At 44.6% G+C, this 144179-nt stretch overlaps 3 protein-coding genes and 2 long non-coding RNA genes across 10 annotated transcripts in view; 1 reads left to right on the plus strand and 4 right to left on the minus strand.

Moving 5' to 3' along the window:
- The window catches only part of LOC147003776 (uncharacterized), a 23266-nt gene extending 20614 nt beyond the window's left edge, over window positions 1-2652 (minus strand). Inside the window, exon 1 of the long non-coding RNA XR_015047488.1 lies at window positions 2517-2652. This is a non-coding gene — a long non-coding RNA (uncharacterized LOC147003776). The remainder of the gene's footprint in view (window positions 1-2516) is intronic.
- A 3594-nt stretch (window positions 2653-6246) lies between these two features.
- Window positions 6247-11379, minus strand: Cdkn1b (cyclin dependent kinase inhibitor 1B). Its single transcript, XM_021165634.3, has 4 exons — window positions 11242-11379; window positions 10398-10911; window positions 9712-9839; window positions 6247-7557 (listed from the first exon to the last, which is right to left on the minus strand). Exons 2-3 carry the CDS (start codon window positions 10870-10872, stop codon window positions 9721-9723), a joined length of 594 nt encoding a protein of 197 aa, XP_021021293.1. The 5' UTR covers window positions 10873-10911; window positions 11242-11379; the 3' UTR covers window positions 6247-7557; window positions 9712-9720.
- A 21725-nt stretch (window positions 11380-33104) lies between these two features.
- Gpr19 (G protein-coupled receptor 19) lies at window positions 33105-62135 on the plus strand. 5 transcript variants are annotated; one of them, XM_021164986.2, is made up of 5 exons: window positions 33105-33891; window positions 34515-34564; window positions 39288-39476; window positions 43867-44022; window positions 60822-62135. In XM_021164986.2, the coding sequence occupies exon 5, from the start codon at window positions 60844-60846 to the stop codon at window positions 62089-62091; it is 1248 nt and encodes a 415-aa protein (XP_021020645.1). In that variant the 5' UTR covers window positions 33105-33891; window positions 34515-34564; window positions 39288-39476; window positions 43867-44022; window positions 60822-60843; the 3' UTR covers window positions 62092-62135. The 5 variants fall into 5 exon arrangements, with proteins under 5 accessions (XP_021020645.1, XP_021020650.1, XP_029334735.1 ...); XM_021164991.3 differs by having other exon boundaries at window positions 60861-62135; XM_029478875.1 differs by lacking the exon at window positions 39288-39476 and having other exon boundaries at window positions 33105-33414.
- Window positions 51302-68150, minus strand: LOC115031334 (uncharacterized). Its single transcript, XR_003836960.2, has 3 exons — window positions 67971-68150; window positions 57879-57935; window positions 51302-51713 (listed from the first exon to the last, which is right to left on the minus strand). It is a non-coding gene; the product is annotated as an uncharacterized LOC115031334 (long non-coding RNA).
- Window positions 68151-74897: 6747 nt separating this feature from the next.
- Crebl2 (cAMP responsive element binding protein like 2) lies at window positions 74898-104464 on the minus strand. Of its 2 annotated transcripts, XM_021165131.3 has the most exons (5): window positions 104192-104460; window positions 84958-85155; window positions 83028-83172; window positions 81950-81986; window positions 74898-77010 (listed from the first exon to the last, which is right to left on the minus strand). In XM_021165131.3, the coding sequence occupies exons 1-4, from the start codon at window positions 104204-104206 to the stop codon at window positions 81973-81975; spliced, it is 372 nt and encodes a 123-aa protein (XP_021020790.1). In that variant the 5' UTR covers window positions 104207-104460; the 3' UTR covers window positions 74898-77010; window positions 81950-81972. The 2 variants fall into 2 exon arrangements, with proteins under 2 accessions (XP_021020790.1, XP_085695967.1); XM_085839841.1 differs by lacking the exon at window positions 83028-83172 and having other exon boundaries at window positions 104192-104464.
- Between the last annotated feature and the right edge of the window lie 39715 nt (window positions 104465-144179).

Below are 144179 nucleotides of genomic sequence, written 5' to 3' on the forward strand. Positions count from 1 at the left end.
CCTCTGCCTCTGCCTCTACCTTTGCCTTCTGAGTACTGGGATTATAGGCATGCACCAGGTTTTTGTAGAGATGGGGATCACAACTGGGGCCTGTTAATGCTAGGCAAACACTCTCCCAACTGAGCTATAGCCCCATCCCTTCTGTGTTATTTAGTTTAAAAAATAGTTTTTGTTACTGTTCAAAACAAAGTTCCAAACCTATGTATTAGCCTAGTGGGATCTAGCTTATTATTACCTGAGCCAGGTGTGGTGGTGTACAACTGTAATTCAAGCTCCTGGGGGTAGGGGTGGCAGAAGAAGGAAGACTACTTGAAGTTGTAGGTGTAGTTACACCTTATATTCAAGGCTAGCCTAAGATTCACTCAATTTTAGTATGCTCACCTACCATGCACAAGGCTCTGGCTTCTAGCCAGGCAGTGGAAAACAAAAACAGTACGACGACATCTACCTTGTATCCTGTCTTCCCCGGAAGGTAAAAGTTAGGGGCAGTGACATGCATAGAATTGCTGTCTCCTTTGATGACTCTGAAGGATCGGAGACCAGAAAAGAACTCTTTTAGAGTTAATTTATTATTATCGAGTATTGTACATAATTGGATGGCTGTACTCTTACACAGTTGACAGCACCCTTGGCTTGTCTGCACCAGGAACGCTGCAAATGTGTGGATAGTGCACAGTGCTATGATATTTCAATATGCAGAACTTTTTCTGCTCTGTTCTGTGTCTGGGACCACGGTCAGCAGTACATACCCCAATTATTTGGCTCCCACCTAGTACTGTTTAAAGGTTACAGACCTTAGCTAGTAGATTTCTTTTGTGTGCACGCATGTGTCATGCATGGGGTGCACCCATGTGAAGGCGGGGGGCCTCACTGGCATCTCTTATGGCTCTCCATTTTTTAGCTAGAATGGCTGGCCACTAGAACCCAGGAATCTACTTTTTCTCTCTCTACTCATCAGCTCTGGGATTCAAAACGTGCACTGCCATTGCTGGCTTTTTAATATAAGTTCTGGGAATCCAAACCCAGGTCGTCATGCTCACACGGAAAACACTTAACCTCCCCCTCCCCACCCCCAAGACCTAGATGTCCATAGATTTCTATTTAGCTGTTCCAGAGCCTAAAAAGGCTCTAATAAGCCTAATAAGGCTTCACTTTAGTGTGAGAAGTTAGGGTGGATACAGTAACACGTGCCTATAGTCCCATCTGGTTAAGAGATTACGTCAGACACATCAAGTTCAAGACCAGCAAGAAGTGGAGGGAGGGAGAAGGAGAGAGGGGAGCCATTATTAGTAGTACTGCATTTATTTTTGACCTGTGACTCATAGAGATCCATCTGCCTCTGCCTCACGAGTACTGGGATTAAAGCTGTACACCACCATGTCCAGTGGGGTTCTATTTATGACCTCCTTTGTTTGTATGCTTGTTGGTATATTCGAGGTAGGGAAGGTTATGTGCAGCCCAGACTGACTGCAAAGTCTCTCCTCAGTATCCTAAGCAGGCCTTGAACTCCTGATCCTCCTACCTCCACCTCCCAAGCGCTCAGATTACAGGTGTGCTCCACCATGCCAAGCCCAAGTTTCCAAGCCCGTTTTCACAGTCATGTGCTATCTGAATCTTTATCTATGACACCCCTGCCCCGGGGACCATCCAAATCCCTGCTTGGCTCACACTCAAGATGAAGACCTGTCTCTGAGACTAGCTTCCTCCTTACAGGGATGTGGTTTTCCTTATGGACTGCTCATTCTGATCAGATGTGTCCTCTGAAAGGCAGAGGTAAGCACTGAGCCTCTAACGGAGTCCACGAGTACAGCCTAGAGAGCAGCTCAAACATGTTGGTTTATGGACGGGGTCACGGAGCTTAGTGGGCTGGGAGAGGTAAGGTCAGAACTAGACAGCTAAAAACTAAGAACATGGCATACTGGTTCAGGGGCCGATGGAGGCTAAGGCTGGGCTTCTGGCTAAAACAGACTGAAGGAGACATCAGGAGAAATTATTTTAAGGAAAGAAAAAAAAAAAGGCAAAGGCGAAGAAAGGTATACATATGAGATGTCCCTGGTAAAGAGAAAGAATGATCTGGGACTACCGTTTAATTATTATGACGTTTTAAAAGCTTCACTGCAAAGAAAAACATAGTTGGACCCTAATTAATAAAAGTCATCACTCGTTTTAGACCTGTTCTACTAATTGAATCCTCCTAGATCTTAACATACTCTTTCCAATGAGTTTCCTGACCCAGAAATCAAAAGGGGACTTTATGTCCCCTTCTCATCCTCACAAGGGCGTGGGGAGGGGGGAGGGGAACAGACAGTTCCCCCCCCCCCTTTAAGGTTAAAAAGGAAGAAAATGACACCGACTGCCTTTGTCCTGATGGATTTTGACATTCTAACCCCAGGAATAACACCTCTTTTGCTCTATATAGAGTCTATAGCCACACCTTGTATATGGTTGGTTTATTCCTATGACGGGTAATATTCATTTCTAGGATACCTACCCGCTCCCGCCCTCCCCAAATCTACCTTTCCAAGACAGGGGAAGGTGCGTCCTCGTCGAGCTCCCGCCTGTACCTTCCTAGTACCTCTGGCCAGCAGCCTGTGTGCCCGTGCTCCCTGGACATCCGTGAATGTTTGATGCTACATCTCTACCCAAACTGAAGCTTCCCGCCTGCATTCTGTCAACGGCACTTGCGGGCGGGCCGGGGGGGGGGGGGGGAAGACAACTTTTGGAACAGAAACTCCACCCATCCTCCTACTCCCTACTACCTGCAATCAAACCAGCTAAAACACCCCACCTCACACTCCCCAACTAAGTCTCATCACATGATCTACCGTACTGTAATTTTTTTTTTTTAACAAGAAAACAAGCATCCAAAAAAAAAAAAAAATTCAAACTGCAGGCGCGAGCCAATGGGGAAGCAGGGGAAGGTGGGCGGGGGAAGCGCGGCGGGCTGGGCGGGGACCCGCGAACCTGTGGACCGAAGGATTCGTAAAACGCAGCAGGCGCACGGTTTAGGCTTTTTTTTTTTCTTCCAAAACTAAGTTAAGAGCGAGGCTCCGCCTGCAGCTGCAGCCTCGCAGATCCACCTTAAATCTTCAGTGGACTCCGTGCAGGGGTCAGTGGGCGCAGCCAATGCCAATCAAGTTTACAACCACCAGCTCGGGACGAAGGGGAGGGGGGGGAGTTGGGGAAGGCCAGAGGGAGAAACTTCAACTTCTCGCTTCATATGCACACATCACACACGCGCACACGCAAACACACGTACGCACGCACATGCACACGCACACAAAGGGAAGGAGGGGGGCAGAGACCGGCGCTCCGCCGCCAAGGAACAAGTTTGCAAACGCTTCTAGCTCGCTGGCCGCGGCCTGGACGCGCTTCCCGCGTCCCGACCCGAGCGCCATGATGGTGGCTGCGGTTCTCAGCCCGGGTTCTGGAGGGGGAGCCGCAAATGATGCAATCCCCCGGCCGGCGCCCGAACCGCGCGCCCTTCTCCCGGCCTTTTTCTTAACGTTCCTTTTAGAGGCGCGTCGAGGTTTCGCGCCCAAAGCATGGTTAAGGGGTTTTTCTTTTGTTTTATTTTTTTAAGATTTCCTAATTTCTGGTTCCTACCTCTGCTGAGTCCTTATATATGATAAGTCTGTGACTTGGATGGAGGCCCGAGGGACTTGAGTGTACGTGGAAATAGTGCACTTTCGGTTCTCCGGGATCTGCCTGTGGCTGACCCCACCCTATTACAACCCCACGCGAGTGAAATAAGGGAGATGACCCCATAGGTTTCTAAGTAGGATCCATGGCCCTTTTACCCCTCAGCGTCCTTTGCAAGGTTTCTTTTTTGCTTTATTTTTATTATTTTTTAAAGCCGGGGGGGGGGGCAGGAGTAGGGTGTGGCTCAGGTGAAAGATGGCAAATGAAAAAGAATCCATGCTCTGAAAAACAGATCAGGGATCCTAAGTGGACTTCTAAACAAAACACCTTTTAGTTCAAAGCGCTAGAAGAGCAATCGTGTTTTCTGGTGATGATGGTGTAATGGCGAAGGCAGAGTTCTCTGGCTCCCAGGAAAGGTCGCTCGGTGCGGCCAGGGCGGTGGGCACACAGTGGCCTGAAAGGCCGACTGCCTGCTCCCTCCCACTAGTGAATGTCCATAGTCCCCCAATCTAACCCATCACGGCCCCCTCCCCAAATCCTTATTTCCCCCAGTTCTTCCTTGCCCAGGTCTGCGGTTCTGGACAGCCAAGGATGCAATGGTGGGGGGCACTTTGCAAGCAGGGTGAAGGGCAGGGGTTATCCCCGAAAGCGGCAGTGGTACTCCACAGTTACGCGCGCTTCGGTGACCGTCGCTCAGCCGCCAGCGAGCCGGGAAGGCTTTCGAAATCCGCGGGGCTGCGGATCATTGGAGCCCTGCGGTAGGGGTGGGAGCGGGCTGCTGCCCTGGAGGGTCCACGAACTCCGGGAAATTGGTCCCTTCGGGCAAGTCCCCCAGAGCTCAGTGGGCGGCGGGGTGTCCTCTGGGAAGGGTCGTGGTCCTTCCATAGTCATTTTCTTCGTCTGGAGGATCGATGGTGAGGAAGGAAGGTTGCTAAGAAGTAACCCAGCCGGGCTGCGCGGATAGAGGCGCGGCCGCTTTCTGCGGCCTGCGGGCGCCCGGGGCGCGGGAACTGCGCGCAGCCACCCTGGCAGTGCGGGACTTGCAAGTAGCCGGCGACATTAAAGACTTTTGGTCTTGAGGCGCCAGCCAGCCGGACCAGCAGTTGCCACAGTGAGCGGGCGGGATCGGGGCTGCGGGACAGTTGGGGAGACTATCGGGCCGTGACAAGGGTAGTGGGGTAGCGGGTAGCTGACGCCGGCGGCCGCAAACCCGCAAAGGGACGTTCGCGGCGGGCGCAGGAGTCCAGGTCCCGGGAAAAGGACCATTTGAACCATAGATTGTATGTGGAGGCTTGACACAGGCGTTCGGAGGATGGAGGGCACGGTAACTTGGGCGGGGGGGGATGCGTTCCTGTGGACGTGCCTGGCGCAGAGAGCATCCACCTCTTCCCGGTCCACCATTCCTAAAATGCAATCTCTCAAAATTCATATAAAAAAACAAAACAAAACAAAACAAAACAAAAAAAGCTATGAAAGGAAAATGAGGTTTGTGGAGCAACAGAGGTGTTTTCCCAATTTGGATTGACTTTCTGACTCTTGGTCCTCCTGCAAGCCACCCTTTATATTATGTTTTAAACAGAACCACAAAAACACCTTTAGTCTTTAATTAAAATAATACCTACTTGAAGGACTTGGCCCAGCGACCAAAAGATCATTTTCCCATCCCGCACAGGAAGAAAAACCAACTCTTGCTTTATTTAAAAAAAAAAGAAAGAAAACAAAAGAACAAACAAAACCCTAGTAAAAAATGCTAGAACTACCTTGTTTATAATCCCTTTTGGGTATGGTGATATAAATGGTAGTATTTCAATGAATAATTTAAACCCAAATTTGGATTTTTCACAATTTACCCATAAATTTTCTTGTAATTTACTTTCTACCTTAACCACATTTTTAAAATAAGAGTGTTATTTAGAGAATTATTTCTGAACAACCTGGCTTTAAAAATGCCCATTTCTGTATTTTTTAAGGAAAAAAATTATGCATCTCTGCTGAGCAGATATGAAGACACAAGACTCTGTTTTAGTATTTTAACTTATTTTTCGGATGAATTTAACTATTATATAAATATTCAAAATTTGAAGAATTTATGTATGACCAATTTCATTTAACCTACGAGTATGGAAAAAACTTGGTTCTTAAGGATTTGTGTGTTGGGCTACTGTGGACAGGGCTGGTAGGGTGGGAGTAAGGACATTGATTTTCATCGCCACTTCAAAAGTGTAAATAGAGAATCTAGAGAAGTCGTTCCATCACTTTCATTTTCAGTACTGCAGATGTGTGATCAGACTACACTTATGTAAGCCCCCCCCCCTTTTTGGTTCTCACACACTCATATCCTAGAAAACATAAATATTTTAACTAAATGGGGACTGCTGACAGTCTTACATGAAAATGTGGCTTTTCCTCTTTCCAGTAAGCCTTGCCTACCCATATAGGACTAAGATGAAAATGGCCACAAAGAATATTCACATCCCCCACCCCACCCCCATCACCCACCCCCCCACACAAATCATCGGACTGAAATGTTGTAGATATTTCCCTTCCCATTGTATCTGGAGCATGCCAGGCTGACTAGCTCAGGCTCAGTAAAGCACAGGACAGTTGCACTCAATAAATAACTACGGAAGTTTTCTTTATTGATTGCTTGATGTGTAACAATAATTGGCATCTTTTTCACACATTACAAAAATTATACTTGGCTCAGTATGCAACCTTTTAAGCACAGCCATGCTATTTAACAAGGGGGGGGGCAGGGCTAGTCCAATACAGCATGGGGGGGGGTACTAGTCTACCCAATACAGCATTTACAAATGCACAAAACATGCCACTTTGGCTTGTATATTGTCTAGATTAAAAAAAAAATCTCTTTTTAACATAAATAAGTTAGTATAATTTTCAGTGTCTTTACAGAGTTATATACACAGGCACACTTCCAAGTTTTTCTCATACACAGGCAATGAAGAAACGCTGTTTAAAGATGTAGTATCCATTTCACTTACTCTACAAGTGTCCTTTTTTTTCCTTAAAAAAAAAAAAAAAAAAAAAAAACTTTCCTTGGGGGCAAATTAACAAGTAGGGTGAGAAACTTTGAATTAAAAATTATTTCATTATTTGTGTAAAGTTACAGACTTCTAAAAATATCCAAGGATTTAGGATTATGTTCACTGTGAAAAAAAGAAATAAGAATTTTCCTTATCAAATATGACCTGAGATAATCAAATCTAAGAATTCAGAATTCCCTATCATGCACCCCAGATTTTTGCCCAGTGTTACCTGGGGTAATTACTGCTGAACAATAAACTGGTAAATTCCAATTTAAAAAAAAAAAAATTAAGCCATTTCTTGCTCTATAACAGACTCTTCAGAACCTCCAAGTGAGAATAAGCTTCATGTAGAAATAAATAGCAACCATCTGTAGCAATTATTCAAATTTTGATTATTTTAAAAATAAAGGATCCATTCTTACCGAAAGGGACACTACATCTTTAAAGAAAGGAATTCAAACCCTTCCCCCCACCCAGGTTGCTTCTCTTTATGCAAGTCAAATATTTTTCTCCTTGCTACAAATTGAAGCAAGTTCTTCACCCCCCCATGCTGACTCCTCAGCCCCACCCTGCCCTCCCATCCCTAATGTTTATGTGCTACAGAGTAAAAGATAAAAACTATATACACAGGTAGTACAATGAAGCAAATAAGGAACAACCTAATTGCGCAATGCTACATCCAATGCTTTTAGAGGCAGATGGTTTAAGAGTGCCTAAAATTTTTAGTGTTATTGTTTTTGCTTTCTCAGTGCTTATACAGGATGTCCATTCAATGGAGTCAGCGATATGTATTTAAATTTTTTCATGTATATCTTCCTTGCTTCATAAAGCAGTGATGTATCTAATAAACAAGGAAATATTCTTAATTCTGCAAAAGAAACAAAAGAATTAGGGAGAAGACACTAGAGTAACATTGCCAAAGTACAGAAATTATTTTGTTACTAGCTTAGTTAACCAATACTTCAGTGATGATGGATAAATACAGGCACTAAAGGTCTGAAGACTACAGGTATCTCCAATCCTATTCTTGCTGGATTTTTGTTCTGCTTTGTGTGGTATTAGAGTCAGGGTCCTTAACAAGTGGGCAATTTTGTGAAACCCTCCCATGCCCCAGGGGACATTTGGAAATGTCTAAGAGACATTTCTGATTGTCACAGCTTCGGGAAGAAGATTGCTACTGGCATCTTGTGGGGGAGGCCAGAGATAATGCCAAACATTCTAAAATGCACAGGACTGCCTACCACAACAAAGAATAATTTGGCTCAAAATGTCAACAGTGCAGAGGTTGAGAAACTCGCTCTATAAAATCTGGGTCAAAGAGGGTGAGAAAGAAAAGAGATTCAGGAACCCACTTCAGAGTAGCATATTTTCGTAATCTTGAAAAATACCTGGAAATGCAATTATAAAATTATTCCTCCCCACCAAGTCGAGGAATGCTTACAAAATTGCAATTTCTCACTCATATGCAGCATATCTGCATGAGTGCTTTTGACTAGAGTCTTATGGTTGCTTGGCTAATAAATGCCTCTTTATCAGAACAGGCCAGGTAAAAATCCAGGCGGCTCATCTGAAAAGCTAGGCCAAAAGCCACAGAAAGCAACTAAAGCTACAGGTGTGATGGCTAGTTAGCAAGAACTCCCATCCAATTCGACAACTTTATAGAGGGTATAATACGGAAAGTGACTCTAATGGCCATTTTCCATCTCTGAAAAAATGCTACGTCTGTAGAAGGTATATCATGATTTTATGATTTATAAACACAACAAGCTGGAACCCTGTGTCATCTCTATATTCCTTCATTTATTTTTAAATTTCAATAAATGAGGACCTGAAAAGTTAATAATAAACTGTTAAGATCTATTTGTATGCTGGGTTATAAGTGGGCTTTAGAAATAGAGACTGCTGGTTTTCTTCATAAGGAGCTTATAAACTATTATAAGTAGTTAGAGCATATGAATAGTCAATCTATGTAAATTTAGGGGCTGGGTTACTCTAATTAGGTAAGTGGGGTGATGAGATTTTTGACACATGGAAAAATCCACACTTGTGTTGGACCTTCTCAGTTGGTCCTAACATCTACTATCCATTTCCCCTATAAACATCCAAACCATCCTGTTCCAGCAAATTAGCATACGGTGCTGACGTGTGGGAAGGCTGCTTCCTCTAGCTGTTCACTTAACTTCTGCTTTGTAACCTCAGGGTTAAAATCAATTCTGTGGGAGCATTAGTACTTCTGAACTTTCCATTCTATTTTTTTTTAAGTATGAAGTTCCTTTCTCACTCTCCAAAATTTATCAGCATACAAGGCACAACTTAAAAAAAAAAAAAAAAAAGTACCCAGAGGTGATGGCACACCCCTCTAATCTCAGCACTCAGGAGGCAGAGACAGAACAGATCTCTGAGTTCGAAGCCAGCCAGGTCTACAGAGCAATCCCCAGAACAGCCTGAGCTGTTTGTTACACAGAGAAACCCTATCTCAAAAAAACAAAAACCAGAACAAAAGCAAAAGATAAAAAGAACTCAAGCCACGGCGGCTCTATTCACACTCCTAACCAAATGTGCACTATGGGTACCTAGTTTTTCTCTTAAGAACATACATGTAAGTATATATTTGCCATTTTTCAACAGTTCAAATGGTTCAAAATAGGTTATTGGCTCAAAACGAACCTCTGGGAAATGGGTTCTCATGAACTGAGACTGGAAAGGAAAACTGTCATTCCCAGCCTAAGTTTTAGTGGGATTCATAAAGATACGACCGTCCCTATCCTTTGGGGTCTTGGTGGCAAGTTCTTGCTTGGGAACCTCATTCTGGTTCCACTTTAAGGTAAATATCTTGGGATGCAAATACTGCATTATAGTCCCCTCGAGTGATTCCAGCCTTCCCCAGTGTTAATTTTTTCGATCAAGGAAAGTAATTCCTCCTGGCAGGCAACTAATCTACCAGCAGTCCTGGGGTCTGCAGCCCCCCGGGGAGCGCAGCCCAGCTGGGGTGTCAGTTTTGTGCTCTTCCTCATTAACCCACCCGAGCTGTTTACGTCTGGCGTCGAAGGCCTGGCTTCTTGGGCGTCTGCTCCACAGTGCCAGCGTTCGGGGAACCGTCTGAAACATTTTCTTCTGTTCTGTTGGCCCTTTTGTTTTGCGAAGAAGAATCTAAGAGGGGGGCAAGGGGAAATTTTCAAGAGAACACACACAAACCATCTTTATTATCGACAACAATGGCTGACAGAAGTTGGCCCAAGGGATGAACAACCCACTCACTACCTCCACCCACGACCCCTGGACCCGTCATCCCCGGTAGCATCTAAGGACACAAAATAAGGTTGTTCCCACTAACACAAGGAGTATTCTATACCCCACGTCTCTTACCCGCCGCCCCCTCCCCCCCCCCCCCCCCAGCCAAGGAGGAGGCAGTTGGTAAACATCCGAACTTTTGTCACGTATCTACAGCTGGCTAGAGGGGAGGAACTGTGATGCGTTCGGCTGGGGAAGTTATCACATCTTACTATCTCCGGCTTCTGACTTCAAAATCATAAACAGGGCAAGCAGTCGGATAGGAGGTATTTCAAACTTAAGCTTCAAACAAGCTCGATTTCCCAGAGCTAAAGCAGAACACGCTGGAGAAAGCAAGTGAACAGGGTCTAGAGCAAAGAGGCGCTTACGGAGGGAGACAGACAGACAGACATTTTAAGTTTTCCAAAGAGTCACTACCTTCTGCAGCAGGTCGCTTCCTCATCCCTGGACACTGCTCCGCTAACCCAGCCGGATTGTCTGACGAGTCAGGCATTTGGTCCACCAAATGCCGGTCCTCAGAGTTTGCCTGAGACCCAATTAAAGGCACCGCCTGGCGGCTCCCGCTGACATCCTGGCTCTCCTGCGCCAGCACCTTGCAGGCGCTCTTGGGGGGGCGCGGGGGCCTGTAGTAGAACTCGGGCAAGCTGCCCCTCTCCACCTCCTGCCACTCGTATCTGCCCTCCAGGGGCTTATGATTCTGAAAGTCGAAATTCCACTTGCGCTGACTCGCTTCTTCCATATCCCGGCAGTGCTTCTCCAAGTCCCGGGTTAGTTCTTCATGATTGACCGGGCCGAAGAGGTTTCTGCAGGCGGAAGGCTTGGGGTGCTCCGCTTGTCTGGCGTCCATCCGCTCCAGGCTCGGGCTCCCGTTAGACACTCTTACGTTTGACATCTTCCTCCCCGGGCGGGTGTGGACCACCGCCTCGCCTCTCTCCGGAAAAAAAGAAAAATGAAATAAACAACAAAACCGAACAAAAGCGAAACGCCACGGACGGAGCGCAAAACCCTCTTCGAAGTTCTACGACTGCACACAGACAGTCAAATAGAGCAGAGCCAGGCGAGCGACCGCCCGAGCCGCAGTAGCGCGCAGGTCTGGGGTAGAGAGGCGCAGGGACACCCCGGCCGCGCAGCTCGAGGCTTCAGTGATCAAGTGTACTGGAGGGCGGGGAAGGGAGGGGAGGAGGCAGGAGGAGGTGGCAAACAGTCGGAGCGTAGGCTGGGGCGAGCCCGTGGGTCCCGCGAACGCAGCCCCTCTCCAAACCTTGCCGCCGCGCGAGTCTCGGAGCCGCGAGTGAGTCGGGACAAGGGATGAGGGGGGAAAAACACCCCAAAAGCACGAGCCCCCCTCCTTTTTTAGTTGCCCAATATGGCGGTGGAAGGGAGGCTGACGAAGAAGAAGATGATTGACACTGCAAGTCTATTTAAACAGAGGAGGAGCTCCATTGGTCTCGGCTCCCGGAGCCGCTCCGCCCAGGCTGACGAGCGCGCTCTTAAGGTGGCCCCGGGCGCGGCGCCGCCGCCTCTCCGCGCTCCCGAGCGCGCCGCCTCCCCGTATCGCCGCCAGGACATTGGCTGGTCGCGTGACTACTCGGAGGTGCACGACTGCCAACAAACCTGCTCTGGCTGGCCCCGGAGAAATTAAAAATAAGACAAACAAACTAGCCAAACGGCCGGAGAGCTGGGGAGTGGCCAGCGCGGCGGCAAGGCAGGGACCCGGGGATCTAGGTCCCGGCGCTGCAGAGCTGCGCTGGCAGGCGCGCCACCGCTCCCGACTGCGACCTCCAGGTCTTTGCCCGCGAAACCTAGGGCCTGGACCAGTGAGCTCCGAGGTCGCTGGCGGCTTATTAGGAGCTTCGGTGGCTAGTACAGCCCACCTGCATTCGCCGTGGTGGGAATGGAGGAGGGTATGCGAGAGATCCAGGAAACCTTGGCTCAGGGCCTGGGGCAGCCCTCCCACCCCCATCCGGCAGGGTGCCTTAGCTGGGGTGCGGAATCAGCCGCTTAGCCTGACCCCAGAAGTCTCTGCTATGTAGGACAGGCCAGGAGGCGGTTTCAAAAAGGAGCCAGGACTGACCGCTCTTACCAGGGTGTTTCTGAATCCAAGCGCTTCCACCATAAGGATCTCGAGATTGAAAACCCCGAGTGCTCTCCCAAGCCTCTCTTTAGAGCCGTCCCAGACACTAAATTTTGAAAAAGCCAGTTCTGATTTTCTTGGTTCCTAAGCACAGTGAAAGCCATTGCTATAGCGTGTGGGAACTCGCCTTTATACCCTTATGTTCTTTCCCGGGCGAAGCCGTTCCCTCTACCTGAGTCCAAACGCCAACTACAACAGCGCCTTCCTTCCCTTTTTTTCTCCCACCAGCCTGTTGCTTCCAACCTACTCAGTACAATATTCAAATACAAGCAAATACTTTTAGAGAGCGGCAGGTTGTTAAAGGGTGAAAACACTTTCCTAAGGATCTAAGATTAGATTTGCAAGTGATTTGTAATACCACCACCATGGTATTACCCACATCTAGTAATGTTGGGTGGGTTTTTTTCAGCTCCTTGGGCAACTTCACATTTCTCTATCACTGCTGAGCACAGTGACAGAAGTTAAAACAGAATAGCCAGGCCTGTCTTATCTCAGAGTTCAGTGAGATTTTAAGGGCTTTGCCCACTAGTATTCCCAGACAGTCTTGGTTTGCGCTAAACACAAAACATGTTACAGGAAATTAAATTTCTGGTTGAGTGTCCCAAAGAAGCATGGTTTTCCTAACTTCCTCTGATGTAGGTGAGACTGAATATTGACTTGTTTTCTTAGCCACATCTTTGCCAGGATGTGTGTGTGTGTGTGTGTGTGTGTGTGTGTGTGTGTGTCTGCCTTGCCTCCTGCATTCAAAATGTAACAGTCCAGAAAGTTCTTAGATAGGTTTAGCCTCTTCTTACCAATGAGGAAATTGATGCTCGGGTTTCCTGTCTGGGGACTTCTATTCAGTTGGTGGTAGAGTCTCCTCATTCTCGGCTGGTTTGGGTTTTGTCCGTTTTCTTCCTGGTGGCCTCAGTGTTCCAGGTTTTGTCTGGATTTGGATGGATTGCAGTCTGCAGACTCTCCTCTCTTACTAGGATCCAAAAGGGCTCTTTCCAGGTCTGGAATGCCCAACAGATGTCTCCTTGATCATCGAGTGCAGCTGTCACAAGCCTTTGGTATCACTATCTACTACTTCAGCTGAAATACAGATTCCAAAAAGATGGGTGGGGCTCATCGAGTAGGGAAGAAGGCAGCATCCAGGCGTGGACTTCAAAGCCAGGCCTTCTGCACTGTTCAGTTGGGACCAAGGTGGGGAGTTGCCTCTTCTGGGGTGCTTTGTTTGCGGTGCTTTTGCACTGTGTTGGTCAGGCTGGCCTTGAACTCCTGGGCTCTGCCTCAGCTTCAGTAGCTAGGATGCTCAGCAAGACAAGAGGATCAAGAATTTGTCATTCTTGACTGCATAGCTGAGTTGGTGGCCAGACTGTGTTACAGGAGATTCTGTCTCTGAAAACAAAATGCAGTCACTGGGACTATGGGTCCACCCCACTGTGTTCAGGTTGTCTTGGTTTTTGTAGATTTGGGCTAAGAGATGGCTCAGCAGGTAAAGGTGCTTGCCAAAATGCCTGACATGCTGAGGTCAGTTTTCGGAATCCATATGATAGAGAGCGAGTTGACTACTCTTGCTAGGTGTATGTACTATGACCTCTGACCTACCTACCTACATACATATATATACACACACTATAATTGAAAAAAATATTATTGCAATGTTGTGCATGATATGCACATATGTGGACAAACTCGTCATGGCGTGCATGTGTGCACATATGTGGACAAACTCATCATGGCATGCATGTGTGCACAAGTCAGAAGACTATGTTGAATCAGGTCCCCCCCCACACACACACACCTTACATGGGTTCTGCAGGCTAAACTCAGGTTGTCCGGCTTGTATGGCAGGTGTCTGACCCATTGAACCCGCTCACCAGTCTCCCAGCTGTTGCCCCTCCCCCCATATTTAACATTCCTTCTTAGTTTACTGAACTTGGGAAGAAAACACAGTAAAATGGGGTGAGCCTTATGTCTACGGTATATGTCCATCCTTGACACCAGCACCATAAACATTTTAAATTGCTAGAGATGTCAGCACGGTAGAGGTAAAGGAATTCAAAGCCGTTCTCAACTACACAGAGAGTTCATGGCCATCCTGAACTATGTAAGACCGTGTCTCAAAAATTAAACTAAAATACAATCACAAGACAGCAAGGAGCTCCTCCGCCTCTTTCTGTGTGAACTATAGCTCTTATGTAAAAATGGAGAGATTACAATCCACTTCAGAAGGTTTTTTTTATTCATCACAATAATGTCTGTATGAAAGCAGAAACTTAACACTTCTGTCCCTGCACCGCCAGACTCTCTCAGCATTGTGCAGGAGCACCATTTTGTTGATCTGTTAATCTCACACGGATAGCAGTCCTGGCCACTCCACCTTAAGAAGTCTGGCTGCCAGCAGAAAGGCTGAGCTTAGCCGACCTCACTACGGATCTAAAGTGTTTTGTTTACAATCAAGGCACCCAAGATCGTAAGGCAAATACTGAGAAGGCAGGCGCCTACTGTAGTAGCAGCGAAGCGTAAAAAAAGGAAAAAGAAAAAGAAAAAAAAATACTATGGAGTTGTGAAGGAAGAGGCGGAGATCAGAGCGCAGTCCCTTGTAGAAAGTTTAAGGACTTGCGGAAAAGGAAACCAGGGAGAAAATTTTCTCACGGGTAGAAGAATAAAGTCCCACAACACACTGCCCTTCATCAAAGTTTGCTTTTCCAAGACCCCCTAGTCCTTTGTAAAGTTTGGTCATCTTTTCCACTCCGGGTGCTTTCTTACATAGCTCTGAGAAGTGTCACTCATGCAACGCCAGCCACCCCCACCCCCCCCACCCCCCGGAGTGCTGAGACTTTGAGGAGTTTAGCCATAGAAGCGAAGACCAAAACAATTAAGAACACCTGCGTGGAAGATAAGTGTCCCAACGGGGTGGCAGGCAAGTGGCTCCCAGCAACCGGGCTCCCAGGTGCCATTCTCTCCTAGGGCAATTATGAGCCCCAACTGTGTCTGAAGAGCAGCCTCGCTGCCCTCCAACCGCAAACCCATACAAGGCGACAACTTTCACTCCATATCCCCATCTCTTCAACTGCCTTATTCTTAGAGCCGGGGAAGGCATGCCCTGTTTCTGACACTTTTAATTCAACTTAATAAATATTTACTGTGCTCCTTCGAGTTAACGTGCTGGGTTTTTTTGTTTGTTTGTTTGTTTTTTGTTTGTTTGTTTTTTCTTGCTCGCATGCTTTCCTCGTCCTAGTCGCCCGCCCGCCCACCCCTACCCCCACCTCACCCCAGCTCCGTTACTGAAACTCACCCTGTAGCTTCGGCTGCCTGAGCAGGCCTCCTTTCCTATCTCAGCCTCTGTGCCTGCCTCTCCTCCCCTTTGAATGCTAGGATTATGTGTTAAGTGATTCTCTCCCTTGTTTCTTTCTGTGGGGAGTTGTTTTGGTTTTCTTTGGTTGGGTTTTGTTGTTGTTGTTGTTGTTGCTTTGAAGCATTTCGTGTGTAATCCAAGGTGGTCTTGAATGTGCTGCAATCCTCCTGCCTCAGCCTTTGGGTTATAGGTTTATATGACCACATAGCTTGTTTGCTGCCCTTTTCTGCACATGTATTGGCATCTCCAATAAAGGAGGCTTTATCCTGGGTACTGGGGATGGAAATTAAGTTGCAGTTTACATTGTAGTAAGAGAAAGGGAGGGGACAGAAGATAAACACTAAGTAACACAAGGTGAGTATGGAAGGGAGACACTCTGGAAGAGCAACAATGGAAAACTGGAAAGAGATGAAAGTGCTACACTGTGGCCAGGGAAAGTGGCTTTCCACAGAGGCCTGAGGGCTTGAGAAAACAGGCATGCCAAATCTGTGAAAAGAGAGTGTGGCCCAGTAACTACAAGAGGGAGTGCGAAAGCTCTGGGTGGGAGCTTGCCTGATGTAGTCAAAGGACACCTGTGGGCAAGGCAAAGGAAGGGGAGAGTATCGACTGGAGCATCAACTCACACTGGACCGTGTGGGCCTCAGTATGCAGCTGTTCACAGCCAAGTGGCAAGGAAAAGACACCAGGACACCAGGAGAGTGGGCAAAGTAGCAGAATGATATGAGCTTACCATGTGCAAAAATTCCCAGTGCATTTGTTTCAGCAGTGTGGGGGATTAAGAGATGAATAAGTCTCAGTTCTTTCCTGTGGGGAGCATATACACTTGACTGGCAGACAGCCACACACACAAGAACTAGAGATGGGAAGCCACCATCTATAAGGACACCTGGTGTCCTCTTCTGGGCTGCACACATAAATACAGGCAGAATACTGTATGCATAGTAGATCTGTTTTTAAAAATTCAAGAATATAGCTGGGCAGTGGTGGCATACGCCTTTAATCCCAGAATTTGGGAGGCAGAGGCAGGCGGATTTCTGAGTTCGAGGACAGCCTGGTCTACAGAGTGAGTTCCAGGACAGCCGGGGCTATACAGAGAAACCCTGTCTCGAAAAACCAAATAAATAAATTAATAAAATAAAAAACAAAAAATAAAAAACATTTTCAAGAATAAAAGAAAATGCTGATAAAATTATGAGCATATATCAGGAGGGAAGGTGGTCTCAGATGAGGTCAGACGGTCATGGGCTATAAAAGAGAGGCAGTAACAACTTCTGTCCAAACTTGTCTCCAGAATGCAAGCAAGCAGACCTGGGCCTGGACCTGTGTTAGTGTCCAGAGCTGTGTACTGATCAGACAGAGTGATGTCCAGTGGTGGAAACTGAGGGTCATCTAAGAAACTGTTTAAGGATGGAGGTCACTGAAACACTGGGCAGACTTCGTCCCACTGTCGAATCCATCCAAAGGGAACTGGGAGGCAGTGCTGGGTAGGAGGCAGAAAGGCTTCATAAGACAAAGGAGGAAGATTTGGACTAGAGTTGGAAACAGCCTGGCATGATCCCCTGAACCTCAGGGGCGTGGTTGCACTTGCTTTCTGATGACTCCAGCCTCGGCACCGCACAGGGAAGTAACTGTTAAGGGGCCCAAACTGTCTTGGACAATGGGATCTTTGTCTTAGGAAGTGAAGTCTGACAGCAAAAGCAAAGGTTGGGTGTGGCGAGCCTGGAGAGACTACCTGGGGAGGTAATTTGGGAGGCTGCTGAACAGTCAGACAACAGAATCTCGGTGAGTTAAAGACTAGTAAGGCTATGTGGACTTGGGATGAGAAGTACCCGTTTAAGAACACTTCTTCAGGGGCTGGTGAGATGGCTCAGTGGGTAAGAGCACCCGACTGCTCTTCCGAAGGTCAGGAGTTCAAATCCCAGCACTCACAACCATCTGTAACGAGATCTGGCGCCCTCTTCTGGAGTGTCTGAAGACAGCTACAGTGTACTTACAATAAATAGAAGAACACTTCTTCTGCCAACGTGTGATGGAGATGTTGATAGAGTCTATCTTTAGAGGGTCAGAAGAGAAGAAGGAGGTCAGGAGGAGAAGAAGGGTCAGAAGAGAGAAGAGAAGAACATGGTCAGAGAAGAGAGCATGGCATTGCAGACCTGACTTCTGCAGCTAGTGAGCATCCAACTCCCTGCAGCTGGTTTCAGAGACACAGTCGGACGTTAACACAACAGTTACTCCTCTTTTGTTCCAAATGACCGTGTTAGGGGTTTCCGTTTGTGGAACCGGCCAACCATGATTAACACAGTACTTTCTGAGTCTGCAGCAGCATCCTCTGGCTCTATTGCCACTGAGCCTGTGATGGCCATGGTGTTGATGCAGACACAATGACCATCTCATGCAGATGAAACTCCGAGAGGACTAAGTGTTCCAAAGGGTCTCAGAGTAGGGAGGTCTCAGAGTACTCATCTTCTGGAGGGGACCAAAGAGTTTTATTTCAGGAGGTGCAAAGAACTTGGTGGCTTTGCACATTGCATTCCACGAGGCCACTTGGGCTCAATTAACAGAGAACTAATCAGAAGGGTCTGGAGCTGGGAGGTAGAAGCTCAAGAAGTAGAAGTGCTTGCCTTACAAGCCAGATAGACTGAGTTCAAATCTCTAAAAGTCACACAAAGGTGGAACGACAGAGGCAATGTCACAGAGCTGCCCTCTGACCTCCATACATATATCTTGGCATATGTGCCCACACACACACATCATACGTGCACACACAAATGATTTTTTTTAAGTTCTGGGGTAAGGTGAGATTCAGATCCTTAGAGAAAGTTGACTCTGTGGAGAAAACTAGATTTAAGAAGAAGTTAGCAGGGCATGATGGGGGGTGGGGTTTGAAGCAGAAGCCCACAAGTTTGAGCCCAGCCTGGGCTACATAGTAAGTTTCAGGCCAGCTTGGGATTACAAAGTGAGACCCTGTCTCAAAAACAAAACAAAGGAGGCTGGAGAGGTATCTAAGTGGTTAAGAGTGCTTGATGCTCTCACAGAGAACCAGGTTCAATTCCTAACAACCACAGAACCGCTCACAGCCACCTGTAAATCTAGCTTCAAGCACTCCTTTGCCTTCTTCTTACCTCTGCAGGCAGCAGACATAAGTGTGGTGCAATATATATATGAAGGCAAAGGAATTGCCCACTTAAGATTAAATAAATACAAAAATAAATCTAAAATATGACTCAAATAAGGTAAGGTCAGGGTTTCAAAAAAGCTGGCCATTTTTATGTACAGAAAAAAATACTATGAAGGAAAATGTAGTAAAGAAAGACGAGGTGAGCAGCCTTGCCAGTGTCCTATGGCTGGGAATAAATATACAAACACAAGTTCTTCCAAAGCATGAACATAGCTGACTTTTCATGTGTGCAAGTGAAAGGTGAAATTAGAAATAGTGAGCATCCTTGCCACAGGGCCACCTTCCTCAAGTCCATTTTCTTCTTCACACTGAGAAAACATGGAGGAAATATCCCATGATTCTAACCTCAATCTTCAGTTTATTCAAAGGTACACCCAAATTAAAAACAACAACAACAAGAGCCCAGGGACTCCCTGCTTTCAGTCTCTCTGAATAATCATTCACACGATTATTTGTTCATTTCTTTATTCATTAAATTTTTAATGAGCCCTTAGCAGATGCCAGACTCTCTGGGGACACAGCGGAGAACAAAAGTAACCAAAGTCCCTGCTGTCATGGAACGGTGCTTACACTCAAGTGTGGAAGGCGCACAATACACAAATAAATAAGCGTAATATGTCATGTTGTTGTGAGTGCCAAAAAACGACAAAAAGACGAGGGGAGAGAAAGAGGGAGGGAGGGAGGGAGGGAGGGAGAGAGAGAGAGAGAGAGAGAGGAACGAAGGCCCATGCTGCATCAACAGGAAAGAATTCTTCGATACAGTGGCATGTGTGTGGAGACCTGAATGCGGGAGGCGATAGACTATGTAAGTTCCTGTGTTCCAGGCAGAGGAAACAGCAAATCTCAAGTCTCAAAGGTTCAGAATGTCCTCGAGATGGTTGAGGGACAACATGTGAGCCAGTAATCCAGTAGGGATCCCATAGTGATGGGGGCTGGGTGGTAGATGGATCAGAGAGGAACATAGGGGCTTGGATGATGTACAGTTTATAAACCATGGTAAAGACTCAGCTTCATTCCACTTCCAGCAGGTTGTCTTTGAGCAGAGTTTTGATCTGACTTTGGCCAACTTGAATGACTTTGACTGTTCAGTGAGAAGCCCTTAAAAGAGCAAGAAGTAGGGACACCAGTTGGCAGTCTGTATAATACTCTAGGTATGAAGTCTCAGGCAAGGGTGGTACCAGTGTACATGAAGAGACAGGGAAAGTTGCTGGGGTTCTTCGATATCTGTGTCTGAGAGCAAGGAGACCATAAGGACAAAGGGTTTGGCCTAAACCATGAAGGAAACCATTTACTAGGATGGGGTGTACTGAAGAAGGAACAAATTTTGCTTTAAGCATATTGGGTTTGAGCCAAATATAGTAGCGTACACTTGGAATCCTAGTATTGGGGAGACAGACATAGGGGGATTGTGTCAAATGTACAACATTTTAAAAATGTATTATATGTAAGCCCTGTATCAGACACACCAGGAGAAGGCATCTGATCTCATTACAGATGGTTGTCAGCCACCGTGTGGTTGCAGGGATTTGAACTCAGGACCTCCAGAAGAGTAGTCAGTGCTCTTAACCGCTGAGCTATCTCTCCAGCCCCTGTAAAACATTTTTAAATGTTAAATTTGAGATGTCTATGGACATCCAGGTGGAAGTTTAAACAGGTACTTGGTTGAATCCAAGGGAGAAAGAGATCTATGTTGGCAGTGTGAATTTGACAATTTAAGCACATAGGTGACGTTAACACTGTAGGGCTAGCTGGACATCGTGGTGATGCCTGTGATCCCGGCATTTAGGAGGTGAAGGCAAGAAGATCAGTAGGTCAAGATCATTCCCATCCATCTTCAGTTACACTGCAAGTTCAAGGCTACCCTAAGCAAGTGATACCCTGCATTTTTTTTTAAAGAAGCTATAGGATGGAGTTAGAGGGGTTAAAAACCCAAGCAGTAAGCATGAGGGCACTTAAATATTTAGAAGTGGTTGAAAGAATGTGTAAAAATGATTCTAGGCAGGGGAGAGAGCATTTCATCAAGTGCAGCTGATAAGTCAAGTAAAAATAAGGTTGGGAACTCCAGTAGTGTTTAGTTGATCTTGAAAAGACTAATGTTGGAGCAGAGCGTAGTGGTTGATACACATCTTTAATCCCAGCACACAGGAGGCAGAGGCAGGAGGATCTCTATGAGTTCTAGGCTAATCTGGTCTACATAACAAGACAGACAGACAGAGCTACTTAAAGAAACCCTGCCTCAAAACAAACAAATGACCAAACAAACAAACAAAATAATTATGTTGGGAGACTGGAAGATGTGGAAGTTTCCTGAGGCAGGCTGAAAAGAGAGTGAACACACACACACACACACACACACAAGCAGAGGCAGTTTGGAAGCAGGTCAGATAGGGGCCAGCAGTGAGGTATGGCTGTTAGGGAAGCAAGAGTATTAAAAACTTTTCTCATAGGACTGAAGTGTAGCCCAAGGGAAGACAGTGTGTTTAGTGTGCACAAGGCTCTGGGTTCTGTTCCCAGCACTGAAAACAAAAGGTGAGGTGTCTCCCACATTGCCTGCCTTCCCTTCTGTTTTGTTGATTGGTTTTACATGGCTACCTTCAATTTCTTTTCTTAAATTTACTTTTTTTTTTTTTTAAACGACAAGACTTTGTATAGCCCAGGTTGGCTTTGTACTTGATATATAGTTGAGAATGGTCTTCAAGTCCTAATTCTCCTGCCTCTACTTCCAAGGGTTGAGATAAAAACTGTGTCTCACCACATCTGGCTTCATTTCTTAATTTTCTTTTTTTTTTTTTTTTTTTTTTGGTTTTTCGAGACAGGGTTTCTCTGTGTAGCCCTGGCTGTCCTGGCACTCACTTTGTAGACCAGGCTGGCCTCGAACTCAGAAATCCGCCTGCCTCTGCCTCCCGAGTGCTGGGATTAAAGGCGTGCACCACCACGCCCGGCCATTTCTTAATTTTCATAACACAATGTTGTGCCAGCAAATAGCCTTAAACTTTTAGAAAGCTGAGTGTGGTAACTAATGCTTATAACGTTTAGTAGGCTAAGGCAGGGAATTGCCCTGAGTTAGAGATTAGTCTGGGCTATGTCATGAGTTCAAAGCTTATGTTACAGAGGCCCTGTTTGAAAAAGAAAAGGAAAAAAAATTGAAGCCAGGAAGTGATGGCCCATGACTTTAATCCCAGCACTGGAAAGGCAGAGGAAGTCAGATCTCTGACTTCGAGGCCAGCCTGGTCTACAGAGTAAGTTCCAGAGCAGCCAAAGATACACCGAGAAACCTTGTCTCAAAACAAACAAACAACAAACAAAAAACCAAAGCCAAAAACCAAAACCAAAATAAAACCAAGAAAACAAAGAATGGAAAATAAATTTATTTTTGAGACAAGGTCTCGTGTAGTCCTAGTTGACCGGAAGCACCCTCTATAGCTAAGGCCACCCTTCAACTCCTGAGCTTTCTACTTCTTCCTCCCAAATGCTGGGATTAAAGGTATGTAAAGAAGGCTTCCTTAGAAGACATGGAATAAACATTGTAAGTTTAGAGATAAAAAAGAAAAAAAGAAGGCTTCTGTGCTCTGTTTCTTAGCCAATCACAGCAGGATACTATCTTCCTCTGAACCCACAAACAAAAAAACAGTATAAGGCATTATTACAAATTATTACATCAAAAGGGCAGTAAGATGGGTGGTTTTGGTTTAGTTTTGGTTCTTATTTTGAGACAGTGTCTCACTTTGTAGCCATGGGTGGCCAGGATCTTACAATGTAGCACAAGTTGGTCTGAAAGACCTGGTGGTCCTCCTGAGTGCTACTATGGCTGGCTGTACTTATTCTTCACAGAAAGCCTTTACTACTGTCCCACTGACTGTTCTCCACAGTCTGTTTTGGATCTTAATATTTTACTGGGCTGGGTATCTCCAGTGTGTCCAATGTGTGCCTTCCCCTTAACTCAGAATTAAATATTTTTTTCTGACCCAGAATATAACTTAGTTATTTCAGAGTAACTGTCATTTGCTTTACTGAAGAGGCAGTAATATCCAAAATAGTCAGACCCTCTGTGGCCACAGGAGGACAGAAACGGGTTAGTAAAAAGATAGAATTCCTCACACTATCTTGAGCAGAATACCCAGGAAGCAGAAATATGATTGGTTGAACGTGGCTCTGTTTAAAAAAGCATGGAGGATACCACCAAGCCAGAACCATCAACTCCAATTCTACAAATATTCCAAAGCACAACTGCATTTATTTATTTATTTATTTATTTATTTATTTATTTTTGGATTTTTCGAGACAGGGTTTCTCTGTATAGCCCTGGCTGTCCTGGCACTCACTTTGTAGACCAGGCTGGCCTCGAACTCAGAAATCCACCTGCCTCTGCCTCCCGAGTGCTGGGATTAAAGGCGTGTGCCACCACGCCCAGCACAACAGTATTTATAATCTACTTTTCTAACATACTGACAAGCATTTTAGTCTTAGAGCCTACAGAGATGGCACAGTTGTTAAGAGTACTACCTGTTCTTGCAGAGGACATGGGTCCGATTCCCAGCACCCACATGGTAACTCAACCATCCATGGCTCTAGTTTCAAGAGATCCAATACCCTGTTCCAGCCTGAGCAGGCATTAGTGATGCGCAGACATAAATGTGAGCAAAACACTCATACACATAAAAAAATAAATCTAAACATTTTTAAATAAAGCTTTAGTCCCTAGAAATTTTTATTTTGTTTTGTTTTTGCTTTTGAGATAGGGTTTCTTTGTGTAGCCCCAGCTGTCCTGGAACTCACTTTGTGGAACAGGCTGGGCTCAAACTCAGAAATCCTCCTGCCTCTGTTTGCCGAGTGTTGATTTAAAGGGCTGCACCACCAGGCCCAGCTTAATTCTTAGAAATTTAATTGAACTCCAAACCTGCCAACATTCTACCTGCTAAACTTTTTTGAACAGTAACAACGTAATGCTATGAACTTAACATTTAATTTATAATAGAGTGTTTGGTAATGGTCTGTGTAGTCAACATAACCCTTGAGAAGTAGAGAACATGGGCACCGAGGAACACAACTGTCACCCCAGCACTTGGGAGGCAGAGTCAGGAAAGCCAAAATTCAAGGTCAGCCTCAGCTACACAGCAAGTTCCAGGTCTGGGATATATGTACCAAAAAAGGTGACTTCTCAGCTGGGGCGTATTTGTCACACCTATACATACGTATGCATGCACCACACACACAAAATAAACCAGACTTATTTATTTATTTACTTATTTATCATTTTATGTGTATTAGTGTTTTGGCTGCAGGTATGTCTGGGCTTCAGATCCTCTAGAACTGGGGTTATAAATGGCATGAGCTGCCACCTCTCCAACCTCCTACAATAGCATTAATACACTTTGCTCTCAAAAAGTAAAATGGCTACTAAATAAGCCAACCTTCCACTCTGAAGAACTAGAACCGAGGGAGACAGAGAGTGCACTTTGCAGTTAAGAGCACTTATTCTTCTTGCAGAGGACCCGGGTTCAATTCCCAGCAACTGCATGGCAGCTTACAAGCACCAGTTACTCCAGTCCAGGGGATCTGATGTCCTCTTCTGGTCTCCATGGGCACATGACACAAACATGGGGCACAGATATATGTGCAGGCAAAAACACACACACACTAATGGAAAATAAATATATACAAAATAGCTATAACTGGAAGCTCTTCTGTGGAATCAGAGATCAGAGGTAAGAGATCAGGCACAGTCAAGATGTATAGGGACCAGCAGTTATCTATGTGATAGAATGTTTAATCGTGGATTTCTATGACAAAGGTGATTGATTCCCTATACTGGCTGGGTTTGTGTGTCAACTTGACACAGCTGGAGTTATCACAGAGAAAGGAGCTTCAGTTGGGGAAATGCCTCCATGAGATCCAGCTGTGGGGCATTTTCTCAATTAGTGATCAGGGTGGGAGGGCCCCTTGTGGGTGGTGCCATCCCTGGGCTGGTAGTCTTGGGTTCTATAAGAGAGCAGGCTGAGCAAGCCAGGGGAATCATGTCAGTAAGGAACACCCTTCCATGGCCTCTGCATCAGCTCCTGCTTCCTGACCTGCTTGAGTTCCAGTCCTGAGTTCCTTTGGTGATGAACAGCAACATGGAAGTGTAAGCTGAATAAACCCTTTCCTCCCCAACTTATTTCTTTTTTTTTTTTTTTAAAGATTTTATTTATTTATTATATGTAAGTACACTATAGCTGTCTTCAGACACTCCAGAAGAGGGCGCCAGATCTCATTGCGGATGGTTGTGAGCCACCATGTGGTTGCTGGGATTTGAACTCTGGACCTTCGGAAGAGCAGTCGGGTGCTCTTACCCACTGAGCCATCTCACCAGCCCCCCAACTTATTTCTTGGTCATGATGTTTGTGCAGGAATAGAAATCCTGACTAAGACATGCCCTAGGTTTCTAATTTACTATTCTTATTTATGTATGATCCTTACAACTAGGTGGTTGTGGCACATGCCTTTGATTCTAGCCCCTGGGAAGCACAGTTGGGCAGATTTCTGAGTATGAGACCAGTTTGGTCTACATTGTGAGTTTTAGGACAGCCATGGGTACACAGAGAAGCCCTGTCTTGAAAAGAACAGAACAACCCCCAAATTAAAAACAAACAAAAAACCCCACAACAAAAACAAAGCAAAACCTAGAACATGTGACCCTCGTAACATTCCATAGAACAGTTTTTCATGTTCTAAGAACAAGGCAGTATGACTAACATGCTTGTGACACCCATGAACATGTTATGCGCACATTATCTGTGGTAACAAGTGAGAGAGTTCCTTTCCTAACTCTCACAGACCTCGTCAGAGGCAGAGCCAGATTATGCTGCAAGCACTCTCCATCCTCACAGTCAGAGGCAGGTCAGATTTGACAGTTACCTCTCCATCTCTGAGACTCGAACGCAATCAACCTAACCCATCTGACACAGAACATGGACAGCTGATCAAAGGCAAATTCACTCTCTCCTTGTGTATGTTAGTTACCTACAACGTGTCAGGCGTTATGTTGGGTGTTGCAATCATAGACACAAGCTCCACGGACAGCTCAGATGCACCATATGAAACCCTGAACAATGGGGCCAGGGGAATGGCTCAGCTGCTAAAGGCTCTTACCATCAGGCTTGACGAGCTGAGTTCAGTCCCTGAGATCCACATGGTGGAAGAGAACCAACTGCTGAAGGCTGTCCTCTGAATGCTTGTGGGTGTAGTAGTTTGATCAAACATAGCAGAGAGAGAGAGAGAGAGAGAGAGAGGGAGGCTGGAGAGATGAGATGGCTCAGTGGTCCTGAGTTCAAATCCGAGCAAACCACATGGTGTCTCACAACCATCTGTAATGAGATCTGATACCCTCTTCTGGAGTGTCTGAAGACAGCCACAGTGTAGTTACATATAATAAATAAATAACTTTTTTTTTTTGGTTTTTCGAGACAGGGTTTCTCTGTATAGCCCTGGCTGTCCTGGCACTCACTTTGTAGACCAGGCTGGCCTCGAACTCAGAAATCCACCTGCCTCTGCCTCCCAAGTGCTGGGATTAAAGGTGTGTGCCACCACCGCCCGGCATAAATAAATCTAAAAAAAAAAAGCCAAGAGAGAGAGAAGTCCAAAATTTGTCTTGCCTACAAGATGTGGAGGGATAAAGATGGAGCAGGACAGAGGGAACAGCCGACCAGTGACCCATCCCATGTGAGAGAGCCAACCGCTGACCCTATTAATGATCCTGTGCTATTGCAGACAGGAACCTAGTTTAACTGTCTCCTTAGAGGCTTCATCCAGCAGGGCATGAAGGCAGATGCAGAGACCCACGGATAAACATTAGGTGGAGCTCCAGGAGTCTTGGGGGGGGGGGTGGATAGAAATGAGCAGTCCTAGGGCTCAAGAATACCATAAGGCCTACGGAGTCAACTCATCTGGGACCATGGGGCTCACAGAGCCTGGTCCACCAACCAGGGAGCACCAGGACGTGGACCTAGACCCCTACACATTTGTAGCAAGTGTTCAGCTTGGCCTTCATATGGGTCCCCTAACAAGTGGTGGGGAGGGGCTGTCTCCATCCCTGTTCCCTGCCATTGGGTCACCTTCCCCTTACCTCCACTGCCTAGTTGGGCCTCAGTGGGAGAGGATATGCCTAGGACTAGATATCCCAGGATGGGGGGGGGGACTCAATGGGGGCTCCCCTTCTCTGAGGACAAGGGGAGGGGCAGTGGGGGTAGGAACTTGTAAGTGTGGGACTGGGAGGAGAGGAGGGAGGGGGGCTGTGATCCGAATGTAAAATAACTAACAAAAAAATTAATTGTTGGGGGAAAAAAGTTAGAGAAAATTTAGAGTTCCCAATAAACATAGTTCTCATGACCTAAGTGGTAGATTCTCTTTGGCATTCAAATTTTTCTGACAGAACTTTTCTACCCACATACAGTTTATCAGTCATGGTGAGGCTTGTGTCAGTATACTGTTTAACCAAGTGAAAACACAAGGGCAGGATTAACTCATAGCTCCTCAGTGCCTTGATCACTGGTATGTGGAATGGCCTAACAAGATGGCCAGGATTCATAATGACCAAGTTCAGTGTAATTATTGTTTGAATGCCCATGTGATAGGATTTTAATGTGATACAATGTTTTAGAGTTGCTATATATCTCTTAATGACTTCTTTTCTTCATTTTTCTTTTATTTTCCTTGCAGACAGTGTCTTAATATATAACACAGTTTGGCCTGCAACTCTCCGTAAATATCCAAAGTTGGCCTCTAACTTGAGATCCTCCTGTTTTAGCTTTCCAGATACTGGGCATGCTGGTGTGTCTTAAGAGAGAGGAGGCACTGAGGAAAGGGAAAGGGAGATAAAGAAAACAAGTCTCAAAATATGAGTGAGTCATCACACGGCCTGATGGGATGGCTCAGTGGCTAAGAGCACTTGCTATTCTCGAACAGGACCCGGGTTCATTTTCTAGCACCCACATGGTAGCTTACAACTGTCTATAACTTCAGTCTGGAGGAATCTCGGCTGGCCTCCAAGGACATCAGGCACACATGTATCATGCATGCACAAACATACACACACAGTCCATGTGGGCAAAACCCCAGACACATAAAATAAAAACAAATAAGCCTTTAAAAACATGCATGAGTCATCACTGCTTGGACCCAGATTTACCACAGGTCCTTATTTACCATGGATGGAGTCATAACTGCTTAAAATAAAACATGAGAACCCCCATGTGCCTACTCTAACATTCAGTTTGACTTTTTAACACTACTCATTCTGAGAGCTCTGTCAGACTCTTTGATAGGATGTGGAGAAGTAAGCTCTTAGGGCAAGAGTCTGTCTTAATGGAACAGCACTGTAAAACATCCTTGGTTCACCTGGCCCAGTAATCCCAGGACTGAAGAAGCTGGGGCAGGAGGATCACCACAAGTTCTAGGCTGGTTAGGTTGCACAGTGTGTTCCAGGATAGCCGGGGGTGTGGGGGCATGGAGGGTGGGGTACAGAGTGTAACCCCACAGGGGGTGGGGACAAAAAGAGACAAGACAGCATTGGGTTCCCCAGCACCAAAACAGTAAAAAACCTTTATTCATTTCACAACACTGAGTTCTGTGGTGAGCCTGCATGGTGGAAATGAAGGTGTGAAACCACTTTCTCCTGCGTGCACCGGAGTGCAGACCGATCGAGAAAGCACTACCTAGCCAGACACTCTGCACACCCACATGACCCCAGCTACTGTTCAGGCCAAGGAAAGGCTGCAAGTTCAAGGCAGGGCTGGTTAACTTTGGGAGAGTTTATCTAAAGAAACCAAACAGACCAGCTGGGCAGGCACACGCCTTTAGTGCCAGCACCTGGGACACAGAGGCAGGGGGATGTCTGAGTCTGAGGCCAGCCTAGAGTACAAAGAGAGTTCCAGGACAGAAAAACCCTGTCTCTGGAGGAGGAGATGTCTCTGGAGATGGAGGGGGAGGAGGAGGAGGAAGAGGAGGAACATTTACCTATGTAATCCCTATGTAATCCTATGACTAGGAATGCTGAAGCAGGAGGAGCACTGAAAGTTTGAGACCAGCCTGGGCTACATAGTGAGCTTAATTCTAGCCTGGGCTGTGTAGTAAGACTTTGTCTTAAGACAAAATAAGGTCAGGGAAGTACTTGTGTACTTGTACAGCATATGCAAGGCACACACACACACACACACACACACACACACACATGCACCCTGCCCCTCCCCGCCCCTCCCCTCCCCATCCCTCCTTCTCAATTTTTTAAAGCAAACTCTGGATCCAGTTTTAAACCTTGAGGAAGCTGCATTGGTTTGCGTTAGTGTTTTTGTCTATATAGAGATTGAGCCTAGAACCCTGTACAGTCTAGGCACTCTACCTCAGGGCCATTTTCCCAGTCCTGGTTTTGCATTTTATGTTGACTCAGTGTTTCACAAAGTTGCTCAGACTGGTCTTGAACTCCTTCTGTGGCCCAGGCAGGCTTTGAACAGCAATCCTCCAGTCTCCAGAACCTGTTTGGGTCTGCCAGCCTGTGATACTAGGTCTGGATGAAGCTACACTGTTTTTGTTTTCTTGAGAAATAGGCAGACATCTCTATTCTTGGCCTAAAACTGCTGTCCATTGCAACAAGTGCCCTTAAGGGTGTGTAAGTTCAAAGAGCAGCACCTGTTTCAGGACTAAAGGCTCCAAGGTGGCAATGTCTAATAGAAATAAGACACACAAACAATTTGCTTCTTAATAGCCACTTTTTAAAAAACAAAGTAAAAGTAAAAAGAAACACATGAAATGTCATTGTAGCATGTAGTGAATATAAAATGTATCAGTTGTTGCTCTTGCTGAGACAAGGTCTCAGTATGTAACCCTGGCTGGCCTGGAACTAGCTATCTAGATAGACCTGTCTGGCCTCAAATTTACAGCCCCCCCCCCCGCCCCCACTGGCTTCTGCCTCACGGGTCCCAGGATTACAGATGACTCACCATACCCAGCTTCAAGACTTTCATATTTCCTTTTTCATTGTGATTTCTTGAAATCTAGTATACTCTATGTTTACAGTCCATCTTAATTTAGACCGGCACAGTTCACTGCTCTACAGCAGCATGCTGTTCAACAACAAGAGCTATTTTTCTAACGCAGCAGGCAGGTAGCCTTGAAAGGCTATGACAGTAAGACCCAATGCTACTTGAGATGCCGTTGTGTACTTCTCACCAGCACACTATTTTAAAGGTTCCTAGGGAAAGTTTAAATGGCCTACACCTAACGCTAAACTTGTTATTTAGAGAGGCACTTATTTGTGACAGGGCCTCACACAATCCAACCTGACCTTGAGCTGATCTTCCTGCCTCCACCTCCGAACTGCTGGGACAACAGGTGTGCGCCACTACTATGATCAGCTTCCTAGGTGACTTTACAGAATGTATTTTCTGTGTACCTACTTGTAGTTCAATCTATGAGTTCAATATATGATGGAGCTCTGGGCAATAAAATACAAAGGGGTGTCTGTTAAGTCATAGCGGGAAGAAACTGTCCTTAGGAGAGTGACTTCAAGAGGAATGCGGTAAGCTGCCCACACTCCTTACCCTTACAGATGTTAAAGATTAAGTAGCACAGGCTGGCTCCTGTCTCAGCCTCTTGAGTGCTAGGATTATAGGCATATGTCACCCTGCCCAGATGTCTCTTTCCTTCTGTTTGGAACATTTCATATTGAGAAAACGTTTAGGGGGCGTGGCAACTGCCTTGGGATAATGACAAAAGATTTTTAACACAGTAAGATAACAGAAGGGTTCTTTTCTTATCAGAGGTGTACATTTATGAAGCCAACCATGCAAACAAAGGGCAAAGGGAGGCAGGGACAGAGTTCCCTCTCAGAAGTGGCCAGCAAGGTCCTCAGTCAGCAAGGTCCTTAGCAGGCTCTGCCTAAATAGTAAAAACCCAAACCTACCCTTCTTCCTGCTGCTGCTTCTCTTGTGGAAGGCTCTGTCCATCATTACTTCTTCTTCTTTTAAATTTATTTATTTATTTATTTAGAGAGAAGGGTCTACGTAGTCTTAGCTGTGCATATGTAGACCAGGCTGGTTTCACACTCACTGAGCTAGCTCTTCCTGCCTCTGCCTCCGGAGTGCTGAGATTAAAGGTGTATGCGTCACCACACCCAGCTCACGTCATTCCTTCTTAAAGCATAACAAGGGCCTGTATGACCGAAAGCACAGAACTCAAAGTGGCAGCAAGGATTTTAAAAAGAAAAAAAAGTTGCCCACCCTGCCCCCACCAGAAATACCAAGAACTTGTGTGTATTTTGTCAGTACGTAGACACAAATGACAGCAGACTTTTTAGTACTTTATGAGGTCATGGCAATCACAGGCAAATTTGCCTAAAAAGTTGGCTGCAAAAATGACACTGTCAGTTTCTTCAGTTACTGATTGTACAGTCTTTGCTAGGTACATTTTCTGAGTTACACAGGAGACTAAGTGGGTGACCATTACCCTGGTTTGATTCTCCACCAAAGGATTCCTTTTCAATGAAGAAAGACATTTTGTTTGATCACTTACCAGGCCTACACTAATTTTTATCACATGTAGGCAAGTTAGAAACTCAAGGCTTCACTTTCTTTTAAATCCAAATGTCTTACATTTAGTGTTTGAGTGTAAAGACACTACAGCCCACATGTAGAGGCCAGAGGACAATCTTTAAGAGTAGGTTGTCCCCTTCCACTGTGTTCATCCAGGGGATCAAATTCAGGTCATCTGCGCTTGCTGGCAAATGCATATACTCACTGAGAAGTTGTGAGAGCCCAGCAACCTTTTGTCTTTTTGTGTTTTCTGTTGTTATCCATTGCCAGGTTGTTTGAGACAATGTTTTGCTGTACTCCTTAGGCTGGCTTTGAACACCTGAAACTCCTAAGCCTCCCAGAAACTAGCTTTGAAGATGCAGGTCAGACTTTTATCTCTTGAAGAAAAAAAAAATTGTTTGCTGTGTGCATTTACATGCATCACATGTGGTTCCCACGCTGGCCAGGAAAGGGTATTGGATCCCCTGGAGCTGGAGTTCTCAGAGTTTATGAGCTGCCATGTGGGCAGTAGGAATTGGACTCTAGTTGTCTTCAAGAGCAGCAACTGCTTTTCATCACTGAGCCATCTCTGCAGCCCTGAAGGACTCTTCATCTAACTCCCATACAGACTTTCCATTAGAGCCATATTATAATGTTCAATGCAATCCTTTAGGATGGCTATGGTGGTGGACCTCTGTAGTCCCAGCTCTTGGGAGAATGAGACAGGAGGATTCCAAATTTGAAGCCATTCTCCATTACATAGCAAGACCCTCTCTCAAAAAACAACCAACCACTACAATCTGTAGTGATAGCTTCTTTGATGACAGCTGTCAGACTTAACAAAGGAAGCCCTTTTTGAGTTAGTATAGTCATAAATATGGACAAGAAATTCATTCACCCTCTCTGTATTGTCTCTCTTATGAAGGAAATGCCAGGTCAATATAGGTGTGGAAAACTGGTTATCATTCTACCTCAAGTAAGCTATTGTTCTTATCTATAACAGAGAACCTGTTTCTTTATTTAAAACAGCGTTTCATGTAGCCCAGGCTGGTCTATGACTATGTAGGTGGGGATGACCCTGAACTTCTGATCCTGCCTCTATAGGTCTACCAACAAGTCCCATTTTATTCAGTTCTGCATAAATCCATGGCTTTTAGGCAAGGAGCCTACCAACTGATCTACAAACCCCATTTTTTTCCTTCAATGTACCACCATACCCAGATTGTATAGAAAAAAATTGTTCAAAATATGCTAAACTTTACTATCATATTGAACATAAAAAAAAAAAAAAATCCGAGGTGAGATGATAGCTTCTCTTGAGACGAATTTTGGAAGCATGAAAAGTCTTCAAGGTCTGGCCTCTTCTGTTCACATACATACATTTCCCCCTTCTTACTAATTAAAATCTCACTTTTCTGGTAGAAAAATGTTACAGATCTAGACTTCAATCTCACCAGTCAAAAAATAACTAGGGTCTAATAAAATTGCCAAATAAATTCCATTGTTTTTTAAAACTAGAAAAATGTCCAGGCTTTGCTAAGTTACCAGTTATTAATGATTTTTTTTTGAGCGTACTGGAATGTATCAATAGAAATTTCTTCAAAAATCAGTTTGCCTCTACTTGCAAATGGATAACCATATCTAAAATAATCTATGCTTATCAGATAGTATTTTATGAGCACTGTCTGAGTCTATTTGGAGCAGACTTTGAAGGGACATTCAGACTCTTATGAACTAACTGGCTTCTGCTTTAAAGGGCTACTGCTTCTAGTGTCAGCTCTTTCTAGTTTCAAAATTTGCATGGCCGCCTTTCTGAGTCCCCTTCAAGAAAGCAGTCTTAGCCCAGGCAGGAATTGCTCGAACTCGGGCGGCCTTAGGGTCAGGCTTATTTGCATCTTTGCTAAACAAAGTCCATCCTTTTAGGCGTCAGCGCCGCCGGTCTTCGCTCTCACGCTCCGAGGCTCACTTCAGCGACGGTGGCGTGCACAGAGCACCTGGGTCATCTGTGCTCACGATCCTGCCGCGACACCGACTTCTGGGCGTTGTGGTTCTCCTTTCAGGGCTCCGAGATTTCTACTGCACACTCCGCGGCTCGCTCGCTAGTCCCGGGACTAGCAGGCGCGGTTTTCCCGGAGAAATCCACGTCAGCCGCGCAGGCGCAGGCGGGGGATCTGGGCGGAGGGAAGGGGCCTGCGCTCGGCCCGCGGTAAACAAGCACTGCGCAGGCGCCGTGCGCCAAGGTGATTTTTTTTTTTTTTTTTGGTCTTTTGTTTTGCATAGCATCGTAAAAAGGGGGAACGCCAAAGCAAACCCTAGCATCTTAAGACGATCGACGGTGTGGCTTCTGCTACTCTCACTGTCTCTGAGGCACCGGCTGCGCGACCATGGCAGCCATAACTCTTCCACGGAGCTGCCGGCCTTGAGCTCTTTCTCTCACTGTCTACACTGAGGCTGAGAGGAAAAGACAGAGAAAAAAGAAAGAAAGAAAGAAGATTTAAAGGAGAGGTGGTGGGCGGTCCCCACAACGCCACCGAAAAGACCTCAGCGCCGCTCTTTTCCCCAGACAACGCGAGATCCTGTGCCAGGCCGGGACTCCGCCCCCGCCCCGCCCGTGGCTGTGTGCGCATGCGCTGGGCTTTTTGGCGCGCAAACCGTTCAGAACTTCCTGCTTGGTCACAGGTGGCCCCGTCGGCCCCCGAGGGATGTCAGTCAGTCAGGTCGGAGCCGGGGATTCACGCCCACTGCGGCACGTCCTTAGGGATTTTTCGGTCGAGATTCTACTTGACTGTAACTCGCCCCCCCATTCTTCTGTTCTATGGGTCATGAGGTCTCCGCGAATCTAAAGTCAGAGTGGGAAGAGAGCCCATCGCGGTTTTTAAAAGATGTTGCGATTTCGTTGTGTGGCACGCGAGCTAACTGCGAGCGGCATAAAAGGATAAATCTGGGGAACGAACGGGACTTTCTCTCTCTCTCTCTCGAAGATTCTGTGAGGCTGTGAATGTGGACCGGGCTAACACAGTGGGATGAAGATAAGAAGTTTTAAAAGTGGAAGGAGCCAATGAAGGCTTGAGAGATGAGGCTAGGAGGAATTAGAGCAGTAGAGGAAGTTTAGCTTAAATATTTACGCATATTTATAAGCAAGTAGGCAGCAGTGCCGCATATTTAGTCTACGATAGCGAAGTAAAATGGGGATGTCTTTGAGTGCAACAAACATTGCACTCAAACAAAAGTTGTCGCAGGCAAGAGCTGAGGTTGGGGCGGGGTAAAACAGATAATCTGGAGTCTTAGAATGTTGCAAGTGTGGACCGGTCTGACTGATTTGGCCTCTTTTCTCTCTCAGGGGACGTGGAACACCTGCACAAACTGGATTTTTGCCCTATAACGACTCAGGTACCATCCGGCAACTGAAGTGTCCTCTTTCCAATAGAATGCCTGGCCTCTCCCACCAACTTCACGGTTCAGCCAGAATGAAATTTGGCTAACAAGTCACTCAGATGAGTCACTGTCTCATTACAAGATTATGGATTTCTAATCTATAGTCTTCCAGTTGTGTAGATCTTAGAATCCACTCTAATATTGGGAGCAGTGCTATATAGTACTGACAGTATTGTCATTTTTACTGTCCCTGGTGATTGTTTGGAGGACCTTGCACAAGTCCCGAAATGCATTATGCTCAAGTCCCCTGCGTAATGAGGTATACTATTTGCCTATGACCCTTGTACATCTTTCTGTAAAGTTTAAACAATCTCTAGGTTATTTGTGATATGTACATCGATGTAAATGCTATGTAAATAGCTCCTATATTGTATAGGGAGTAATGGCAAGAAAAGCATTCAGTACAGATGCAAATTTTTCTTCTCTATTTTTATATCTGCTTTTGGCTGAATCTGAGGATGTGAAACCCATGGATGTGGGGAGTTGACTCTTTTCTCTCTCTCTCTCTGCCTGTGTGAAAGAGTTACCTCACTGTATTGATCAGATATGCCTAAATGGACTAAAAAAATCTAGTCTCTTATCTCAACTTTCTGAATAGCTGACACTCCCAAGTGTGTGTTGGGTACAGTTCTGGATATATTTTGATCCTTTGTGTGCTTTATAAAGAAAATGCAGGAAGATTGACGGGATATATAATTTGACTAGTCCTAACAACAGAGTAGCCGATAGGTAAGCAATGTAGCTTCCTTTGTAAGAAAACAAATGGAAGGTCTTAGGATTCAGGCTGGCAGTGATGGAGAAGGATCTAATTATTAATGTTTAGAGGAAAGCCCTGGGAAAACAGGTATAGGAGCATACACCTATAGCCCTAGCTACCCAGGGATGAGCCTGGGGAGGGGATGGAGAGAGGAAGGAATGAGGGAAGACAGAACCAGACCCTCTCAGAAAGTTCTCTGTAAAGCACTGTATTTTGGCTGATTGTATTCTGTTGTGTGGGCTGTTTGTGCTGAATCCACAGGAAAATGAAGGGGAAACATGGGTACAATATAATAGGATTTCTGGGTTGACATCTAAATATTTGGTTTGGGGGATTGGGGTCATCTGTCGTCTAAGTGTAATGTCATAGGTACTGTTTAGAATTGGGGATCAGAGCCCTGAGGTGTGACCTTTGGGTCTGCCGGTTACACCTTATGACATCTCATTTCTTCATTTATAAGTAAGGATTACAGTAAAAGGAGAATAAGGATGAGGGTATCTTTTTAACAATGACTTCATTTTACCTTGGTGGTATTCTTGCCTGCATCATATGTTTGTGCACCACTTGTGTTCTTGGTGCTCTGAGAGGCCAGAAGAGGACGTGGAATCTCCTGAGTTACTGATGGCGGTGAACCTTCCTGTGGGTGCTAGGACAGAATTCAGCCTCTTGGGCTTGCTTTCTGGAGCAGAGAGCACCTTTACCTGTTGAGCCATCTCTTTGGCCCATCAGGTTTTTTTATTTGTTTCCTTGTTTTTTTGAGACAGGGTCTCTCTTAAGTAGACCAGGCTGACCAAGAACTCAAAGAGTCACAGAGATTTTCTTGTCAGCACACAGACCTACATCTGTGTCATCTCTGCAGCTCTAGACAATATCTTTCAGTGGGTCCCCTTTTGTAGGGAATCACGCATACATGTGAACGAGTCCTTGTGGGACAGGCAGGAATGCATGAGACATTGGTCTCTGTCCTAGTTGTTCTGTCTTTAAACTTTAATTATTATTGATGTGTCTGTGCTGAAATTTAAAGGTGTGCACTACCATGCCCACCCTCCATCAGTCTTTTTAAGCTACTACTACTACTATTACTACTATTGCTACAGTTGAGAACTCCTGCTTAAAGAGTTTCTGAAGAAAATGAGAAGAAGCTAGAGCTAAGGCTTAAGCCCCTCTGCTCTGCACAGTTATCTATTTGAAGGGATTCTGAGGAATAAAGCAATGGCTTGAGATGAGCTGACGAGTCGGGCACAGTGACAGATTCTGGAGGGGAAGTGCTGAAATAAGCATACTAACTTGGGAGCAGTTAGTGTCGTCATTACTGTGGATGCCAGGAACACACTGAATTGGCTGTATGGCAGACTTTGAACCTCCCAAACTGGCCCTTTGATCTAGCTCAGGTAACAAAAAGATGTCTTGGTTTCTTTGCCACCTGGAGCTGTTCCGCTCCTCTGACTGGGGAAGGCATGATTAAAGTGTTTGCACATGGGTGGTCTCTTCTGGGAGGGCAGGTGGGAATGCCTTTTTTTTTTTTTCTTTTCTTTTTTAAAGCAGGCATTGATTATGAAGGCTTCCCGAAGCCTGTCAAAGGTATGAGATTCATCTGACCACACTGATGGTTTTGTTGTTACTGACATATGGGAAAAGTAGGGCTTAAGCCTACTTTCATAGTCTTTCAATGAAAACAACATCATTTGGGGGTGGGGAATGTCTGGGAGAGAAATTTCTCTTTTTTTTCTTCTCTTGTGTGATTTTGGACACAAGATCCCATGTATCCTAGGCTAGCCTCCGAGCAGCTGTCTCACCTGCCTTCACGCCCTAAGTGTTAGAATCATAGATATGTGCTGTCACACAAAGTTTGTCATGTTCTGGAGATCAAACCTAGTGTTTAGTACATACATCCTACCTAGGTAGGTAGGTGGGTACTGTTCAAAGCAAGCTACATACCCCAGCCCCAGGAACTTTACCTTCTTAGACACAAACTGTTTGATAGTACCACAACTCTGAATTGTAATCACAGTTGAAAACACCATTGTTGGACACTATGACCGAAATGTAGTAGGTATGGCCAAGAACATCTTTTGCCACGGATTGCATTCTTAAAAACTTTTTAATTATGTGTTTGTGTGTGCGTGTCTGTGTATGTCTCTGTGCATGTGAGTGCAGGCACCCTCAAAGGTCACAGGTGTTGGGTTCCCCTGGGTTTGGAATGACAGGCCCTTGTGAGCCGCCTGGTTTGGGTGTTAAGAACTAAACTCCGTTCCTCTGGAAGAGCAGCAAGTGATCCTAACCTGTGTCATCTCTGCAGCTCTAGACACTGTCTTTCAGTGGGTCCCGTTTTGTAGGGAACCAAGCATACATGTGAAAGATTGTCCTTGTGGGACAGGCAGGGATGCATGAGACCTTGGTCTCTGTCTTAGGTTGTTCTGTCTTTAAACTTGAATTATTATTGATGTGTCTCTGTGTGTGTGTGTTGCGGGGGAGAATCAGGACAACTGTCTGGAGTCACTTTTCTCCTTCCCCTTTGTGTAGGTTTCAGAGATCCAACTCAGGTTGTCAGGCTTTCGAGGCAAGCACTCTTCTTAGGCAGCGCTTACTGCCCTTCATAAGTGACTTTTATGAGTTGGAGTGAGCCAAAGACAAATAACGCTTGAGGTTCATGGCTGATTTTTCATCTGCTGGAGACCACCAGTGCTGTCGAATTGGGGACAAGGTGGGGGGGGGGGGAGATGTAGTTAGGAAGAATGGGGTTATAGCTTAGTAGTAAAACATATGCTTAGTATTTAGAAAGCCCTGCGTTCCACCACCTGCACTCCCAATTAACAAAAATTGGTAGGTTTGTGTTTTCTTTGTGAAACAATGTCTTTTGGACCTTTTTCAAAGTTTCATACTATACCAATATGAAGTTCTGGTCATTCATATAAGGGTGTCCAGTCTATCTGTCTGCTTCTTTAGGGGGTGTAGAGGAATTTTAATCCAGCAACATAGCTACTCTGGCTAGGGATCACTTCCAAAGACCTTCTAGGTCTATCTGATCTAGCTGGAATGCAGACATGCCCTGGGTTACAGTATGATCTGGCTGGAATACAGATATGCTCTTAGTATACACTTTAATACACTTTAATCCCTAACAAGGAAGGAAAAGGTAGTTTGTATAAGGAAGCAGCCATGTTTGAAAGTGACATTTAATAGAATGGCAGAGTGATGAATCAAAGAAAGATTTGACAGAACGAGTCAGAGATCATATACATCCAGCTCACATGATAACCAAGAACGAGAGGCTACTTAAGAGCAGAGAGAGAAGGAGAGGTGAGGAGATGGCAGGTTTGTGTCTGGACAGTTCTGCAGAGGTAAGTTGTGAAAGAACAAGCTAGACACAGGTGAAGACAGACGAGCCAGAGAATGAGAAGGAGCCAGAAGATTAGAACAGATTGCCAAGTTAGAATGTGGCCAAGCAGACAATTCAGCCAGAAGCCAGAGAAACTGGATTAAATTAGTCATCTTGGAAGATTAGACTGTACAGAGGCTAGAAGCTCCTAGGCTTAGGGTTAGAACAGAAAAAGAGACACTCTGGGTTCAGCCTCAACTGTGTATTTGCATAGCGTGTGTACAGCTTTCATCTCATCCCATCATCTGAGGAAATAAAGAGACATTTATGGGGAGGGCGATGTTAGAATTAGGATTCTAGGGCTGGGTGGTGGTAGCACTTGGGAGGCAGAGGCAAGCAGATTTCTATGAGTTTGAGGGCAGCCTGGTCCACAGAGCAAGTTCTAGGAGACCCAAGGATACACAGAGAAACCCTGTTTAAATCGCCCCCCTTACTCCCTCAAAAAAAAAAGAGAAAGAAAGAAAAGAAAATAGAGTTCTAATGAGTACTTTCCTTGGTGCAGTGGACTTTTTTTTGTAATGTGTTATGTTTTTTTTCTACAGAAAGCATTTGGATGTTGGCACTATAAAGATTGAGGTTATTTTGTATTTGCTGTTATTGGAGTTGCAGCTTCCTATACCAAATGCAGTGTTATCCTGGGGGTCTGGCAGCTAATGACCTATGGACAAAAGATACCCTCTAACCACAGTTGGCCCAGCTGAAAGTAGAAGACATCAGTCTGTGATAATCTAGTAAGTGTAGCATCAGGGACTCCCAGCACTCCAGACTAAGAACAAAAGGGAAAGGTCTTCAGAACAAAAGGAGGTTGCTAAAGTGGGTATAGGGGAAAGACAAAGGCTTTACTGTGTCTCACTTCTAGCAAGAACACTGGGATAAGAGGCAGAGTCCACAGCGGAGTAGGACTAGAACTGTGAAATTGCTGAAGAACATAATCTGCAGAGTTGGGTAGAAAGATAGGAGAACTAGGGTAGAGAAAGAAGCAGGTTGAAAGTCATGGGAACCTTAAAGGGGGCTGGAATGATGTAGTCAACTGGAAGAGTGTGAAACTAAAACTAGCATGCATGAAGCCATGGGATTAGTCCCTGTCATTGATGATGCATATGTCATTCCAGGCTTACATAGAGAGCCCTCAAGGCTAGCCTGGGCTACATGAGACCCTGTGTCAAAAACCAAATCAAAACCTAGCCAAAATACTCTTAACTAGTAATGTGTTATAAGTAAAAATATTCAGGAAGATTAATGGGATTACTCACATTTTAGTTTAGGAATAAAAGAATCAACATATACAAGATGTTTTTAAAGGAACAATGAAGAATAAAAATTAATTTGCTTCATGGGAATACCCAAATTCACATTTTTGATAAGGTTATTGATAAGGTCATTGAGCACCTAGTTAGCTTTGAAATTTTTTTTTTTTTAAATTTTGTGGGAGTTGGAGAGATGACTCAACAATTAAGAGCACTGGAGGACCCAGATTAGATCCCCAGTACCTACACCGTGGTCCACAACCATCTGTAATTCCAGTGCCAAAGGACCTGACACCCTCTTTTGGCCCCCTTCAGTCTGCACATTGTGTGCAGACATACATGCAGACAAAATACTCATAAAAGAAATTCCAAGAACATCTTAATTATTTTTTTTAATCTTGAAGATGTGAAGATTGGTTGGGTGAGGATCCTCCCTACAGATCTGTGAACAAGATGTAATACATGACAACCAGGGCAGCTCATGTCTCGTTCTAGCCAGTGGGCAGCAGAGCAGGAGAATCAGCAGTTCCAGGCCACCTGAAGTGACTCAAACAAGCTCTAAGCCATTCTGGGCCTTATGAGACACTGTCTCAAAAAATAGCAGTAATAGCAACAACCCTTCTAACCAAAAGACTGAAATGCAATAAACTCAGCAGTAGAAGTACTGTGTGTGCAAATTAAAGTAGTACAGAGTGAAAAGGGAGATGTGGCTGGGGGTGTAACTTACTATAAATGAATGCTTAGCGTGCCCTTCAGCTGGGTCAGCCCTCAGCCTCAAAGATAAAAGAGCAAGGACATGAGTAACCTGATTTGGAGGGCGCTGTATGACTTACCTTTCTGTTGCTGTGACCGAATACCTGACAAGAAGTACTTTGAAAAAGGAAGGGTTTACTCTGGCCTGGATTTGAAGGGATGTAGTTTAGTCTGGAGAGACCCGCATGAGCGGGAGCTTGAGGGAGTCACATTTCATCTACACTCAGGAAGCAGAGAGGCGAGTGTTGGTGCTCAGCCTGTGTGTGTGTGTGTCTGTGTCGGGGTGTGTGTGTGTGTGTGTGTGTGTGTGTGGGTATGGGTGTGGTCTATGTACTTATTGGAAGCTCACCTTGTCCTTTGAGATAGAGTCTCTCACTGAATCTGTAGCTTACCCAGCTAGCTGGGCTGGCCGGCCAATGAGGTCCAGGGATCTGGGATCCTGCCTTTCCAACACTGGAATTACAGATTCTTGCTTCTGTGCCCAATGTCTTACATGAGTGATGGGGATCTGAACTCTGGCCCTTGTGATTGTAGGGCTGGTTCTTCATCCAAGGAGACACCTCCCCAGTTCTGAGAGGTCCCCGGGTCCAGTCAAACTGCTACTTAACCAAGATAGGGTGAAGTGAGTGAGACACAGCAACAGGAAGATTATCTGAAAAAAGACAACAGATTGAGAGACCAGTCTGGTTTTAGAATAGACGAGACAGAAACTTTTAAGCCTAAAGCATGAAGGCTTGAGACAGAGAAGTTAAAAAAGAAAGAAGAGGGTTTTAATGAATTTCCCAGGGACACTTGGATAGTGGTTTTCTCTCAGGTAATGTTTGAAACAATGGGGAAGGTCCTTTTTATTTTTAAATCTAAAATTGATTGTGTTGACTGTGTCTGTGTGTATCTTTGAGTACACATATTACATACCAGGGTGTGTGTGTGTGTGTGTGGTGTGTGTGGCGGTCAGAGGACTACTTGTAGTCAGTTCTGTCCTGTCACTGGACGGATTAGTTACCCAGTTATTTAAACCATTCACTTCTTTTGTTTGGTCCTCAATGGGCTTATAAGTGATAATGAGTTTGAGGACAGTGTAACCCAAACAAAACTAAACAAGTAGATAATACTTATTCAGCTTACGGTAATTTCCTAAATGTTAAAATTAAGAGCTGAATTTCTAACTGGGTCTGGGCATATACCTGTAAACCCCAAACTGGGAGACAAGAGCAGAAGGATCATTAATTGGAAGCTAGCCTGGGCTACATAGCAAGACTATTCTGAGTCTTATATTAAAAGTACTTCACCTGTCCCCTTTCATAAACTAAGAGTAGATACTGCAGGGTTAGTGAGGTGACTTGGTCAGCACAGGTGCGTGAGCACGTACGGATCTGTAGCACTCAAGGCGAAAGCTGGAGCTAGCTAGCTGGCCGGCTAGCAAATCCCTGAGTTCCGGGTTTGGTGACGACGTGACCATCTCAGAAAACAGAGAGAGTGGTTGCAGAGAAGGCGCACGCATCATCAGCCTCTGGCAACTTTGTGGAGTTGCTTCTGCATGTCCACCTCAGGAGGGAACTTGGATTGTCAGGCCTTCCCTGACAATTCAACACACTGAGCTCAGCCACTTTAAATTCCTGATTTGGGGTAATCCAAATGCCCTCCGATTATTATCTGACTTTATGTTTAAAAAATAAATTTAGCGGTCTATATACAAATGTATTTTTATTTTTCCTATAAAATGGCAAAACATTTTCAACTGGTTCTTGTGGTCAACATTCAGTTGTGTTTCTTAGATATCTCTGCAATATGCTATTAGGAGTTGCATGAATGGCTTCCAGACTGCCGACATCTAGTCTCAAAGAGAAATGCCTTTCCTGTGTTCTTCCCACTGCCCTGTGGAAGCAGTCCGCACATGCTCCATCTTCAGTTCAGTCCAAATAGATCTTTAAGGAGAGAAGCAAGGGGGGATGGGAGGACTTCCTGTCTTAGTGTAATTGTGGGTTCCTAGAGTCCTGGCAGTGTGCAGGGCCACAGCAGTCCGGTCAGAAAGAAGTCTGCAAGCAGGTCTGGTTCTGCAAACGCTAGCTGAAAGCCTCTGCAACAATTCGGTTCTTTTCCCTTTTCTTTAGTCAGCAGGGTCCCATGGTGACCGGTTTTGAAAGCAATAGTCCCCTTCAGCAGTTACCTAGCACCATGGCAACCAGGACGTCAGCAAAGCAGGATAGACCCACACAAAACAGCTGCAACTCGGCTTCTATCCTGCTTCCAACTCAGCTCTGCCTGAGAGGCACTGATGGAGCTAAAAACATGTAGGCTTGTTCACCCCAGCATTCCTGTGTGCTGAGGGATTTCCATAAGCACGGATGTAGGAGCATATAGTAAACTGTGTCTTGAACCCCCAACCCTGTAAAAAGAAAAACATAAGAGTATATTTAAGGGGTAACAGTAAGTTGCAGGATAGGCTAGAAAGCAGGTATGAATTTAGTAATATAAAAACCTGATTTGTCCTCCTAAGTGAAGTAAGATGACAGTAGAGACAGCTAGAGCCCTAGCTCTATGGAGTGGTTTATATCTAGATACAAGATCAGGGGAAAACTTTAACAAATATCTATTTACCTGAATAGATAGACAAATGGCTTTAAGGACTGCAATGCTGTCCGTGGTGCTGAACACTTCATCGACCAGATGTGCTATAAGGGTACCCCCCAAAATAAGAGTAAGGAACACAGTGGCATATCCAGATGCTGATAATAGAAAGAGGTTGAGGAATTGGGAAGAAGGCTTGGTTTTCTTTCCATATGAAGCAGCTCTGAAAGCGCAGGGTAAAATGGCCAGATTGAAAAGAGAAAGTGAGGAAAGCCAGAGGCCTGTGTGCCCGAGTCTTTCCTTTTCATATGGAGATTTTCAGATCAGAGCCAATCAGGTCAGAGATTTCTGCTGCTTTGCTCCTGAAAAGAGGAGTGGGGGAAGGGAGAGAGAAGATGGCCACATTTCCCCCCCAAGCCACATGATCAGTTTCCCATGTGACACATTCCAGAGCCTTGGAAAGGAGAAGGGAGGGGCACTCAGAGAGTGGGGCTGGGGGTGGGAAGATGGTTTAGCAGTGAACCTTCACAGCGTCATCTTCTCTCTCTACCAGGAAGCAGGCTGAGGGCTGAGGGAAGGCAGAGGGGAGATATGAATGTGTTCCGAAGGTTTCCCGGTGGCTCATGGCATCCTCCAAAGTCCTGTCTGCGAGCTGTTCCTGACCAAGAAAACCCGCGGAGCCTGTCTCTGAAATCCAGTCCCGATGAAGGTATGTGTTCAAGCTCCTCAATCACCGCTGAAATGTGGCTCAGAGGGACAATACCGTCTCTTCCTATTTTTTTTTTCCAGGAAATTTGGAGATTTTTGTCCCAGCTTAGATGCTTGTTAGGGGTGTTAAATTTGTTACAGGTTCAGAAAAGATGTCTAGATAGCTCTGTAAAATAAATACTTCTCCAGAGTAAGCTCCTATAGGGGAAAACAAAATTGGTTAAAATCGTGCATAGTAATTGGTAATAAAACCAGAAACTCACCGGTGTGTGTGTGTGTGGGGGGGTTCTCCCTGTCTAATCCTAGAAGAGGAGGAAGCATTACTCAGAAGAGCTAGATTTCATTGTTACTAAGAAAATCCTGCCTCATCCCTTTGAGCTGCTGTTCTGTGCCTGTGTTCCCAGAGGTTACTGGCTGTAGCTTAGGAGCCTGAGTAGGCAGTCCTGCCATTCCTTTGTGCTGTTAGCTCACCCTTCTCCTGAAGTCCCCAATACCAAGAGCACCAACGATTGTTCCCAAGCTCTGCTGTAGACACTAGACTGCCACAGAACCCGCACGGTATGGGAAGCCTTAGGGAGCTCTCACAGGAATCTGCCAAATGTAATACAGTCTGTCGTACACTCCTCTGGGTTTCTTTGAGTATTTCTCCTCAGGTCAAAGAGAAGAGCTAGCAAATTCACGTTTAATTTCATTTAATAGGTACTTGGAAAAGTTCTTGGTATGTGCAAGCAATTATCCCAAGCATGTAGGTAATCATACAGATTGTAATTTAGACATAAGCTCAGGCATAGAGGAGTTCAGCAACTATGCTAGGGTAACTTAGGTAGCACGTAATAGAACAAGAATTGAATCCCAAGACTCTGAATCGTAAAGCCCTTGTTCTTAGTCATGAACTGTATTGCTTGGCTGCTGTGTTATCTCAAATGATGTCAGTAGTCTGCTGGGCTACAAATGTTGTTTAGCTGACGCTACTAGAAGATTGAGTCAGCTTGCCTGGCTAAAACAGATCCCAAGCGAAATCTATATTTAATTTTGAATTATCCCAATAGTCATGTTCTGTACCCCAAATAACCCAGTAAGTAATTGCCTGTTCTTTCCCTCTCGTGCTACATAGATATCTAGTAGTAAAACACGGTGTTACTATGGTGGTCACTGCTGTCTAAAGGAAAAAGATAAACCTGGAAGTATGTTATGGCGGACTTTTTAAATCAGACTTAGAAATATTCTCTCATTCTTGGAACCTAGAAACAAGCCCACCTTAGGCTTCTGATTCTCAAAAGAAGTTAATATATCATAACAGGTGTCATGGCTCTTGCCTGTAATCCTGGCCCCTGGGAAGGAAGAGTGCCACATGATTAAAACCAGCCTGGGCTTCAGAGTCAGTCTCAAAAAGAGACTTAAAAATTATGCATCTTAACTACGATGCCTGACTGAGTTTGTTGTTTTAAAGTAATATGCTTTTAAAACAAAGATCTCTTTGCAAAATATTTTAGGGTTTGTTTGTTTGTTTGTTTGTTTGTTTGACAGTTTCTCTGTATAGCCCTGAGTCTTCTGGAACTCTCTATAGACCAGGCTGCCCTTGAACTCAGAGATCCACTTGCCTTTATCTCCTGAGTGCTAGGATTAAAGGTCTCTACAGACAGGCCTTACTTTAGGTTTTTAAGGGTAAAGAAAATGTACTAATACTTTTAAATAAAGTTAGGGATTTCTGGGGCTTGGGAGATGGCTCAGTGTATAAAGTGTTTGGCAGGTGAGAGGACCTGAGTTTGGATAGTCATCACTGAAATTTCAAACAATTGAGCGTGGCTATCTCAGCGCTGGGAGGCAGAGGTGGGAGGGTTTCTTGGGCTCACCCTAAGCTTTACCTCTGGCCTGCACAGGCATGAATGCACACATGTACACATACCACACACATAGGAGACTGAGATAAAAGGATTTCCTTGCCATGAATGGTAGAACAGTGCCTGCAATCCCAGGTGAGGACTGAGTTGTTGAAGTAAAAGGACTACCAAGAGTTCAAGGGTAGCCTGGGTTGTCTTTAAAAAAGACAGGTAGTAGATCTTTCCCCTTGATCCTGGGTGGGTTTCCTTCTGGCCTTTGATGGTAGAAGATGCCCAATTTCATCCTTACAGGCTGTGGAGAGTTGAAAGAGGTGCTAGGTCTAAAGTATAAAGTGGAAAGATTTGCAAACTTTTCCTTCCAAAACATTCCGTTTCCTCTGGTAGTTCATCTCAGAGCACTCTGAACAGTGGTTGTGTCCTCGGTGACATACGCATTTCTCTGGAACAGCTAACCTGAAGTGTGGTAAGCTCTCAGGACTCATGTGGGGAGTGTACCATGGGAAGGTTCAAGACTCTTAGCAGAATTCTACTGGAGCCGGTCTTTGGGACAATGTCTGTTTTATTTGTTTATCTGGTTGGTTTGTTTTTGAGACAGGGTTTCATGTAGCCTCGGTTGACTTTAAACTTGCCGTGTGTGTAGTTGGTGCTGGCCTTGAACTGATGCTCTTGGTTTCCCCTCCCCAATCCTGGGTTACAGGCATCTATCACCATGCCCAGCTCTGAGTCTATCTTAGTTACATATGTTTTAGTGAAACAGCAAACCTGCAGTAAGCACTTGGCAGCCGTCAAATCCACGCTTGGAGTTATGTATGTTGGCTAGGCCCATCGTGAACCAGAGCTCAGTGTTATCCATAATCTCTTCCCTGGGCCTCGCTGCTTCTCCTCATAGGCTCATTCGTACCTAAGATGAAGTCCTCCTTGTATTTTGTAGAGAGGTAAACTGGGACAACCCCAGCAGTCTTTCCCTTCTTCCCTCAGATGTTTGTCTAACCCTTCCTGCCATGAAACAGCTCACATCAGCTTGAGAGTGAGCATCTCCAGTGCTCTGCTCCACGCAGTCTTTTCTCTAGTCTGCCACCCACTTTCCACAACACTGTCCAAAGAGTCTCAGAACTGAATAGACCTTTTCCTAGGGACCCTTGAGATCCTACGTGTCAACTCAAGTTTGAGCCCAAAATATGGCAGGGCCCAAATGAGAAACTGTCTCAAAGCATTTCCCCTCTACAACTTTGTGCTCAGACCCGGGCCTCATGTGTGCTAGCAAGCTGCATTCCCAGACCTGCCAGGACACTTTTGAAAGTTTGCTTAGTATTTGAATTCAAGTTTGCAAGCTAGCTGTGATTACACTAGTTACCCCCACAATCAGATACACAATACAGCCTTTATTTTTCTAACTAATTAAGTCATTAAAGACAAAAAGACAAAGTTTAAGAGTAAAGTGACCACAGAGCCCCCTCCCCTCCGGTGTCACCTGCTAGGTTTGGCACATAGCAGAAATAGCGGCCTGTTGGAAGGGCAGTTGCAGAGCTTGCAGATTACACATATACAAGGCAGCACAGCTGTGGGACCCAGCGGGGTTTTCTATCTGCCCTCTTGAATCTGAGATGAGTAACCCACTGAACTTTCTGAACAGAAGACAGAAGAGAAAGGAGAGAGTCGTCGCCTTGAGGAGAACCCCTGACAATGCGGTTTTGATTTGGAGGGTAGGTATGGAAGATCTGTGAGGAGGTGGACAGCAAACCTGGGTGCAGAATCTGAAAAAGGAATAGCTAGGTCTCATCTGTAGTGTGTAGTTGCATTTCTCCCTGGGGTGTTTATATCAAAAGGGCAGGGAATAGAGCCGAGGACCAAATGTGGGTGGTGTATCCTTCATCCACTATGGTGGGTTGAAATGGAGGTGTGTTTTCTGAGGGAACAGGTTAAGAGCAGATGGAGAGTTACTGTCATGATGTTATTTCCTGTTTGTAGTCACTTTCCATTGACAGAAACTTTAAAGAGGCATCTCCTGTAGCCTTCATGCAAAAGAAGACACCTGGCACCTGGCATAACAACTCTGTGATACACATTATCAGCCCTGTTTTCCAATGAGGAAACTACAGCCCAGAGACATTAACTGATCTGTCTAAAATCACAACTAGTAGCTAGCATTAAACTAGTTCCCTTGGATACTAGTATATTGCCAGTAGTGTTCTTTCTTCCCTGCTTTAAAAAGAATGTATTTATGTATTAGACTAGTAAAAACATAGTTCTCAAAAATTGGAAAACTAGGGACTGGGGAGATGGCTTGGTGATTGAGAGCACTACCTGCTCTTCTACAGGACCCAGGTTCAATTCCCAGCATTCTTGTGGTTCACAACCATCTGTAGCTCCAGTTTCATGAGATATGATGCCCTTTTCTGGACTTTGAGAGCAACTGGGCATGAAAGTAATGCACAGGCACACGTGCTGGCAAAATCCCATCGTTTTTTAAAAATGTAAACTGAGAAAAAGTAGAGTACAGTTAAAATCCTGATGTATTTCTTGCTCTTTTTCAATGTGTATCACTAAAAGCAGATATTTGTTGAGATCTTGCTTTAAGTGTTTGTGTGTGCATGCATATGTGCATGCGTGTGCATGCTTGCCATTGGCAGCCAGAAGAGGGTGATGAATAACCCGGAGCTAGAGATGTACTCCGTATCCTCGGTCTCTCCCTCCCAAGTGCTGGAATTACAGGCATGCAGCACACGCCTGGCTTAGCCCTGTTTTCATATAGTTCATTCTGACAACAGAACAGGTAGTTACTGTCATTTTAGTGATGAGAACAATAAGCACAAAGATAATTAACTTGACAGAAGCCACACAGATTGTGAGTTGAAACCCAGATAGGCTACCTCTGGAGCAGTTTCTCAACACAGTTAGCGTTTGGGGCACACAATTCTTTGATGCTTATTGTAGAATTCAGATACCAGTAACATTTGAACTCGGTGTCTGTAGACACTGTCATATGTCTTCTGAGAGGTAAAGTTTCCACCTAAGAACCACTGGTCTTGAGCCCCAGCACTCAACACATAGTGTGCACATAGTGTGCCCGAGAGGTGGCTCTCTGGGCCCCTCACAGTGGAAGGAAAAAACAGAGTCTTGTAAAAGCCAGGCTTGGGTGCACACTTGTCATCTCAGCATTTGAGAGGTAGAGGCAGAAGGATTAGGAGGTTAGGGTCATTCATGGCTACATTTCACATTTGAGGCCAGCATGGGCTATTAACCCTTTTCCTGATAAACAAGATATAAAAACTTAAAAAAATAAAATAATAAAAGTGAGGAGCTTGGGGGTCTCAGTCAAATAAAGCACTTGCTTTGTGAGCAGGCGGGCCTGAGTTACTCCCTAGCACCCACCCATGTAATGCTGGCCATGGTGAGAAAGCTGGGTATCGTGGATGGAATGCAAGCACGGGGAGGTGGAGGCTCAAGGGGCTTGCTGGCCAGTCATTTTAGTTTCATTAATGAGTGATGAGCACTGTCACAAAGGAGCTAGACAGCATTCCTGAGGAAGACACTTGAGATTGTCCTGCCTCCATATATACATGCAACCGTGTACATATACACATATACACATGCCCCCATATACACATGCAAACGTGTTCACACTGTCCACATACATATACACATATACACATGCCTCCTCATACACATGCAAACATGTACACAATGTCCACATACATACACATACACATGCCTCCACATACACATGCAAACGTGTTCACACTGTCCACATACATATACACATATACACATGCCTCCACATACACATGCAAACATGTACACATGTGTTCATATACATACATGCCTCCATATACACATGCTTCCATATAGACATGCAAACATGTACACACTGTCCACATACATATATACATATATACATGCCTCCACATACACATGCAAATGTGTCCACATACATATACAAATATACACATGCTTCCATATACACATGCAAACATGTCCACATATGTGTCCACATAAGAGTTAAGAAAGGATGTACAACAACAAAGGAAACCAGGAAACAGGAGGGAAAGCCAGTTTTGGAGCCCCTTCTTTCTGGGTGTGTCAGATGAATGAGGGCAGGGGCAGGGCAGGTGAAGTGTGGACAAGGGTCAGATGTCCTCCAGAGCTGTCTCCACTTTAGTGCTTTCCTTTGGTACATCTCAGGGGTCTTTGTTGCCATAGTTAGCTTTGTATGGGCAGGTGTTGTCACTCTCTCAAGAGTCTCCTGTGGTGGCTGTGGCTCTAGCTGGCAAGTGTAGGGGAGGCAACCACAGCCCTGAGATCTGTACAGGCAGACCTGTCTCCATACTCCAAAGGCATCAAACATCCATCACCCTCCTGTAGGGGTATAGCTGTGCACATGATGATACCGGAGCTGCAGGGCTCCCAGATTCTGCAGCAGTGATCCTCATGGCAGATAGTCAGTCCCTAAATGGACCCACAAACTGAGCTTGGACTCAGGTCCTCCAAACTACAAAGTGATTCTTGACTGATGAAGTCAGCACCTAGCCATTCAGGGGCGCTACCTCCCCTTGTAGGGCCCCCTGCCCAGGCATGTCTTCGTGTGTCCCAGCTGCCCACTTCTTCACATTTGCACCTCTTGGATGTCTCCTGTGGGGGAAGTGGCAGGTTGATTCGTGCTTCCTACCTTGATTGCCAGGCCTCAGGTCCTTGGGCAGCTCTGTTCTTTTTGCTGAGTTTCTCTTATTCTCTGAACTGTTCGGCTGCCCTTCACACCCTCGGTGAACTTCCATCCTTTGCAGTCAGTTTTTTACCTTTTTTTTACCAGTTTTTTACCCTGACTCTTCTGCACACACCACAGTGCAGCCTCTAGTCCTCTGCCTGCCTTCCCTACAAGTCTAGCAGAGCCTTGTAATTTGAAGGGCTCTCATGTTTTTTTCTTTTTTTCTTTAAAGATTATCTTATTTTTATTTCTGTCTATATTTGTATGTTTGCGCAAACAGGTAGACAGAAGAGGGCGTCTGATTTCGTAGCTAGAGTTACAGGTAATTATGAACTGCCAGACGTGGGTACTGAGAACAGAACTCTGGTGTGCAAGAACAGCAGGTGTGTAGCAGCGTTCTTTAACTGTGGGGCCATCTATTTCTCCAGTCTAATTTTGCCTTTTTTTTTTTTTAAGATTTATTTATTGATTATATGTAAGTACACTGTAGCTGTCTTCAGACACTCCAGAAGAGGGAGTCAGATCTCGTTACAGATGGTTGTGAGCCACCATGTGGTTGCTGGGATTTGAACTCTGGACCTTTGGAAGAGCAGTCGGGTGCTCTTACCCACTGAGCCATCTCACCAGCCCTAATTTTGCCTTTTTTTGTATTGTCAGCACCCCGTCTTTCCTGGTTATCTTTTTGTTGTTGTGATAAAACCTGATCAAAAGTAGTTTAGGGGAGGAAAGGGTTTAATTCAAATTACAGGTTAGAGTCTGTCACAGAGGGAAATCCAGGGCAGGAGTCCAAGCAAGAACTTGAATGAGAAGGACTGGTTACTGCTAGCTTGCAGACGCATGCTTATTAGCCAGCGTCCTCATACAGCTCAGGACGTCCTGACCAAGGAATGGTGTCTTCCACAGAGGGCTGGGCCCCCCACCTCAATAATCAAGACAGTCCCACAGTCATGCCCACAGGCCAATCTGATCTGGCCATTCTCCTCAATTGAAACTCCCTTCTGAGGTTGTGTCAACTTCCCAGAGTTAACTTGGATGCCATCCAGAAGTTCTTGCCAGTCCCAGAATCCTCAGGCTTCCCTGGTTCCTTCAAGAAGCTTAGTTTCAGCTCCAGCATCCACACTTCCATCCATTTTGAGTTGCTTTGTATACCTGGAAAGAAATGGGAATTTCATTTCATCCTTTTTCTTGCAGACAATTCTGTCTTTCCAGTACCACTTATTGAAAAGACAGTTCCTTCTCTGATATGTGTCTGAGCACCTTTGTGAAAAATCAGCTGGGTTTGGTTGTGTAGTTTACTTGCAGGCATGTGTGTTTAAGGCTTTATTTAAGTTTTGTATTACACTCCTTTGGGGGTGTTGCTTTGCATGCCATGGCAAGAATGTGGAAGGACTCTGTCAGTTCTCTCCTTCTACTCTGTGGGTTCCGGGGATGGAACTCGGGTTATCAGGTGTGGCAGCAATTGCCGTTACATTGGAACCATCTCGACAGTTCCTTCTGCCCTCCCCTCTCCCCGTGTGTGTGTGTGTGTGTGTGTGATAATGCCAATGCCATGCTGACTTGATTAATACAACTCTGCTTTGGCTGCGTGGGGGCTTTTGTGATTTGGTATATGTTCTGTCTCTTCCTGACTCTATGAAGCGTATCACTGGTATTGCGGTGGAGGCTGTGCTGACTCTGTAGATCTCTTTGAGCGTTATGGACTTCTAAGAATACTGATTCTTCTATCTGTGAACAAAGTATACAAAGTATACTTCTTTTCCTTCTCCCCTTCCCCTTTCTTTGCTTCCTCCGATCCCTCCCTCCTTCTGTCCTTCCCTTTGTGCTTCCTAATCTCCTTCTATTGCTTTGACCAGTATTTTACATTTTTCAGTGTAGCAACTTTCACATCTTTGATTACATTTATTCGTAGCTATTTGTTTTGCAGCCCTTATAACTGAGTTTGCTTTCTTGAATTCTAGTTTAGCTGATTTGCTAGTGGTGTATATAAAGTGACTGGGCTTTTCTGTGTGAACCCTCTAGCTTTGCTGAATTGGCTGAATTGGCCACTGGTTCAAATAGTTTTCAGGGAAACTTAGTTTTTCTTCAAGTGAGAGCATAGTATCAGCCAGCCGACAGTGTGACTTGATCTTCGCTGCCTTGGTATGTCCTTGTTCCTTTCTTCTGCTTGGGACTTTCAGTAATTCACTAAATAAAAGTGATGGAAATGGGCACCTTACCTTGCTGTAGGTTTTAGAGAGCGGGTTTCAGCCTTTCTCACCCACTTCAGTGGTTATTGTTGGCTCATTGTGCTTGGCTTTTATTGTGTTGTGAAGTGTTTTCTCAGTTCCTAATTTGTTGAGAGTTTTTAAGTAATGAAGCAAGATTCAACTTTGTTACTGTAGTCAATTATTCAACTATTCTTACTATAGTCTTTATATTCTGTATATTTTATTTAGTGTCTTCTTACATTATAGCCTAGGCTATCCTATAACTCAATAAGTAGCCTAGGCTGGCCTGTAACTCACTATGTTACTCACAACTCACAACCTGTAACTCACCGTGTTGCCTAGACTGGCCTGTAATTCACTAGATAGCTGTTGCTGCTCTCAGATCTATAGTACTCCTAACTCATTTTTTTCCCAGTACTAAGAGGCAACACCTAACATCCTAGCACTTGGAGGGTGGAGACAGGAGGATTAGAAGCTCAGGAATATATGAGATCCTGTCTAAAACAAACAGACAGACAAACAGAAGAAGGAAAGAAAATTAAACAATTCTTCCTCGATCCATTAGTAGTTCAAGAATAAGTTAGTATCTATATATTTGTATAGTTTACAAAGTTTTTTGTTATTGATTTCTAGTTTTACTACAGTATATTTTTAAAATATACTCAATATGATTTCAGGTTTGTCTGTCTGTCACTTGTTGAGACTGTTTCGTGGCTTATCTCATGTCTGTCCAGGAGAGTCTCAGTCTTTCTCTCCCCCCCCCCCCTTCTGCCCCCTCGGGTTCCCTTGCTCTATCTTACTCGTTACATTTGCATTTATTTTTTTACTTATTTATTTAGGCAGAGTCTCACTCTGCGGCCCTGCCTGGCCTGGCCTAGAACTCACTGTGTAGACCTGGATGGCCTCTAGTTTACAGAGCTCCATCTGCTTCTGACTCCCAAGTGCTGGGACTGAAGGCATGCCCATTTTATATGTTAAACTGGAAAAAATGTGCCTAAGATCCCTGGCTCTACAAAAGAGAATCAGTCAATTAACTCTCCATCTGAGAATGCTCACAAACTACTCTACGGTTAGTTTCTGGGGCCGTCTTCTGACCACGGGCGAATCATGGTTCCTTGAGTATTTTCTCCTCTCCCCTAGTCTCTTGAGAATGCTAAGAAAACCCTGCATAGCTGCTATATCATCAGCCAAGGTTTTTTATTTTTTTAAAGCTTTATTTATTTATTTATTTTATGTATATGAGTACACTGTAGCTGTACAGATGGTTGTAAGCTTTCAAGCGGTTGTTGGGAATTGAATTTCAGGACCTCTGTTCGCTCCAGTCGGCCCTGCTCACTCAGTCCCTGCTAGCTCCAGCCCAAAGATTTATTTATTATACATAAGTACAGTGTAGCTAATTTCAGACACACCAGAAGTTCAGATCTCATTACGGGTGGTTGTGAGCCACCATGTGGTTGCTGGGATTTGAACCTTCAGAAAAGCAGTCAGTACTCTTATCCACTGAGCCATCTCACCAGCCCCAATCAGCCAAGTTCTTTGTTGTTGTTGTTGTTTCTTAAAAGTTCTGCTTAACCATTTTTATTTATTATTGTTCTGGAGGAGGTGATATTCATGTGTCCTGGCTCACACGTGAAGCAGAGGGCTTCTTGGAGTTGGTTCTCCCCTTCCCCCTTTATTCAGTTCTGGCAATGGAACTCAAGTGTCCAGGCTTTCAGGTAAAACACTTGAACCTGCTAAGCCATATTGCTGCACCCCCTGCCCCTGTTCCTGTGAGTGGGCTGCACATGGAAAGGTTAGCTATCTGTCCTCGTCTTCATGCTCTGGCATGGTTTGTACTGTCATTATAGCTCCACAGGCCTGTGTGCCAGTGGATACTGCTGTTTCAGCACTAGATGGGGCCTGAGTCTGGGTCTACTCAAGTCCATGGTCTTGTACATTGCCACGGTTTTAGCACTAGAGGGCGATCCAAGGCCAGATCTTCCTGAAATACACAGTTGGTGTATCCTTCATCATGAGACACCTATAAAGGATGGTCCTTCCTTCCCTCAGTGTTTGGGGCTGAGGGGATGTCTATACGCCTCATGCTTAGCCCCTGGCTTGTGGTCCAACACTGTGGAGTTTGGCTGAGCTCTGGGCAAAACCACTGTCAGGGTGCTATCCTTAGGCTCGTGTGATCACTAACACTGCAGCACTGCCCAGCCTTCCAAGACCAGTGTGTCTCAGGATACACCCACACTCCTTTTCACCAAAACATGGACTTTGGTGCTGAGACCCTAGAGATCAGGACTGTTAAAAACAACAACAACAACAACAACTGCTCTTTAAAAAGGAGTTAGATTTTAGCCAGGTGGTGGTGGTGGCAGTGTGGTGGCAGTGGCTCACGCCTTTAATTCCAGCACTTGGGAGACAGGTAGATGGATACCTAAGTGTGAGGCCAGCCTGGTCTACAGGACAGCCAGAGTTCCAGGATAACCAGAGCTGCACAGAGAAACCCCATCTCAAAAAAAACCTAAACAAACAAAAAAATAAATTTTAACAAAGTATTTATATCTTTAAACTTTAAAGATGTTTCTTATTGTATGATGTATGGGAGTGTGTCTTCCCTAATGTGCATGTGGAAGTCAGAGGACACCTCTCAGAAGCTGTTTCTCCCTTCACATGAGCTCTGAGACCCTAACGCAGCTTCTCAGGTTTGCACTGCTATGTAGACCAGGCTGGCCTTCAACTCACAGCGGTCCTCCTAAGTGCTGGGATTACAGGTTTGTGGCACCACACGTATGGGAGACCTTGACTATAGAAGAATGGTGTAGTTATGAGAGAGCCTGGAGGGATAGAAGCTTTCCTGGCCTCCTAAAATATTATCAAATGTGCAGACCCTGTCTGATATTTCAGTGTAGGTGGTGGTTAGTTTTGATTATCACAAGTGATTAAAAAAACAGATATTGTCCACTCATACATCCTTAAAATCATATCATGTATCATGTACTATAGTGGCCACATTAACATTAGTCCTATAGTTTGGACTTGTTAAGGATTAATGGCTTTTTTTAAAAAATATTTATTTATTTATTTATTTATTATAAGTACACTGTAGCTGTCTTCAGACACTCCAGAAAAGGACATCAGATCTCATTACAGATGGTTGTGAGCCACCATGTGGTTGCTGGGATTTGAACTCAGGACCACTGGAAGAGCAGTTAGTGCTCTTAACGGCTGAGCCATCTCTCCAGCCCAGATAAATGGCTTTTGTGAAGGGTATTGGGTACCACTTTTTTTTTAATTAAATAACTCACAGAGTCCAGTTTGTGTTGCCTGTATATGCATGGTTGTTGGGCCCTCCATTAGAGCATGGTTATCCTACCAGGGATCACACCCCAGAGAAAACTGGCTGCCTCCCTTGTCCCCCATCAACTGTCAATAGCTCCTCAGCTAGGGATGAATAGATCACAAATTTCAATTAAACATATGCCTCTGTGGATAAACAAGCAGCTATGGGGAATGACTTTATATTCCTAGTTTTGGATGAGGAGTCCAGAAAGACCCCCAAGTACAGCCCATATGGCCCTCTGGATTCAGATCAGGCCTCTTGTGGTCTGTCTCCCTGGCACGAAGCTTACCTAGTTTGGAGTGAAACTCTGAGGTGATCACCATTTCCACTGTAAGACCTAGAGTAAAACTCTAGGCTCTTTTCACTTGGTAGACAGGCTCGTGATCCCATCTGGCTGAGAGGATTGCACATGGGCCATCCTTGATTACAGGAGCCATGAACTGTAAGGATATATGCTGCCACAACCCTACTGTAATTGAATTACTGCTGTCTTCTCAAATAACTAACTGTAGGTGCCGCAGTCTATATTACTATTAGACAGAAAACATTTTAAACTAAAGTACATAAAAACTAGCATTTTGAAAACTCTAAGCCAAGATTGGAGTTTCTTTTTAAAAGAAACTTAAATGGTTTTGGAGGCAGAGTCTCAGTGTATCATTCAGGCTGGCGTCAAGATCTTTGCTTCAGCCTCCCAATGTTGGGCTATAGGCATGCACTACCACTAGATTAAATTTTTAAATAAATCTCAGATATAAGAATGGGTATCCTGCTGGGCGGTGGTGGTGCACGACTTTAATCCCAGCACTTGGGAGGCAGAGGCAAGCAGATTTCTGAGTTCGAGGCCAGCCTGGTCTACAAAGTGAGTTCCAGGACAGCCTGGCTATACAGAGAAACCCTGTCTCAAAAAAACAAAACAAAACAAAACAAAAAGAATGGGTACCCTATGGTGAGAATATTTTGTAATAAAATTGTTTATGTTTGTGAATATTTATAATAAAATTGGTGGATATTTCAGTAGGAAAAAATTCAGAATTCCTGGGAATTTTTTATATGTGTGTGAATGTATGGCATGTGTATGTGTGTGTTGCGTGTATGCACGTGTACCGTGTGTATGTGTGCAGAGACCAGAGGCTGACATTAGGCATCTCCCTCTACTCACACTGTACCTTACTTCCTAAGACAGGATTTCTCACGCTGGTTTGGTTAATCCAGCTGACCAGTTTGTCCGGGGAGTCCCCAGTCTCTGCCTCCCAAGGGCTGGGATTATAGGCAGGCAGGCCCCTGTGCCCACCGAGCTTTATGTGGGCTCTGGAGATCCACAATAGAGCCACAACTTCTGTGTGATAGCAACGTGGCCAACACTTCATCCACTGAGCATTTTTCTGCAGCACCCGTACTAGAGTTCTCAAACCTGTAGGTGTGATGTTGCATGCAAATAGAAACTAACTAGCCATTGCTCAGCTTGGCTGGGGTCACCCCTCCATAGGACACAACGTTTATCAAGTGTGCCCCTCTGGTATTTGGTTTTTCTTTTGACAAGGTCTAACTATGCAGCTCGGGTTGGCCTTCATCTCACAGAGATCCACTTGCCTCTGCCTACCTAGTGCTGAGGTTAAAGACATGCACTATCATGTCCAACAACCCCTCTATTCTTTGTGGTTCTTTTCCTTCATCTCATTAGCTTCCAGTCTTTTCTTTCCACTACAGACGAGTTTCAAAAAGTTAGATGTATAATTTACACAGACATGATGAACATGAAAGAAAGATTTATTCACTTACGATTGAAGGAGACATCGAGATAAGGGTGCTTCCAAGAGCATCTGAAGGAACACAGATCTAGAGGCATCAAAAAAAAAAATTATAGGGGGCTGGAGTGATGGCTCAGGTTAAGAGAACTGGCTGCACTTCCAGAGGTCCTGAGTTCAATTCCATGTGGTGGTTCATAACCATCTATAATGAGATCTGGTGCCCTCTTCTGGCCCACAGGTATACATGCAGGCAGAATGCTGTATACATAATAAATAAATCTTAAAAAAAAAAAAGTTAGCATTTAAACAGTGTCAACTGGATAGGCACAGAACCAGTTAATCTCCTACAAGGCAGCAGGCGCCTCCCTAACCTTTGGGATTATTTGTTGAGCTAGACAGGAATATTCAAGTTAACATATAACTTCACTGTTCTATTGAGTAGTCTGGCACTACTCAATGGTAAACAGCAAAATCAAGTATGGGTTTGTTTTGTTTTCCGGGAAATGTTATCCTTTGGAAGGCCCAGTTAAGGATGTCCCAGGGTAGGTAGCTCAGTGTAGAGCATTTATTTGCCCAGTGCATACTAAGGCCTAGGTTCAATCCCCAGCATGGGAGCGGAGAATGTCCTAGCAGAACAACAAAGATACGGTGTACCTTTTTGTATCTGTCACTTCTAAAATTACTGTGTATAGGTGACTCTAGACATAGTTATTAATGTAACAGCCATTTTAATTTCAGAAGCGTTCCCTGAAAGACATTTATTTCCAGTCTAACAGAAGCTGTTGAGAACTTCTACTCTGGGACTCCAGATTGAAAAGTTAGCAGGCTTTCCCCTGGTGCTGGGTAGCCGTGTCTGAGGACTCTTAAGGTTCCTTTCTGCCTTAGGGTAGCAGTGGGACTGAGTGACTTCAGTGTCCCCTTGTCCTCTCACTTGTCTTTCCCTCTATTCCTACATCTCCAGTGTCCCAGCACCCTGAGGACACACAGTGATCTTCTGCCCACCCCCACTGAAGTCTAGCAGGGCCACGGGCAGGAGGAATTTAAGTTCTCTCTCTTTATGGTCTGATTTAGTTAATATTTAATAAGCAATTATTAATTCAGAGTACTACAGCTCCATGAGGCATGCAGAAAAGACTAGCACCTCCTCCAGAACCCAGAATTCAGTGCGGAAGACAGAAACATGCAAAGCCACCTGAAGTTCTCTTTCTTAGTTGTGGCTGAGCATTAGGGTCACCTGGGGAACTCTTTTTTTTTTTTCCCCCTTCCCTTCTCACCCTTGCTCCAGCCCCGCTCGCTCCAGGCCCCACTCCCTCCGGCCCATAGGTTTGGTTTGGTTTTGTTTTGTTTTCATTTGTTTCTCATTACAGATGGTTGTGAGCCACCATGTGGTTGCTGGGATTTGAACTCATGACCTCCTTAAGAACAGTCAGTGCTCTTAACCACTGAGCCATCTCACCAGCCCCCACCTGGGGAACTCTTGAGACACCCTGATACCCTGTGTTCCAGACTCTTTAAACTAGAATCCCAGAGCTGGGGGATGGGACCCAGGCATCTGTATATTTAGAGGTCTCTGGGAAATTCTAGTGTATTGCTAAACCAGAGCAAAACAAACTCGGAACACTTACACAAGGCTTACTTCAGGGCACCACAGCCATACTGGACAGGCTAATGCACTATCGAGTCACATTTCAGCCCACGAATGTGGAAACGATGACCTTTCATTGTAAGTATGAGAAAGTCTTAGGTCAGTTTGACTGCAGAACTCTTAGAAAACGTACACTTTGGGAGCTTGGGAGATGGCTCAGTCAGTAAAGTACTAACATACAAGCATGACAACCTAACTTGGTCTCCTAGAAGCCATTTAAAAGCCTGGACACTGCTGAATGGTCCAGTTATCTCCATGGTGCAGAGCGGAGACAGGGGGCCTTAGGAGATGCTAGCTAGCCAGTCTGAGACCATGTGTCAAAAATCCAGTGGAAGGGCTGAAGAGGTGGCTCAGTGGTTAGAAGCATTTGTCGCTCATGGAGCTGCCCCAGCTTTGGTTCCCAGCACCCACATCATGGTAGGGAGAATAGTCATGCACATAAAATATATGTTCAAACCATCTCTCCTAAAGGATTCTCTGTGTGTGCTGTGCACCTGTCTGTGTGCAGACATCAGAGCTGTCTTCCCCTCCTCTGTTCTACTTTTTAAATAAATGTGGGTATGGTAAGAAAGCATAACTACTGAGCTGTGTGGAGAATCTGCAAGTTCCAGGCCAGCCAAGGTGACAGTCAAAAAACCAGTGCACTTACCAGTGCACAAGCCCTAACATTGACAAGGGCCACCAAGCTCAGTGTCAAATAAGGTGGGCAGTGTTTTTACCACTCCTGGTGATATGCCCAAAGGACTCTTAAGTCTGTCACAGAGATGCCTGCACACTCATGCTTACTGCAGAACAACTCACCACAGCCAATATAGGAAATCAGCCTAGATGTCTGTCAACAGATGAATAAGGACAGTGCAATACACACGCACAGGAGAGTCTCACCCAGCCATAGGAATGAAATGATAACCACTTACAAGAAAGTGAATGGAAGCAGAGATCTAGTAACAAAACATCTCAGGCAGACAATTATCACTTGATTTCTCTCTCATCTTTGGATCCTAGATTTCGAATAGCTACATAAAATCATTGATATATGTGTATAGGTGTGTATACATATGTGTAGGTGTGAGAGACACATGAAGCAAAAGCAAGACTTTCTGGGAGGAGAGAGATTCGCAGGAGAGGAGAGAGAGGGATGCTCTGGGGGTGAGTGTGGTAGAGCATATGACTCAGTGAATGGGAATGACTCTGTGGGACCCAGCCCTATACATAGTGCTGTGTGTCCAGTCTGCCATAGTGGGGATTCTAACGAGGGCTGCCCTGTTAGGAGGCAGCTCACAGTGACACCACCTTAACAGGAGGCCTCGTTCTTCTTGTCTTATCTAGAACTAAGAGGAAAAGAGTGACTATGGTTTTTGCTCACAGAATGGATAACGACCAGCCGCCTGTGGTGACTGCCACCTTGCTGGTGCCCCTTCAGAACGGCAGTTGCGCGGAAGCAGCTGAGGCCCTGCTGCCCCATGGCCTGATGGGATTGCATGAGGAGCACAGCTGGATGAGCAACAGGACAGAGCTTCAGTACGAGCTGAACCCTGGAGAGGTGGCCACAGCCAGCATCTTCTTTGGCGCTTTGTGGTTGTTGTCCATCTTTGGCAATTCCCTGGTATGTCTGGTCATCCACCGGAGCCGGAGGACTCAGTCAACCACCAACTACTTCGTGGTGTCCATGGCGTGTGCTGACCTTCTCATCAGCGTGGCCAGCACGCCGTTTGTCGTGCTGCAGTTCACCACCGGGAGGTGGACCCTGGGTAGCGCCATGTGCAAGGTGGTCCGCTACTTCCAGTACCTCACCCCCGGCGTGCAGATCTACGTGCTGCTCTCCATCTGCATCGACCGCTTCTACACCATCGTCTACCCGCTGAGCTTCAAGGTGTCCCGAGAGAAGGCCAAGAAAATGATTGCAGCCTCCTGGATCTTGGACGCGGCCTTTGTGACGCCTGTCTTCTTTTTCTACGGCTCTAACTGGGATAGCCACTGTAACTATTTCCTCCCTCCCTCCTGGGAGGGCACTGCCTATACCGTCATCCACTTCTTGGTGGGCTTCGTGATCCCCTCCATCCTCATAATCCTGTTTTACCAGAAGGTCATAAAGTTTATCTGGAGAATAGGCACGGACGGGCGGACGCTGAGAAGGACGATGAACATTGTCCCCAGGACAAAGGTGAAAACGGTCAAGATGTTCCTCCTCTTGAACCTAGTGTTCCTGTTCTCCTGGCTACCTTTCCACGTGGCTCAGCTCTGGCATCCCCATGAGCAAGACTACAAGAAGAGCTCCCTTGTCTTCACGGCAGTCACGTGGGTATCTTTCAGCTCTTCAGCCTCGAAACCCACCCTGTACTCTATTTATAATGCCAATTTTCGGAGAGGGATGAAAGAGACATTCTGCATGTCCTCGATGAAATGTTACCGCAGCAATGCCTACACCATCACGACCAGCTCGAGGATGGCCAAAAGAAACTATGTGGGCATTTCGGAAATCCCTCCCGTGAGCAGGACGATAACCAAAGACTCCATCTATGACTCATTTGACCGGGAGGCCAGGGAGAAGAAGCTCGCCTGGCCCATCAACTCAAACCCACCAAACACTTTTGTCTGATTTCTAAGAAGTCTTTCACTGTTATGTGCCAGAGATTAAAAAGCTTTCACTATAAAGAGAGAATTGATTTACTTAGTTTTCACTAAACTTCCGTTTTGTAAAACATGTTCACTATTGATTCTGGTTCCTGTGGATTTTGTTCTGGTTGCTTTTTGCTGGTCAGTAGTGCTCCCACTATTAGAGCCTATAAAAATTCTTTCCTGGGCCGGAGAGGTGGCTCATTGGTTAAGAGCACAGACTGGTCTTCCAAGGGCCCCAGCGCCCACAGGGCAGCTCACAGCCATCTGTATTGCCAGTTTTAGGGGATGCAGTGACCTCTTCTGGCCTCTTGGAACACTACACACTTGTGGTGCATAGACATTCACACAAATGAAACATTCACACACATAAAATGTTTAAAGATTTTAAATATTTTTTGTTTCAAAGTTTTGGTTTTTTTTCTGAGCAGGTAAGTTGGCCTCAGAACTTGAGTTCAATCCCTGTAAGCCACACGGTGAAGGAGAGAACCACCGCTTGTAAGTTGTCTCTGATTTCCACACAAGTGTTGTGGCATGCATGCACATGAGTGCGTGCACACACACACACACAGTGACACTAAATGTACAAGAAAAATTGTAAACACTTTGCTATTCTTGTTCTGTCACTGGGTCATTACACACAAATCTTATATTTTTTGTTCTGTCTTGCTATATTTTGTTTTAATTTTCTTTTTTTTTTTTTTTTTTTTTTTTTTTTTGGTTTTTCGAGACAGGGTTTCTCTGTGTAGCCCTGGCTGTCCTGGCATTCACTTTGTAGACCAGGGTGGCCTCGAACTCAGAAATCCGCCTGCTTCTGCCTCCCGAGTGCTGGGATTAAAGGCATGCGCCACCACGCCCGGCTTGTTTTAATTTTCTTTTCCCTACTGAATTTCTCTTCTTTTTCTTTCTTTTTCTAAAAAATTTTTCTTCCTTTTTTTTTTTTTTTTTTTTTTTTTGAGACAGATTTTCTCTGTGTAACCCTGGCTGTCTTGGAAATCACTCTGTAGATCAGGCTGGCCTTGAACTCACAGAAATCTGCTTGTCTCTGCCTCCCGAGCACTGAGATTAAAGACGTGTGCCCCCGCTGCCTGGCAGCCTGCTGAATGTTCCTATGGCCTACTAACTCACTGCAGTCCCATAAGCATCACATTTCAAGAACTTAACTTCCCTGGCCTGGCGACACAGTATGCATTTGCATACTACCTTCTGGAAAGGGGTGGAGGATAGCACTGGCTAGACCACACACCAGAGCCCAGAAGAACTGGTTGGGAAAGCTGGCTGGGACGAGTCTAATCATTCTTTGGGAGCAAGTGCCCAGTCATCTACAGTCTTTGCCTTTTCTGGTTTCCATCCTAATCCAAGCAGCTGGGGAAGCCTTCAACATTCTTTTATTTAAATTCATGTCATTTATTGGTAGTGGTGGCGATAGGCTGCACTTGTAGAGATCAGAGGGCAGCTGCAGGCATCAGGTCTCACTGTCCACCATGGTGTAGGTTCCAGGGCTTGACTACAGGCACCTTCTCCCACTGAGCCTTCTTACTGGACTAAGCCTTGAAGGCACTCTGTGCTATTTCCCACATACATGCTGTGACCCATCCATACGTACGTACCCTAGGACACATGTCACCTCCTCTGAGTCATACACAAGTAAAGCAGCAAGTAGCAGTGCTAGGCTTACCAAAGAGAGGAGTGACATTTTTCTGGGCTCTGCAATCACAGAGACCCTCAACTATGGCTCTACTGTGACTCACGAGGACACCAAGGGCAAGATTTGACATTTTCTATAAATTCAGACAGGAGGCCTTTTATTGTAATTACATTTTTTTCTTATGTGAATGTGTGTTGGGGTGCCCCCAGAGGCCAGAAAGGGGCATTGGAATTAAGGCTATTGTGAGCTACTGAACACAGGTGCTGGGTGACAAACTTGGGTCCTCTATAAGCACAGTATGTGTACCTGACAGGTGAGCCATCCATTCTGGCCCATGAAGTTCATCTCTGCCAGAAAACCCCTTCTCTCTAGATTGAAGCTCAACTTGCCTTCCAAACTCAACACTCTCCATTGTCTGTGTGACTCGGGGCTTGGTTCCTTGGTTCCCGGTTGTTAAAGTGTAGAAATGAACCAGTATATTAGAGAATGTTTTTCATTACTGGGTATGGTAACACACACTCCTAATCCCAGCCCTCTGGAGATGGAGGCAGAAGAATCAGGAGTTCAAGGTCATTGTTGGCTACACAACAAGTTGGAGTCCAGCTTGGGCTGAGACTTTGTCTCAAAAGCAAAACAACACAAGACAAAAGGAATTTCGTTTAATGAAATAAGGACTTACAGACAAGCCTGGTTTGCATTGTCATGGGCTAGTTAACACGAGCTGCAGATAATAACTCATTGTTTAGCAGTCTACCTGTATTGGCTCATCCTTTCTACAATTCCATGATGTATTTATGGGGTTTGCTCTTCTGGTTTTGATTGGGTTTATAGCCCAGGCTGACTACATACTCAAGGTGATCTTGCTTCAGTCTCACCTGTGATGAGTTTATGATCATCTCTATTTACCAGATCATGAGACTGGAACTTCTCCATGAGGCAGCTTGTCAGGTTGGAGTCTGACTGCTGGTATTCTGACTCAGGCCCTCCTACAACCCTGTGGCTTATTCCTCACCATTTCAGCTGCCTCCTTAGAGAACATGAGTGGTCCCACCCAGACACGCCCTGTAGGCCTGATCACAACCTCAGTAGAACAGTCTGAAATAAGCCATCGTTCTGATGGCATCAAGATGGAGTGTAATGAGCTTGCTCACACCTTTCTCTTGGCCATAGATTGGCTCCTCGGCCTCTGGTACCAAATGGTCTGAGATCCAGAAGGTAGTCTGTTCTTGGTGACAGAACGTCAGTGCAGGCCAGGTGTGGGGGTACACACTTCAAATCCCAGCACTCAGGAGGCAAAACAGGCAGATCTGTGTTTAAGCCATTCTGGTCTACATAGCAAAGTCCAGGACAGCCAGGGCTATGTAGTTAGAGCCGATCTCAAAGGCCAAGGAAACCCCCAAACAGAGCAGTTAGATTTTGATCTACAAACATCCACAGAAGCTGACATGCTGGCACACCCTTATTATCAGCACTCAGGAGGCAGAGGCAGGAGGATCTGGAATTTCAAGGGTTAGCCTGGTGTACACACGGTAAGCTCCTGGCCAGCAAGAGAAAGGACAACAAAATATACCTTCAGCAAGCTTTTAGGTTGAGATGCTTCCTTCAAAGGGCCAATGCAAAGGCTAATAAAAACTAATTTTTTCCTTTCCTCCTCCTCCTCTTCACACGCTTGGCAAACGTGTCTGGAATGAAATGAGTCAGATACCTGTCTCACTTAGCCCTTGCATTTTATGGTTCAGACTTAAGTAGAAAGGACCCTTCTGGTTGTTTGGTTGCTTGACTAATTGATTTTCTGTTTTATTTTGTTTTTCTTCTCCTATTCAAGACAATGTTTCTCTGTAGTCCTAGCTGTCCTCAGGACCAGGCTGGCCTTGGACTCAAAAATCTGCCTGCCTCTGCCCACCTGCAGGCACTTATTTATTCTAAAGATTTATCATATTTTTATTTGTGTGTGTGTGTGTGTATGTATGTATGTATACACAGTCAGTGTGTGTATTGTAGATGTGTGCAGGTGCCTGTGGAGGCCAGAAGAGGACATCAGATCCTCTGGAGCTGCAGTTAATTGTGAGCAGCTGACTGGGTGCTGGGTATTGAACCTGGGTCTTCTGGGAGACCAGCCAATGCTCTTAATTGTTGAGCTATTTCTCCAGACCCTATTTAACTTAATGTTTTTTGTGTGTATGTATGGTGTGTGTGTGTGTGTACACATATTCATACCAAACTCACTCAGCAAGCACAGTGGCTATCTAAGCTTGATTCTGTCCCTGTGATAAACACCATGACCAAAGGCTAGTTGGGGAGGAAAGGGTTTATTTTGCCTCATATGTCCCTATCACAGTCTATCACGAAGGGACGTCAAGGCAGGAGCCTGGAGTCAGAAACTGAAGCACAGACCAGGGAATAATGCTACTCACTGGCTTGCTCCCATGGCTTGCTCAGCTTGCTTATTTCCACAACACAGGACGACCAACCCAGTGGGCTAGGCTTTCCCATACCATCATCTGTCAGGAGAATACTCCAACAGTGTGCTTCCAGGCCAGCCTGATGGAGATGTCTTCTCCATTCAGATTCCTCTTTCCAGATGACTCTAAATAACCGGCACAGCTGCCCAGCTTTCCTTATTTATGGATTTTTGTTTTTGATACAGTCTCAAGTAGCCTAAGCTGGTTTAGAACTTTATATAAAGACAAGGTTAGCCTTGAACTCCTGACTCTCCTGTTTTTACCTTCCAAATACTGGGGTGACACCAGTTTGCAGAACCACATCCAGCTTTGTTATTTTACGTTTTTTTAGAAACTTAATCTTTTTTTTTTTTTTTTGGAGGGGGTGATTTGTCACTATGGAGACCAGGCAAGACTCGGACTCATACAGATCTGCCCACCTCTGCCTCCAGAGTGCTGGGATTAAAGTCATATGCCAGCATGCCCCGAGTCTTAAAATTAAAAAGGAGGAGGGGGAGGAGGAAGAGGAGGACGAGGAGGAGGAAGGTATAGCCAAATGGCAAAGTGATGGTCTAACATGTAAGAATTAGGGTTAGTCCCCAACATTCCCCCAACACACACACACACAACAGACTTAAAATTCAGAAAGATGTAGGCAGGTTTGGCGGTTCATGCTTTAGCTCTTACGAGGTTGAAGACTGTCCTAAGTTTGAGGTCGGCCTGGACTATCATAGTTGAGTTCCAGGCCAGCCTAGGTTACAAAGTAAGACTATGTCTCATAAAAAGTAAATAAATAAAAATATTAATTTAGAAGGCTGGAGAGATGGCTCAGTGGTTAAGAGCACTGACTGCTCTTCTAGAGGTCCTGAGTTCAATTCCCAGCACCCACCGGGCGCAGCTCACAACTGCCTAATTCCAGTTCCAGGGGATCTGACTCCCTTACACAGACATATATACAGGCAGAACACCAATGCACATAAAATAAAAATAAATTAAAAAAAATATTAATCTAAATTACATTTTTTTTTCCCAGAGCAGAAGGAAGCCTCTTACCTTTTACGAGACTGAAATCAAGCCAATAAGTAAAGTTAAGGGTGATCTACCATTCCTGGCAAACTAAGTGGGTGAGATGGCCCAGTTGGTAAAGGTGCTTGCCTCCAATTTGACTGAGTTCTGTCCCTGAACGGAAAGAGCCAGCTCTAGAAAGTTTTTCTTTCACCACACACCTGCTATATATGGTTTTTCTGCTATAATGGTTCCCCCCGCCCCACCCCCCAATATATTTTATTTAATATTTATTTTTAATTTGGTACCCAGTTCTGTGTAACTCCTGCTTACTGCGACACAATTCGTGTGTTGGAGAAAAAAACGTCCTCCCTGCGCGCAGACCTTGAAAGGACACACACACAGCCTGCCTTTGTTCAAATTCACCAGGAAGGGAAGACTGAAGAATCCGGGCGCAGTTCTAAGAGACGCCGCGTGGCGGCGCTGTGGCTAGCGGGCAGAGTTTTCACCGAGCTACTCATTGGAATTCAGAGAAACCTTGGTCTCTTAGCAACCACACCGCCAAGCTTGCAGAGCACCCAGACTCAGCTGTGGGTTCATCAATCAGTGTGCTCCAAACGCAAAGCTTCTAAACATCAGAGGAAATTCCCCAGCAAATAATACCCGTTACGGGCGCGAAATCGCTACTCAAAATATTGTTTTAAACTATTTTACAAATGTGATCATGCGCAAAAGGCCCCAGCAGACCGCCAAACCCACAGCACTTACCGTGGCCTCTCCGTTTTCTGTCCCTTTTTTTTTTTTTTTTTTTTCTTTATAAGTCAGCTTCTCATGTATCCTGGGCTGGCTCTGAACTCCCCGATCCTCCTGCCTGTACGTCCCCAGTCCTGGGATTACAGGCACGCGTGACCACACTAGATTTTTTTCATTGCTGGCAGCAACCCCAGGACTTGGTGCACGCTCGGTAAGCTCTGTACAGACTGAGCTCCTGCCTGCCCCTCGGCTGCTTTCATAATTAGGTTCAGAGGACATGCAGATGTCTCCATGGCAATACACGCTTTCCCCTGAGTGGGTGCGCATGTGCAGGGTTAAACAGACAATTTGACTTGGTGTGGAATGAATTCACTGCAGGCTGGTCTCACTGACCTCAGGCCTCTCAGGCCCTCTTTGATTTTTTTGAGCTGCTAAATCTGGTAGGTTCTGGACTTTTCCCAAATGTGGACACGTCAAAAAGTGCTATCTATTCTTTCTCAGAAGCCTCTTTTAAGAGGGTTTTTGGAGTCCAGTGAGATGATTCAGTGTTTAAGGGTGCTTGACACCAAGCCTGGGTCCTGAGTTTGGTCTCCTAAACCCACAAGGTGGAAGGAGAAAACAGATTCCCATAGTTTGAACTCTGATCTCTATGCATTCTGTGGCATGTGTGTGTGTGTCTATAACCCTTATCTAAACCCATCTCTAGAATCCCAGCATGTGGGAGGTAGAGACAAGAGAGTTAGGAATTCAAGGCCAGGATTGGCTACAGGAGTGTGTGGGAAAACAAAAACCAAATCAAACCAAGTCAAAACAAAGGTATTGCTTTAGTGACTCTCCATCAGCTCTGAGTTATACAGTAGACTTTACGGAGTTTGGATTGCCTTCATACTTGAAGGACGTGGGATTTTAGCTCTGCGGGGTGACCAAACGCAGGCTGAGGAGGCAGACCTGGAGGTCTGAGGACATCATCTGGTTTGGAGCATGCGACAGTCGACACGGCCTTCCAGCTCTTTACTAACCAAAGCGTAGATGCAGAAGACTGATGCTCCTTTAGGGAAACGTCCCAGAGACGCTGCAGTAAGGTGGATACTGTTCTTTTATGTGGTCATGGCAACCTGGCTCCGGTTCCCATCTCTAAACCCAGCACTGGATAGGTGGCCCCAGGAGATCTCTGGAACCTGATGGCGGGAAACCAGTGATTTCCAGGCTCATTGTGAAAAGAAAGTGCAGAAGATTGACAAGGGCCTGATGACAGCCTTCCCTGCTCTGCGCTGCAAGTCAGCCTGTACCCACCCCCTGTTTAAAGAGTTCCTGTCTCATTTGTTAGGTTCGCTCTCTCCCTCCTTTTTGAGAAGAGTCTATCACAGTCCCTCGAACCCTGCTCAGGGTGACTTTGAACTTCTGATTTGCCACCTCCTGTGTGCTGGGATTGCAGGTGTTCACACCCTGTCTGTGTGGTGTCGGGGACATTTGAGCTGGTGTCTGCCAGACGAGCACTCTACCTATCCAGTTCAGTGCCTGGCCTGTTTCCGAATTTGTCCTCAAGACGCTCCCATGATGTCCCGCTCCCGAAGGCTTTAGAGTTTTCAAAGACCTTTTTTTTTTTTTTTTTTTTTTTTTTTTCCATACTAGGCAGAGTTCCTGATCTCTCAGGTTGAAAAGCTCATGTACTCATGGTTTGTCCTTTTTGGTCGGGAATACGAGTAAACGATGAGGGTTACTCTAACAAGGTCCGGGGCATTCTCCCCTTGCATCTCTTCTCAGGCCTCTCAGTGGAGCAATGATGTGAAGGGATGTTTGGTGTGTCTTTCTGATATTCCTTTCTCTTCCCGTGGCTGCTCCTGTGGTTTGGCTGCTCCAGCTTGAACAGCACGTTTGTATCAGTATTTTTGGTCCTCTTTGTTTTGTTCTGTTATTTTAAGACAAGATCTCTCTCTATAGCCCTGTCTGGTCCAGAACTATGTATTGATCTTTTTGTGTTGAGTTGGCATCTCATATAGACCTGGTTGGCCCTAAACTTGTGATGTTGCTAAGAATGAACCTTCTACCTTCAGCTAAAAGTGGGCGGGACAAGTTTAATGAGGATCATTTCCTGTTTGTTGCTGTAGTCCCAGTAGGGGTGCTCTGGCTGTGGACCTGGGTGGTCTGTCCTGGCCTTCAGACTCAGTTCAGAGTCATTAGTCCCAGAGTCTTGAAAGTCCTTGCCAGGAAGAAGTTGCTGAGGGACACGAGACTGGACTGGGCTTTTCCCGTTCAGATCTTTATCCAACAAAATAGTCTGTTAGGCACAGCTCACTGCCTAACTCCCGCCCAGCCCAGCCCAGCCCAGCCCAGCCCAGCCCAGCCCAGCCCAGCCCAGCCCAGCCCAGCCCAGCCCAGCCCAGCCCAGCCGTGCTCAGGACCCTGTAACAAGCACAGTAGTAGATTAGTTGAGTTTGTGGTGACCCCTGGACTGGGCTTTTCCCGTTCAGATCTTTATCCAACAAAATAGTCTGTTAGGCACAGCTCACTGCCTAACTCCCGCCCAGCCCAGCCCAGCCCAGCCCAGCCCAGCCCAGCCCAGCCCAGCCCAGCCCAGCCGTGCTCGGGACCCTGTAACAAGCACAGTAGTAGATTAGTTGAGTTTGTGGTGACCCCAGGATTAAGAATTCAACTGAAGGCTGGGTGTAGTAGCATAGCCCTTTAATCCCAGCACTCAAAGAGACAAGGCATGTCGATCTCAGTAAGTTCAAGGACAGCCTGGTTTACAAATCGAGTTCCAGGCCAGCCTGGGCTGCATAGTGAGACCCTGTTTAAATAAAGATAGAAAAGAAAAATAAACACAGCTGATCTTCTGCCTCACGGTTCCTAGAGTGGGACAGGGCTGCAACAGTTTCAGAGTCATAGCTACAATCTGTCCTGTGCCATAATCTGAGTTCCTGGACAGCTCCATGCTGTCTACAGTCTGAGCTCCTCCAGCCAGTTCCTCACCCTGTATACTCTGTGTCTCAGATGTACTGTTCTGAGCTGTATTGACCCCCATTTTGGCCATTTCCAGTGGTGCATTGGAGCCTGACTGTCCATGGTCTGTAGCATTCACCTATATCCACAGAGTACACACACCTATACCCCTGCTGAATAACTACCAACCTGATGTCACTGAACAGGGAGAAGAGGCCCACTTACTTGGGTTAAAGCAAGCTGTAAAATGGCATTATTTTGCATACTTTTCAAAAGCGCACCCCTAGTGAGTTGAGGAATATAAAAAGGTGTGCCGACTGAGTAAGTTCTAGGCAGGCCTAGGCCACGGGAATGGTTCAATGAGCGGATGGTAGGTGGTTTTCTTCCATGAGGGCTTATGAAGGGAGGACTGGATCTGGAGATGAGGCCCATCAGACACTTTAACTGAGTGTCTTTGCGCAGTGCATACTCAGCATAACTTTACAGGACAGTCCAGACTCAGATTAATGACCATTTGTAATCAAGTAAGACAGAGAGTAAATAAGTAAAGTGGTTCTTAAAATGAACCTAATTAATTGAAGGCTATTATTGCCACAAAGAGCCTCCAATTATACCAACTCAAAGGATAAGTATAGCAATATATAGAAACCACCTAGGAATAACCTAACACTGCATTTTCATATGAGCTCATTAAACACTTCTATTTTTTTTATTATTTTTTATTTATTTATTTATTTTTTTTTTTTTGTTTTTTTCGAGACAGGGTTTCTCTGTGTAGCCCTGGCTGTCCTGGCACTCACTTTGTAGACCAGGCTGGCCTCGAACTCAGAAATCCGCCTGCCTCTGCCTCCCGAGTGCTGGGATTAAAGGCGTGCACCACCACGCCCTGCTAGCTCTATTTTTTTTTTTTTTTGAACTTTATCTGCATTTATTTTATGCTGAATTTATTCCCGGGCCATGAGTTTTTGTTTCTTCAGTTTCTTCTGGGATATCTTTTACTTCTGTGCAACCTCCTCTTCTGTCTTTGGAACGATCTGTTCCTTCTCAGTGAGGATCATCTCAATGTGGCAGGGGGAGCTCATGTATGGGTTAATCTGGCCATGAGCTCTGTAAATTCATCGGCGCATCTTAAGTGCCTTGTTCACCTGGATGTGTTCAATGACTAGAGAATCTACGTCTAAACCCTTAAGTTCAGCGTTACTCTCTGCATTTTTAAGCATGTGCAGCAAAAATTCAGCACTCTTTTTTTGGCCACCGACCCTGTGTCCAGCCCCACTGTTTGGCCGACTCCACCATTATACCGTCCGAATGGCACACATTGCTTCTTTTTTTTTTTTTTTTTTTTTTTTGGTTTTTCGAGACAGGGTTTCTCTGTGTAGCCCTGGCTGTCCTGGAACTCACTTTGTAGACCAGGCTGGCCTCGAACTCAGAAATCCTCCTGCCTCTGCCTCCCGAGTGCTGGGATTAAAGGCGTGCGCCACCACGCCCGGCTACATTGCTTCTTTTTTTTTTTTTTTTTTTTTTTTTTAAAGATTTATTTATTATATATAAGTACACTGTAGCTGTCTTCAGACACTCCAGAAGAGGGCGCCAGATCTCGTTGTGGATGGTTGTGAGCCACCATGTGGTTGCTGGGATTTGAACTCTGGACCTTCAGAAGAGCAGTCGGGTGCTCTTACCCACTGAGCCATCTCACCAGCCCACATTGCTTCTTTAAAGTGACATCCTTCAGATACTTGGTGGCTTTGCTTGATGGCCTGGGCAGTTTCCCGGGTGTTCTTAAAGTGAACACGAAGGTTTGACCCTCTTGATTTGCATGATTTTGTGGGGTTTTCTGGGTCAAGAGAGTAGCGAACCATTTTGGCAGGTGACTAGGAAGAGGAAGAGTGAAGGCTACTGGGAGAATTCATGAGACTTCGACCTCTCGCGAGACTTTCAGCCCAAGGAACCTCTATTTTTTTTTTTTAAGATTTATTTATTATATGTAAGTACACTGAAGCTGTCTTCAGACACTTCAGAAGAGGGTGTTAGATCTCGTTACAGAAGGTTTCGAGCCACCATGTGATTCCTAGGATTTGAACTCAGGACCTTCGGAAGAGCCGTCAGTGCTCTTAACCACCAAGCCGTCTCACCAGCCCCAAACACTTTTTTTTTTTTGGTAGCTTTCTTTCTTTCTTTTCTTTTTCTTTCTTTCCTTTTTCTTTCTTTCTTTCTTTCTTTCTTTCTTTCTTTCTTTCTTTCTTTCTTTCTTTCTTTCTTTCTTTCTTTCTTTCTTATTACATGTAAGTACACTGTAGCTGTCTTCAGACACTCCAGAAGATGGCATCAGATTTCGTTACGAATGGTTGTGAGCCACCATGTGGTTCCTGGGATTTGAACTTAGGACCTTTGGAAGAGCAGTCGGCGCTCTTAACCACTGAACCATCTCTCCAACCCTTCTATTTTTGATAACTTAAATTCTTGCATACTGTGAATATTTTTATTTTCAGATTTAGTTTGTCTATGGGTGTGGTCAAAAGACAGTTTGGGGGAGGGGGCTTTCCCTTCTGCTGTATGTGTGGGTTCTAGGGATCAACCCAGGTTGTCAGTGTGGTAGCAAGCGCCTTTACCTGCTGAGCCATCTTGCCAAGCCAATCCTGTGCTATTTAACCGGCAGGTTTTCATACCCCTGTGACTCAGAAAAAGGACTAAGGGCCCACCTCATACATTTAAATAAGAAAGGATCATGTGTCTGTGTGCTTGCCTTAGTGAACGCCTATGCAACACCTATGTGCAGGGGCTCATGGGATCTCGCTGGGAACTGAACCTGGGTCTTCTACAAGAGCAGTAAGCAATCTTCAGCACACTTGACCGTGGAAGCAGAGGACAGCCCACCAAGCCAGTTCTCCCGGTTCTACCATGTGGGGACTGAACTCTAGCGGCTGTGTAGCGGCTGTAGGTGTACACAGAGTCACCCCAGTGTTGTGAAACAGGCAACTGAACATGACTTTGGTGAAGATACTTTATTTTTCATAAAAATATAATTGTACAATTCTTTTCTGAGGAAAAAATCCTTCATTTGCCCCCAAATACCATGTGGTTTAATCATCTTTCATCTTTTAAAAAACAAAATATGTATTTTAATATTTTAACAGCATGCAGCTGATTTCTGTGAAATATAGTATTTATTTTTGTTGATCTTACTTGTCTTTAACTAAAAGTAAAGCACAGCTTAAATCTGTGTTTTCTATCACCAGCCAAAGCACACCTACTGCGGGGCAAAGACGCTAAAGTTACAGCTGGTGCCGCTCAGTGCGTCCATGAGGCAGGCAGTGGCAGGGACCGCAGCACTAAAGCTCTGATTTGGGCATCCCAGGAACATTTTAGATAAGGACAGAAAACAAATTAATAAGTTCACCTACAGCCTAAAAGTTGACCTGAGCAGGTCAACTCCATATTGCACCAGTTGCTCCAGTATGTGGGAAGCAGACGCTAAGGTGGCAGAGTTGGATTGGTGTGAATGTGCAAATATATTTTCTCCTTAATCTCTGAAAAAAAAGGAAGCCAGGCACTTGGCCTCTTCCTGCCCTAGAGGATGGCCTTGGGCTCTGTCCTCTCAGCTTGCTCTCTTCTGGGAAGGAACTGCAGTTAGCCTGCAGTGCCTCGATGGATGGGAGTGACAAGAGATGCTGCAGCTGTTGGAATCTGGAACAGTGATTAAGTAGATCACAGATTCGGGAGAAGGGCCAGCACAGTACCCAGAGCAATCATCATGCCCCCTTCAAATGCTGAGGGCCATTATCTTGGTTTGATGCCTCCAAAACACTGATGAGATCCAGGCCCTAGAGAAAACTCAAAGTGTACTCAGCATTCACTCCAAAGTCCATCTCTTCTACTTGCGGGTGACCGTGTGGTTACAAGGACAACCTGGGATGACCCTGAAACTACAAGTACAACCTGCAGAGTCTTCAAGCACAATGCAGACATTCCACTGAGAGGCCACACTCATCCTGGAATGTTTGCTTTAAAAACATTTTTTTTTTTTCTGGAGAATTCAAAAAGAAACAAAGCAACATAAAGTCATTGGCTGTTCTGCAAAGTAAGAGTCTACGACTGAGTCGACCCACTGGCAGAACACACCGTCCCAGTCAGAACACTACATTGAAAACACTTACATTCGAAGGGCCTGAACATCAACAGTCCTTGTCTCCACTTATGGTCCTAAGAAGACATTAAATACCCTTAATGCCCATTTTTCTAAAACACAGCGAATCCCAGCAAGCTGGGCAAGTGCTCTGCCGGCCGGCGCACACACCTAGCATGGAGATCTGAGTTCCACACCTGCACTCAAGGGATCTTCAGCTAACAGAAGGCATCTGTTCAGGAGACATGCCTGTCAAGAGATCACAAGCTACACAGTCCATCTTGTGTCCCACCTCACAGACAACCTTCCAGGCACGTCTGAACCACAGCTTGCAGGCTGCGTATGCCTCAGAATAGCTAGGAATGTGGCCCAGCACAAAACTGTAAACTCACTTAAAACATTCAATTCTCAGTCTTCAAGTCACAACATCAAAAGGTTGGACATGCCTGTAACTATGACACCTCCCTTTGACTGCCAGTCTGTGGCAAATACTTCCTTTTCTGGAAGTCAAATTCCTGCTTCATCAGAGGGAGGAACAATTGTAATAATTAGCAGCAACAGAGAATACATATGACTGAACTAGTGAGAGAAGTGAGTAAAGTAGAAATTCCTTGTCTCTGAACCTCTCCTACTATGAGCTTTGCCCCCAACCACACTCCACATCATGCAAATTCGGCTGTGCTGGGACCCATACAGAGCCATATGCGACTCCACATACCCACCAGGCCCCAGGCTGCAGTGCAGGGTGCAGCTCAGGATGCCCCAGCACAGTGGGGGCACAGGCTAAAGCAGGTACAAGCACACAGTAGGCTTCTTTCTCTCTGGCTCAGAACACATTCATAAGGACACTCATGTCAGGGAAGAACTGAGTACTCTGCCAACAGCAACAGCCATAGCGTCACCAGCAGGATGGCCTGTGCTCTACACAGCAAGGCAGATACCCAGTCTCAGCAGCTACGTTCATTCTGTACTCTTTAGAAAAACCCCATGCGAGCCGGGCGTGGTGGCACACGCCTTTAATCCCAGCACTCGGGAGGCAGAGGCAGGCGGATTTCTGAGTTCGAGGCCAGCCTGGTCTACAAAGTGAGTTCCAGGACAGCCAGGGCTATACAGAGAAACCCTGTCTCGAAAAACCAAAAAAAAAAAAAAAAAAAAAAAAAAAAAAAGAAAAACCCCATGCCTCAGCTGAGTGCACAAGCAAATGTGTGTACATGGAGACATACAGCAGAAACCATGTCACACAGACTGCAGATTAAGGTAACGGATGCTACTAAGAGAAATAAACTGTGGCTAATTATTCTCCAAGCATGGATTTGGCCCTAGCCAGCTTTCATAAATACAGTCAAAGGAAAGAGCAAAATGAGGCTGTCAGGGGCCTTGTGTTGGGCTTTGTTATGGACATTCTTTAAAACAGGCATATCACTATGGGTTATAAAAATAGAAATGTGTATATCTGTTAATACATACTCACAGCTTATGCTGGAATGGCTCACAGACAAGCAAACATTACTCAAGTAACTAGAAAGTGGGTCCATAAAGGCTGAGAACTATGGGAGACAAATAGCCTATTTGGTGTCTTTTCGTAGGGTGATTAAAAACAAGAAAAGAAGTGACAACTAAACACACATACACACAAATCTATCAATTACATAGGACAAGTAGAAATTAACCATGAAAGCCACAGGGCTAAGGTGCAAACGTGCGCTTCCATCCACTTCCTCTGCCCCCGCGGGCTCGGCATCACGACTGTTAACCGACGTGGTGAGCGACACAGAGCAGGTCTGTCTGAAGGTCGGCCGGCAAGTCTAAGCGCTGCTCGAGGACCTTCCTGACGCATCGTCACACATTATGGTAGAAACTTTGGGTTTACAGAGATGGTTACTGAGCGTAAGCGGAAAATGGAGCCAAGAAGCAAAGTCCTGCCCCATTCGTCCTCCATAGACATCACACCATTGGCTTTGATCACTGACTGCCTTTTATATGATCTTCACCCTGGACACAAAGCAAATGCAACAAGAATGTTGTCAGTCATTTTGACGTTTGCTTAATCAACTCTAAAACTCATGACTTTATGTATTTGTTTGTCCATTCATCTCTATCATCTATCTGTGTGTGTGTGTGTGTGTGTGTGTCACAGCACACATGCAGAGGTCAGAACACAACCTCAATTCCAGGCTTTACCTCCCACCATGTTTGCAATAAGGGCTTTATTGTTTTTCTTTTTTCTTTTTTTTTTAAAAAAGATTTAATTAATTAATTTATTATATATAAATACACTGTAGCTGTCTTCAGACACACCAGAAGAGGGCATCAGATCTCATTACAGGTGGTTGCTGGGATTTGAACTCAGGAACTCTGGAAGAGCAGTCAGTGCTCTTACCCACTGAGCCATCTCTCCAGCCCTCTCTTTGTTGTTTTTCGACTGTGTACACCACAACTGCCAGCCTATGAACTTGCAGACTCTCCTGTCTCCACTTCCCATCTGACTGCTGACGTGCTGGGATCGCAGAGCATACTCCTGAGCCTGGCTTTATGACTCAGGTCCTCATGCTTTTCTAGAAAGCATTTCACTCACTGAACTATAGTCAGCCCATCCTAAGTGGCTTCTAGTTATTTGAGTAAGGGCTGATATAGTGTTTCTCAAACACTACTGTACCAGAGGATGACCGTGAACCCCTCATGTTAGGTACTGCAATTACAGGTATGCGCCACCATACCCAGCTAAAATTCATGATTTTTTCTTCAGGTTAATATATATAGGAGGAGCCAAGCGTGGTGGCGCACGCCTTTAATCCCAGTACTCGGGAGGCAGAGGCAGGCAGATTTCTGAGTTAGAGGCCAGCCTGGTCTACAGAGTGAGTTCCAGGACAGCCAGGGCTACACAGAGAAACCCTGTCTCAAAAAAACCAGAAAGAAAGAAAGAGAGAGAGAGAGAGAGAGAGAGAGAGAGAGAGAGAGAGAGAGAAAGAGAAAGAGAGAAAGATACAGGAGGGCTTTGTGTTGTTGTTATTGTTTGATTTGTTGTGACTCAGATCTTACTCCACCACAGGATGGCCTGAACTGTGTAGCTACGATGGTTCTATTGACAAGAATCAAAAATCACCTGGGAGAAGGGCTTGTGGGGGATACCTTGTTCCACTACCTGATGTGTGAAGACCCACTCTGGGTGGCACCATTTCTGAGGCAAGGGACTGGACAAAGGGAAGTGAGCAGCAGCTTTGTCCAATCCTCACTCTGTTTCGTCCTGGGGATGTGATGTGATTAGATGCCTCAAGCTCCTCACCCTGTGACATTCTCATCATGAGATCTTCAAACTGCAAGCTAAAATAAACTCTTTTCCAGTTGCTTCTGTCTGGGTATTTTATCAAAGCAATAGGAAAGGAAACTAAGATGGCGGCCTAGGTTGGCCTCGGAATCCTGGCAAACGTTTCACCTCAGCCTTCTGAGTACTCAGATGGCTGGTGTGAGTCACCAGTTTCAGCTAGTGAGACTTTTAAAAGCTATAAATATATAGAAAATTAGTTAATTTTGTTATTTTTGCCAGTTTTAGATTAAGGTCCAATGTTATCTACTAAAAGTTATCAAAAACCCAGTTCCCTTAATTTTATAACTTTTTTGAGATAGGGTTTCATGTAGCCCAGGCTGGTCTCTAGCTCAGTAATTAGTTAAGGATGGCCTTGACCGTCTGACCCTCTGGGCTCCACCTCAGTGGGTACCCCGTGTGGCAACGTCTCCTTATAACTACTTTAAGCCTTCCCAGAGTTAAGAACAAAGACGAAAATGCCTGATATTTTCACCCTCAACCCCATGGGTGACACAGTAGATTACACACCTGAACCTGACTGACTAGTCTAAAACCTTCAGTGTCTTCAGTCAGTCAATATGTGCAAGACATTAGCCCCTGCATATCATAAAGGAAACTGAGCTCATTGTGGTCACCCCCAAAACAGGTTCCATAGTATTCTTAAGTGAAATGGGTAAACGCTCACAAGCCTAGAGCTGAGAATGTAATCTTTTAATATGAGGAGCAACAGAAGATAAAAGAAGATAACTAGATTTCAAAGAAGTGAAATCTTTGTGTCTCCAAGGACACTGTTGGAAGACTGCTGCTAGAGGAGAGGAGTCTGCAAAGCACAGCATGGGACACCCAGTGCCAGGGCAAGGGGGAGTGTGTGGGTGTGGGGAATTGCAGGCTGGTATCCAGGTGAGCTGAGGGTTAAGACCCCGATGGTCATAATTCACCTACATGACACAGTAGGCCTTCCCTCACGCTCCTGGAACTCTGGCCCCTGCCTAAGTTACCGCACCCCTCACAGCCCCCACAAGAGAAGCATGATCAGTAGTCATGTAAGCAATGGCCCAAGCTTCTGACCTTCAGGCTAAACTCCTCCCCAGTTACCTAGCAACAGTGAAGACCATAAAAGGGGTGCTCAGCCCCCACCTTACTCTCTTACTCCTTTGTCCTCTTACCTCTCACTTCTCTCTCCTCTTCCCTTTCTCTTTGTCTTCTTCTTTCCTCTCCTCTCTCCTTCTTTCCTTCTTTCTCTCTAGCCTTTCCCCCTCCCCCCTCCCTGCATTTCTATAATAAAGCTCTTAAGCCATAGAGTCTATGCTCCTTCTAGATCCGCTATGCCACTCTCACCAGTGTTGGGAACCTCTTCCCTTATCCCTCGCTCCTATAAACCTGGTGGCTTTAGCAAAGTAGTTCTGGGGTCCCCAGGCAGGGCTGCCCCTTGGCCACCCCCTGAAGAGTGGGACAGAGGAATGCCCACCCAGGGATGAGTGGGTAGGGTAGGTAGCAGCCCTCACACGCCTGACTGACCAGAGAATAGGGAAACTCTGGTGGGACGTGGGCCTCTTTTCCCTTTCCCCACTTCCCCCGGGCCTCCCTTTATTTTGTTCCCAACATGTGGGCACACACATCCTAGCACAGCACAGAGCACCCAGTGCCAGGGCAAGGGGGAGTGTGTGGGCACATGTGCTCCTAGGTCACAGGAGGCTGACAAGGAGAATGCTGAGTTCCAGCCAGCTTGGGCTACATAGTGAGACTGCCACAAAACACAAAAAAGATAACACAAAGAAGCCCCAGCAACAGAACAAAACCCTAATTGAAACATTGGCAAACTCAAACACATCTCAAAACACACACACACACACACACACACACACACACACACACACGAACAAATGGCCAGTCTGCACAAGGAAAACCATTTAGAACCAATGGTCATTAAGGAAATGCACAATGCAGAGATACTGAGATGGCTCAGTGGTTAAACATGCTTTCCATACCATCTTGGTGACCTGCGTTTCATCCCCAGGACTGATATAAACCTAGGAGAGAACAGACTCCACAAAGTTGCCGTCTGACCTCCACACATGCTCTGTGTACATATACACTCTGTCATGCACACACACAGTAATAATAAAAACATGACGAAATATTGCTTCATGCTCACTAGGAGGGCTATAGTTTTTTTAAAAAACCAACCTAGATACTGGGCATGGTGGCACAGACCTGTAACTTTGTTACCTGGGAGGAGAGGCAGAGGCAGGAGGATTGCAGGAAGTTCAAGGTCAGCATGGGAAACATGAATTATAGACCACTGGGGCCATATAGCAAGACTCTTGTCCTTAAAACAAACAAACAAGTAATTCCAGCACTCAGGAGGCAGAGATAGGGGTATTTGAGTTGAAGGCCAGCCTGGCCTACTGAACAAGTTCCAGGACAACCAAGACTACACAGAGAGACCCTGTTTCAAAAACCAATAAATAAGTAAAATTTAAAAAATCAAAACAAAATCCAAAATAGGGCTGCCATAGTGGCACATGCCCGAAATCCCTGCTACCAGAGAGACTGAGACAGAGGATCACTTGAGCCCTGGAATTCAGTCAGTCCCAGGCAACAGAGGGAGACCTCATCTCTCACAAAATAAAAGATAGAAAATAACATGATGAGATGTAAATAAAACCAATTAGTAAAAATGTAACCCATTCTGACCACCATAGGCAACTGTTTAACAGTTCCTTCAATGTTCAACAGAACTCCAGATGGCCCAACAGTTTGTCCCCAGGTGCACACACACAAGAGCAGGCAGGCTGTGCCGCACACACCTGTAGTGTAGTCCCAGCACCTGGGAGCTGAAGGCAGGAGGATCAGGATTCAGGTTATCATCAGCTATACAGTGAACTCAAGCACACCAGACCCCCAAAATGTCAAGCCCCCACACAGTCATATACACATTTTCACAGAAACAATGTTGACAATAGCCCAAATATCAACAGGTGGAGACAGATGGCTCTCAGTGGATGGGTGGATAAGTAACTGTGCTGTGTGCATCTATAAAATAATGAACCATAAGAAGGGATGACGTTGTGATACATGTGGAATATGAAAAGGGGGGCTGGAGAGATGGCTCAGCCGGTAAGAGCACTGACTGCTCTTCCAGAGGTCCTGAGTTCAATTCTCAACAATCACATGGTGGCTCACAACCATCTGTGATGGGATTTGATGCCCTCTTCTGGTACATCTGAAGATAGCAACAGCGTACTCATAAAATTAAATAAATAATTCTTTAAAAAAAATGAAAAGATTAGGTTAGGTTAAAGAAGTCAGATGCAGAAGTTAATAAATGATTCCGTTTTTACAAAATATCTACAATGGATCAGTCCATTGGGATCTCAGGTCAATGGTTGCAAAGGGCTGGTGGGGAAGGTCAAAGGATTGAATGTTTACAGGCCAGGGGTCTCAAAGAGTGATCATATATTTGTAGTTAGAGATGATAGTTGTGTAACACTGTGAATATACCAAATAGCTCTGCATTGTTGTTTTAAAATGGCTGATTTTTTTGAAGTTTTTCATTTTGTGGTACATGTGTTTTACTTCAACAAAAATAAAAATAATGCTGAACTGGTGGTATAGAGAACTTACTCATCGTATCTGAAGCCACAGGTTCAATTCCCCACCACTGCAAAAGAAGAAAACCATCCTCAGTTACACCTTACTGTAGTTACAACCTAGACCTGAGAGACGAGCCTCTGGCATTGTACTCTGAGCCACTGGGCGTTCACCCAGCTGTACTGCTCCGTCTCCTTTTATTTCCCTATTTTGGTTTTTATCTTGGGCTTGAATGTAAGGCCTAGAGCAGTGGTTCTCAACGTGTGGGTCTCGACCCTTTGACAATACGCAATCTTTACATTACTATTGATCTTTTGGATTGGTTTGCTTTCTGTTTGTTTTGTTTTGTTTTGTTTGGAGACAGGGTTTCACTGTGTAGTTCTGGCTGTCCTGGCCTCATGCTATAGACCAGGCTGGCCTAGAACTCAGAGATCCACCTGCCTTCCAAATGCTGGGATTAAAGGTGCGTGCCACCACCACCCAGTTTATGATTCTTAACTGTAGCAAAGTTACAGTTATAAAGTAGCAACAAAAATAATTTTATGGCTGGAGGGGCCACACAACATGAGAAAGTGTATTACTGGGTTACAGTATTAGGAAGCTTGGGAATCACTGACCTAGAGTGTACTAAGCTCTCACACACAGCCTAAGCTAAGCTATAGGCACTAAGAATATGATTCTTTAGCATGACTATTGGGAGTCAATGTGTGAGCTCGATGTTAAATCACCTTGTAATGTACTTGTAAAAACCAGTCAAAGAGAGCAGCTTTAACAGCCCCCGAGGATCACTTCAAGTTACGGACTGACTACCATACCATTCGTCAGCTGCCTGGGTTATTCTGTCTTTAGAGACACAGTGTCTTTCTATGAATCCCAGGCTGGTCTCCAACTTGGTGTCTCCCTAGTGATGGCAAACCAGGTGTACACCACCACACCCAGCCTTCAGCTTTCATTTCAGGATTTAGGATCCTCTGACAAAACATTTGCTGATTAGCATTTTACAAATGACATTAGTACTTTACTTTATTTCAAGCTACACTGCTTAGTGGTCAACAAACATTCTACCTTGGGATGCTTGCTTAACAAAAATGCTGCCATAGACAGTACTCACACGAGTTGGTGTTAGCGTCTGTCTTCCCAGCTTTGGGATGCCTGCTTGAGTTCTGCTGAGGCTTGCTCTGCTCCTCGCCAGTGAGTAGGGCCCTTATTTCAGAAGGGATTTTCCCTTGGTCCATTGCCATGCACCACTGCTTGTACTGAAATATTTAATACACTCAGTAAAACGCTAAGTCAGAGTCCAGGCAGCACATGTGGAAATGCTAGACACAAGAGCTCTCCTGCAGGCTTGTCTGTAGCTCACTGCTATAGCACTTGCTTAGAAGTCGCATATGCCAGGTAGCCAGCCCATGAGCTTCTGGAGACTGCTCTTACTGCCCTCGGTCTTGCCAAGGACAGTGGGATTACAGGTGTGCACTACAGTATACTCAGCTCTGTGGGTCCTGAGGGGTCTGATCTCAAGGTACGCTGCTCACTTAGTCGTCTCCTGAGCCCTGCAGGGTCTTTGTTTTATTTTTAGACATAGTCTCATAGAGTCCAGAGGATGGCCTTGAACCCCTGATCCTTCTGCCTCCATCCCCCAAGTGCAGGGATTCCAGACATGCACCACAATGGCCAGCTTTATTGCTTTTTGAAGAGCCAGCTTTTCAACAGTCATGGTAGTACCACATGTTTCCCCACCTGTCACCTCATCCCTGAGTGCACAGTGAAGGGGTTTTAATTGTTTTATCTACTCTCACACTTTTACAGTCTCTATGAAGTCTGAATGAAACATGCAGAGTAAACTCATGGAAACTCGAATGGCAGCCTCCTTGCAGAACTGTGGCTGTTATGCAGCTTTCCCACTTAGCGACACATTGTGAGCACCTTCCAGATCAGTAGATATGGATGTGCACTGTGACTCCCCACCTGGTCACCTGTAGGCTCATATATGAATACAGCATGGCTTATACCTAAGTCTGCTACTGCACCTTTTCGTTTATTTGGGGGGAGGGGTGGATTAAGACAGGGTCTCATATATCCTAGATTGGCCTCCAACTCACTGTGCAATTAAAATGACCCTGAACTTCTTCTCCTCTTCCTGCCTCCATCTCCTGAGTGCTGGTTACAGGATGTGTCATCACTGTTCATGCAGTGCTGGCATCACACTCAGGACCTCGTGCATGCTAGAGAAGCACTCCCCCCGCTCAGCTACCTCCCCGCCCTCTGTAACTTCTCATCATGGGCATGGCTGTGGGGGGTCAGAGGACACCTGCAGGCCAAGGGTGGGTTTAGGGACTGGAGGGTCAACAGTCTTGCTGGCAGGCACCTTGGTCTGCTGAGCCACTCTGTCTGCCCTCTAAACATCTTCCTTTTTCCTTTTTCCTTTTCCTTCTAAAACTGGGATCTTTGGGGTTTGTTTTGTTTTATTTGTTCAGTTTGGGGAGAACTCCAGCTCTTTTTGTTTTTTTAAAGGTTTACTTGTTTATGAGTGCTTTGTTTGCATGTACACCTGCATACCAGAAAAAGGCATGGGAACCCATCATAGATGGTCATGAGCCACCATGTGGTTGCTGGGAATTGCACTCAGAACCTCTGAAAGAGCAGCCAACACTTTTAATTGCTGAGTCATCTCTCCAGTCATCATTTTTTTCCTATCAAAACATTCTGTAATGTTGCCACCAGCACTGTATTAAAATGTGTATTTGGTCCCATCTGGTGGTGGTGGTGCACGCCTTTAATCCTAGGCATAGGCTTAGGCAGGAGGACCTCTGTGAGTTCAAGGCCAGCCTGGTCTACAGAGTAGTTCTAGGACAGCCAGGGCTACACAGAGAAACCCTACTCAAAAAACAAAAGCAAACAAAAAGCGTCCAGTGTGAAAAGAGCTTCACATTGTCTCCAGTGTGAGCACTGATGGCTAAGGACTGCTGTAGCTCCTGTTCTGCTGTGCCCCTCATGACCTGCCAGGCTAGGACGGGTGTTTTATCGTTGGTGAAAGACTTTACCATTTCCAGTTCCTCTCGGAGTGCACATATAGCTCTTTCCCGACTGGATACCAACTCCTCCAAGTACTGGTATCTCAGCTTTTTCCTGGCCCGGCATTCTCTCGCACTCTGCCGGCTTCGTTCAAGTTTCGCTTTCAAGTCAATTTTGGCTGGCTTCCGTCCTCGCTTACCAGGCTTCTTCACTTTGCCTCCAACCACCTTTGCAAGAGAGAGGAGACAACGTTTTCCTTTTAGTTTTCTTTATGGAAAAACAACTATGGTTGCCTATTGGCAAAGAGAATGTTTATAAACAAGGAAGCAAAGCCTACACAGCCAAGAAAGCATAGTCCTGTCTCATCATCCTGAGTCCTCGTGTTTTTCCATAATTTTAATACCATGAGTGTGAGATTAACTAGACAAGCTTTATTAATTCTTCAATAATAATAATATTAATAAAATTTTAAATAGTTTAACAGTGAATTCTATAATCCATATGAATATGGATATTTAAAATTATGTTTTAAATTATGTGTATGAGAGAGAGAGAGAGAGAGAGAGAGAGAGAGAGAGAGAGAGAGAGAAAACTAGTTACCCATGGAGACCAGAGGAGGTCGCTGGATCCCCTCCAGGGTGAGTCATGTCTCACCTGCTGGAGACTTTCTGAAGCAAATGCTGGGATCTGAACTCATTCCCTGTGCAAGAGCGGTACCTGCTCTTAATCACTGAGTGAGCCATCTTGTTAGTCCCTATAAATAATGTTTATTGCCTTGAGAAAACTATATTAAAATTAAGTAAAAGCATTCAAAATTCTGGGCTGGAGAGATGGTTCAGAGGTTAAGAGCATTTGTTGCTCCTGTGGAGCTCTAGGTTTGACCCTCAGAATCCAGGTGGTTGCTTATAAACATCTGTGACACCAATTCCAGAGGATCTGATGCCCTCTGCTAGCCTCCTCTGTCACTAAGTATGCATGTGGTGCATAGACATACATGCACTTATACACAGAAAATACCAAAACAAAAAATTTAATTAAAAAAGTAAACTTTTCACCCATGGAAGGAGTTACAGAGACAAAGTTTGGAGCTGAGACAAAAGGATGGACCATCTAGAGATTGCCATATCCAGGGATCCATCCCATAATTAGCCTCCAAACCATGACACCATTGCATACACTAGCAAGCGTTTGCTGAAAGGACCCTGATATAGCTGTCTCTTGTGAGACTAGGCCGGGGCCTAGCAAACACAGAAGTGGATGCTCACAGTCAGCTATTGGATGGATCACAGGGTCCCCAATGGAGGAGCTAGAGAAAGTATCCAAGGAGCTAAAGAGATCTGCAACCCTGTAGGTGCAACAACATTATGAACTAATCAGTACCCCGGAGCTCTTGACTCTAGCTGCATATGTACCAAAAGATGGCCTAGTAGGCCATCACTGGAAAGCGAGGCCCATTGGACATGCAAACTTTATATGCCCCAGTACAGGGGAATGCCAGGGCCAAAAAGTGGGAATGGGTGGGTAAGGGAGTGGGGGGGGGGAGGGTATGGGGGACTTTTGGGATAGCATTGGAAATGTAATTGAGGAAAATACGTAATAAAAAAATATTTTAAAAAAAGTAAACTTTTATCATGATTTTAAAAAAAGACTTTATTTTCTGTGTATGGGTGTTTTGCCTACACATTTTTTGTAGGACATGTGTGTCTGTTGCCTGCTGAGGTTGGAAGATAGCATTGGATCCCTTGGGGCTGGAGTTGCAGACAGTTGTGAGCTGTCATGTGGGCACTAGAATCAAACCTGGACCATGTATAAGAACAAGTACCCTTAACCACTGAGCCATCTCTCCAGCCCTAGTTTATCATGATTTCAACATAAGAAAGTTAACAAATGAGGACTTCCTTGCTTGGCATGGCAATGAACAGGTTTAATCTCATGTCTATTTTTAAGGTACTTTTGTTTTGTTTTAAGGATGGCTACTGGGAGTTTATTCATTGCTTGTTGCAAGGCAGGTGCAAGGGTTCAGGAAAGGTCAGTGGTGTGAGAGAAGAAGGGCTCTCTCCAGCTCCTGCTGGTGTCTATTGCTGCAGCAGCTTGCCTATTTTACTGGTGGGGTGGGTGGGTAGAGCTCTGGCCTAGCATCACGGAATCCATGGGCTAGCTGGTGGTGCTGCCAGCTCAAGATGGCATCCTGGTATTAGCCTGGCCAGAATGGATGACTGGCTACTGTTTCAGTTTCAGGAGCGAGGCCATGGGTGATCAGGCTTCTGGAGGCCGGGAGGGATTCTGCTGACTACTCAGGAAACTCCAACACTGTGGCTATGCATAAGAAGATGGACTTCCCGAAAAAGAAGCTGGCACATTAGTGGCTGTGGTTGGCCTTAGGGAGACCCCAGTGCAAGGGTAGTTTCCCCCTGGGTACTTCCACAGGAGCTGTAGCTGGCTGAGGAGCCCAGTGGGCAGGTTATTGGTCATAGGATTCTAGGAGGCAGCTGCTGGAAGGGATGGCTGCTGTGCTGTTGACACCTGAGCAGTGTCCTTCCTCACTGGCCTAGGCACAAGGTCATGGGTAGCAAGTTCTGGGACCCTAGGCTGTGAACCCGTTTACAGGGATAAGTTATTACCTGTGTGAGTGCATACTTACTCCCTTTTTAATTTCAAATTTTAAAAATTTGCAATTAGACAAAATATATAATGCCTACATTAAATCATATATAGATTGTAGGACCATGAAAGGCAGCCTGGTTCCTGGTTGGAAACCCTGATGACCCTGAGAGATTGGCAGGCATTTTGCCTGGTTCCCAAACAATAGGCTCCTGACATGAGCCACAGCCCTCCATAGATCTGTGGCCATCAGTAACATAAGGGCAATGCCCTAAGCCCCTCCAAAGGTAGAGGATGTGACCTGTAGTCACATAGCCTCAAGACAGATCTCCATTTCTTGGGGGGTGGAGCAGGGTTTCTCTATGTAACCCTGGCTGTTCTGGAACTCACTCTGTAGAACAAGCTGGCCTAGAACTCAGAAATCTGCCTGCCTCTGCCTCCCAAGTGTGGGGATTAAAGGTGTGCGTGCCACCACTGCCCAGCCAGATTTCCATGGATTGTCTCTTTTTGTTGCGATCTGCTGTGGGGAGCAATGGAACAGGCCTTCACCTAAAGAGCCAGCCTTCTAATCTCCGGCAGGAAGGCCTCTCAGCCCTCCCAGTTACCGCCTCCACCAAGCCAAACCACCTACAGAACAAGCCAAGGACACTATCCCTGCAGGACCCAGCTGGAGCACTCCCATTTTTCCCCTTCGGCCCCAGGCTAGATCCAGCTCTTCTGAGGCTCCCAGCAGAGCATGGGTGCCCAAGAGCCTGAGAACCAGACAGCCTGGCCTCCTTGCAGGCCCAGGACCACTGAGCCAGCTTGGTGTCCCCTGGATTTCAGACTGCACTCCCCCTCCTCACCCAGTGGTGTCCCCTGACTTCCCAAAGCCTGACATCTGCTCCCCCCCCCCACCCCCCCCAGCACTGGAGTTGGGTAAGCGTAGTCAAACTCCCGTGTCCTGGATGCAGGATACCACAAACCCTACAGTAGATATATATGATGTTTCTAAGCAACTTAGCTATAAGCTCGCTCTATAGATGTACTAAGCCCATAGGAAGACAGAAGATGTCCCTGAAGTTTTCAGTCATCGTGTCCAGCCTCTAGAAACTGGTAATTACTGCCCCAGACTAACTCAGGTTTCCACCTGTGTCACAGACAGGCTCTCCAGATCTGCTATTCGCTAATTGCTTAGGCACAATTATCAGGAGACTGGCAAAGAACCCCCACAGGTCAGTTCTGAAACCAAGTCACCTTGGAGGTCACACTCCAGCAATGCCTTCACACCTTTCTTGGGGAAGGCCCGCTGGATCCAGTTTTTACAAACCCTAACATTGCCTTACTACTTCAGAGCTCTTCAAACGTTTCCACAATTAGATTCTCCATCTCTGCTTGACAAAACTGAATGATGTCCCATTTTCTCTGAAAACCACCTTTACAGCAAGGCTGTATCTGTAGCTCAGGGACAGAGTTGGGGATTAGTGGTAGAGCCCTACTTTGTATAAAGTCCTCAGTTCAAGCTCATTTCCACCAACACAATCACTCTCAAGAATGCACATTTATACCCTCAATGTACTGAATGCTTTTCAGATGATTCTAAAAGAGGTGTAAAATAAGACACCAGCAGTCAATCTCTGCAATAAATCTAAGCCTGCAAGGCAACCAAGCTAAAGGATAATACTATTTGTTTATCTATGACCATTATTGGTATCACATACAAACAATGCCAAGTACACTATAAGAACTGGACCACTAAGTATAATGGTTAGATTTTTAAAAACTAAGGCCAGTGTTGTGGCACATGCCTTTAATCCTAGTACACTCTAGGAAGAGGTAGGTGGACCTCTGTGAATTCTGGGCCAGCTAGGGTTACATAATGAGACCTTGACTCAAAATAAACCTAAACCAAACAGACAACAAAATAAAACAAACAAACAAAAACCCTATTTATTCATTTACTTGTTGGTTCTGGAGTTCCAATCCAGAGCCTCAGCCCTAAGAAACAAACAAGCAAACAAAACAAAAACAAAAAACCTAAAAACATAACAAACACCCTCCAACCTTTAAAACAAACAGGCCACTTTTATACCCTTATCAAATTCCACTTCTATCATGATGGCTAACCATGGCCTCTAGTATCTTACAGGATAGTTTAGAAAGGAGACAGATTACTCCATAGCTGTGGGGAAAACAGTACCATTTCCACTTGGTACCATATTAGGAGCTAGCTGTGGACTGGCATGATGGCTCAGTGGTTAAGAGCACTGGCTATTATTCTAAAGGACCAGAGTTTGATTCCCAGCACATCTATGGTGGCTGATAGCCATCTGTAACTCTAGTCCCTGGGAATCCAATGTCCTCTTCTGGCTGCACTTGTACACACTGCACGCACTTGATGCATATACCCGTATGTAAAACATAATTTTTTTTTTTTTTGGTTTTTCGAGACAGGGTTTCTCTGTGTAGCCCTGGCTGTCCTGGAACTCACTCTGTAGACTAGGCTGGCCTTGAACTCAGAAATCCACCTGCCTCTGCCTCCCGAGTGCTGGGATTAAAGGCGTGCACCACCACGCCCGGCTTAAAACATAAATATTTAAGAAGCCAGCTACTTTAATACTTTGCCCTGGTAAGTTTCAACTTTTCAAAAGCGGGTTTGTGACCGCTTTTCGGTCTGTATCATCATGTTTACATTCCAGTATAACAATACACTCCTCAGAAAGCTTTCCAGGGCCAAACGTTTGTGAGACATTGTGAGACATGGCCTCAGTGACCTCAGCATTATGAAATTGTAGATGGTGCTTATACTTAATAAACTACCCAAGCTTAAAACAATGGTTTGAATGCATCTTGCATTACATCTGTGACTGCGAATTTTTAGAAAGCAATATAGAGGGCCAGGGACAAAGCACAGCGGTAGAGCACTTGCCTTGCATACACGTGGTACATGCAATGATGGAACATGCTGTATTCAATTCAGGAGGCCAAGGCAAGAGGACTGCTTTGAGTTCAAGATCAACTACAGCTACCCAGAATATGACCCTGTCTGTCTCAAAAGACACACACGGCGGGGGGGAGGGGGGGGAGGAGAGGGGAGGAAAGAGGTGTATAGCATGTGTCTGTAATCTCAGCACTAGTAACTAAGCAAGCTCAGGAATTTGAAGGCAGACTGGGCTTTCTTCATATGGAGACCTTATCTAGGAAGGAAGGAGGGAAGGAAGGAAGGAAGGGAGGGAGGGAGGGAAGGAAGGAGCGAGCAAGCGAGCCTGGTAAGATGACACAGAGTAAAGTACTTGTTACATAAACTTGATGACCTGAATTCAATCCCTGGATCGTATGGTGGGATGGAAGGAGAAAATCAACTCCTCAAAAGTTGACTTCTGAGCTGCATATGCAGGCCCTGTCACAAGTGTGCTCTCTTCATCTCTCTTTTCGCACACTTACCACAATAACAATTCTTAGGAAGAGAAGGCAAGCCATGTGACAGGGCAGGGAGTCAGCAATCCCACGGTGTTAAATCCACTGCCTTACATACTGATGCTCTAGTTAATTCAGAGATGGCTGCCTTTGAGAAGCCAGCAAGACAACAGAGTGTACAGCAGTCTTCTTTGAATTCTGAATTAAATCTAGCACAACCATCATAAAAATCAAGCAAAAATCATAAGTACCTATTTAGCTTTCAGAGCAAAATATGTAATTATTGGATTTCACTTATTGCATCTATGTCTGCACAGCACTGGGTGCCCAATGCTTGTGAAGACTAGAAAAGGGTGATGGGTTCCTTTGAAACTGGAGTTAAAGGCAGTTGTGAGTGCTGAGAATCAAACCTGAGAGTCCTCTGAAAGAGCAGCCAGCACTCTTAACTGCTGAGTCATCTTTTCAACTCCAGGGATTCCTTTGTTAAAGTTGAAAGTACAGTAAATTAATTGGGAGGTTCTGTACTTTGTTATCAATACAATGAGGTTAATGCCATATGGCCACTACAGTTCCAGTTTAACTGTTTCTGCAATGGCCAGTGTGAGCTTTGTGTAGCAGCCACGGCGTGTAACTGAGTACACCAGTGTTCTAGGTGGCTGTTAGTAGCAGAGGGTGGTTGTACATGACCTCAAGCTTTAAAATGCATTACAATGGTTTGCAAAGCCCAAGGATTATACAAATATAGGTTAGTATATCAGTTGCTTTAACACCTGAACTCTGTGCATTTCATTAGCCATTCATGTATATGGGCAGGGGCAGGAGAGATGTTAAAAGCATGTATTAGTCTTACACAGGGTCTCAGTTTGGTTTCCAGCACCCACTTCAGGCAGCTCACAATCGCTAGTAATTCCAGCTCTAGGGAGTTACTGCTTCTGTGGAAACATGCACACATATGTGCATCCCCACAGACACACACACGTGCACACCCCCACGTTTCACCCCCCAACATGTACGACCCCCACATATGTGCACCTGCCCACACACACATAAAAATAATCTTTAAAAAAAAGTATAAACATTGACTAAGTTTCCTTCCCTTTCTGGCTAGTCAGGACAACTATATAGATCACACTCAAATTTGAAGTGACCCTCCTGCTGGGATTTATAGATTCATGTCTGCTAATTATGGTTCTATCATCTTTTCCTTTAGCTGGGTAGTGGTGGCATACGTTTTTAACCCCAGCACAGGGAGGCAGAGGCAGGTAGATCTCTGAGTTCAAGGCCAACCTGGTCTATGGAGTAAGTTCCAAGTCAGGACTACACAGAGAAACCCTGTCTCAAAAAAACAAATCCCGTTGGGCATGGTGGCGCACGCCTTTAATCCCAGTACTCGGGAGGCAGAGGCAGGCAGATCTCTGAGTTCGAGGCCAGCCTGGTCTACAGAGTAGACCAGGATTTCCAGGACAGCCAGAGCTATACAGAGAAACCCTGTCTCAAAAAACAAACAGGCCAACAAACCCAAATCCCACCCCTTTAATGCTATATACTTATTACTATATACTTATTGATTACAATATACTTTTACTATATACTATTACTATATACTTATTACTATATACTTATTGATTACTATATACTTATTATTATATAATATTACTATATACTTATTACTATATACTTATTACTATATACTATTACTATATACTTATTACTATATACTTATTGACTACTATATACTTATTACTATATACTTATTACTATATACTTATTACTATATACTTATTACTATATACTTATTACTATATACTTATTGATTACTATATACTTATTATTATATAATATTACTATATACTTATTACTATATACTTATTACTATATACTATTACTATATACTTATTACTATATACTTATTGACTACTATATACTTATTACTATATACTTATTACTATATACTTATTGACTACTATATACTTATTACTATATACTTATTGACTACTATATACTTATTACTATATACTTATTGATTACTATATACTTATTACTATATACTCAGGATTAGGACATTGTCCCAGGTTATTTACTTTCTAAAAGTCACAAAACTTAATTTTAGCTTGACTTAAAAGAGAAAAAAAAAATTTTGTTTTTTTTTTTGAGAGGGTTTCTCTGTATAACCCTGTCTGGGAACTTGCTTTATAGACCAGGCTGACTTTAACTCACAAAAATCCACCTAGCTCTGCCTCCCAAGTGCTGGGATTAAAGGGTTGTGTCACCAGTACCTGGCAAAATATTTCTTAACAGCCAGAGGAAGACTAGGAAATTAGAAAACTATTTTGAGAAACAGATTAATTGCAATTATAAAAATTACAAAACCCCCCTTTAAGATTGTCTTACTTACGATTTCTATTCCTGCACAAACATCATGACCAAGAAGCAAGTTGGGGAGGAAAGGGTTTATTCAGCTTACACTTCCACATTGCTGTTCATCACCAAAGGAACTCAGGACTGGAACTCAAGCAGGGCAGGAAGCAGGAGCTGACGCAGAGGCCATGGAGGGATGTTCCTTACTGGCTTGCTTCCCCTGGCTTGCTCAGCTTGCTCTCTTATAGAACCAAGACTACCAGCCCAGAGATGGCACCACCTACAAGGGGCCCTCCCACCTTGATCACCAATTGAGAAAATGCTTTACAGCTGGGTCTCATGGAGGCATTCCCTCACCTGAAGCTCCTTTCTCTGTAGTAACTCCAGCCTGTGTTAAGTTGACATACAAAACCAGCCAGTACAGAGATGAACGAAAATGAAAAACAAAATACCAAACCTTATGTGATATAATTGACTGCTGTTCAGAGAACTTTCCCCATATAAACATTAAAAACAAAGCTTTAAAATCAATAACCCAACTTTCCATCTTCAGAAGCTAGAAAAAGAGCAGAAATGGGGAGCCAAAGCAAAAAAGAGACTGCAATGAACTGCAATGAACATGGACAGGGAGCTCTTAGCCAAGCAGGCTTAAGAACAAAATGTATCTCATAGACCTGTAACAAGTAGTGTAAGTTAGTTTTACACACACACACACACACACACACACACACACACACACATATATATACACACATACACATAGATATATATTTTTTTTTTTCAGAGAAAAGCCAGCTTCAGGCAACTCCCATCAGTAAATTATACCAACATTTAAAGAATGAACATTTAGGCTGGGCATAGTGGCCCATGTCTATAACCCAAGCACTTAGGAGGTATCATTCAAGATCAGAGTTAAGGCCAGTCCAGGTTACATGAGACCCTACCTTGAACACTACAATGAAATAATTACACTAACAAACTCTCTCAAGAAACTGTACAAGGAAAGAACAATTCCAATGAGGCTAATACTAAAAGGAGCCAGGGATGTAATTCTAGAACACAGGAAGCAGAGGCAGGAGGATCACATGTTCAAGGCCAGGCTGGGTTACAGAGTCTCTGTCTCAAAAACAAGAAAAATGGGCTGAGACTGTAGCTCACCTGGCAGAGTGCTTATCTGGCAGAAGCCTGGGTTCTTCCCAGCATAACATTAACTGGATGTGCTGGCACAGGTCTGCAATCCCAACATTTGGGAAATATAGGTAGGAGGATTAGAAGGTCAAGGTCATCCTTATCTACAGATTGAGTAGGAGATCAGCTTGGGCTCACAGGACAGGAAAATCACTGGATCTTGCTGCCTTTTAGCCTGACTGAGAAAATATGAGCTCCAGATTCGAGAGAAATCTGAGCCAGAGAGTCAACCTGTCTCAGAGAACTAGATGGAGCGTGACGGAAGGGGACAGTTAAATGTGCAGCTGCACACACACACATGTACATGGACACAAACACTAACAAGTCCCCCAAACAAACAGTAACAACACAAAAAAATGAATGGATAAAATCCGTAAGACGGATTCAGGAACAAATAAAAAGGGATTTATCCTTGGAATAAAGACCACTTTACTATCTAGAGATCTTTTATAAAACATCATATCAACAGGAAAGAGAGGGAGAGAGAGAAGGGGAGATGTTCAAGGATATCCTGGGCTACACGAGACACAATGTCAAATAACTCCCCCACCCCAATCCTACATCCATAAACTCAAAGTTTTTTTCAAGATTCAGTTTTCATTTTAATTATAGGCTTATCCACTTCCTTTACATAAAATTCAAACACAGCCTTATCCAAAATGCTAAAAAGTTACAAATTCTTTTGTATGGTGTAGACTATACAATAAAAACACACAAACATACACACACAGCATCTCTGCAGACAGATGTCTCAACTGCTGCCTTAGAAGCCTGCTCAGGGGAGGGACCTTTCCCAACCAAATGTGTGGTTAGAGAGGGGATGGAACTTAGCTGAGCAGAACCTAAGTGATGGACAGATGGGAGGCAGGGCTTCAGTGGTGTCAAGAACACAGGGCATCTGAGCCTCTTCATCCATGGGGGTGATCTGTACCACATGGGAGGCAGTGACAGCCTTCTCCTCTAGGGTTGAATTGCCAAGAGAGTGTCCAAAGCCAAGGCCAAGGAGACAAACAGCAGTAGCAGTGATTCCCCGGCTATCCGTCTGCCCTCCATCTGTGTTTCAGCCTCTCCTCAGCTTCACCTGGATTCTCAAATTCTACATGTGTAGCCTTTGGAAAGATGAGGATGCATCCCTTCTCTAGGCATGTCAATCATTTGATTTTCCCAAAGGTGAAATCTATCTCCTTGGTGTGAGCCTTGGTCACATTCATGTTGAGTCTCTCAGTGTGCATTTTGGTGGGTTTAGCCTTGTCCTCTTTCAGGAGGCTTGGATTCAGAGCAGGAATGCCTGACATGTGCAGGCACTAAGGAGGTCTCAGGAGCCAGAGGAGCTGTGGGTCAGACTGGAGCTTCCTGAGCTGCAGCTGATGCGGAACTGGATGGAAGCCTGCTTGTGCCTGAAGCACGGCACCTCTTTAGTCTTACTCCTGCCAGTCCTCTTTGCTCTAAGCCTGACGCCCCTCCAGCTTTAGCGCCATCACTGGAGCAGTCCTGGGTTTGGTAGGAGCCCTAGTACTGGGCTTTTCATTTCCTCTGACTCCTCAAAAGCTCTTATTTTTTTATCTTGATGAATTCATTCTCTCCTTCTGAAGTGTTCAGCAGCCATGGCCGCCTCACTTAGTCTCAGAAGAGCATCCTCATTGATTACAATTAGTCCAGAGAAGCATCATCCAGCAGCTGCCACCTCCTCATGCTCCTCTCAGACGCTAGTGCTCAAATTTTTTTTTTTTAAATTCTAAGGCCTTTACATGATAAAACTATACAGCAAAAAATACAGGGGGAACTTTCTCAATCTGATAAAGATCATCTATAAAACACCCACAGCTAACATCATAGTTGGTGAAGAAAGACAGAATGCTTTCTGCCAAAGATTAGAAGTGAGACAAGGACCATGCCTTCTCTTACCATTCTTAGTCAACAGGAAGAAAAAGAAATCGAAGGCAGTTGAGATGGAGGATGAAAGTGCCAAACTGTCTGTTTGTAGATAACATGATCTTGTATGGAAGATCCAAAAGAATCCACACAAAAACTATTAGAGCAAATGAGTAAGTACAGCAAGGTTAGAGAACACAAGATCTACATACAAAGAGCCATTGTGTTTCTATTCTGTTCACTATCGAGGAAAATTAGAAAGCACGTCTAGCATTAAAGATAGAGCACAGTGCCTATGAGCACTGTGGCACTTCCAGAGGACCCAGGTTCGATTCCTATGACCCACATGGCGGCTCAGAACAGGTGAGTCACTCTAGTTCCAGGGAATCCAATTTCCTCTTCTGGTCTCACAAGCAGCCCAAAAGATTTCTCACTGAACTTCATTACAAACTCTGTGCTTTAGAGACATTATGAAGGTAAGAAGACAACTCACATTAGAGTTGAAAATATTCAACTCACAATTAAGGTACCCAGCACACTGAAGAATTCTCCAAAGTCAATAATGAAAAGACAACCCAATTACAGGGGTGGCAAAGGCACTCATAGCATCATGCAATAGGATGGGACACTGGTTAACACCGGTAAGCTAATGCTGAACTGAGTTCACACTAGTGTCCATGTGTGTTTTGACAAAAGCACACCACCACTGCCTAATAATGCAGTATCACATGGAGCAGTTCCTCCCTCAAGATCCTCTGTGCTCCACTTACTCTTTTCTCCCCTGAAGCCCTGGTATCACTGATGGCTTCTCTGTTTCCAACTTTTTCTTTTTTCCAGATTGTCATACAGTTAGTAGTAAGCATATGCATCCTTTTCAAACTGACTTCTTTTGCTCAATAATTCACATTTAAGGCTCCAGGAGCCTTAAGTCACTCTATGAAGCCTTTCGTACCTTAGTATGTTTTCTTTATACTGTCTAACACTGCATTGTATGGATGCTTTAGCTCGTTCATAAAACAGAAATATAATGAAATATGATTGTCACATAACCCTATGAACACACTAAAAAGCAAATCACATAATTTATATGTGATGTGAATGTATGATGTATGAATTATCTTTCAATAAAGCTTTTATTAAAAACAACAACATGGGGGCAGACTGCACGGCTCCCCAGTCAGGGGACTTGAGTTCAATCCTTGGAACCCATTTGGAGGAAGGAGAGAACTTCCCACAATTTGTCGTTTGACCTTTCCTCTACTTGTGTGAAGTGGCATATGTGCTCCTCCTTCTACACAAATGTAATGCCTTTGAAAGTGAGAGGTACAGTAGAAAGGGAAGCATCAATGTGGCACCTGGAAGCTTATGTAGAATACAAGTCTCAGAAGTTCAAGGTAATCCTTTGATATAGAGCAGGGAGAAAAAAACTCACATAGGCTGAGGACACCGCTCAGAAGAACACCTGGTTAGCATGCACAAAGCCCTCATCCCTAATACAGGATGTGCCACAAAGAACCAGAAACATATGAGAGTGTTATGACCAAGAGAACCCTAAATGTTCTAATCAGGAGATTTAAAAAGCCCAGAATTAAGATTCATCCAAAGGAGACAGAAAGAAACCAGTCTTCAAGCAAGGCCTGATGATGAAGATATGCTGGACAGCTCAGGCTTCAGTGAACAGCTCTAACTTCTGCAGCAAGCAGGCACATGACTGCAGTTGTGTGTTCTTTAGGAACTTACTGGGTTTCTCAAAATCAGGGACCCTCCTCCTCTTCCAAAGAGTCTTAGAGTATGTACCTTCAGTCTTTTGAGAAAAGAGAATAAACTTTTTTTCTTGGTTAAGCAGGATGTGCAGGAGAAACCACTGTTTGTAAGCTGAGCCTTGAGTGAGGAGTCCTCTGCGCTATCTCATGAAGCCGCATCCCTTCACATGGACACCCCTGTCCTCATTGTTTTCAGGTAAGCGGGAAATCCATTCCTTAAGAAACAAAAACAATTTGTGTTTCCATATTTTTATGTTGGATATGTTCCCTGCTGGAAGTTTTTGTTGCTTTGGTGGCTTCTGGAATATCTTTTCTTCTCCCTAGCCTCCTCTTCTGGCTTTGGAACAACTTGTTCATTTTCAGTGAGGATCATCTCCGTGAGGCAGGATGGGTTTAAAGATGCATCCTGGATGCTTTGGTCAGTTGGAAGTGCTCAGTGATGAGACAATCTACACCTAAGCCCTCAAGTTCAGCATTACTCTCTGCACTTTTAACCACGCACGCGCAGTAAAAAATCAGCACTCTTCTTGGGCCACTGACCCTGTGTGCAGTCTTAGTGTCTGGCCTGGCATAACTACCAGCTGTACTATTACACAGACGCTGCTTCTTTAAAGTGCCATCTTTCAGGTACTCGGTAGCTTTTCAGTTAAGTACATCTCTGATGGCCCAGGCAGTTACACAGGTGATCTTAAAGTGAACACAAAGACTTAAAACTTTAAAAAAAAAAAAGTTAAAATGCTCCTCAATTTAAAAAAAAATTGTTTTCTCTATTTTTTTATTCTTATGGATGTTTTGCCTGCATCTAAGTCTGTGTACCACAGGAGTGGCTGATGTCCTTGGAGGCCAGAAGTGGCACTGGATTCTCTGGAACTAGAGTTTAGATGGTTATAAGTCTATAAATCACCCTGTAGGTGTTGGTAATTGAACTCAGGTGCTCTTAACAAGTTGAACCATCTCTCTCCAGCCCCTAGATTTGAACCTCCTGGTTTCCATGATTTTGTAAGATGTCTGGGTAAAGAGAACAGTGAACCATTTTCACCTCAGGTGGCTTGCAGGAAGAGGCCGAAATGTACTCAATATCCACTTTGACTAAATACTTTGCCATCTGTTATACATGTATTTACATTTAAATGTTCTAGTGGTTTGGGGGTTTTTGTTTGAAATTGTTCAAGCTGACCTAAATTCATTATGTATTCTAGAATAGCCTTGAACTCACAACATTCTTGTGCCTTGGCTTTTCAAATGCTAGAATTACATCTCTGGCTAATAATGCTCATTTTTAAGACAACTCATTAAAGATCCAGTTGTTATACACCACTTTACGAAGTGCTGCCGCAAAGCAACATGGTACACTGCCTACTGGTTAAAATACAGCTATGTCCTAGCCACTGCCCTTCCCCACCTTAAAGAAAAGAAATGGCGGGAGAGTGTCTCTCTGGGCTCTGAGGGACTTCCCTACTGTGTGGCTCGGGACTTTTTTTTTTTTTTTTAACCAGAGTTTCAGAAAGCAAGAGAGTGTAACCATGTGTTCCTGCTGCTAACCTTTCTGTTAAGTCTCTCCTGTCAGGATAAAGAAGAAAATGCAGGCAGACATCTCTAAAACCCAGCGATAATGCCCACATTCCCATTTTCACTGAGGTCTACCCTGGGGCCACACACCATGATTCTGTGTGACCCTGGAGCTAAGTAGCACCGCACAGATAACTCTGTGTGGACCTTAGCAATGCCTGACGCGGTCTCATGGTCTATACTGACTGTGTGTGCTTCTCTGCCATCTATGTCTTCCACAGTTGGACATGGTTTGGCTTCTGCCCTATCACTCTTCTGAAACTGTTCCTGGTAGGCGTGGGTGTGGGGTTTTTTGTTTTGTTGTTTTGTTTTTGTTTTCTATTTAAGAAGGGTTTCATGTGTTCCCAGGCCAGCCTCAAAATGACAATAACCTTGAACTCCTTTATTTTATTTGACAGAGGGTCTCAGTACATAGCCATGGCTGGCCTGGAACTTGCAACCTAGATCTATCTGTTTTCTGCCTAAGATTGAAGGCTGGTGCCACCATGCATGGACTGCCTGGGCCGTGAGATCACAGGTGTGAGCCATCGTGCCTGACCATCACCTTCATTTCTTGTCTCGGCTCTAGTTACTCTTCTAGCTGTCTGCCTCACCCACAGCAAAGTTCTTTTAAAATAGCTATAAGTTCTTACTCATTCCTATCTCTACCACTTACCACTGGCACATACTAGGTAACAAACACCTGATAAATTAATGAACAAACAAGGGAATGTTTTCAAATCCCTTAAAAACCAAAACATCTTAAATAAGATTTCACTTAGGTTTCTTTTGCAGGGCAGGGGGTGAGGGAGGAAGAATGAAACAAAGCCTTACTTATGTGGCTAGCCTTGACTTTCAGGTATAGCTGGGGATGGCCCTGATCTCCTGATATTCTTGTCTATACCCCAAGTACTGGGGTTTCAGGCACATGCCACCATACCGAACTCTGGTTTCCAAATCAACTGTGGAGTACCCAAGCTCATGGACAGATTGCCTGCACAAGTTTGTGGACAGGACAGGCAAGCAGGCACACTAACATCTCCTGTCAGACACTTGTTCAGATGTGCTGGCTTTTCCATCTTGGTGTTGTGGAAAGTGTTGGAGGAGGAGGTGGCTAGGAACAGGAGCAGATTGCTGGCTTATGTGAGACTCCTAGGAGGGTGGCTCCAATGTGGCAGAGGATGGCTAAGGGGCAATGGAGAGAATTTCAGGGTCTAAATGTCAGGGCTTTGTTTTGAAGTTAAATCTCTTTACCAGCACCTGTCAGAACTACTATAAGGATAGAGACCCTTGATGGGTACAAAAGAGGTGAGCAGAGAGTGAGAAACCTCATGTTTACAGAACAGTGTGTACCACAGAGCGGGCAGGAAGAAGGAACAGACCCATATTAGCATTGTAGCCAGTAGCTGACCAACTCCTTCAACGAAAGTGTCCTATATTGACAGGCTTGGCAATACTCCATAGAGGTCTTTAACCAGCTTTCAGACTGGCAAGAACACATCTGATAGAACATTTCAATTTATTCATTCAATAAACATAAAAGTCAAAAATAAAAACAATAGTCTTCTGTGACTGAAAATAATATATCTCTACTTCCTTTTGAGACTGCAGGTCAAAAAAAAAAAAAAAAAAAAAAGGCTTTCAAACAACACTTCTTCCTGATGGAAGATTCGAAGGCGGCCTTGGAAAGTGACCTTTGTTAATGCAACAGGTAAGGACAAAGCTGAAGTTCATTTTATATCCAATTATGCCCCTCTTGTCCCATCTGGGGTATATTTGAGGCACTATCTAGTGTAACCATGACTACAAATGTCACTTAGCAATGATTAAACAAGGATATCAGAACCCACAGACATCTTTGCTCGGTAAGACGATAAGGTCATGTTTGCAGAGTACTGACTGTGTGTTAGACTCAGTACTAAACACTCTTAGATCTACCATCTCAAAGTCTGCTTGAACAAGCCTCCAAAGAAGGGACTGGCCTCATTTAAAAGACTAGGTAGAAGTTCTGAGAGCTTCAGCAACTTGGGAGTTTTTCCTTCTTTACTAATCTAATGAAAGATCTAGGAAAAATCTCGGAAATTCTGCTGCTTAGGCACTTTTCCAAGCCATCCTTTCTAGGTGTTCAATCTAGCACCCAAATTCTATTGTATGCTCTATCTTTTCCCAGCTGCAACAGTATGTCTGGGCTGGCTGGTGAGCACACCTAGAACATAATAATTAACAAAGCCTAGGTACCTCTAGGCAATCTTAATGTCATTGTTTCAAACAGTCATCTTAAACAGCATCTTAAGGCACACTACTGTGATAGTTTGTATAAGCTTGGCCCAAGGAGTGGCACTGTTAGGGGCTAGTAGCCTTTAGATGAAGATGTAGAACTCTCAGCTCTTCCTGTACCATGCCTATCTGGATGCTGCCATGTTCCTGCCTTGATGATACTGGACTGAACCTCTGAACCTGTAAGCCAGCCCCAGTTAAATGTTGTCCTTTATAAGACTTGCCTTGGTCATGGTGTCTGTTCACAGCAGTAAAACCCTAACTAAGACAACTATTAAATAAAATTTTATATTGCCCCTAACCCCACCATCACGCTCTAGTTTCAGAAATAACCTCTGTGGTGTTGGGGACTTAACTAGTTGGTAGAGTGCTTATCTGGTGTGCACAAAGCCCTAGCTAGGTTTAATCCCTATGCCCACATACAGCCAACTAGGGTAGCACAAGCCTGCAATCCCAGCCCTGGAGAGGTGGAAGGAGGAGGATCAGATTCAACGCCATTCTTGGCTTCACTGAAAATTGGGAAGCCCACCTAAGCTACAAGAGACTCTTTCTGAAAACAAACACCCCTTAAGAACAAACCAACCAACAACTGTATGTGATCTTTTGGTAAGTAAAATATTTTAAAATCCTTTGTACTTTGGTTGGAACTACTAGAGATCTTAAGAAAGCTGTTAAATATGCCAAAGGTCTAGAAAAGAATAGAACTGAAAATTATATATTATACAACTGCAAAAGTATGTGCAAGTCTCCAGGTGAGCAAGGAGACTGTTACATTCTTTCAGTATCTGTGAGATGCTGGGAGGAGAATGGATATAGTTTGCAGACTTCATTTCAGAATCAACACTGAAAGATCAAGGTAGCAAAGACTGGAAAAATATTTCCTGGAAAAATTTCAGAACTCTCCCTTTCTATTTTGAAAATACCACTTCCTGTCAGGAGGAGTTTGTTATTGCGTACGCAGTTGGTTCTCTTAGGTGTGTCCAGGAGGCAGATTGCAGAGCTAGGCTCGCCTTTCTATCACTTCTCAGAGCCTGTCACATAAATGGGAAGCATTAATAAAGAATAAAGCAACTGGCCAAGAGAAATTGGATTTCCCCCACACCTGTCTGAGGATATATGAAACAAACAAACAAACAAAAAATTAAGAGCAACAAAATTTTGTTAGATGGAGAAAAAAGGGAGAGGGTACCTAAAGGAAAAAGCTCTTCCAAGGAATATAGCAGATTATGACAATTAGACTTTGAAAGGCATACGGAAGCAATGGCTTAATTTAAATATTGGCAAAATGTATGCTAAACACGAGGTTCCCATTAGACATCCAGCCCTTAGCAGGTGGAAGAAGCAGGAAGACACTTGAAAAGCATCTTCTACTACTGAGAGAGTTTGAGGCTTGCCTGGGCTACATAAGACCTGGCTCCACAAAAGGCAAATTAAAATGTTTGATTCCTTGAAATGAAAGGACCAATTACCAGACATCGTAAGACATTGATAAACTCTCTGACCACTCCTATCTTCATGGAATGTGAAGCAAGAGGAACATGAGAAGACAGAACCACAAATCTACGAGTTAAGGAGCGCTATTTTATAGTCATAAAAGTAAGTGCGCTAGAGATTAAAGGGGGGGGGGAGCTGGATATGGGACACTAAATTGGATTAAAACCGGAGAAAACTACTGTTTTTCTAAATTAAAAAAAAAAAAAAGGTTTCTAGAGGTTAGATTAGATTACAGGCTCTGGCCTGATAGCAACAGGAGCTGTTCCAACCAACCCCAGGAAAATAGCTCAGTGTTGGGGGAGTGAACTGGTGAGATGAACGGGGCATTGAGTGAGTGAGGCTGAGGGAGGGAAGGAGGGAAAACCATCAAGGGTGATTATGCCTAGTTCAGGACGCACAAATTAACCTCTCCTAAATGGAAAACGCTGCGACGGGGTAGGACAGGGCAAAAAAGGAAAAAAGGAAAAAAAGTACCGTAGTTTCTTCACTTATTTCGACCAGCAGGTCAGAGAGGGGGGCTTGCACTCCTTGGAATCCCTAGCAAACACTGTTACCAGAGTGTGAAAATTTTGCAAAGGCGAGGGCCCTTGCTAGAAAACTGCAGCCCGATGCTCCCCAATGTCCTGGCGGGGTGCCAGGGGACATGAGGCACACTGGTATCTATGGCAGGTGTTTCGTGAGTGCTCGCGTGGACTTCTGAACTGAGACTGGGCGGCGAGACTACGTGCGGCGACAAGCAGGCGGCGGCGGCCAGCTCAGGACTTACCTTGCTGTCATCCATCTCCGCAGACAGGCCGGCCCGGCCCGACGCCCTCCCGGCCCTCCCCGTCCTCAGCGGGCCAGGCCCGGCCCCCGCCCGGGGGAAGAAGGGGATATGGCTCTGACTGCCTCCTCCTTCGCCTAACAGTTCGCTTCCCTGAAGCCACGGTCACGGGGACCCGGACCAGTTCAGGAATGGCAGAGCGGACCCTGGAGGCTGCCCCAGGCGCCTCCCCGCTCGGCCACCGCCTCCTCCTCCCGCCCCATGACAGGCTCCCGGCGTGTTTACAGACGCACTGGCAAGCGGCCCAACCCGAGGGGGGCGGGGCTCTGCAGGCTGATTGGCCCCCTCGGCCGCCATAGCACAGTGGCATTTTGGGAATTGTAGTTTTCCCTTGCGTGCTCTCTACGCGACCGACTGGAAAAGGAACTACAAGGTCCATGTAGCCTCCGCTGCCCGGGCTGTTTTCCTGTGGCCTAGCAGCGCCCAGGGGGCGGGCCTGAATCAAGACGGAACTATTTCTTACAACATTTAGTTTTAATAATGTTTTGGTTGCGGAGGGCCCGGATCTTCCAGAGAAGGGAAACTGTTCGAGGCTCAGCGGAGGCCGAGCTGGAAGTGGAGAACTGGAAAACCCTCTTTTGGAAAGCTAGGACAAATGCTTCGCCTTCTCCCCACCCCTGACGGCCCGCGGTAAAGTGGGGCAGATGCTTTGGGAAAAAAATTGTGCAGTTCTTCAGAACATGAAACACAAGAATTAGTTACCATATAACCACTTCTAGGTATTCAGTCAAAAAGAAACGGAGCCACACAACCACACAAAAGCGTGTACACAAATGTTATCTCGTATCCGCAAGATTCAATACTCAAAATGTGAGACAGCGGTGGCACATTATCCCAACACTCAGAAGGCAGAGGCAACCTGGACTACAGAGCTCATTCCAGGACAGTCAGGGCGGGTATACAGAACGAATACAGGACAGTGGAACGGGTACAGTTTATCATATGAATAAGCTTGGAATAAAATGTTAGGCGCCAGACACCAAAGGCCACATGTTGTACGATCCAGTTTATAAGGAAATGTCCAGAATTGGCACAACTAAAAAGACCAGTCCGTTAGTTGTTGCCAAATGCTGGGACTGAGGAATGTTAGGGAAGGAGAGGAATTCTGGCTTCCTTTTGCATGAAAACGTTCTGAGTTGATTTTGGTGACGGCTGCACCACCATCCCGTGAATTGGCTAAAAAAACCTACTGAACACTTGGGTCACGTTATGAAGAGATCTCTAAAGTGCCTCTTGATTCAATAAGCCAGTTTGTTAACTGCTGTTGTCAGACACCCTTGAACTGGCCAAAGATTGTGATTTTTATCTGTTAACTTCTGTAAAGTCTTGAGCTCATACTTCACAAACACATTGAAAGTACCCTTTCCAAAGTCTAACTGAGGCAGTGTTCCAGGAATGAGTAGTAAATATACAGGATCTGTGGTTACATTTGTATTCTAGTTGTGTGTATGTGGGTCCTTTCCCATCTTGATCCACACTTTGACCCAGGGTCAGAGGGCTATCTAGCTAAGTGAGCTCTCTGAAGCTATCCTCCTATCTCAGCTTCTTGGGCACTGGGATTACAGATGGGCCGGGCACAGCTTTGTACGTGGATGCTGGAGAAACAACTCAGACGCTCACATTTGGGCAGCCATCTTGGCAGCACTCCCTTTTTTGAGATTAGAATTAATATGTAGAACAGGCTGGCCTCACACTTGTGCCATTCCCCCTGCCTCTGCCTCCTAAATGCTGGTGTGATAGGTATTTTCCGCCATGTCTGGCATAATAAGACACACTCTTTAAAAAAAAAAAAAAAAAAAAAAAAAAGATTTAAAATTTTATTTTATGTGTATCGGTGGGCTGCATGCACTTCTGTCTGTTCAAGTGCCTGCAGTACCCATGGAGGTCTGAAGAGGGTGCCAGATTTCTTGGAACAGGAGTTACGGATGGTTGTGATCCACTATGTGGGGCTTAGGAATTGAACCCAGGGTCTTCTGAAAGAGCAGCCAGTGCTCTTAACCACTGTGACATCTCTCCAGGCCCCCATAAGATGTACTTTTATTTTTAAAAAGAGGATTCTTTGATTTTCAGTAATAAGTGGGTGGTCTCTCACCTGGCAACTCTCAACTAAGGTTAAAGTGGGAAGGCTGAGTGGTCTGTGTTGGAGGTGTCTGAAGTCAGGAGAACTAGAGCCAAATCACTTTTCCCCGTGAGTATTTCCCTCATACTCAGACCCTAAGATTACAAACAGGTCTGGCAGGCTGGCCCTACTGTGATCATCCCAGCTGGCATTCCCAGTGACGAAAGGGACACCTAGTGTCCTTTCTAATGGTTAAGGAAACAAAAGCCTACACCTAGTGTCCTTTCTAATGGTTAAGGAAACAAAAGCCTGAGTAGGGACCAGAGAGGTAGGGCTCAGCAGGTAAAGGCACTTGTTGCCAGGCCTGGTGGTCTGAGCTTGATCCCTGGGAACCACAAGATGGAAGGACAGAGCTGACTTCTGTAAATTATCCTTCCTCTCTCTCTCTCTCTCTCTCTCTCTCTCTCTCTCTCACACACACACACACACACACACACACACTCACACACAGACATCCCTTGTGTAGGGTGGCTTTCCATCTCAGAGGAGATCCGTCTGTTATAAAAACTGATTTTGCGAACCCCTCCCCCGAAAAAAAAAAAAAAAAAGAAACTCTAAAACTAAAACACTGGGTCTCTGCGTGGGCTTTTCCAGTGGCTCAACATCAGTGGTATAGCTCAGTTGGTAGAGACCTTTTCTAACATGTGAAGCGCTGAGTTTGTGCCCAAGACCACATATAAACCAAGTATTATGGCACAGAGTTAGAGGCCACCCTGGGGTACACAAGACCTACCTTAAGGAGGAGGAAGAGGAGGAGGAGGAGGGAGGAGAGGGAAGGAGGGAGGCTGACAAGAACCTGGGATGGTATTACTGGCATGCAGAAATTCCAACACTCAGGAGGCTGAGGCAGAAGGTATACCACAAATTTGAGGTCATCCTGGGGTACATAGTGAATTTAAGGCCCATTTGAGATTTAGTAATATCAAAATCCTGTGCTATTAAGGGCCTGTCTCAGAGAAAACAAACAAATAAAAGAGAGAAAGATGGCCATGAAACTCACTGTGTTAATCTCACACAATGTGAGTCTCTGTATGTCCGTTTTTATTTGTTTATTGAGACAGGACGCCTCACTATGTAACCCAGGCTAGAGCTGCATTTGTTTCCTTAGTCTCCTGAGCTGTGGGATTCTGGGAGAAGGAGGGGGGGAGGGGAGGGAGAGGGAAGGAGGGAAGGAGGGAAGGAGGGAAGGAGGGAAGGAGGGAAGGAGGGAGGCTGACCAGAACCTGGGATGGTATTGTGGAATCATGCCTGGTTCCACAATGTGTTTTTCTTATGTTTTGTATTGCTGGGCATCAAATTCATAGCCCAGGAGCAAGACAAGTGCTCTACACTGAACCCTTAACTGTTCTACCTTCTGAACCATGCGTGTTACTAAACGTCCTGAATGTGGACTCCCAGGGTCCATCCAGACATGGCCGTTCATGAATTATCTTCCTCTGGCCTACCTTTAGAGAATGGACAGCCTGTTCTGAGTGTTAAGATGTTAAAATGTAGCATGGTTTACACAATGAATTTGTACATTGTTCAAACCATGATTAGAGGGGAGAAAGGAAAGGGAAAAATACTATTCAACAATTAAAAAAAAAAAGTCCGGCTTGAAGAGAGGAAGGGGGTGGAATGATTAGAAGAGGAGGCGATGGGACAAAGTCTAACCTTCTCAGAGAAGCCCTGAGCTGGGAACAGTGCAGCATTCTGCATTCGGGAAGGCTGTGCCTATTGAGATACAAATCTGGCACTGGAACAACAGGGTACTATTGCTGCTGATGCACTGATCTTCTGAGGTGCAGGAGGAAAAGTGGGCGGGTCGCGTGACATTCATGGAATGCTTGAGGTGAACTCACTGCTCAAGTATTAGTCACGTTTTGTTTTGCGGGTGGTTCCCCCTCCCAAGTTATTTGACAGAGAAATATTCCTCTCACTTGTTATTTCCTAAATGTTTAGCGTTTTAGGTTGTTTTTTTTTTTTCAACGATGCTTTAAAATATTCCGTCTCAAAAGTCTGTTGGTGTTGTAAAGGCGTTTGGCAACATGCCTTGCCCATTTTGGCCTACTCAAAAAAATATGCCTACATTTACATAGCAAAGCACCAACTTAACTCTGCAGTAGTTATAAGTTCTGAGCCAGGAGTCTGGAGGGCTATGTTCAGAGTGAGCAACTAACTTGGCCTCTAGCTTTCAGAAGGAACAAAAGAAAGAGAGGAGGAAAGAAAGAAGGAAGGGAGGAGGAGAGAGGGAGGGAGGGAGGGAGGCTGACAAGAACCTGGGATGGTATTACCATCATGCAGTAATCCCAGCACTCAGGAGGCTGAGGCAGAAGGTGTACCACAAAGTTGAGGTCATCCTGGGGTACATAGTGAATTTAAGGCCCATTTGAGATTTAATACTATCGAAATCCTGTGTCAAAAGCTAGGTATAGTATTGTGTACTTGAGAGGCAAGAGGATTGCCACAAAGATCAGACCAGTCTTCTACAGAGCTAGTTCCAAGCCAGTCAAGGCTACAATCAAGGGACCCACTCAAAAAAAAAAAAAAAAAAAAAAAAAAAAAAGGAACTGGAGAGATGGTCCAGTGAGTACAGAGCTCACTGAGCACAATGGGACCTGAGCTCGCATCCCAGCCCCTGTATAAAAGCCAGGTACAGTCGGATGGGTCTGCAACCCCAATGCTGGTGTCTTAGGGTCTCCACTGCTCTGATGAAACACCATGATCAAAGCTACTCAGGGAGGGGTGGGTTTATTGTGCTCACAGTTCCGTATAACAGTTCATCATCAAAGCCAGTGAGGGCAAGAATTCAAGCAGGGCAGGAACCTGGAGACAGGAGCTGATGCAGAGGCCATGGAGGGGTGCTGCTCACTGGCTTGCTCTCCATGGCTTGTTCAGCCTGCTTTCTTATAGAACCCAGGACCACCAGCCCAGGGATGGCCCCTCCCACATTGATCACTAATTAAGAAAATGCTTTAGGCAGAGCTTACAGAGACATTTTCTCAATTGAGGCTTCCTCCTCTCTGATGTCTCTAGCCTGTGTGAAGTTGACATAAAACTATCCAGCACAGCTGTGCAGTCAGGAAATGGCAGAACCCAGAGGCTCACTGGGTCGCTAACCTAAACAAATTGGCATAGTCCTGGTCCAGTGAGAGACCCTGTCTCAAGAATGAGATAGAGATCAATTGAAAAAGATACAGGTGGCCCTTACTTGAAGAGACAATAGGACATTCATTTAGGTAATATGCAACTGTTCAAAACTGTCGCACTCTGTAAGAGAAGGCTGGCCAGAACAGGTGATCAGATACCCTCTTTTAACAGTGTGTAGGGGTGAGGTGGAACACTTATGTACTGTGGTGGGAATTTAAACTTGTGCAAACACTGTAGAAATCAGTATGGAAGTTCCTCAAACAACTGAAAAAGGAACTACCACGTGGCCCATCTGGACTTCTTTGGTTATATACTTGAGGCCCTATGCTGCCATACCACAGAGACACTTACTCATCCACGCCTATAGATGCTATTTACAACAGCCAAGAAGTGGACAGCCTAGCGTTCTGTCAGCTGGCAAATGGCAAAGAAGATATGTGTATATGCACAATGGAACTTTATGTAGCCACGAGTGTAAATGAAACCAAGGCACCTGTAGGAAGATGGATGCAAGTGGAACTGGTGTTAAGCAAAATGAGCCAAACAGCACATTTCTTTGCTCATATGTAGAAAGTGTTTGTGTGTGTGTGTGTGTGTGTAAGTCACAAAACTGGAAGTGCTGGAGATGGCTCAGAGGTTACCATCACCATCACCAGCTGCTCTTCCCCAGGATCCATGGTCAATTCCCACCATCCACACGGTGGCTCACAACTCTCTGTAACTCCAGTCCCAGGGGTCCTACACCTTCTTGCTTCTGTAGGCACTGTGAAGATGTGTTGGATAGACATAATTGCAGGCAAACACCCATACACATGAAAATCAAAAAGAAAATATTTAATCTTCCTTCCCTTCCTTCCTTCCTTCCTTCCTTCCTTCCTTCCTTCCTTCCTTCCTTCCTTCCTTCCTTCCTTCCTCCCCTCCCCTCCTTTCTGAGACAGGGTTTCATGTTGCCACAGGCTATCCTGGAATTCATTCTGTAGCTGAGGGTGAATCTGAAGTCCTGATCCTCCTGCCTCTACATCCTGTGTGATGTGATCGCAGGTGTAGGCCACCAGGCCTGGTGGATATTGTGCTGTGGAATCTAACCCAGACCTTCATGAGTGCTAAGCAAGCCGTCGACCAGCTGGGATGCAACCCCTGCTCAGCCTTTTCCATTGTCGCAGGGAAAATGTTAATTAAAATTTACTGTTGGAGTCAGGTGTGGCAGCTCGCACCTGTAAGCCCTGCATTTGGGAGTCTGAAGCCTGATGCTCACCAGAGTTTGAAGTCGGTTGGTGCTATGGTATGAGACGCTGTCTCAAAAACAGACCAACCAAAACAATAGAAGCTGTGTGTAGTGGCACACACCCTTAATCCTAACACTGGAGAGACAGAGGGAGTCAGATCTCTGTGTGTTCAAGCCCAGCTTGGTTCAAATAGTACATTGTAAGGCTAGCCAGAGATCACAGTGAGGCTTAAGACTAACAGTGAGACTCTGTCCCATAAACAAAACCAATAAACAAAAGCAAATAAATTTTTACGGCTGGAGGAATAGCTCAGTGATTAAGAACACTTCCTACTATTCCAGGTGACTGGAGGTCAGTTCCCAACACCCAGGTCAAGGGGTTCACAGTCACCGTGACTCTAGTTCAGTGATTCCCAACCTTTCTAATGCTGAGACCCTTTATTACAGTTCTCTGTGTTGTGGTGACCTACAACCATGATATCATTTCGTATCTACTTCATCACTGTAGTTTTCTACAGCTATGAATTGTAATATAAATATCTGAAATACAGGATATTTGACATGTGACCCCCAAAGTGGTCTCAACCCACAGATTGAGAAGTGCTGTGCTAGATCCGGGGAGAACCTGACGCCCTCTGCTGGCCTCTGCAGGCATTTAAAACTTTAAAACTTTAAAATCTTTAAAACTTTACCTCTGGGATCCTATAGACACAGGTATGACCATAAATACACGTTAACAGAACCACAAGTGATGTTGAAAAGAACTTGAGTTTCATCAGTAGATCCTGACTCTGGACCTAACACTATCTTATAACATTACAAGTATTTAGATTTTTCTGTTTGAGGTGACACGTTAATTACATACTTGAGCTTCGACGTTTTGTTTTCCTCTTGTGGGATTAGACTTGTCAAGTGGGTGCTTTGCTGCTGGGGTGTCTCCCCAGCCACAATAATTTTTTTAAAGAATTTTTTAAAGCATATTTTTAGTTTCTTTAACTTAGAAAGGCTTCTCTGGTGTATATAAGATTTCCATGCTAGGGCTGGGTACAGTGGCACAGGCCTGTAAACCTAGCACTCAGGAGCCCAAGAATGAAGACTGCTACCGTGTCAAGAGCAGCCAGAGCCATAGTAACAACATAACACACCAGGCATGTTAACACATCTGTGGGAGGGGAAAGCAGAAGGTCGAGTTTAAGACCAGCCTGGGCTACATAACATTATAGTCCAGCCTGGACTTCTTTAGACCCTATTTTAAAAAATATTTCTGCTCTAGCATATATTTTCAAATATCCTTCAAATAGCATATAGTCTTCAAATTCCGCTGATTCATAGAATTATTCCCAAAATATCCTTGTAAAACTGAAGGTATTTTACTCTCTGTCTTCTCTGGTTACTTCAGTGATACCTGAAGAGTATAGAACCCAAGTGTCCCCCCAGATCTTTGTGTTAGAATTGTCTCTTCCGAATGGAGGCATTGCTACATGGGGCTTCACCTGTCTAATATACGGCCTGTATTTGTTTATTTGAGCAAGTCCTCACTGGGTAGTCTAGACTGACCTTTACACTCACAAACCTTCTGTCTCAGCCATCTGACTGGAGGATGACAAGTATGAGCCATCCTCACCTCAGGCCTAACACATAGTCCTGTCACCATGAGCAGTCTTTTGTTAAAGGGCATACGTTGTTTAGCTAACACCATCACTAAATGACAGTATAAGTCTGTTCAGCTGCTAGGTTCCTTCCTGTCATCCCTGGGGTTGGGATTTAGTTCCGTGGCAGAATGCGTGCCCAGTAAGTGCAAAGTCCTGGGTTTGGTCCTCAACTCTGGGAAAAATAAAGGTCATCCAAGGCATTAAAGATTACACTTTCTCTTGTTAGATGAAATAGCCTTGGAAAGTTTGCGTTCCGAGATGATCTCCCACAGGGTTCAGATGGCAGCCTTCATGCTTGTTTTATAATCCAACCCATGTTAAATTCTTTCCTCATTGTGGATGCTTTTGTAAAAATTTATTTATTTTATGAGGTTGTAAGCCACCATGTGGTTGCTGGGATTTGAACTCAGGACTTTTGGGAGTCAGTGCTCTTAACCGCTGAGCCATTTCTCCAGCCCCATGGATGGTTTTTATAAACTTAGTCATACCAGTCCAAGACGAATGGCACTGCTTTGCAAAGGTCTTTCTAATGGCTAAACCTTCTTGTTGAAGATATAACACACGTTGTTTGCAGGACATGAAGAAATCAATGAAGGACTGACCTGAAAACCTTTTCCCTGCTGGTCATGTTTCACAGTGCTGGAAGATACTCTTCAGCCCCACTAGGGAAGAAAAGCCATCAGTGGATTTACCCAGCAGTGGACCCTGCATATTACAGTGCTGACCTGCCAGGCAAAGTGTGCCTACCTGTGCAATAGCAGCATAGCTACTGTGGAGATAACCAACTGTTTCCTGCTTAGATTTGAGGAGGGAATTCTCTCTACAGGAGACAATCCATGCCTGGTACTATGGTCTAAAGCTCATGGCTATAGAGGAACCTCTACTGTTATTTGCTAAATGGACATGCTGTCAAACCACCTTCTAATATATTTACATTTATAACCATACATTAGTGCTGCTCTCAACCTGATTACTGGTCAAAGTGCTGAGGATAAGGGACTCTTGAGAGCTCACCCCCAAACAGGACGTTTATATCAGTCCTACAACCCCTCCACCCACAACTCAAGGACTGTCAAAGAAGATGGGGCAGAAAGAACACAAGAGTCAAAGGCCAGGGAGGGGTGCTGTGAAATGCTTTTGTGGGCATGGCATGGCTGTGGCACTCATGAGCTCACAACAGCTGTGCTTACCAGCACAAGACCTGCATGAGATCGAGTCAGTCAACATTCCAGGCTGGAGGGGAGAGGAGTTCACGAGGCTTTCCCACAGCCGAGGGACTATTGGCAATCCACAGGTGCAACTGATGAGCAGGCCAGTCAGTTTTCTTTAGGAGCGTGTCTATGGTTACGTTACCCAGGCTCCAGTGGATGGCTCCACAATCATGTGCATGCAGGCAGTGCTAACCAGATTCAATAGACTCTAAAAAGAAAGACAGGAAGGTAGGAAGAGGAAATATTAGGGAAACCCAGAGGAGTAGCCATGGGGATTTCTGTTGGATACAAACAAGATACATTGTATACATGTTTGAAATTGTCAACTTGTCAAAGAATAAATTTAAAATTTTCAAAACATACTCAACACACACACACACATTCACAACAAATGCACAGGTAGAGAGAAAGGTCTTAGTGCAATATGATGATATAATGCCTGTGATCTCAGAGCTCAGAAGGCAGAAACAGAACCACCAAGAGCAGCCTTGACTGCATGAGACCCTGTCTTAAAACACTCTAGTTAAATCAATAGGATTAGAGCCGGGCGTGGTGGCGCACGCCTTTAATCCCAGCACTCGGGAGGCAGAGGCAGGCGGATTTCTGAGTTCGAGGCCAGCCTGGTCTACAAAATGAGTTCCAGGACAGCCAGAGCTATACAGAGAAACCCTGTCTCGAAAAACCAAAAAAAAGAATCAATAGGATTTTGCCACCCAGTGGAGTTTTCCTCACTGCTCTTCCTAGGGTGCACACCTGAACTGTTTCTGCTGCATCTCTTCATGTGATGGATGAGTCACGGCTTTGCTACTCTGATTTGTTTGTTTTTATAGTACTGGTGGTTGAACAAGAGCTTTGTGCATGCTAAGCAAGCTGTTCCAACTGAACTACGTCCTCAGCCTTTTTGTTTGTTTTGAATCTAAGAATGAAGAATCTAGCTCTTTTGCTCTCTCTTGCCCTCTCCCTCTCCCTCTCCCTCTCCCTCTCCCTCTCCCTCTCCCTCTCCCTCTCCCTCTCCCTCTCCCTCTCCCTCTCCCTCTCCCTCTCCCTCTCCCTCTCCCTCTCCCATCTCTCTCTCACTGGCTTTCTCTCTTTTACTCTTTCTCATTCTGTAGACCAGTGGCCTTGAACTCACAGAGATCCTAGGATTAAAGGCATGCTCCACCACGGCCAGGCAAATAGTCTCTTTTCATACCTGTTTCCAGACTTGGTTTGACCAAATATCATCATCATCATCATCATCATCTTGAGTGTGTGTGTGTGTGTGTGTGTGCGTGTGTACACATGAGTGAGTATAGACGCCACAGTGTGCATATGGAGATCAGAGAGAACTTTGTGGAGTTGAGTCTCTCCTACCTTTCTGTGGGTTTGAGAGTCACACTCATGCTGCTAGGCTTTCATTGCAAGTACTTTACTGTCTGAGCCACCTTTTGGGGCCCAACTGGTATTTTTCTAGAGCTTTCTGCTAGAAGCTTTTGGACAAGTAAATACAGAACTCTTCAGGGGTTTTGCATAGTCAAGTTTGTCCTTCCTTCCTTCCTTCCTTCCTTCCTTCCTTCCTTTCTCCCTCCCTTTTTGGTTTTGGTTTTTGAGAGAGGGTTTCTCTTTGTAAGAGCTTTGGCTATCCTGGAATTCATTTTATATGCCAGGCTGTCGTAGAACTCCCAGAGACCTGCCTATCTCTGCCTCCCAAGTGCTGGGACTAAAGGCCTGTACTGAAGCACATACTTTCTATTGCCAGTGAACTTTCTTTTTGTTCTTTAGTTATTTAAATAATCACTATGTTTCCCTAATAAGAGAGTATAGTCAGAACTAATTAGTTCTGCTATAGGGCTCATTTTGTAATACAGCATGAGGTTTTATTTATTTAGAACAGGGTTTTATGTAATCCCTGGATGACCTTGAACCTTCTATGTATCTGAGGATGATGTTGGGCTCCTGGTTACACAGCACCTAGCTTAACAGGAATTTTAAAGTGTGTGTGTGTGTGTGTGTGAGGGTGTTTATATGGACTTCAGAGGACAACCTCTGGTATGACTGCTTGATTTCAGCTGGCTTGAGTCACGGTCTCTTGTTTGCTGTTTCATATACTAGGCTAGCTGTTCCACAGGCTTACCAGGATCCCCCTGTTGTTTCTTCCCATCTCCCTTTAGGAGCTCTGGGATGACCTAGCTTGTGTCAAGTTGAATAAAACGTAAATATGCTTAAGCACTTTCCCATCTCCCCAGCCATCCATCTCCTTTATAAACTGTCTTGATGCTGGGGAAGGAACCCAGACCTATATGTGTAGATAACACTCTACCTTGGTGTGACATTCCAGCCCCTGGTATTGTGCTTCTTTATTCTTTGTTGTTGTTGTTGTTTGTTTGTTTCTAGACAGGGTGTCTCTGTGTAGCCCTGGCTGGCCTGGAACTCACTTTGTAAAGACCAAGAGGCCCTTGAACTCAGACTTCTCTGCCACCTGAGTCCTGGGGTTAGAGGCCTGCACGACATGTTTGGCTCCTTATTAATTTTTAAGAGAATAGGCTGCTGGGAATTATTCCTTCCATAATTCTTAAAGAGTATCTCTAGCTTGCTTAGCTTTATCTTAAAAAAAAAAAACTCCAGGCTCTGGCATGTCTCCTTAATTGGCATCCTTTCTCAATCAGCATGGAATTTGTTGGCCTTCTTCATTCTGTTCATGCAGATGAAGACCCATACCTGCTTCTTACCTGCCTGCCCTGTTGTAGCTTCCAGAGGACAGATGGTACCTCCTTTCCATCAGTACTCATTCCTCCCTGCCCTAGCTCATCCCACACTGCAGGGTCCTAAGCACGGTGGGGGTGAGGTCTAACTACCCTTGCTTGTCTTTTCCAGTCATATTATGTGTTTCTGCCCCACCAACTTCCCTTGTTTCTACCCCTCAGTTTGGATGTTTGGCTCTCCTTGCTGCCCAGTTCCTCTGCTCTGCCACACCCAGGCATGAGACAAGCTTCTGGAAGTTTCTCTAGCTGCCTGCAGGGTATCTAGGTCCCCAGCCAGCCCTAGAGGCATTTGTCTTTGTTTCCACAGGTACTATTGCTAAGCTCGGGTCATTTGTGGGGAGTTGGGAAGAGGCTGTGGCAGACTTAGACCCTCTTGGGTACCCTTCCAGGAAGCTGCCTTCCCAGCTTCTCCTTTTCAGTGCCTCCAGCAGACAGGTGGTCCTTCCACTGGTAGTAAATTCCTGGGTATTTTTACCCAGTGCTCCATAAACAAAAAGACACTGTTATTAGAAATGTCACTGTAACCAGGCATATGAGTCATTTTCCCCATTAATCATTTTGCCAAAGAAAACAAGTTGCCATCCAGGCTTGTTTGGAGAGATGCTTGCTATGCAAAGGGAAGAAAGTTCAAGCATCTGCCTGAGGCTCCTGTCAAGGCTGGAATGACATATAGCCGGTGCTCTGGTGCGTCTGAAAGCAACCCTTCCCTGTGCAAGCTGCTGCTAGCTGTGTAGTCCACACTGAACGAGTCCATACAGGAATCTCAGTGCCAAAGCCTTGGAGAGTGAGGCCCTTCCACAGGGACTCGGAGTTAAAGAGAGGTGCAGCTTATACCTAGCTTGTCTGTATCAAGAAGTGTCATCACTACAAAGACATCTTCCAGGGCAGGCAAGATGGCTCAGGGAGTAAAGGTGTCTGCTGCCAAGCCTGATGACCCAAGTTTGTTCTCTCCGACCTACATGATGGAAAGAGAGAACTGACTCCGAAAGTTGTCTCCTGACCTCCATATGTGCACTAGAGACTGGAGGATGGGGGTGGGGTGGGGGTGGGGAACGGGATAGAGGTAGGGAGAGAGAGAGAATACATGTGCATGTACACCCACACCAATAACTGAACACTAAACTGGGTCTCTACCCTCAAGGAGCTATAGTGGGAATGTAGAGATTCCCTTACATTCTTATAAATGAGTATTTCATGAACAGCTGCAGGATAGTGTGTTAAGATGTAATACAGCGTAAAGAAAATAGAGAGGAAACACGGCAAGTTCAAAAAAGGAATACAAGTTTGTTTGTTTGTTTTCAAGCAGGTAGGTATAGAAATATTTGTAAAGGCACAGTGGATTGGAGTAGAGTGGGGAATCCCAAACAAGCAGGTCTGAGTGTAGCAGACATCCAGAGGTAAAAATCAGTCAGGAGGTAAAAATCAGTCAGGAGCTAAGGGCAAAGAAGTGGGCAAGTGACCGGTGAGGAAGCACTTTGAATGGTCAGCTTAGGAGAGTGTATGTGGTTTGGGAGCCACGGTGGAATCAATCGTTTCACGTGTGCCCAGCATTCCATGTTTCACTCAGGACAATTTTTTGAATTATGTTTGACCGTATGTATGATATGTATAATACAGAAACAAATGTTAAAGTGCGAGGGCCTGCTGTATATTAACCTCTTCAATAACCCACACCTGTGCGGGAACTCTGACGTAAGTCTCACCCAGGCCAATGACTTACTTCCTGCCAGGCACTCTCTGCCCGATGGGAGCAATAAACCACAAAGTAGATATTGAGATAGCGCCCCAGATAAACAGTTTGGCTACCTGGCAGTGCCCAATATATGTTTCCAGATATTTGCTTAGCTCTCCCTTCACCTAGAATTCTAACCTACTCTATTGTAATGTCCCCAAAAAGGAACAGGAACTGTGTGTGTGTCCTTGTGTGATGGAAGTAGAACCTAGAGCCTGGGCAAGCTAGGCAAAAGCCCTTGGTCACTGAGCTACACTACAGTCATTTTGGGTGGGTGGGAGGCTGAAGGAAGAGTCTCCAGGGTGGCCTCAGATTCAGTATGTTGCTGACTTTGGATTCTTGATACCACATACCTGCTTCTCAAGGGTTGGGATTACAGACACATACCACTATGCAAAGCTTCTGACTTTGTGTTTAGTCAATCATATATATTAGATACTGTCCTGAATCTGTGGGGTGGAACACCATATGTTCCCTTTTTTTCCTTTGAGAATTCCTGCTTTCCTTTGTTTTATTAATACAAACATGTAGAATTTCAATGATATATCCCCGTTCTTGTGTGAATTTATGTGTAAGATAGAGTCCTAGTGGAAGAATTTCTTGATCACACACACACAGCAGAGTTCTGCAAATATGGCTGTTTTGCTGTATTTAGATTAATTTTATTATCTTGTGTGTGAGGTTTTTTGCTTGCATGTATGTAAGTACATACATGTATGTATGTATGTATGTATGTATGTATGCTGTAAGTACACTTCTGTGGGTACCTGGTCAGAAGAGGGTGTCAGGTCCCCTGAGACTGAAGTTACAGAGTATTGTCAGCACCCACATAGGTGCTGAAGATGGAACCTGGGTCCTCTGTAAGGGCATCAAGTGTAAACTAGGTGTTATGGAGAATGCCTAAAGTCCTAGTATTGGTAGACAGTGACAGCTGGTCTCTGCGTTCAGGGTCAGCCTGGTCTACAAAATGAGTTCCAGGACAGCCAGACCTTGTCTTGGGAGTCTGGGCAAGAGCATCTAGTGCTTTTAACCACTGGGCAAACTCCCCAGTCTGCTCTTTTCTTTTATATGCATCAGGAATATGGTCTTTCGTCGATATCTGTACAGTGTCCCATAGGCTTATCCATGTTTGTGGAAGGAGTATTCCAGTTTTTGTGACTGGGTCTTGAGTAGCCAGGTTGGCCTTGAACTCACTCTGTATTCAAGATTGACTTATGATATTTCTGCCTCTACCTCCCAAGGGCCAGGGTCCCAGGCCTGCTCTGTGTCCCGTGTCTGCTTAATGTGATGCTGAGGGAACCCAGTGCTCTGTGCATGCTGGGCAGGCAAGCCAGTTCTACCAACCCAGTTACATCTTCAACCCAGAAATTTACATTTTAAAGTCATGCTTATTAACAATTCCTCCATGGAGACGGAATCTTACGTTTTACTCAGAGAAAGACTTTTCCATCACAAGATTATACTCAGAGACTATACATAAATTGTTTCATTTCGATAACTTTATAATTTCATTTTTATATTTAAGTGTTTACCTGGCACTTATTTATTTTGAAATATGGTTTTACTATTTATCTTAGGTTGGCCTTGAACTCGTTATGTAGCCTAGGTTGGGCTTGAATTTGTAACAATCCTCCTGCTTAGTTTTTCAAAGTGCTGAATTTATTTTTTTAAAGAGAAAAAAAGTACAGATTTGCTATCCTTCTGCTTTTAAATTTTTTTCATAACACTCCATGAATATTCTTCCTACAGATTTAGAACGGAACACACTGCCCTGCGCATAGACAGATGCTCTGCTGCTGGGTTACCCACCAGCCCTGAAATGCTCCTTTTATTATAGACCTATTCTGTTGGTCTGTGGGTTCATTTGTGGATTGTCTCTGTCTTCCCATTGATATGCCCTGTCTGGTTTTGTTTGTAACAGCTGTTTTAATTAGTGTAGTTTCAGAAGATATTTTGAAATCTGATGGAACTAATTTCCTTTCATCACTCTCTTCTTGTTTATATTTCCAGATGGTCTATACTCATATTCTAATATAAAATTTAATTGTATGCTTGTTTGATCAGAGTTACAATGGCTACTAAGACAATTTCATGACTCATAATGGCCAGTACCATTTTGGATGTTGTTTTCGTTCCCAGCATTACAGTGTAAACATTCTTAATGAGACTTTTAGTCCTTCCTGTTTTTCTGATTTGTTCACAATTATTACAAGTCCCTGTGCTCCCACAGAGTAAATGATTGGCTGAAAACCACTGGGACAGTGCTCTCCTGTTGACTCAGCCACCAAACTGAGGCTTCTCAGGTGCCCGAGAGCAGGTGGCACAGTGCCTGTCAATGTGGCTGTGAAGCCTTACATTTGTCCTGGGTTTCATCCCACAGTCCCAGGAGCGTCAGGGTTCTGCAGGCAATCTTGCTTGACTACTTTCCCTCTCTGTACTCTCTCCCATATATGCGTGTGGTTCAAAGAAGCAAATTTTCAGCCTTACAAAAAAGTACAAAGGAAAACATTTAGAATCCTAGTAACTGCAGATTTGGCTAAATTCTGTTGCATGTGTGGTTTATCACAGACTATGACTCTTCTGTCTGCCTTGGCCTCACACTTATTTTTTTTTTAATTTTTAATATTTTTATTACGTTTTCCTCAGTTACATTTCCAATGCTATCCCAAAAGTCCCCCATAGCGCCCCCCCACTTCCCTACCCACCCATTCCCATTCTTTTGGCCCTGGCATTCCCCTATATTGGGGCATATAAAGTTTGCAAGTCCAATGGGCCTCTCTTTCCATTGATGGCCGACTAGGCCATCTTTCGATACATATGCAGCTAGAGACAAGAGCTCCGGGGTTCTGGTTAGTACATCATGTTGTTCCAACAATAGGGTTGCAGATCCCTTTAGCTCCTTGGGTACTTTCTCTAGCTTCTCCATTGGGAGCCCTGTGATACATCCAATAGCTGACTGTGAACATCCACTCCTGTGTTTGCTAGGCCCCGGCATAGTCTCACAAGAGACAGCTATATTTGGGTCCTTTCAGCAAAATCTTGCTAGTGTATGCAATGGTGTCAGCGTTTAGAAGCTGCTTATGGGATGGATCCCTGGATACGGCAGTCTCTAAATGGTCCATCCTTTCATCACAGCTACGAACTTTGTCTCTGTAACTCCTTCCCTGGGTGTTTTGTTCCCAATTCTAAGAAGGTGCACAGTGTCCACACTTCGGTCTTCATTCTTCTTGAGTTTCATGCGTTTAGCAAATTGTATCTTATATCTTGGGTATCCTAAGTTTTGGGCTAATATCCACTTATCAGTGAATACATATTGTGTGAGTTCTTTTGTGATTGTGTTACTTCACTCAAGATGATGCCCGGCCTCACACTTATTGAAGTCCACACAAGCCTTTCGGAACATGTGTGAGTCACAAGTAGGGGGTTCAGAAATGAAAAGACCAAAAAAAAAAAAAAGTCTGCAGTTAAATCCAGAAGGAAATGATCAGGAGCTGGATGCCAAGCTCTGTCCTTGCTCCTCCTCATCCTTCCCACCTCCAGCCTCTCCAGACATCAAGCTAAATGGTCAGAGCTAGCAGTCCTCTCCACAGAACTTACCAAGAGAACGGTTTAACTAGGCTCTGATTCCTAACTCTCTATCCACCTTGAAGCTTAAGGTAAGGGCTCCCGGACTTTAGTTCTTTTTACTTCAGGTGAGTGCTATTTATTTTCATGCTAACCACTGGAGTGGGGGAAAGAGGAACTAGTAGATCTACAATGAAATAGAGCTAGGAGGACAGAGCAGGACGCAGTGGCACAGCCCTTCACTTACGGCCCTTGGCAGAAGTAGGAAGGCTACTGTGGGTTTGAGTTTACCTGCTCACATATCAAGTCCACCCCCACCCCTATCCCCCACCTTTTCAAGACAGGGTTTCCATATGTAACCCTGGTTGTCCTTGAACTCTCTGTAGACCAGCCTAACCTTGAACTCAGAGAATGGCCTACCTCTGCCTCCCAAGTTCTGGAATCAAAGGTGTGCAGGAAGAAATGAAGAAAACACAAACTGAGGGAATCCTGGAGATGGAAATCCTAGGTAAGAGAACTGAAACTACAGATGCAAGCATTACCAACAGAATACAAGAGATAGAGAAGAGAATCTCAGGCATAGAAGATAGGATAGTAGAAATTAAAGAAAGTATTAAATCTAAAATGTTTCTGACACAAATTTGGGACATTATGAAAAGATCAAACCTAAGAATAATAGGAATAGAAGAAGGAGATATACAGCTCAAAAGCCCAGAAAATATTTTCAATAAAATCACAGAAGAAAATTTCCTGGGCTGGAGAGATGGCTCAATGGTTAAGAGCACCAACTGCTCTTCCGAAGGTCCTGAGTTCAAATCCCAGCAACCACATGGTGGCTCACAACCATCAGTAATGAGATCTGACGCCTTCTTCTGGTGCATCTGAAGACAGCTACAGTGTACTTATGTATAATAATAAATAAATCTTAAAAAAAATACTTAAAAAAAAGAAAAAAGAAAATTTCCTTAACCTAAAGAAAGAAATCCCTATAAATATACAAGAAGCTTATAAAACACCAAATAGATTGGGCCAGAAAAAAAAAATCCTTCCACCACATAATTGTCAAAACACTAAATATACAAAACAAAAAAAGAATATTAAAGCTGGGTGTGGTGGCTCATACCTTTGATCCCAGCACTCGGGAGGCAGAGGCAGACGGATTTCTGAGTTCGAAATCAAACCAAACCAAACAAAAACAAACAAAAACAAAAAACAAAAACAACAAAAACAAAAAACAAATATTAAAAACAAAAACTATTCCATAGGTACATAAAATGCATCTTCTATCATGGAGCAGGTTTCAACAAAGAAGTACATTGAAAGCACTCATAGGGCCCAGGAGATGCTCAGCATGTAGACACTTGACAACAAGCTTCAGGACTTAAGCTTGATTCCCAGAGCACATGTAAAAGCCAGCTGCAGTGGTACACACTTGTGCACAAAATCAATGGACTGAATTCCCCAAAGAAAAGATACTATCAGAATGGATGCAAAAACAGTATCCATCATTCTGTTGCATACAAGAAGCGTACTCCAACATCAAAGATAGATATTACCTCAGAGTAAAGAAGGGCTGGGAAAAAAAAAAAGGTTTTCTAAGGAACCAAATCCAAGAAGCAAGCCGGAGTACCCATTCTAATATCTGATAAAATAGACTTCCAACCAAAAATTAACAAAAGAGGTAGACAAGGAGACTTCATACTTATTAAAGGGAAAATCCACATGAAGTCTCAATTCTGAACATCTATACTCCAAAAGAAGGACGCCCGCATTTGTAAAGGAAACATTAGTAAAGCTTAAGCCACACATTGAACCCCACACATTAAGAGTGGGAGACTTCTGTTGGAATTGCCAATTAACCTCTCAAACCCACTCAGCAGCATGTGTTCTTGCTACCTACCCTAGTTCCTGTTGTCCTGAATGAAAGACACACAGACATTCAGCCTTATATTTTATATACCTTAAACAGCTCAATGGCAAGGCCACTCCCAACTCTACACAGACGAGGCTAACATCTTCCCTCCGATATTCCTGAGTTATTACTTACTAAAATCTATATTCCATCTTTGCTGCCCTAGACCCAGTTGGCAGTGGAGGGACCCTGGGGCCACTCTTCCTTGGCTCTTAGATGACTGGCATCTCTCTTCTGCACCTCTCAGGCATGGACCTTAATCCTTTTTTTGTCATGGTGGATCTACATCTTTTCGTCCTCCCTCGATCCTCTTGCCCAAGAATTCTAAAGTCCTACTTCTGTCTCTCTGCCCAACCTTTAGCTGCCAGCAACTTTATTTACCAATCAGAGCCAAATGGGGGCAGGGAACCTTGGCATCTTACTTTCAGATTCTTATGCAATTTTGGGAACCCAATTAACATAATACAAGCATTAGGCCAAATCCACATCAGACTTCAGCAGCCCACTCTCACCAATGTCATCAAGACAGAAACTAAACAGAGAAATAATGGAACAGACAGAATGACTCAAATGGGCCTAACAGATATCTACAGAACATTTCATCCAAACCAAAGAATATACCTTCTTCTCAGTACCTCACAGAACCTTCTCCAAAACTGACCATAAAATCAGTCACAAAGCATGTCTTAACAAATATAAGGAAGTTGAAATAACCTCTTTTATCTTAACAGACTACCATGGATTAAAGCTGGACTTCAACAACAGAAAACCTACAAACTCACGGAAACTGAACAACTCTCTACTCAATGTCAAGGAAGAAGTAAGGAAAGACATTAAAGACTTTCTAGAATTCAATGAAAATGAATTCACAACATACCCAAACCTAAGGACACCATGAAAGCAATGCTAAGAGTTCATAGCACTGAGTGCCTTGGAAATTAGTGAGATCTCATACTGTCCACTTAACAGCACACCTAAAAGCTTATGAACAAAAACCCAAAGGCACTCAGGAGAAGCAGACAGCAGGAAATAATCAAACTCGGGGATGAAATCAATAAAATAGAAACAGAGAACAATGCAAAAAATCAATGAACCAAAGAGCTGGTTCTTTGAGAAAATCAACAAGATAGACAAGCCCTAGGCAAAAGTAACTAAAAGGCAAGAGAGAATATCCAAATCAACACATCAGAAATGAAAATGGGGCATAACGACAGACACTGGGGAAATCCAAAGAATCCTTAGGTCTTACTTCTAAAACATGTACTCCACAAAATTGGAAAATATACAAGAAATGGACAATCTTTTGCAAGATTGAGTGAACAATCTAAGTGGGCCTATAGCCCATAAGTGTATGCACGGAGTCACCAAGTCTCTCAATCAAAAAACCAAAGCCCAGGGTCAGATGATTGTAGTGAAGAATTTTACCAGACCTTCTGAGAAGAGCTAATACACCAACACTCCTCAAATTATTCCATAAAACAAAAACAGAAGAAGCATTGCCAAATTCATTTTATGAGGCCAAAGTTACCCTGGTACCAAAACCACACGAAGACTCAACCAAGAAAGAGAATTTCAGACCAGTTATGAAACATTGATACAAAAATACTCAATAACATACCTGCAAACCAAATCTAAGAACACATCGAAAAATATCATCCACCATGATCAAGTAGGCTTCATCCCAGGGATGCAGGGATTGTTAACATACAAAAAATCCATCAATTTAACCCACCATATAAACAAACTGAAAGAAAAATAATCCCACATGACCATCTCATTAGATGCTGAAAAAGCCATTGACAAAATCTAACACCCCTTCATGGTAAAAGCCTTGGCGATATCAGGGATACAAGGCACATTCCTAAACACAATAAAGGCAGTGTATAGTGATTGGGATGTAAAGTGAATAAATACTTAGTTAAAAAAAAAAAAAAAAAAAAGGCGTGGTGGCACACGCCTTTAATCCCAGCACTTGGGAGGCAGAGGCAGGCGGATTTTTGAGTTCGAGACCAGCCTGGTCTACAGAGTGAGTTCCAGGACAGTCAGGACTATATAGAGAAACCCTGTCTCGAAAAAACAAACAAAAAAAAGTACAAGATCTCTTTAAAATTCAAAATTTCTTTAAAATACTCAATGTCTTTTAACTATGAGTTCCTTAAACTTAAAGAATAAAATAAAAGTGGAAAAAAATAAAGGCATGTGCCATCATCCCTTGGCACATACCACATTCTTGATCACCTAGGGCCACATAGAGAAAAGCTGTCTCAAAAAACAAGTGGTTGTACACTGGAGAGAAGGTTCAGCAGTTAAGACCACTGGCTGCTCTTCCAGAAGACCCGGGTTCGATTCCCAGTATCCACGTGGAGGCTCACAACTATATGTAATTACAGTTCCAGGGGATCTGATGCCTTCTTTTGATCTACACAGACACCAGGCAAGCAGGTACTTCTCAGGCACAATATGCTGGCAAAACACCCATACATACACAAAAATTTTAAAAAGCTGTTTTTAAGTGGTTATGATGGACTTGCATGACTATGAGGTATAGCTGGCTATCTTATTCAGTCATAAATGACCCCCTTCCCGGCTCTCTGCCCGTATGCCTTAGAGAGGTTTTCTGAATTGGGCCAGGGATTGCACTAAATCATCTTTGGACTGGGATCTATATGAACTCTGGAAAGATGGTAGCCACGCTGAATCTGAAATAGGATTGACACAGGCACAAAGGCAGAGGAAAAGGAGAAGACATTAAGGCCTTCCAGGGAAAGGGAGAGGCTGGAGCATGGCCTTGCAGAAATGGTGCTGTGTTTCTTTTTAAGTGTTCTGTGTTCATGACTTGGCCCTTTGAGGCTAGAAGAGGGCACTACTGAAAGATTGTAAGCCAACATGTGCATGCTGGGAATTTGGGAACTGAACCCTGGTTCTTTCTAAGAGAAACAAGTGCTCTTAACCATCTCTTTGGCCTTTTGTGTTCTTACATTTGAGGAAGAGAGGAGTTGACTCCTTGGAGCTGGAGTTACACAGGCAGTTGCAAGTGCAGTTCCTTCTGCTTCTGAAAGAATGCTGAATTACTGAGTCAGCAGAGATGGTGAGCCAAGGCTGTTTCTGAGGAATGAGGAACAACAGTGGTGGGCAGAGTTACCTGTAATGTGAGTATACTGTAGCTGTACTGGTGGTTGTGAGCCTCCATGTGGTGGCTGGGATTTGAACTCAGGACCTTTGGAAGAGCAGTCAGTGCTCTTAACCGCTGAGCCATCTCTCCAGTCCTGTTCCTTTAGTCTTAAAAAGCTCCCTTACTACAGCAGTGTGATCTGAGACTCTTCCTTATCATCAACCTTTTTCTCTCCCTCCCACGTTCCTTTCCTCCCGTCAGGATCAGACCTACTTGACGATCCAGTGGCTCTCTGAGGGGACCTGGACTAATACATAATAGTGGGTGAGGTTTTGGCCTTTAGCGTTGTTGTGGATAGCCCTGGGGCTAATTATATTTGATGTTAATTCTGTTCTCCAGTGAGTGGTTGTGAACAAGGAAGGAGTCAGCACTCAGGTGATTTCCTGTAAACCTGCTTCTCACCTTAATTTCTAAAATAAAGGAGAGCTGATGATTGGGCAGATAAAGGGAAGGTGAACCTGAAGGTGGGGAGAAGGAGAAGGAGAAAATGGAAGAGGGAGAGGATGCAGAGGAGGAGGAAGAAGAAGAAGAAAAACGGAGTAGAAGCACATGGCCTGGAGAAACCACAAATTCTAAGGGGTCTCATAGATGTGGAAGATGGTAGTGTAGCAGTAGATCTGCCCAATCTAGGTGAACAGCATGTATTCATATTAATTGAGTTGTGTTTTCATTGCTAGGGCATATTTGGGTTGGAGATTTACCACAACATGGAGTCACAATAATTTGGTGGGAATCAAGATCTGTCTACCCTGGTTATGGGAGTTAAATCAAGCAAGAAGTGTGACCTGTTAAATATAGTGCTCAGCCAGTGATGTGTGTGGTTTGTGGAGTTTATTCAACATGCACAAAGCCTTGGCTTTGAATCCCAGCACTGCAGAAACTGGGTACAGTTGGTGCATGGCTATAATGTCAACACTTGGTCAGTAGAAGCAGGAGGATCAGAAGTTCAAGGCTATCCTTGGCTACTGTGATGGTTTGTATATATTTGGCCCAGGAAGTGGCACTATTAGAAGGTGTGGCCTTATTGGAGTAGGTGTGTCACTGTGGGTGTGGGTTTTAAGACCCTCATCCTAGCTGCCTGGAAGTCAGTATTCTGCTAGCATCCTTCAGATGAAGATGTAGAACTCCGAGCTCCTCCTGCACCATGCCTGCCTGGATGCTGCCACGTTCCTGCCTTGATGATAATGGACTGAAGCTCTGAACCTGTAAGCCAGCCTCAATTAAATGTTATCCTTATAAGAGTTTCCTTGGTCATGGTGTCTCTTCACAGCAGTAACACCCCAACTAAGGCAGCTACATAGGCTAGCCTGGGAATACATGAGACCTTGTTTCCACACACACAAAGGCTGGGGGAAGAGTTGAGAGTAGAATATTTGCCTACTATGAATGGGACCTTATGTTTAACTCTTTTTTTAAAATCATGAAAATTTTGAGGCTTAAGTTAGTAACGTTCATAAAGTGCTCTGCAGAGTATCCAGAACATCATGAGTCCTTGATAAATGTCAGCCACCTTTGCTAGATATGAAGAATGAAGAAACAGGAGTTAGAGATTAGGTGTCGGGCTGTTTGCAGTGTATAATGTCACCCAGGTTTCATTGTTCCTTTGCATGTACCAGATAGCCTTGAGGTGTGAAGAGATTAGGAAATCCTTTTTGTCCTACTTCTGAAATTCTTGAGGTCTCCAGGTTTTATGACTAGTGGAAAATAAACTATTAACTTATAAACCAAACAAGAAATACATACATGGTAGGACAGTGGTGATGCACGCCTTTAATCCCAGCACTTGGGAGGCAGAGGTAGGCAGATTTCTGAGTTCGAGGCCTGCCTGGTCTACAGAGTGAGTTCCAGGACAGCCAGGGCTGCACAGAGAAACCCTGTCTCAAAAAACCAAAACCAAAACCAAACCAAACCAAAAAAGGAAATACATACATAAATCCTTCAGGGCTGGTAACAACGTGCTTGGTATGCAAGCAAGAAGACCTTAGTTTGACCCCAGCACCCATGTAAAAACAGCTTGATTCCGAGTGTGCACCTGCCATTCTGGTGCTGCAGAGTGCCAGCAGGAGGTCCTGGGGCTTGTTGGCCATCACTATAGACTCACCTCTACCCCAGAGTCGGGAGTTCTAGAAGGTAGCTTTTTATAACACTTCAGTCACCCCTACTTCCTACAGGAATATTCCTCTCTTTGCCATGTAAAAAGAAAATCAGCCACCCTTAAAAAACTAGGCGAGTGGAATTCTAAGTTATATCATTTCCATAAATAAAAACTTAAAAGGTATGTGTGGGAGGGGGAGGAGGGTTCTGGAGAAATGGCTCAGAGGTTAAGAGCACTGGCTACTTTTCCAATGGAGCCCAGTTAAATTCCCAGCACTCACATGGTGGCTCACAATAATCTCTAACTCCAGTTCTGGGAGATTAGATGTCTTTTTCTGGCCTCCATGGGCAATGTATGAACAGGGTGTACAGATATACATGCAGGCAAAACACTGATACAGATAAAATAAAAATAAAAACTTTTTTTTTGGAGAGAATGCTTTAGCTATTAACATGAGATTACAGCATTCTGTAAAGTGTACACTACAAGTGACTTTCTCTTTTCTCAAAAATGTTAGTAAAATTAAGATGTTCCAAATTCAACTCTAGACAGAAATATGGAGTTAAAACTGACAAAATGGAATTGAAAAGCAAAATATAAGTTGAATAAAAATTTAAAAAATTTATTGTGATGGAAAAAAAATTGATCCAAGCAGTGGTTTATATGAAAAATATTATGGGTTTTAGGTTAGCCACCAGTCCCACCAGAACCAAGGGTGCAATTTTAGCTCATAGAAAAATGAGTGTACTCTAGTCTAATAATGAGAAACTTATTTTCCTCTCCTGCTAAGTTAGGGCTATCATAGATGATTTGCAAACTCCTTTTAGAAGAATAATTTTATATCTAGAAGTTCTAACCTTGCAGGAGGCAGGAGAATTGCTTGAAATATAGCCTTATCTACATAACCCGGGCTACAGGAGCACCTGCCTGGGGCTACAGGAGCACCTGCCTGTGGAAAAATATGTTGATTTCATGAAAGCAGGTTTGTCTGCTTAACTATACTGCTGGGGACAGGGAGGGTCTGTTTGCGATGCCCTGACCTTAGATCCATTCCAAATGAGTGTGGTGATGATGAAGGGCCTTCCTTACGTCTGTTTTACACCATGGGAAGCTTCACACAAAGCTGCGTTTCCTGGGTGATGAGCAGGAGCGACCAGTTTTTCCTGAAGTTTGTCTGCTGAATACATTTTTGATGAGCTGGCCTGTCATTTCACTGTCTTGCGTTAGCCTTGCAGGACCGATGATCCCAAGCCAACTGGCTGCCTGTTGACGTTTGGTAATCAAGGATTTCAGAGGAAGGCATCAAGGTTGATGTGAGGCAATACTGGAAAGGCCTAGAGAGGCCTGGTATTCAGGGTCCTCAATTATGCCTTGCCAGAAGAAGGCTGAGGGCGGGCATAGATCCCAGCTTTGGCCACAGGGTAATAGGCTGGCTGACATGGTTTGTGGGTAACCAGTGAGCCTCCTCGCTTCACCAAGGCTGTTCCTAGTCCCTTCTAAACTATAAACTGGCATTTTCAAACATTATAAACATCTTGTAAGAAAAAGACTGTAAAAGAGAACAAATCTTGGGGGAAAGCTTCATCAAAAATAGAATTCTAAACTGTTCACCCAGTGTCTTTATCTAGCTGACAAAAATTTGTAGGTTGGGTCAGAAAGTCTGTCTCTCGTTTGTTCCCCTGTGAGCCAAGTGTATGCTCTCGGGTGAACCAGTTAACAGGCCTGGGTTCCATTTCCTTTCTTCAGGACGAGGAGGAACCCAGCCTGCTGCTTCAAGACAGGAGGGATATACTTAGGCTGTCACGGTTTGTGGAGGACCCTGACTTAGAGGTGAGTTACGTGGACTGCGGGGAAGCGGAAGAAGCCTTGATACGGGTTTGGAGGTGACCTCTGTGATGTCAGTCAGAGGGTGGGGCCTCAAACCTTAAAGGACACATTCAGAAGGCACCAAGCAGGAGCTGAGGTCACAGAACTCCCACTTCTTGTCTTAGGCAAGTCCCTTCTAGGTGTTGGCTGAAGTGCTTAGTCACTTTCTTAATTCTGTCAGGCACAAGAGGTCAACAGAAGGTGGGGTACTGGCCAATGTGTCATGTTCCTAATGGTCTGAGAAGAAACGGACAGGGGGGAGAAAAACCAGAAGAGGAGTTGAGTTTAGTTTTTTATTTTATTGTATTTTATTGTATTTTGAGACAGGGTGTCACCATCTTGAGACAGTGTTCTTACACTTGTGATCCCCCTGCCTCAGTCTCACGTTCCAGGATTACTGGTGAGTAACACCACACCGAGCTTCACAAGAAGAGTCTTTGTAGCAAGTTACTGCCAACTGATGGCCCTGCTTTCTTTCCACATTAAAAACCCACAGGAGCCAAGGACATCTCAGCCTCAGCCTTGCAGGCCCTTTCACTACCTCAGCCCCACAGCTGCTGGCTCCAGTAAGGAAAGAAAAATGTTTTTTAAGTTTTTCTCATGTAGCCTAGGTTGGCCCCAAACTTGACATATAGCAAAGACTAGAACTCCTGACTCTCCTCTAAGGCTGCCTCTACTTCCCAAAGGCTGGGAATTTAAATATGCAACCCCACACTTGGTGGAAGGAAGGTCTTCAATGAAGAGGACAAGTGGAAGAGATGCTAAATTTGAAGTTTTCATAGAAGATTTAAGGGGATATACAGATACTTCTGTTGGGGGGAGATATTTGTTATTTTAGGTCTTCCTTCGTAAGTGTACAGTGGTAAGGCCATTTCTGATGACTCCAGGTCTGTCTTTGTGCTGATGTCCACACACACACCCCCCTCACCTCCCCCCTTCTCTTATGGGAGAAAGTTCCAGAATATTCTGTAGGGCCCATCTGAGAAGCTGCATTCAGCTCCTCTAGGAAATACCCTAGATTACCAGAAACACAGGAAATTCTGTGGTCATCGCTCTCCCTGCTGTCATTTGCCACTGTGTCTCTTTCGTTTTCTTCTCTTTGGCTCTGACCACTGGCCTCGATTGTTGTGTGCCGACTTTTGGCTCATTGCAACCTTTCTTTTTTTTTTTTAGTTACCTTTTAGACAGGCTCTCCTGTCACTCAGTTGGCCTCAGACTTGCTATGGAGAAAGTACTGACCATGAGGGGAGTTTGTAAAGGTTTAAGAAACCTTTGTATTTTCTGTGCGTGGATGTTTTGCCTTCCCATGTGTCTGTAAACCATGTGTGTGCAGTGCCCTTGGATGGAAGAAAAGGACATTAGGTTCCCTGGAACTGGAGTTACAGATGGCCGTGGGATACTGATGGGATTCGAACCCAGGTCCTCTGGAAAGAAGAACAGCTGAGCCATCTCTCCAGCCCTGACACTGGAGCTCTGGATTATTCAGGTCCCACCTCCTCAGCTCCTGGATTATAGGCATTAGCCAACATGACCAGTTTATGGCAGGGACTGAGCCCTGGGCTTGGGGTCTGCTGGGCAAACACTCTGCAAATGAGCTGCAGCCCTGGCTGCCACTGTAGCCTTTCCTCCTTCACTGGCCTTTTTGGGTCAACTGTGGTCAACACCTTCTGTTGTCTAGCATTTGCTTTTTACCTGAGTGCCAATCCCCAAACCTGCATTCCTGGACTACTTACCCATCAGTCTTTTAGGCCATTGTTTTATAAAACAAATAATATGTTCAGAAACCTTTTTTTTTTTTTTTTGTCACAAACCAGGTCCTTGTATGATGTCTCTGTCCCTGTCAGTAACCCACTGAATCATTTAAACTCAAATCCTCTTTGATCTCTCTTGTTGCTCTCAGCCAATCAGCCCCCCAAACAAACGATCAGATTTTCCTGCACATTTTAATCTTGTCTGCCTTCCTCTCTTCCTTGTCCATTTCTAGGTACTTAGCATCTACGATGCTGTGTCTACCCTTTCCTCAGTCCATTTCCTGTGACCAGCTGAAGCTAGACCTAAACTATCCTCATTAATTTCATCATGCCTGTTCAAAATCCTCAACTTCTTCCCTGTTCAGGTCAAGGCTTTTTGCTCTTCTTAGGCTGTCAACATTTTCCACAGTTTGATCCTATCTTGACCATACCTCTGCCAGGTGGCTCTATTGTGATGGAAAGTTTAATGGCTTGGGATAGAGCTGCTTTCAAACTGTAGCCTTGTATTCAGTGGAATGCCTTGTGTAATTGGTTGACTCCGGGTGTCTCTGATCCTCATTTGCAAAATGGGGATAACAATGCCTATGTCATAGAAAACTTAATGAGGGTTTAATTAGATAATCTGCGTGGAGGCTGTGTAGCATTGTGCTCAGAGCCCACGTCTGAAATGACTCACTTGGCTTACACCCAGACTTTCCCACTTAATTACGTGACCTCGAGCAAATTCCTTGACCTCTCTGGACTTTGTCTTTTTCCTTTGTAAAGTAGGGATTCTAACTGTGCTAAGACGAAAGGTCTGTAGTAAGGATAAGGTGATTCATATATGCGAAGTGCTTAACATAGTACCTGGCACACTGTACATTTTAGCAGGTTAAGCTATTGTTACTTTGTGGCAAGAAACCCAGTCTAATGTTTGGCATATAATCAGCATTTATATGTTTACTGAGTTTGTTAATAAATCTTTGTTTTTTTTGTTTTTGTTTTGTTTTTGTTTTTGATAAAAGGTCTCCTGTAGCCCATCCTGGTCTCAAACTCCCTGTGTAGTGATTGAAGTGGAACTTCTGACCGTCCTCCCTCCACCTTCAGTTGCTAGGAGTACAGGCATGAACACACCATGCTTGGTGCCTGTGGAACTTTGGGAAGAAGCCTAAGGCCTCATGAATGCTAAGCATACACTACCTCCCTAGCCTCTGAATTAATAGTCCCGTGCAGGTAGGTGTTTTAACTGGTCCTCTGTATAAGCTGGCATCCTAAAGAAGTAGGTTCCAACAGATGTGCTGGCAGGTAAGCACAAACAGGCAAAGAAGGAAGCCTTCCCTTTTCCATTGTCCTTACGGAGGCCTCCAGCAGCAGAAGGTACAGTCCAGATTAAAGGTGTGGACCACCTTGCCTGAGCCTAAGCTTTTCATGGTTACTATGCCTCAAGATCTGGATCACAGGTGTGCCCACCATTTCTGGATTGTAGTTCATTGTCAAGTTGACCATCAGGAAAAGCCACCACAGGATAGGATTTGATACTTTTTTTTTTTTTCAAGAAAGAGTCCAGAATTCTGGAATAATTTTTCAGATCTACTGTCTTACCAATGGGTTGGCGTGTGACAGATGCAGATTGCTTTGGCTAAGTAGTTCCTTCTGTATAAGGCAAGGGCTGGAGCCTCTGGGTCAGAGGGTTGGAGAAGGGCTTAAGCCTAGGTGCCCTGCAGGTGGAGGGCCAGAGACTGACCCTTGCTGATGCAGACAGGGAAGTGTCCCCGTTTAGAACTGGTTCTTGCCACAACAGGCTTTGCCTCTCGAACTTTCTCAGGCTCCTTACACCTTTACACAACGTTTGCCCTATTGAGAAACTGGTTCTGCTTGAAACTTCCCATGGCTTGAAGCAAGTAACCATGACGGTGTTTGCATACCAGTGGGGTTTCACCCTCCCATAAGTGCCAATAAGGATGAAGTGGTACTTAGATGACGTGATATGAAGGACAGCGTTGCAGCCTGCACAGCCCAGAATGTTTGAACTATGTGAAAGGTTCATACCAGATTTCACAATACACGGGCGGCCAAGAAAGCCTAGCCCACGGTACAAGGTGAACAGCACCCTGTCCCAGTTCTCATGGGGTTCTCAGCTCCCCTCACCCCCCTTTCTGCACTCATGCAGTACCTGTGGTCTGGACCACTCAGCTCAGTTTTGCATTAGGCTTTTTTTTTTCCCAAGGTAGCTGTGTTTCTCAGCTAGCTGTAATTTCCCTAAGAACACAAACAATATCCTATACTTTTTTACTGCCTATCAGAGCCTCAACTATAATTTAACTAGAGGACACAATAAAATATCATCAATAAATGCTGCTTGACTTGAAATGAACATTCATTAAAAAAAAAAAAAAAAGGAGCCGGGCGTGGTGGCGCACGCCTTTAATCCCAGCACTCGGGAGGCAGAGGCAGGCGGATTTCTGAGTTCGAGGCCAGCCTGGTCTACAAAGTGAGTTCCAGGACAGCCAGAGCTATACAGAGAAACCCTGTCTCGAAAAAAAAAAAAAAAAGGTCCACGAAAAGAAGGAATCAGAAGATTAAAAAAATTGTGGGAATGTTTGCATATATGTATGTTAGAGACAGGATCTCACTCTAAGCCCAGGCTGACCTGAAACTCACTATGTAGCCAAGGCTAGCCTTGGTTGAAGAGCAATGCTATTGCTTCAGCCTCCTGAGTCCTGGGATTACAGGCTGGAAGCAGCCATCATTATTTGTAATGGGAACGACAGTGGTAGCGTCCTTAGACATTGTATTGGTACTTTCCTAGGTAAGGGAAAAAGAGGTTCCACCCCATGCCCAAGGCCCCTTCCATGTCTTATGTCCCCTTTCCAACCACAGAGGTTAGAACTTGAGGAGCTTCAGAGACTATTTAATTCAAGTCTCTCATTTCATAGCTGGAATCAAGGAAGAGCAGCTGGTTGGGGTGGAGAAGGTGTGTCTAGGCTTCACTGTAATGGTGGGATATCTCTCATCTTCAGAGCCTCAGCTCTTCAAGTTTAAAGTGAGGATAGTGAAGCTTATATCTGCGATTGCTGTGGGAATTAAGTGATAGGCACACAAACAGGGCTGGGCCCCAGTAGATGCTCAATAGGTGCTGACCAGCTCTTCTTCTTTCTCTGGAGTGTCCTTCCCAAAGGCAGAAAACAATGCAGCATTGTCCTGCCCTGCTTTTCAAGCCAGTTCCCCCTTTGATCTCCTGTTATCCAGCCTCCCAGCCACTAGAAAACTGGGTCAAGCATTAGCAAATTATTTTCACTGGATATTTGTCTAAAATTATCTTGAGTGCATCTGTATAACTTGAAACAAAGGAATTCAGAAGACAGGAGTACTCAATTCTACAGAGAAATCAAAGGTCTCAAAGTTTGTCCTTTGTTAACTACAGGGTTTGCTCCTGATGGAGTGTTTATGGCCTTTTACCCCCTCTTTTTTTCCTTTTGGAAAAAAACCCACCTCTGATATATTTATGCGATTGGCCTTGCAACCTGATATTTTTCACCCGTCTGAGGACAGACTCTGCTGTTTATTCATCAATCAACTGAAGCTGAACTGAAAACATTGCTGTTGAGGTCGTTAAAAGAACTGTGATGTAATGGTGATGCCCACTGAGCCTTTGTAGTGCTGTTTAGTCTCAGAAACAACATCATCATTAATAAAAATGAGTGGCTAATGGTAAACCTTCCTTTCCCTCACTGGACAAGTTTTAATGGGATAACTGTTTCTTTAGAGATTTGTTGTTAGTTAACATCACTGTGTTTGGTTGTGAATGTTTTAGTATCAAGCAGAATTAGACTATACCAGAAAAAAAAATCTTAAGTATAAGAATTTTCAAATTGTAATTGACCAGTCATCATTTAGTGAATGCAAGGCAGAGAGATGAAGCAGGGGCCAACTTTCTAGGTAATTTCTTTGTAGAGGATGTAGGAAGTAGAACACTGGCCTTCCAAAGTATTTATGTTCTAATCTTCAGATGCTGGACAAGGTTACAAGGAAAAGAGATTTAAAGTTGCAAAGAGAATTACAGTTTCTGATTGCCAGGGAGAATGGCAAAGACAAAGACAAAGACCCAAGTTTGAACTCCCAGCAGAGGCCCAAGCCTGAGATGACTCAATGAAAAAAGCTCTTGATGCACAAGTTAGACAACCTGAAGCCAATCTCTGGCACCTACAGTAGGAGGAGAGACCCCACTTCCAGAAGTTAACCTTTGACCTCAACTCAGTAATCACGTCATTGGTGCATGAGCAGTTACTTGCACATATGTGCACACAAACACAGCACACCAAACTAAACCAAGAACGCTGGTTATATGCATCTGACAGGCAGATCCCCAGAGCTTCTTGGGCAGTTAGCCTGGGGTAAAGTTCAGAGACAGTAACAGAACCTCTCTCCCCGAACAGGGTGGGGAACAGTTGAGGAAACAAGCACATAAACACACATGCACACAGTCACACACACACACACACACACACACACACACACACACACACACACACACACACAGAGAGAGAGAGAGAGAGAGAGAGAGAGAGAGAGAGAGAGAGAGAGAGCAGGCTAATTAGCAGAATAATTTAGATTTTCCAGGTAGAACAAAATAAGAGCCCTTAGCACAGAGGCTCTCAGCCTCCCTAACAATGCAACCCTTTAATACAGCTCCTCATGTTGTGGGGACCCCCCAACCATACAATTATTTTCATTGCTACTTCATAACTGTAATTTTGCTACTGGTATGAATCATAATATAAATTGTCTGATATGCAGGTTATTTAAGATGTGACTGAAGTGAAGGGATAGTTCAACCACCCCCCCCCCACCTCCCATGGGTCTCCATTCACAGGTTAAGAACCACTACCTTCACAGAAGTAGGCAAAACAAGAGAGAACCTTGGGACTAGAGTTATAGGCAGTTCTGAGCTGCCGTGTGAGCGCTATCTGCTCTTTCAGCATTGAAAGAGTGGTAAGTACTCTTAACCATGGAGTCATAGCTCCTGCCCCTAGGTTTTATCCTTAATTTGTCATTTAGTTTCAACATCTAAGAACAGTAACAGCTAGCCAGGCGTGGTGGCACACGCCTTTAATCCCAGCACTCGGGAGGCAGAGGCAGGCGGATTTCTGAGTTCGAGGCCAGCCTGGTCTACAAAGTGAGTTCCAGGACAGCCAGGGCTATACAGAGAAACCCTGTCTCAAAAAACCAAAAAACAAAAAAAAAAAAAAACAAAAAAACCAAAAAAACAAAAACAAAAAACAAAACAAAACAAAAGGCAAAACCAGAACAGTAACAGCTAATATTTCATATGAATTATTGCTTGCATTCCTGCTCTTTTGCTCAGTGTTCTCCAGGTCTCCATGTTTGATCCTCCCACATTGCTGATGCCATTTATCAATGAGGAATTTGGGGCCTGTGGAAAGTGCTAATGTGCAGGGCTTTCATTACTCATCTTCGCTGCCTTCCGTGGCGGATGTCACCAGTCCTCTCAGTTCTCTTTCTGCAATGTGTCTTGGGTTTGTCCCTTTCTTTCATGGTCACTGCCACTGTGTCAGTCTTATTTCTTTTTGATTTATGCCTGAGTTGTTGCCATAGTCCAACATGGTGTCCCTTGCTTCATAATTCCCTTCCTTAGTTTCTCTAATATGCTCTGGTCAGACTGAGGCAGCCCAATTTCTGCTTTTATCACAGGAGTGTTGACATTCACACTTTTTTTTTTTGATTTAAGTTTTATTGCATTATGAAAAAACATAATTTCAATTTATCTGCATTTGTTAACATTTAAAAACATATTTTGAGTAAATAGACATATCACATTCTTCTTTCCCTTTTGTACCCCAACTTCTCCCAGAGACCCCCTTCAATTCCTTTCATTTTTATCATATTCTTTAAAATTTATAAAATATTATAACAATAAAAATGAGTATTATAAAAGTTGTTTGATATAAAACAATCAATTGAACAACCTTATGTAGATGCTTGTCTACAGCAATACTGAAAATACATACATTTTTCTCAATATAAATTTTAAGTAACTCCAAATATATTATCTGTATGATATTTTAAAATAATCTATCACTATTAGTTTTTTTAATGAACATAAATAGATAAAGTCTTTTTGTTTGTTTTGTTTTTAGTAGAGCTTAAAATCTTGGCTCTTGCTGGGCGTAGTGGCGCATGCCTTTAATCCCGGCACTCGGGAGGCAGAGGCAGGCGGATTTCTGAGTTCTTGCAACCACAAGAACGCTCACAGACATCTGTAACTCCAGTTCCAGAGGACCTAATGCCTTTCCTGACCTTTGCTCCCACCAGTCTTGCATGTGGTACACCTATGTACATGAGGCAAACACTCATAAAAGACATTACGTAGTATTTCCATTATTTATAAACTTTATTGTGACTACTGTAGTAAATGACTATACTATGATAATTTTAAGAAGAAAAGACGAATACCATGAGAAGATGGCTGCAGTGGTCATCTTCAGTGCCTACCCTTACCAAGTCCTGACACTGGGAATCTTGACTGTTCATCATTCTGTTTGTCACTTATGCCTCAGTGAAGTTGGAGATGGGGGTAGACAGCACAGCAGGAAAGCTGTGACCACTGAATGAGGTGGCCCTTTCCCACGGCTTTGAGACAGAGTCCTGATGTGTACTCAGGCTGGCCTCAGCCTCATTTCAAGCCACTTGCCTCAGCCTACTAAGGACTGAGTGTATGGGTAAAGTCCACCAGACCAGGTAAAAAAGAGTTTTATTTTCTTCTTCTTCTTCTTCTTTTTTTTTGTTTTTCGAGACAGGGTTTCTCTGTATAGCCCTGGTTGTCCTGGAATTCACTTTGTAGACCAGGCTGGCCTCGATCTCAGAAATCCACCTGCCTCTGCCTCCCAAGTGCTGGGATTAAAGGCATGTACCACCACGCCCGGCTTACTTTCTTCTTTACGATGCGTACAACTTAACTTTCTGTACTACATATGTATAGTTTTATAATTTAAAATTATATATACTTTTATGATAAAAATAAAATTCCTACTATTTCCCGTTACTTACAGTATGTAAATTCTTTGGCTGGGTCCTAACGTAATCTAACTCTAAATTGTTTCCCAGACTTTATACTATTGCAGTCAAATGCTGTTTCAACACACATTACTTCTGTTTCTCCAGTTGTACGTGTTTCTTCTTCCTGGAATGAGCTTCCTCATTCTCTGTACCCCAGTTCAGTCTGTGGGTCGTCATCTAGGTCGGCTCCATATGAGGGTTTCCTAAGGCAGGAGGAGTGGGGTGAGGTGGTTACCATGGCACCGGACAGGTACTCGGCGCTTTACTTGGCACAGGATTTAAACCTCACGGTAACTCAGAGGGGTTGGTGTCAATACCTTGTACCTGTCCACTATGTGCCCCTGGACTCTGTAGCTGGCGAGTTCCAGCCCCTCTGCAGCTTATATTTGAGTCACAAGCTCCACAGAAGTGTATGCTAAGAGAAGCGATATTGCTTCAGTGTTATTCGGAACTCATATTCTGTATTTTCTCAACAAATTGGTCTCATGGGGACACTTGAATTTAGTTTCAACTTCTTATTACCACTTATGTGTCCTTGCAAAGCTCCTTGATTTTTTTCCCAGTCTCTGTTTTGTTCAATGTAAAAAATCATAAAAATAAGCTGTGTCTGGGGACACATATCTCTAACCCCAGCATTTGGGGGGAGCTGAGATAGGGTGACTACAAGTTTGAGGCCAGCCTGGGTTACATGCGTCTGAGAATAACCTGGGCTTCAAAGCCAGAATCCCTTTATAAAGGTTGTTATGAGGATTAAAAATCCAGTATAAGCCAGATGTAGTATTACACACATTCCAGTAGTTGGGAAGTGAGAACATCAAAACAGGAAAAAAATATTTTCAGCATTTCACCATGTATGTGTGTATGTATGTATGTGTATAATATATGTATATATATGTAATTTATATATATGCACATATATCATTTTACTTGCCAGAAATGCTCTTGGCCAGAACTCCAAACTTGGATTCTACATAATATTAAAAATATGCTAAGCTGGGCGTGGTGGCACATGCCTTTAATCCCAGCACTCAGGAAACAGAGGCGGGCAGATTTCTGAGTTCGAGGCTAGCCTGGTCTACAAAGTGAGTTCCAGGACAGCCAGGGCTACACAGAGAAACCCTGTCTCGAAAGACAAACAAACGAATGCTTTAGAGGCCAGTCATGGTTGTCATGCCTGTAATTCCAGCAATCTGGAGACTCAGATAGCAGGATTAATGAAATTCCAGGCCAGTCTGGGCTACAGAGTAAGATTCTGTGCAAAACATGAAACAAACATACACGGAGCATGTCTGGTTAGGTTTGAGGCAGGTAAAGGTGTGAGCTGCTAAGTCTGCCGACCTGCGTTTGACCAACAGGCCCCACGTGTGGACGCTAAGTCGTTTGGCAAGTTGTTCTCTGACCTTTACAAGTGTACCGTGGTTCACCCCTAGTATGTAAATAAATAAATAAATAAGTGTGAAAACAAACAAGCACACAAAACACCCACAGGATACGATCAGGAGCAAGATGAACCTGAGATAGGCTGCCAGACCACTATGACCTTGTACGGTTTAAATGTTCTACACTTACGCTTTACTGGATATTTCCTATTTTTCTCAAGCCTTTTGAAAGGATGGTATCTCATCCTTTCCTCTCTTTCTATTTCTAGCTCATTGAAATCCTGACCAGGTAAGACCGTTTTTTGTGTGAAACACCGGCTGCCAGTTCCTTGTTAAACCAAAGACAGCCATCTTCATGAAGGGGACAGTTGCACTTGGCTTTGTTGCTTGAGACAGTCAACCTTTGTAGCCTAAGTTAGCTTCTAGCTTTCAATCCTCTTGCCACAGTATTTTAAAGTGTGTATGTGTATGTGGTGAGTGTCTGCACAGACATGCCTCATGTTTTTAAAGTGTGTATGTGTATGTGGTGAGTGTCTGCACAGACATGCCTCATGTTTTTAAAGTGTGTATGTGTATGTGGTGAGTGTCTGCACAGACATGCCTCATGTTGGCTGTGGAGACCAGGAGTCCTTGTGTATCCCAGGATGGAACTTGGGTCCTCAGGCCTTTTACCCAGAGAGCCACCACGCTGGTCCAGCCAGTGTCCGGAGTGCCAGAATTGTCTTGTGTACCTGTGTACCATCACACCTGGCTAGACCAGAACGTTTAAAAAAACAAACATCTTTTTCCTGAGCTAGGGGACTCCTTACATAGCTCTCACTGGCCTACAACTCTCAAAATCCTGTCTTGACTTTTTGAAAAACAGGTGCATGTCATAGCTTTCCATATTTAATTCCAACTAAATATTTTGGTGCTCCTATTTTATGCTAAGAACAAGAGTAAACAGACATGTGCTGAAGTGAAAATGGTTTCTTTCATGTTATCTGGTTTTTAGATCGAGGAACCCTTGTTTTTCTGGTCCAGTAGGAGTATGAGTTCTTTGTTGGGCTTTAGGAATCCAGCACTAACTTAGTCCTGTTTGTGTGGAGATTGTTGTTGTTAATTCTTCCTGGGATTTTGCCGGGAATTGTTTTAGTTTTGTGGCTGCTTTGGAGAAGAACTGGAGGGCAGAAGATTTGGAGAATCGCTACGCTTCTTAAATATCACTATGTTGGTTCTTCCAGTCCCTGCATATGGCAAGTCACTCTGGTCAGGCCTTCATTAGATATTTTTCACGAGGATCTTATAATCCTGAGAATACATCTTGTACATATTTTTTCATGTTCTATTAACTTATGTTTTAAAAGTTCATATTCTTTGTTCTTGCCCACGACTATAATTCTAGACACCTGGGGGCTAAGGAGGTCAAGGTCAGCCTCAGTATGATGTTTGAGACTCTTATTTCAACACAACTACCAAGAGGTTAGTATTGTTGGTATCTCTGTGTGTGTGTGTGTGTGTGTGTGCATGCACACACACACACATACACACACAGTGAGGGAGGAAAAATGGAGAAATGTTCCCTTCAGTAAAATAAGTTTGTTCAATGGTTTTTCTTTACCCCACTGGTCTAGTGTTCATCCTACCATTCAAGTGCCTCTATTATGTGCCTCTAGATCTCTTTAATTTGACTTTATATCTAATTATATCTACTATGGGAAGGGCCTACTCCTTTGTCACCTGAACACACCTTATTCTTGTAATTTCCAGTCTCTGCCTATGCCATCTCCCCTGTAAAATAGTTCTTTCATAACCCAGTGCTCAGAAAGCTGAGGCAGGTCTGCTATGAGTCTGAGACCATAGCAGAGACTGGACTGTATAGTGAGTTCTAGGCCAGCGTGTGAGAACCTGTCTTAAAAAATAATCTTTTTATTCAGTTTTTGTTTTTAAAAGCTTTATTTATTTATTTTATGTATGTAAGTACACTGTAGCTGTACAGATGGTTGTGAGCCTTCATGTGGTTGTTGGGAATTGAATTTTAGGACTTCTGCTCGCTCCAGTCATCCCTGCTCACTCTAGTCGGCCCACTTGCTTCAGTCAGCCCAGCTTCAGCCCAAATATTTAATTATTATTATACATAAGTACACTGTAGCTGTCTTCAGATGGGCCAGAAGACGGCATCAGATCTCATTATGGGTGGTTGTGAGCCACCATGTGGTTGCTGGGATTTGAACTCAGGACCTTCAGAAGAGCAGTCAGGGTTCTTATCCGCCGAGCTATCTCGCCAGCCCCGAGGTGTTTTTTTTTGTTTTTTTTGTTTTGTTTTGTTTTTTTTTTCGAGACAGGGTTTCTCTGTAATAGCCCTGGCTGTCCTGGAACTCACTTTGAAGACCAGGCTGGCCTCGAACTCAGAAATCCGCCTGCCTCTGCCTCCCGAGTGCTGGGATTAAAGGCGTGCACCACCACGCCCGGCCGAGTTTTTGTTTTTAATCACAAACTAAACCTTAATTATTCTCTAAGGAGGTTAGAACTGTTCCTGAAATGCCTTCCCTTAAAAACAAACAAACAAAGAAACAAAGGAAAAACCCATAGCTGGGCATGGTGGTGCACTCCTTTAATCCTAACACTTGGGAGATAGAGCCAAACAGATGTATATGAGTCCAAGGCTAGCCTGGTCTATATATTGAATTCCAGGACATCTATAGCTACATAGTGAGACCCTGTCTCAACCTCCTTACTCCCAAACTGTTCTTTTTCTCTCATCTTTTCCCCTCTAGATTCATGATGATGATGATGATTTAAGACTAGTCAAAATGTTGCCATATGTAGACTAGGCTGGACTTGAACTCACAGAGATCTGCTGGCCTTTCCTGCCTGAATGCTAAGATTAAAGGCCTGCACCACCATGCCAACTTAATTTTTATTTTCTAATTTTCATTATGTAGTTTAGGCTGCCTCCACCTTCTGACCTTTAAACTCTTTAACCCTCTTGTATGCCACTCAGTCATTAATGCAGTCCTCTTGTCTCCCTAGTTAGACCGTACCCAGAGAAGATGCCCCTAGAATGGCTCTCATAGTACCACACACAGGGAAGACACTGCAATTTGCCTAGATAAAGGAAGAGGCAATTACAGCAGAGCCGTTGGAGTTGTTCCGAGTCTTATCTTGGCGAGTCACACTCTGCACCTCTACTGCACGGACTCTCTGTTCCTCCTTTCAATAAATCCCAGCACCTCTCCCTAGGAAGCCTGAAGATGCATGCATGCTCCTTTTCACTTAACCCACTCCTCTCCCAACTTCCAAAAGCTGGCGTCTTGGTGGTTGTCAGCTCGGTGACGCTGCAGTACC

The sequence above is a fragment of the Mus caroli genome, unplaced genomic scaffold (assembly GCF_978045245.1).
Source record: "Mus caroli unplaced genomic scaffold, Mus_caroli_1 scaffold_7, whole genome shotgun sequence".
In the NCBI taxonomy this organism is placed as follows: Eukaryota; Metazoa; Chordata; class Mammalia; order Rodentia; family Muridae; genus Mus; species Mus caroli.

Coding starts and splice junctions, on each gene's coding strand:
- Cdkn1b (XM_021165634.3), bottom strand. CDS start 10,872: ATGTCAAACGTAAGAGTGTCTAACGGGAGCCCGAGCCTGGAGCGGATG. Junction 9,840..10,397: donor GAAGCGACCTGCTGCAGAAG/GTAGTGACTCTT, acceptor CCCCCCTCTTAG/ATTCTTCTTCGCAAAACAAA.
- Gpr19 (XM_021164986.2), top strand. CDS start 60,844: ATGGTTTTTGCTCACAGAATGGATAACGACCAGCCGCCTGTGGTGACT.
- Crebl2 (XM_021165131.3), bottom strand. Junction 83,173..84,957: donor TCCGAGAGGAACTGGAAATG/GTAAAGTCTTTC, acceptor TAAATATTTCAG/TACAAGCAGTGGTGCATGGC.